General features: G+C 51.0%; 9 protein-coding genes, 2 pseudogenes and 2 gene segments (V, D, J or C); 4 read left to right on the forward strand and 9 right to left on the reverse strand.

Annotated features, from left to right (window-relative positions):
* The window catches only part of LOC311423038 (feather keratin Cos2-3-like), a gene marked incomplete at its 3' end in the record, with an annotated part of 5,219 nt that extends 3,148 nt beyond the window's left edge, over positions 1-2,071 (reverse strand). Inside the window, exon 1 of the mRNA XM_084496636.1 lies at positions 1,855-2,071. Within this exon, the coding sequence (XP_084352762.1) occupies positions 1,855-1,953 (99 nt within the window). The 5' untranslated portion in view covers positions 1,954-2,071. The remainder of the gene's footprint in view (positions 1-1,854) is intronic.
* On the reverse strand, positions 1,157-1,453 carry LOC311423057 (feather keratin Cos1-1/Cos1-3/Cos2-1 pseudogene; annotated as a pseudogene). Its single transcript has one exon. The product of its transcript is annotated as a feather keratin Cos1-1/Cos1-3/Cos2-1 pseudogene (transcript).
* Positions 2,072-7,277: 5,206 nt separating the features above from the next.
* LOC311423056 (feather keratin Cos1-1/Cos1-3/Cos2-1 pseudogene) lies at positions 7,278-7,583 on the reverse strand (annotated as a pseudogene). The gene has a single exon. The product of its transcript is annotated as a feather keratin Cos1-1/Cos1-3/Cos2-1 pseudogene (transcript).
* Positions 7,584-21,226: 13,643 nt separating this feature from the next.
* Positions 21,227-22,025, reverse strand: LOC311423099 (feather keratin Cos1-1/Cos1-3/Cos2-1-like; the record flags this gene model as incomplete). Its single annotated transcript, XM_084496708.1, has 2 exons — positions 21,227-21,544; positions 21,927-22,025. 2 exons carry the CDS (start codon positions 22,023-22,025, stop codon positions 21,227-21,229), a joined length of 417 nt encoding a protein of 138 aa, XP_084352834.1.
* Positions 22,026-24,776: 2,751 nt separating this feature from the next.
* Positions 24,777-26,487, forward strand: LOC311423025 (T cell receptor alpha variable 4-like). The segment is given in 2 exons: positions 24,777-25,029; positions 26,196-26,487.
* Positions 26,488-27,483: 996 nt separating this feature from the next.
* On the reverse strand, positions 27,484-28,269 carry LOC311423043 (feather keratin Cos2-3-like; the record flags this gene model as incomplete). The annotated part of the gene is made up of 2 exons (XM_084496638.1): positions 27,484-27,791; positions 28,191-28,269. The coding sequence occupies 2 exons, from the start codon at positions 28,267-28,269 to the stop codon at positions 27,484-27,486; spliced, it is 387 nt and encodes a 128-aa protein (XP_084352764.1).
* Positions 28,270-42,915: 14,646 nt separating this feature from the next.
* LOC311422790 (feather keratin Cos2-3-like) lies at positions 42,916-43,826 on the forward strand (the record flags this gene model as incomplete). Its single annotated transcript, XM_084496155.1, has 2 exons — positions 42,916-42,994; positions 43,399-43,826. 2 exons carry the CDS (start codon positions 42,916-42,918, stop codon positions 43,704-43,706), a joined length of 387 nt encoding a protein of 128 aa, XP_084352281.1. The 3' UTR covers positions 43,707-43,826.
* Positions 43,827-47,445: 3,619 nt separating this feature from the next.
* Positions 47,446-48,248, reverse strand: LOC311423033 (feather keratin Cos1-2-like; the record flags this gene model as incomplete). Its single annotated transcript, XM_084496631.1, has 2 exons — positions 47,446-47,781; positions 48,150-48,248. The coding sequence occupies 2 exons, from the start codon at positions 48,246-48,248 to the stop codon at positions 47,446-47,448; spliced, it is 435 nt and encodes a 144-aa protein (XP_084352757.1).
* A 4,114-nt stretch (positions 48,249-52,362) lies between these two features.
* LOC311423010 (feather keratin Cos1-2-like) lies at positions 52,363-53,165 on the forward strand (the record flags this gene model as incomplete). Its single annotated transcript, XM_084496592.1, has 2 exons — positions 52,363-52,461; positions 52,830-53,165. The coding sequence occupies 2 exons, from the start codon at positions 52,363-52,365 to the stop codon at positions 53,163-53,165; spliced, it is 435 nt and encodes a 144-aa protein (XP_084352718.1).
* A 3,739-nt stretch (positions 53,166-56,904) lies between these two features.
* On the reverse strand, positions 56,905-57,695 carry LOC311423044 (feather keratin Cos2-3-like; the record flags this gene model as incomplete). Its single annotated transcript, XM_084496639.1, has 2 exons — positions 56,905-57,212; positions 57,617-57,695. The coding sequence occupies 2 exons, from the start codon at positions 57,693-57,695 to the stop codon at positions 56,905-56,907; spliced, it is 387 nt and encodes a 128-aa protein (XP_084352765.1).
* A 14,772-nt stretch (positions 57,696-72,467) lies between these two features.
* On the forward strand, positions 72,468-89,677 carry LOC311423024 (T cell receptor alpha variable 4-like). The segment is given in 2 exons: positions 72,468-72,523; positions 88,427-89,677.
* On the reverse strand, positions 82,265-84,102 carry LOC311423027 (feather keratin Cos1-2-like). The gene is made up of 2 exons (XM_084496622.1): positions 83,351-84,102; positions 82,265-83,030 (listed from the first exon to the last, which is right to left on the reverse strand). Exons 1-2 carry the CDS (start codon positions 83,450-83,452, stop codon positions 82,704-82,706), a joined length of 429 nt encoding a protein of 142 aa, XP_084352748.1. The 5' UTR covers positions 83,453-84,102; the 3' UTR covers positions 82,265-82,703.
* Positions 89,678-92,543: 2,866 nt separating the features above from the next.
* On the reverse strand, positions 92,544-93,831 carry LOC311423032 (feather keratin Cos2-3-like). The gene is made up of 2 exons (XM_084496630.1): positions 93,588-93,831; positions 92,544-93,215 (listed from the first exon to the last, which is right to left on the reverse strand). Exons 1-2 carry the CDS (start codon positions 93,684-93,686, stop codon positions 92,889-92,891), a joined length of 426 nt encoding a protein of 141 aa, XP_084352756.1. The 5' UTR covers positions 93,687-93,831; the 3' UTR covers positions 92,544-92,888.
* Positions 93,832-108,588: the final 14,757 nt, after the last annotated feature.

A 108,588-nucleotide genomic window follows, 5' to 3' on the forward strand; every position in this document is an offset into this window, starting at 1 on the left:
GTCCCTCCCCATCTAAGGGCATAAGACCCCTTTAAGTATTGAAAACCTGCAATGAAGTCTTCCCGAGCCTTCTCTTCTCCAGGATGAATACCCCAGCTCTCTCAGCCTTTCTTTGTAGGAGAAAGGCTCCACCCCTCTGGTAATTTTTGTAGCCCTCCTCTGGACTCACTCTTACAGGTCCTCATCCTTCTTGTGCTCAGGGCCCAAGACCTGGATGCAGTACTCCATGTGGGGCCTCACAAGGACAGAGTAGAGGGAGACAATCACTTCCCTCGAACTGCTGGCCACTCCTCTTCTGATAAAGCCCAGGATGCAGTTGCCATTCTGGGCTGCAAGTGTGAACTGCTGGTTCATGTTGAGTCTGTCATCCACAAGAACCCCCAAGTCCATCTCAGCAGGGCTGCTCTCAATGAGTTCTTCATCCATTCTGTGCCCATGCCTGGGATTGCCCCAAACCTGGTGCAGCACCTTGCAGTTGGACTTGTTGAACCTCATGAGGTTCACATGGGCCAACTTCTCAAGCCTGTGCAGGTCCCTTTGGATGGCATCCTTTCCTTCTGCTGTAGCAACTACACCCCTCAGCTTGGTGTTATAAAAAGTCATGAAACAGAACCAGTCTGTAGGCAGACACCTGAAGGATACCAGAATTCCCACCAAAGCAATGGCTTTCTCTCTTGGCCATCTCTTTGCAGACGGAAAGAACAGACAGGGACACACTCGGGGATGCTGCAAAAGTTTATTGACTCTCAGAAGGGAAAAGAGGTGACTACAAGAAGAGGCCCTGAGAGTGCAGAGCAGCAGGAGCAGACAAAAATCTATTTAGCATTTGCAATAGCAGACTTGCCATAGGACATTCATCTACCTGGCCCACAAATGGAGAGAGGCATGCAGGTCAATCCAGGCTGGTTTATGGGGGCCTCAGAGAAAGCAGAGGGTAACAAGGGAAAAAGAGAAAAAGAGTGAGTAACCGGAAAACAAGAAAGGTAGGCATTGGCTGTGTTTTCAGAGAACCCAGGCTGGCCCCGTCCAGTCTGTCTTTACAGGACAAGGCAAAGATGGTCAGCTTCTCTTAAAACAACAGCAAAAAGTTTGTTCTTCTGTCCAGCAGCATGTTGTGAGTTCCTGGGGTCCTGGTCCGGGAAAGGGTCTGGCATCTTTAGCAGGGGCGGCAACAGTAGCGGCTGGCAATACAAGAGAGGTCACAGCACCCGGAGTTGATGGGGACTCCGTCACAGCTGAGGATGCTGCCAACGGCAGCAGAGGTGGAGGATCCCACAACGGTGTTCTGTGGGAAGGAGCTGAGGATGGGGCCGGGCAGGGTCACCACCACAGGAGAGGGCTCAATGACGATGGTGGAGTTCTGGCACTGCCTGACGCAGGGCTCGTTGCAGCTGCTGGCCAGCGGGGTTGGGCCGCAGGGCTGGCATGGCCGGCACTGGTCGTAGCAGGACATATCTGGGAGCAGAAGGTTTACCTGGGAGAGAGGGCAGGGAGGAAGCAGAACATGGGGATGCATGACGAGCAGCCTGTCACCACACCCTGAGGAAACCAATGCACAGGCCATGCTGGAAGCTGGAGGCTGTGCAGGGATGTGAGAGGGATTCTTGGCCTAATCCTGACAGGGCCTAAAAAGAGCTACCAGGGCCTATCTCGCTACAGCTGAGGTTCTAGCCAAGAAGCCATTGTAGTACACACCCAGACTTCCTCCATGGCAAACCTTCTCCCCACTTCCCTCTCCCACTACCAGCAGCCCCAAGATTTGATATGGAACAGAGCTGATTGCAGCTAAGAGGTCCATAGAACTGAGACTCCCTTGTGGAGAATGAGATGGACAAGAAGGGGCTTCACACTCACCTGGTTCCCAAGGAGGAGAAGGCCAGAGAAGTGGATGAGGGAGCACAGGGCTGGGCTGGCTTTTATAGTGGACCTTAGCTGCTCCATGTCCAGAGGCATCCCTTGAAGCTGTGATTATTTTCTGACAAGCTCCTCTTGAATGCAAAACATCCCAGCTAATGATATGGGCTGTGTGTTTCCTTCCTGTGCTGCTGTTTTTCATTTCCTGCTTTATGCCCTTTCCTCAATTAAGGCAACTTTTGAGTGGCAGGTAGGGAGGCCCAAGCATTTCCGTGCAACACATTTCAGTGTGGGCAGAAGACTCAGCTCATGTGCTGGAAGGGTCCAGGAAAGGCAAGTGATGTCAGCCTGGGTGACTCCTTAGGGGCTCTTTGGGACCCTTTTGTCCAGAGGTGACCCAGCTCCCAGGTTGTGACCCTATCCCACTAAACGCTGCTCTCAGGGTAAACCTTCTGACATGTTTTGCCTCCTTCTGCTCTGACCCAGGGATGTCTGTATGGGGGAAGAGGTTGTGCAGGACCTTTTCTGGCTGCTAAAAGAAAGGTTCAACAGGAAATTTTCTCTTTTATTTAGAAGGAATAGTAATAAGAATGTAGACTGAAAGTAAATCTTTCATGTGCAGGAACCCTGTGCATATCTGAAACACAGTGCAGATCCTGTTCATAGAGAATTCCTTCTTCACTTCCATATATTGGTGCCAACCACAGAAGCGTTACTGGACCTGGTGTTCTCCAATGCAGAAGAGCTCATTAAAGTGATTAAGATCTGAGGCAGTGTGGGCTGCAGTGAACACACCCTGGTTGAGGTTGATCTCTAGGAACATGGGCCTACTGGAGAGCAAATTCAGGACTCTGAACCTCCTATGATCAAACTTACAGATGTTTAATGACCTACTGGATGAGATCCCCTGTAACACTGTCCTTAGGGTAACGGAGGTGTACAGACCTGGCAACTCTTTAAGGACACTTTTCTGAGAGCACAAGAGCTCTCCATCCCCTTTGTAGGAAAGCGAGCAGGGAGGTTAGAAAACCAGCATGGATGAGCAAGGGCTTGCTGGTCAGACTGAGGCACAATAAGAAAATGCACAGGCAGTGGAATCAGGGACATGTGGCCTGGGAAGAGTACAGGGATGCTGTCTGGATGTGCAAGGTTAGGATCAGGAAAGCCAAGGCACAGCTGGAACTGAGCCTGGCAAGGGATGCAAATAATAACAAGATGGGATTCTACAGATGCATTGGCCAGAAAATAAAGGAAAGGAGAGTGCAATCCCAACAATAAATGAGAAGGGAGAACTGGTAAGGACAGACAAGGAGAAGGCTGAGGTACTCAACAACTTATTTGCCTTAGTCTTCTCTGCCACTCAGCTTCCCACATCTCTCAAACCCCAGAACCTTGAGGTGAGGGCTGGGGGAGCAATGTCCCTCCCACTTTAAGGGAAGAGCAGGCTTGAGATCACCGGACAAAACTGATCAGGTACAAATCTATGTTGCCCAATGCCATGCATCCCAGGGTCCTCAGGGAACTGGCTGATGTCAAGTCAAGCCTTGAAAGTCGAGCTTTTGAAGCCTAGAAAGTCAAGCCTTTCTCCATCCAATCTGAAAGGCCAAGGCAGTCAGGTGAATTCCCTGGTGAGTGGAAAAAGTGTCACTTCCATTTTTAGAAAGGGTTGAAAGGGGGTCCTGGAGAAATACAAACTGATGAGCCTCATCTATCTACCTGGGAACATCATAGAACAGATCGTTCTGGAAGCAATGTCAAAGACTGTGCAGGATAAGGAGGTGATCCATAACAGCCAGTATGGCTTCAACAAGCACAAGTCATGCCTGAACAATCTGGTAGCCTTCTATGAGTCACTTCTGTGGATTGAATGCATCAGTTGACAGGCAAAGACTGACAAATGTCTTCTGCCTGGACTTCTTTAATGCCTTTGACACAGTCTCACATGGCATCCTGAGCTCCAAATTGCAGAGAGAAGGATTTGAAGGGTGGAACATGCAGCGGATAAGGAACTGGCTTGAAGGCTACACTGAGAGACTGGTGGTCAATGGCTCTATGCCTAGGTGGAGGCTGGTGACAAGTGGTGCCCCTCAGGGTTCTGTCTTGGGACTGGTACTCTTTCAGATCTTTATCAATGACATCGAGCATGGGATTGAGTGCAGCAAGTTTGCAGATGACACCAAACTGAGTGATGCAGTTGATAAAACAGAAGGAAGGGATGCCATCCAAAGGGACCTGGAGAAGCTTGAGACGTGGGCCCATGTGAATCACATAAGGTTCAAGTCCAACTGAAAGGTGCTGCAGCTGGATCAGGGCAATCCCTGGCATGGGTACAGACAGAGTGAAGAACTTATTAAGAACAGCTCTGTGGAGGAGGACTTGGGGGTTCTGGTGGACAAGAAGCACAACATGAGCCGGCAGTGGGTACTTGTAACCCAGAAGGGCAACTGCATCCTGGGCTGTATCAAGAGGAGTGGCCAGCAGGTTGATGGAGGTGATTGTCCCCCTCTGCTATGACCTTGTGAGGTCCCACTTGGAGTGCCACAGCCAGGTGTGGGGTCCCCAGCACGAGAAGAATGTGGACCTGTTAGAGTAGGTCCTGAGGACAGTCACAAAATGATTGGAGGGCTGGAGCACTTCTCCTACAAAGAAAGTCTGAGAGAGCTGTTCAGTCTGCAGAACAGAAGGCTCTGGGGAAACCTCATTGCAGCTTTTTAATACTTAAAGGGGGCTTATAAAAAAGATGGGGAGCAACTTTTTACTCGGTCAGGTAATGATAGGACTAGGGGGAATGGTTTTAAATTAAAAGAAGAGAGGTTTAAATTAAATGTTAGGAGGCAACACAGAGGTTGTTGAGGCACTAGAACAGCATGCACAGAGAATGTGTGTATGCCCAATCCCTGGAGGTATTCAAGACCAGATTGCCCTGGACAACCTGATCTAGTGGGTGTGTCACATTAAGGGGTGTATTAACTGTTATTGGCCGGGTCGGATTCAGGGTACTGAACCAGCACAATCACAGATTCACCAATAATGCATTAACTGTTAGGGGTCTGGTTGGATTCAAAGCACTGAACTATCATGGCCACGTATTCACCAATAACGTATAACCACTTTTACTCCAGTCACAGTTAATGAGAGCTATCACGACCAGGAACAATGCAATCAAGTGCGATTTATTACAGCAACAGGTACACAGGTTCTTTGGATTGCCAGCGATAGTGACTGTCTGCAAAAGCAAGCTAGCATGCATGAAATACACAAGTGACACAGGCGTTACAGGTGTTACAGGTGTGCAGCCTAGAAATTAACATGTTAAAAGGATCAATGACTCTAGAGAGATTTATAACCAAGTGTTCAAATCTCACCCAAAAGCCAATGCGGGGGGGAAGAGAAGCTTAGCCCGTTGACTGGTCCCAGGAGTCAGGAGGTCCTCAGGATGTTGTATTCCCTCGGGATGGTATCTCCCCTGATGGTGGTATCTTCCCTAACAATCCCCTCTCTCTTAGGCCAATTTATATTATTTTCTATCTTTTAGTTGGAGCTTGAGTGACTCTAGTCAAGCATATCTTAGTTATGATTGGTGAAAAGTTCTCCCGTCTCTGTTTAAAGTAACAGGCTCTGAGAAATTCAGAGCACTTGCTCAGTGAGGGGTGGTTGCACCTTGGAGGCGGGTAACTTTTGGGATGGAGGTGTGTTTTGGTATTATAATGATATTATAATGAGTAAAAGTATACTAGGGTACAGCATTTGTAAAAACATGATGAGTCCTTAGATCAGGGTAGCAAAAAGTGCAGCTTATAGGTCTCGGTGTGCACAAGAACAATCGAGTCCCCCACCTGGTCACAGAGCCTAGCCATGGTGTCTCCACTTCACTCTACACTCCATAATGCTCATTAGAGCTAGCACACCAAGTTCCCCCAGCACGATAGCATCTAAGCCTAGGGAACACTCAGGTAATGCAGCTATGCCCTACCCTGAAAGCCTCTTCAATGCTGTACATTTTGTTTAAAATGTGAATGTTAGTTTTATTTTCCTAGTTACTTCAGGCAATTGCACCACAGGGTGGCATCCCTGCCTATGGCAGGGGGGCTGGAACTTGATGATCTTTAAGGTTCCTTCAAACCCAACCCATTGTATGGTTCTATAATTCTATCATCCTCTTCTCAGTCATCTACCTCTTTATCCAGACTGGGAATACACTTGTAATAGTGATGCCCCACCAGCACTTGAACTCTCATGTAGTTTGTCTTTGGCAACTTCCCCTTTACTGACACGTGCCATGTCTTGGTCAGGATGCCTCTTATGCTTTTAGATGCCTTCTCTGCAGAGAGAATAATTTTATTCTCTAGCTGTGTGGTCTGGCTCCTTTTCCTCTACTAGTGGGCCTAAATGCTGGGATCTACTCTTCACAATCATGGCCTACGACCAATATGTGTCCATTTGCCACTCAATGAAGTACTCCAGTGCCATGAAAAGGAAGGTCTGTGCCTGTCTCGTGGGAGGCCTGTGGGCTCCCCTCCTTGGCAGAAGTGGCACTCTGCCTTTCATTGCCCTGCACTGGCACTACACAGTCACTGACAGCTTCTTCTGGGGCCTGCTACCCGTCACACTACTACCCGTCATACTTGACTGCGATTATGTTGTGCCTGGGGCCATCCCATCCTCCTCTGTACCAATCACATTGCTAATGTCTCCCTCAAAAAAGTGGCATCCATCTTCTCCAGTGGTGTGATGCCTCCCATCCCATCCCATCCCATCCCATCCCATCCCATCCCATCCCATCCCATCCCATCCCATCCCATCCCATCCCATCCCATCCCATCCCATCCCATCCCCTTCCTTCTCTCCTTCTCCTCCCCACCCCCCCCCCAGTCTCCACTCCCGTCCTCTCCCCTTCCTTCCTCTGTCTCTCCCAATCTGCAATAGCCATGGATGTTTTCTTCCCCTCCAAGGGTCAGTGCCCAACACACTGCAGACCCTCTGTAGTGTGTTGTAACCTCACATTCTTCTGGGAGTGGGGAAGGGGCTCCATAAACACCCATCTTATACCCACCGAGGGCAAAGCCATTATCGCAGAACAGCTCAGGAGGGCATACACAGAGGGATGAAACATCTACAGCCAAGACTGGGATGCAGAATTCTTTAATGAGTGTACAGAGCAAAAGCAGGTCACTCTGAGCTGAGACCCCTCTTCTGAGAAGAGCACAAAGAAAAGGGAGAGAAGAAGGTAGGTGAAGGGGTGGAAGGAGAGTCATGAGCCATGTTTTCAGAAAGCGCAGGCTGGCTCCTTCCTGCCAGCATTTGCCAGAGGAGCTGAAAAGGTCAGACATTCTGAAAGCAATGGCCAGAAGATTCCTCCTTTTTGTAGCACCGTATATGAAGTTCCTGGGAGAAGAACCCCAGGGCCATGGCCACTGGCTTCTTTAGCAGGGCAGGCACCTTCTGCCACAGTAGCGGCTGGAAATGCCAGAGAGGTCACAGCAGCCGGAGGTGATGGGGACTCCGTCACAGCTGAGGATGCTGCCAACGGCAGCGGAGGTGGAGGATCCCACAACGGTGTTCTGCGGGAAGGAGCTGAGGATGGGGCCAGGCAGGGTCACCACCACGGGAGAGGGCTCAATGACGATGGTGGAGTTCTGGCACTGCCTGACGCAGGGCTCGTTGCAGCTGCTGGCCAGTGGGGTCGGGCCACAGGGCCGGCATGGCAGGCACTGGTTGTAGCAGGACATGTCTTGGGGCAGGAGATGCACCTGGGAGAGAGGGCAGAGAGGAAGTAGAGCACATGGATAGGTGACTTACCAGCTCAGTTACCCCATCACAAAAGGGCCAAGGCAACTGCTGAGGGTGGATGTGGAGGCTGTGCCAGGAAGCACATGGTGTTCATCGCTTTGTCCTGACAGGGCCCTTCAAAGAGCAGCCTGGCCCAGGAACACCCTCACATAGTACATAAACCAAAAGCTGCCCCAGACCCATGTCCCAGTCACTGTCTACACAGACTTTCTGTATCCACCCCTCTCCCATGGCAAGAAACTCTGAGGCCCAGCATAGCACTGAACCACGACCAGATGAGATGTCTATTGATGCAAGATCCCTTCCACTTTGGAAGAGGAGGAGAGAGGGCTTCAGACTCACCTGGTTCCCAAGGAGGACAAGGCGAGAGAACTGGATGGGAGAGCAGGGAGCTGGACTGCTCTTTATACTGGTCCTTCATTGCCGTAGGCCATGAGACACCCTTAACAAAGCTAATAATTTTTTATCAAGCTCATCTTGAATGCAAACTATCCCAACTAATAATATGTATGGTCTGTGTTGGTTTCCTACACTGCTGCCTTTTCATTTCCAGGTTTAGGCCATGACCATGCCCCAGTGATGGTTTCTTTAGGGTGCTGGTTTGAACGGCTCAAGCATTTCTAGGGCAAGAATGCATCTGTGATGGCAGAAGATTCATTTTAAGTGCTGGATGTGTCCTGAGTAGTCAGGTGATGTCTGTCTGGGTGACATTGTTGTGGATGTTTGAAGTAGTATTCTGAGGAAGAAGATCCCACAAGCTCAAGTTGGATTCTGAAGTACGCCTATGCATGAGGAAGTGCTACATCCTGCCCTTTTCTTTCCTCCTCAACTCACTCTGATGGTCATCTCTTGTCTCCTAAGGTGTGTGATTTGTTCTACTCACTTTTGACTTCATCCATATTAGCACTGCAGTCCATGAAAAAATATTCTTTCCCCTTTTGACTCCAATGTGTCTTGGTGCAGTCTGTGAGTTCACAAAAAATGCCATAGTGTCACAGAACAACGGAATTGTAGAATGGTTGGAAGGGATGCCTGGCAGTGTGGTTAGCATAACCAACAGTAAGGCAAATATCCATCATGTGGATGGGGGCTTTTAATGTGCACCCCTGCCTCCTTGTCTCTCCCTTTCACTGGCCCCAGTGTGTGGAGACAGCCATTGTTGTGGTGAGAAAGGGCACTGGTGTTATCAAGTCCCCAGTGCTGGGTCACCACGAGGGTGTGTGGAGCACCTACTGACAAGGTGATTAAGCCCATCAGGGTTATCAATACCCAGGTACTGGTTTGCCAGGAGATGGTAACACCAAGAAAACCTAAGATTGAAAAGGGAATTCTCATCCAATGACACATACATTTTAACTTCTGCAGTACTCTTGTTCTACTAATTTAAGGACTTTTCATCTTCTCATACCAGGCTCCCACCAAGGAGGCTGGAGGTGCATAAAAAGCTGGGAGGGGGCACAAGCAGGTTAAAATTCCAGATCCATTATCTGGTGTGCAATGAGCCAATACACACAGAAGGTTTTAGAGATTGTTTATTTTGGAATTGTGCAAGTCAGGGTACCCAGTGACTTCCCACAAATCTGGCACCCCTTAGAAATTTCCTCACTACTTTTATACAACCCCTTCTCAATACGTTTATGTGCTTGTATAATCCCATTGCCTCTGATTGCTTCCTTAATTAGCATAGTGTTGCCATGTCAGAATTGTTCTGCACATCCTCAGAGAGGAAGGGTCCCTCGTTAGGGCAGGGTCTCTCAGATTAGGGGTGTGATATTTACTCTTATACTGAGGATAGTATAGAGAGAGTTCACATTGGAATACTCCTGATCTTTTCTTTTCAGCCATCTATTCAGATTACATTGACTGATGATGTATTCAAGGACACACATCAGGATGTTTTCCCTCAAGAATGTCAACATAATGGCCTTCTTGATTAGCAATTCTTCAGTTAATCATCCTCTTGACACCTCCAAGGCCTGGGTTATCTTACCCTGTCCTCAAAGGACATATTTTATCTCTTTTAGGGAAAACAGAGCTAATGATCGAGTGGTATCAAAGACAGCAGAGTCAAAATGGACAAAAGGATATCCCATGACATGTGATGTCCTGCTCATCCATGATGCCTTGGGGAGTTGGATGAGGGTGCTGCCACTGCTCAGGGAATGGCTGGGCATTGCTTGGCTTTTGGTGAGCAATAGCACTATGTGTCGCTAGTTTGGTGGTTGTTTTCTTTTATTATTTTTATTTCTGCCTTTCCTTCTTATTGAACTGTCCTTATCTCAACCCATGAGCTCTTACACTTCTTTTTTTCCCGTTCTCTCCCCTCACCACAGCAGAGGGGCAGTGAGCATACGTCTCACAGTACTTAGCTGCCCATCAGTTAAACCACAACACTTAGTGACTTTAACATGATATGTGGAGGTGTATCTGTGCCATTTCTTAAGCATATTTCAAGATGGACTAGCTGGTGAATGAGAGGAAAGCTGTGTGTAAAGTCTGAGTCAGAGGTGGCTAAGGGAGCCCAGGACCCAGGCATGGAAATTGGGCATGCTGAGAACACATGGTAATCTTTGAGAGATCCCTGTGAGGGTGGGGATACTTGCAAGATCAATGGGTGATGGCATGCATCCCTTGGGAAAGCAAACATCAGATTGGCCTCACCAGAGGAAAGGAGGGGGACCACGTGCTGGGTAGGAGGAGTCAGGCTCCAGGCAGGATCATGAGATGGGCTGAGGGCCCGTGCTGCAACGTTTCCTACATTACTTCTCTCCAGATTTTGTGCATTCCCAGCTGCAAGGTCACTTGTGTGCATTTACAATCCTCCTTGCCAATCTGCCACTCTCATCCCATCCTCCTTGCCATTCATTTCCTTTTAATTCGTTCTCCCAAGAGATGGAATGCATGAACATGGGTGTGATTGCACATCTAGTAGGTGAGGTTGTGTTTTCCAGCAGGGATCTTCAATCCTGACCAGACAGAGGAGAGGAATGGGGCTTGGCTCTCTGTAGGGAACGTTTTGATAAGTACTGGTGGCGTTCTTTTGGGTGTTGTTAAAGGCAGTGACCTGCCTGTGGCTGCAGTCTGTATGAGCAGCTATATTAATGTCCTGTGTGTGTCTCCATGTGTGTGCCTTCCTCGGATACACGCTCAGGTTTGCTACTGGCCCAGCCTGCAAAAGGGAAAGCAGAAGTCCCATCCATCAGCAAAGAACAGAGAGTTCTGAAGGTCTCTGGGTGCACTAAGCAGTCTAGAACCAGAGTCCCAATGCTCTGGTACCTGCCAGAGGCAGCAACTTCGCTAGCATCCCTCAACAGCCACCAAGATGGTCATGGGGTGCACAACATGCTGACAGTCTGGAGAGCAGTTTGGCAGAAAAAGCCCTGGGTGGACACCAAGCTGACCATGAACCAACACTGTGTCCTGTCTGCAAAGAGGGATAATGGTGTCCTCGGATACATTAGCAGTGTTGCCAGCAGGTCGAGGGAGGAGATCATTCCCCTTTACTCAGCACTGGAGAGGCCACTCCAGGAGTAGAGTGTCTAAATGTTGGCTCTCATTTCTATATGGGTCTTGGCTCCCCAGGACAGGAAAGTCAAAGAAATACTGGAGAGAGACAAAGAAGAGTCACAGTGACAATTGAGAGACTGGAGCATCTCTCCTCTGAGGAAAGGCTGAGAGAGCTGGGACTGCTCAGCCTGAAGAAGAGAAGGCTCAGGTGGATCTCATTCATGTATAGGAATAACTGAAGGGACAGCACAAAGAAGATGGAATCAGACTCCTCTCTGTGGGGATGAGTGCCAGGACAAGAAGCAATGGCCACAAAATGAAACACAGAAGGCTGTTTCTGAGCATTAGGAAATACTTTTTCATTGCATGGTTGACCACGCCTTGGAGGAGATGGCCCCACCAGGCTGTAGAGTTTTCATCCTGGTAGATTTACAAAAGCCTTCTGGACATAGCCAAGGACACCCTGCTGGCCCTGCATGATCAGGATGTTGAGTCAGGTGAACTGCAGAGGCTCCTTCCAGATGTGAAATTTGTGTTATTCATCAGTGTGAGCCATGATGAGTGGCAGAGAGAAACAGTGTTCTTCAGCCTTCAAAAGAAGGTTAAGGAAGAGCTTTTTGATGCTTCTGATACTTGACTGCAGGACAAAGAGACAGATGGAGCCAAACTATTCTGGAACACCATGAAAGAACACAAGGCAATGTCTGGAACATGAAAAATTCTAACTAAAAAATTATGAATTATGGTGCTTCTCTTTTTTTTATTATTCGTGAGGATGGATCATGAATGTAGATGAAGGCCAGTAAGAGTGACCCTCCAGTTCCAATTAAAATACCATTAGTTGGAGATAACACCAAAAGGAAAAGGGAATAGCCTAGGTCAAGTTATGCCCTTTCAGATGCCCTTTCAGACGCTGGGAACCCACTGATCCAACATCCTTTTCCCTGCTGACTCACCACACCTCCCCCTATGGAATAGGTTGTCTTTGTTCCCCCTCTACCCCAGGCTTGTGGCATCCCACACCCCACTGGAGCCAGGTTCCTCTTGCAAATGCTAGGTTTTCCTAACAGAAATAGAAACAGCCACAGTCCCTGGGATGTTGCACAGCAGGGTTCCTGACTGAAATTTTTCAGTGGTAGCTCCTGCTGGAATTGGGAGAAACCCCAGGGAGCATTTTGGGCACAGTCAGAACAGATCATTTCTCATTGCTGCATCTCCCCTTGTTCCCCCAGCAGAGTCATTTCCGGCAGCTCTGTTCTCTTGGGGCTGGGAGGTGCTTTTCTGACTCTCTCTCCTGCAGCAAACAGGAGGGTCGGTCTCAGCATGCACTGTGGGTATCTCGTCCTCACTGCCTTCCTGGGGCAACTGCTGGGTAAGTGCATGCTTTTAATCAAGGTATAAATCTTCTTTCCCCAGGAAGCTCTCATCAACCTTGCCACATTTAAGTGGGGAACAACTCCTGATTCAAAGGAAAATGTTGATAAATGTTGGCTCCCATTACTGGCTCTGCACCAAGAGAGACGTGAGGTCATTCTCCTAATTTTCCTGTTATTTCAGTCCAATTCTTTCTGCCTCTCTCTTCTAGTCCACCAGATGAGATTTCAGTTGGAGAGACATTAAAGCTGGTTACAGAGACATTAAAGCTCTCCTCCCATGGACATTACCAGGGTGTCCAGTCTGTCTTCTGCCTGATGCATTCCTGCCTTGGCCTCCAATGTCCTCCTGCTTGTCAACTCAGCCAGGGCTCCCTCCTGACACCACTCACCTCAGCCTGTGTATACTGATTGGCGTCAGAATCCCCAGAGATGACAGGGATTAGGAAGCAGGTTGAACCTTTTCCCTGTAGCTGCATGGGCCCCTCAACCTACTGGAGGTTGCTGGACTCAGCACACAAAGCTAGGCATGAAAGGCTGTGTCCTGGTCCCCTGGGCAGAAGGAGAGCAGACAGGAGGAGCAGGCACACAGTACAGCTATTCTCAGGGTCCACTCTGGCTTAAGGAGCTCTGCCCCCAAACCACCTTGCTGTGACTGGGCCTTGGGACCTTTCTGCCCAGCAAAGGACAGGGAGCCTTATCCCCCACAGCTTTGAATTCACTCCTGTTTGGCTGCTTGGAGACTTCCCTACAGAGCTGCTGACCTCTTTCTTCCAGAAATTATGGGGCAGGTGTCCGTCACCCAGCAAGAAGGACAAGTCACTGTGGAGCAGGGAAATGCATTTGAGACCACCTGCACATATGAGACCTCCTACTTTAGGGGCTTGTTCTGGTACGAGCAGAAGAAGAGCCAAGGCCCTCAGCTGATTTCAAATCAAGCAATAGCAGGCACTAAGCAGAGTGACCGTTTTACCACGGAGCTGAACATCACGGAGAAATACAGCGTTCTGCAGCTGAAGGAAGTCGAGCTCTCTGACAGCGCCTTGTACCTCTGTGCTGTGAGTGACACCCTGGTGCAGGGAGCTACACTGGTTGAGCAATAACCCTGGGAAGGGAGTGCAAGGCAGAGCTCTGGGATGGCGTCCTCAGTTCTCCCCTGGCTGCTCTGCTTCCCCTGTGCACCCTGAGATCTGCCAGCCAGATGCCCTTTCCCAAAGGGGCTGGTGCCTGTGGCTGTGCAAAGAGTGCTGACCCTGACTGGCTGACCAGGACCACAGTGCTCTATTTTTCTTCCCTTCCTGGGCTACCTGAATAGGGCAGATCCTGCTGGGAACCAAGATTCCCCTGGGGGCTTGTTCTCAGCCCCTTGATCCCAGATTTAGTAAATTCCTGAAAACCCATGATAAAGCAACTTGCTTCAAATCATGGCCAGCTGAGCCCAGAGACTCCTAGAACAAGTTCTGACAGAGATTTGCTGTGTTCTTTTCTCTCTTCAATGAGTCAGTAAATAAAATGGATTTTTTTCTGAGCCATTTCATCATCTCCAGACTTGCAGCCAGTTCATGTCCAAAACCTGTGCCTGAGGGACAGAACAAAACAGATAGAATATCCCTGGTTGCCAAATGCCCAAGAGATCTCCATGTTCATCACAATAAGCAAGCAAAGAAAGATATAAATGAAGACTTACAACCAGATGGGGTGGTTGTTGTCTCCTCAGGGGTGCCAGGGGTATGTGATCATCTGCAGCTCCTGCACAGAGAGCAGTTTTGTAGTGACCAGCTCCCACAGCAGTGGGGGATTGTATGTCTGGGAGAACCTAGGTGTCCTGCATGCAGCAAATGCTGAGACAAAGCAGGAGAAATGAGGATATGCTGATAAAGGTTCCTCCATCTCACAAACCATGCTGAATGTGGTGTTTTGATGTCCTCAGACTCAAGGAAGCTCTTCTGTCTGCTTGCAAGAGCAAGAAGCAAAGCAACCCAGAAAGAAGAGCTCAGTGCAGGCAGCTCCAGCAGGGGGCAGCCACGGGCCCCCTTTTCCTCTGTGCTCTCAAGGAAGGCAGCACGAGCCTCAGCCTTGTCTCAGCAGGGGTCTGATTCAACCCCCCTGGGATCATCTCCCTGTTATAAATGAAGTCTCAACTCAATCTGAGTTTTGTAATATTTATAAAACAAATATTTCTAAAAGGTATAAAAGCTATAAAAGGTATAAAAGGCAAGTAAACAGCACTGGGTGTGCGGGTAGTCTACACTCCATTAACACGCACACACGAACATCAAACATTCTAAATATAAAGAACATTGCTTTTACGTACTAAACCCAAGTATGCCTATACATACGTACAATCAGAAAAGGTAACAAACAATCCTTTAAGTTCCATGACTTAATGGTCTCCATTTTCAATTCCTTTTCTTGATTACAAACAAGTCTCCATTTTCTATTCCTTTTGAACAATATGTCTCGCTTCAAGTTGTCAAGCAACTCGGTCTTCGGGCCTTATGTATCCCGTTCTTCCCGAATCGAAGAAAAGCATATCCATCTCTTTTTCAAGGCCAATGAGGCCTGGGTCAAAAGGCACGTCCAGGTCAGCAGGGGGTGTAACAGCAAAAGCCTTCGATGCCTGTAGCAGCAGAGGGGCCCATGGCGTAGCAGTCGGATCAGTAAAGGAGCCCGCAGCTCCCTCACTATCTGGCAAGCCACACGTTTGTGATTGTGGCTCCACATGGCTCTTTAAGGCCTCAGAGGCTGCTCGCCAGGTGCTGAGCAATCCCACTGCAACCTTGTCATTTTTAGTTGCAGAGTCCCACACCTTGACCTCAGTTTGGTTCCATGTTTCAGGATCCTAAACTGTCTAATTGTTAAGAAGAAGAATAAGCTGTAAGGTTACCAGGACAGTCTTTGTTTCTAAGGACATACAATTCCCCATAATGCACAACTGCTTACCAGCGAGAGGCAGTTGTGTACACAGGTCCGCTTCTCTCAGCTTGAGCTTCTTTCCAGCTCCAGTGCGCCTATTTCCAGCGACTTTCCCTACGAGCTTCTCTGAGCGGTTTGCTGAGTTTGGCTGAACCTATCTTCATGAGGCAACCAAAGTGCCTGTTCCCGTCCTGGTCTCCATTCTGCCAGCCTGTTCCTCTTCACTTCTTTTTCCTGCTTCTTTATTGATGACATAACTTCATCACATCGTGTTGCCTTTTTTTTTTTTTTTTTATCTTGAGGGCAGGCTCCCCTCTTATACCCTTCTCTCCACAGCAGTTCTTTTCAAAACAACTTTTCATTGGCCAAACAACTTTGAATGTAACAACAACAGCAAACACCCAGAAACATCCATGCCTTAATGGCTGGAGAACAAGAAACCAGAGACTGCATGGAGTCTCCTGAATCACCCTTCTTTGTTCCCTCTAAACTCTTTTATATTCCTGATGGCATCATCGTTAAGTGTCTAATGTTATCTCAACCACGGGGCTTTCCAACCCCCATGGCCACATTCCCAAATCTCCCCCTTCTTTATTAATATCAACCATTTTCTCGACAAGAATTACCACTCCATATATAACATCCCTAAGGAGTCTCTAGGGACATTGAACACCTCTGCAGGAACAGTGCTTTCCTTCCTGTTCTTGCCTGGGATTATGGACTGGCACTCTTGGTACCATGTTTTGTAACTGCTCAGTCACCCTGGAACCAGCCGTGCCTGGAGCTCTTCTCTCTTCCCCCAGGGGTATTTGTGTCCTTTCTTCCCCGAGTACAGAGGAGGCTTCCCAAGGGAAATGCCTCCATGAACAGCACCATCTGCAGAACACCCCACCACCACCCCTCCCCACCCTAGGCATAGGCACAGTCCCTCACTCTGGCAATCTGTGGGCTCTGCTCCATACTATGGGCAGGAAGCAATGGGAGAGAGACTCAATGGAGTCTGGAAGTCCCATGCAAAAAAAACTTCTTTGTCCTCTGACTTTTCCCCTGGGCTGGTAGTGTGGACCTTCCCTCAGTGGGCATTTAGAGAGGACATAACGGTGCTGGCACACAACTTCAGAAAGAACCGTATTCCTCCAGCCCCCGAGGAACAGGGGATCCCCGAGTGGGGAAGAGCACAGGAAAGGATCTGTGGTTCTCTTGTACATCCCTGTGATCCCTGTGAGTACACAAAATCTTTTGTGTTTTTTTTTTTTGTTTGTTTTTCTTGTACAAAAAACAAAACAAAAAAAAAATACTGTTTTCTTGTACAAAATCACTGTGATTTTGTACACCACTGTAGCTCCAAGGGACAGTGCCTGAAGTGTCCCCACTACAGTGTGTCCCATATTCCACTGGGAGTCTGAACACACCCTCCTGTGCTCACCATATTCCCCTGCACACCAGTGACTTTCTTACCTTGCAATGTGAGGGTGGGATGCAGAAACATGTAATGATGCTGATGAGGGAAATGAGATCACTTTTAGAGGAGGCTATCAGAGGTGGCAAGTAGCACAAGGAAGTGCCAGAAGTCTGTGCGCATCACCAATGGTAGAGATCCCACAGGACATCCATTTGCCTGTCCCACAAAGGGAGAGGGACCAGCAGAACCCCCAGGCTGTGTATGGAGGTCTTAACAGCCTAGAAGAACAGAAGGGAGGGAATAGAGTAGAGAGAAAGAAGAAGACATGGAAGTTAGACTTTGGCCATGTTTTCAGAGAGCCCCAGCTGCAGTCTTTTGGAAGAGGGACACGGGGTGCTCAGCCTCTCAAACATCATTGGCCAGAAGCTCTGTCTTCAGTCCAGCATCACCTTCTGGGTTCTCAGGGGTCCTTGTGTGGTGTGTCACCAGTGGCTTTAGCACTTTCTACCACAGCAGCAGATGGAAATGCACGAAAGGTCACAGCACCCAAAGTTGACAGGGACTCCATTGCAGCTGTGGATCCTGTAACTAGCAGTGAAGGTGGAGGATCCCACAGCAGTGTTCTATGGGTAAGAGCTGAGGATGGGGTCTGGCAGAACCACCATCACAGGATGATGGTAGTTGAATTTTGGCCTTGCCTGATGCAGGGCTTGTTGCAGCTGCTGGCAGTGGCATTGGGCTGCAGGACTTGGCACAGCAGGTACTGGTTGTAGCAGGACATGTGTTGGGGCAGGAGGTGCAACTGGGAGAGAGGGCAGGGAGGAAGCAGAGTGCAGGGACATGTGAGGAGCAAAATATCTTGATCCAGACATGATCTGAAAACGGTGGCCAGGACCCACAAGGATACTGCGTCTCTCTTAGATGACAATCCACCACAGACAGGTCCCACATAGTCTCTGAGTCACAACTTTCCCAATTCCTCTCTCATGACCACCATTACCACAACCCAGTACATGAGGTATCAGCCCAAAAGAGGGAGAAAAGCCAGCAGATCCCCCATGCTGGGGGATCTTATCAGGGCTTCAGATACACTGGGTTTCCAAGAAGAAGAAGAGGAGGGGGTGAGGTGCTGGGCTGGCTTTTCTGGCGGCCTTGCACTGTCCCAGGCTCAGAGGTAGCCTTCAGAGAAGTGATAAATTTCTAGGGGGCTTGTGATGAATGGAAACCCTCCCAGCTAATGACATGGGTTGTAGGGCTGTTTCCCCCTCTACACTGTCTTTATGATTTCCTGGCTTATGCCACACCCATTCCCTTTTGGAGGCTTCTTCTGTGTGCAATTTCTGTGTGATTTCTGGGCAAGGACTGAGTCAGTGGTAGCAGAGGACTTGGCTCAAGCACATGGTTGGTCCAGTGCAGACAAGTGATGCTGGCCTGGGGTACTGGAGTGGTGTTGTTTGTGACTGGTAACAGGAAGGGACCCAGCTGTTCCCAACCCTGCAATCCTTGCCTGGTCATCTGAGGGCTTCCCTATGTGCAGATATGTCATCTCTTCTACTCTCCCTCCTTTCCTCCCTCCCTCCCTCCCTCCCTCCCTCCCTCCCTCCCTCCCTCCCTCCCTCCCTCCCTCCCTCCCAACTTACTCCAACAGCCCCATGGGGTTGGCTTCCAGATAGGTGGGCTGCACTGATGGGTTTCTTTTCGCTTCCTTATAAAGCTGCCTTCTGGAGAAATGGGTTGACCTCCTTGGACTCCTCTCTCTGGGCAGTCCCTGTGCATCCCCACACTGTGCTGTCCTGTCCTCTGGAGCCTTGTCCTGCTCAGAATGCCACAGGTATGCCCTGCCAGAAAGGTCCCCAGCATCTCCTCTGTCAGCTGCCCTTGGCCTCTGCCCCTGCCCCATCAGGAATGTGTGTGAACATGTGTGGGGCAGAGCCCTTGTGAACTCATCAGAGGCACTGAGTGCACACATGTACCTGATGTCTGCATGTGTACACATGCATGGCCTCGTGTTCCTGTGTATGCAGTGTTTGCACCTGCATTTTTCAGAGCATCTATGGAACTGTGCATTTATGCATGCACATGCATGCTTGCATGTGTCCATCAATCTGTGTGTGTATTGCATATGCATTCTTGGTATGTGCTAGTGCACATGTGCACATAATTCACCTGACCCTAGGCATGTGTCCAGCTGGTCCCAGGGCATCTGGGACCCCTACATCTGCATCCTTTTTCCCGTTCTCTCTCTTCTCTTGTCTTTCACTCACCAAAAGGCATTATGTGTTTGTGCCTCCAATCTCACCACAGTTTCCATTCTCTGAGGACCTCTATGTCAATATTTGTACTTTGCTTGACAGTGCGCTGCAAGTGAGACTGGCATGGCTTGGGAACTGGAATAGATTCTCCAGGGAAGTGGTCACAGCATGAAGCCTGCTGGGGTTCAAGAAGCGTTTGAACATTCAGATGTGGTACAATTTGTAGGTAGTCCTCTGTGGAGCTAGAGGAGAGGGACTCAGTGATCTTTGTGGGTCTATTCTAACTCAGGATATCCTACAGTACTGTTATTACATGTTTTTCAGAGAAAATGAGATGCTATGTGGACAACATCTTTTTTAAATGTTGGTCTTGTTCTCCTTGATTAACTTATGCTGCAGGCAGGGAATAGGAAAGATGGCATCAACAATTTGACTTGTTCTCTAGAAGGTTTTTTCTATTTCCTAGAAAAAAGTTAATCTCAAATTGTGAGTATGCTACTACACCTCAGACAACAGTCTTAGACAGGACACATTTCTGGCTCAGGAGCACCTATTGATTATTGCTGTAAGCTGGGCAACAGATGTGTTATGTGCAGAAGTTGCACTGGCAACATGTAGAATCTGTGTGAAAGCAAAGTGCACAGCACTGTGTACACCCTGTGTACACCACAGGGCCCCAGGGTGTGCTACTGTGGGAACGCCCTGGCTTGGGTGTGGGGAGCAGTGGTGCTGCATGGTACACAAGGACCACTTCATCCTTGTGGCTCTGGGAATGACAGAGGAGCTTGATGCCTGGGAGAAGATCCCCCAGTGTGTGCCCTGTGGCTGGGCTGGTGCATGTCTTGTGCCATTCAGGGCCCATATACAGATCCTTCTGAGTGTACAATCAGGTCCCATTCTCACTGCCATCTCTCAGCGGTCATTGGGATTTCTGCATTCACAGAATGTCTTATCTGGAGCATTGTGGGGTTGTGGCACCTATGGAACCTTCGAGTTCCTGGGTCTGTTGAACGTTGTTCCATGCCTGGGGAAGAGAATCCAAGATGCAGTAGCCATGACTGTTTGGGCACCAGTCCCTGTCCTGGGCCTGCCTTCATGTAATAAGGAGTTGGGTTCACAGGGACTGGGTGTTCCAATGCATCCTGCTGTAGCTGGTAGGAGTATGAACTTGTGGGAATAGCTGTGCCATGCCAGATGTTGTACTGAAGGGTGATAAGGCTGCTCAAGGAAGCTATATCTGCTCTTCAAACCCTGGCATGCTGCCTATGATCAGGTGCTCGAGGAGAGGGAAAAGTGGAGGCGAGACAGAGGGCCATCCCCAAGACAATTACCCATTCCCAGTTTCTGCAATCCTTTGGGAACATCATTGTCCAAGCCTCCACCCCCAGCACAGCTCCACGCAAAGCAAGATGCCCCAGAGCTGGGGCCTCCAATGTTAACAGAACTTATTTAGGCAGAGACTTACAAGTCAAGGACTGGTGGCCATTGGCTGTGGAAGAACTAGGGATGTCTTCCTCACCTTCAAGAGACAGTGCCTGAAAGGTGATTTACTGCAATGTGCACTGCCGTCCAAAGCTTAGAGGATTGAGGCAGTGCCCACAGCCACAGCTAATTCCCACCAAAGCAATGACTTTCTCCCTGGCCATCTCTATGCAGATGGAAAGACGAGACCAGAACACATTCAGGGTTGCTGCAAATGTTTATTGAATCTCAGGAGGAAAATTAGGTGACTCCAAAGGAGGCCCCGAGAGTGAAGCTCAGGAGGAGAAGAAAAAGAATCTGTTCAGCTTTTCCTATTGCAGAGTTGCTACATCTACCTGGCCCACAAGTGCAGAGAGGCTAGAGGGCACTCAAATCAAGCTGGTTCGTGGGGGCCTCACAGAGAGCTTGGAGGGGAGCAGAGGGCAACAAGAAATAGAGGGTAAAAAGTATGAGTGAGTGAGTGGAAAACAGAATAGGTAGATATGAGCTGTGTTGTCAGAGACCCCTTGTTGGCCCCTTCTTATCTGTCATTACAGGACAAGACAGAGATGGTCAGCTCAATTTAAAACAATATCATGAAGGTCTGTTCTTCTGTCCAGCAGCATGTTGTGAGTTCCTGGGGTCCTGGTCCGGGAAAGGGTCTGGCATCTTTAGCAGGGGCGGCAACAGTAGCGGCTGGCAATACAAGAGAGGTCACAGCACCCGGAGTTGATGGGGACTCCGTCACAGCTGAGGATGCTGCCAACGGCAGCAGAGGTGGAGGATCCCACAACGGTGTTCTGCGGGAAGGAGCTGAGGATGGGGCCAGGCAGGGTCACCACCACGGGAGAGGGCTCAATGACGATGGTGGAGTTCTGGCACTGCCTGACACAGGGCTCGTTGCAGCTGCTGGCCAGCGGGGTTGGGCCGCAGGGCTGGCATGGCCGGCACTGGTCGTAGCAGGACATGTCTGGGGGCAGGAGGTTCACCTGGGGGAGAGGGCAGGGAGGAAGCAGAACATGGGGATGCATGACGAGCAGCCTGTCACCACACCCTGAGGAAACCAATGCATAGGCCGTGCTGGGAGCTGGAGGCTGTGCAGGGATGTGAGAGGGATTCTTGACCTCATCCTGCCAGGGCCCCAAAGAAGCTATCAGGGCGTATCTGGCTGCAGCAAAGGTTCTATAGCCAAAAAGCCATTGTAGTACACACCCAGACTTCCTCCATGGCAAACCTTCTCCCCACTTCCCTCTCCCACTACCAGCAGCCCCAAGATTTGATATGGAACAGAGCTGATTGCAGCTAAGAGGTCCATAGAACTGAGACTCCCTTGTGGAGAATGAGAGGGACAAGAAGGGGCTTCACACTCACCTGGGTCCTAAGGAGGAGAAGGCCAGAGAAGTGGATGAGGGAGCACGGGGCTGGGCTGGCTTTTATAGTGGACCTTAGCCACCCCATGTCCAGAGACATCCCTTGAAGCAGTGACTATTTTCTGACAAGCTCCTTTTGAATGCAAAACATCCCACCTAATGATATGGGCTGTGTATTTCCTTCCTGTGATGTTTTTTATTTCCTGCTTTTTGCCATGCCTTTTCCCCAGTTAAGTCACCTTTTTATTGGCAGGTAGGGAGGCCCAAGTATTTCCAGGCAACACAGGTCATTGTGGGCAGAAGACTCAGCTCACGTGCTGGAAGAGTCCAGTAATGGCAAATGACTTCAGCCTAGGTGTCTCCTTAGGGGTTCTTTGGGGCCCTTTTGGCCACAGGTTTCCCAGCTCCTACCTGTGACCATACCCCACCTAACACTGCCCTTGGGGAAAACCTTCTGACATGTTTTGCCTCCTTCTGCTCTGACCAAGGGATGTCTGTATGAGGGCAGAGGTTGTACAGAGCCCTTCCTGGATCTCTAAAGAAAGGCCCAACAGAAAACCAAGTGTCTGTTTTAGTGCTACAAAATATATAGCGGAATGTAGACAGAAAGTAAATGTTTCAGGTGCTGGGAAACTGCTGTTGTTGTAGCATCAGACAGAAGCATGTGAATTTTCCCAAGACACACAGTGCAGATCCTGTCCATAGAAAATTCCTTCTTCACTCCCACAGCTTGAAGGTTTTCATTCTTCTTAAAAAAATAAAATATAAAATGATATGAAATGAAATGAAATGAAATGAAATGAAATAAAATAAAATAAAATAAAATAAAATAAAATAAAATAAAATAAAATAAAATAAAATAAAATAAAATAAAATAAAATAAAAGTACACCTTCTCCTTAAATGATGTAAGCTTATGCCTGCCTTGACACCCAGGAGTGCTCAGTAGGGGCACTCCAGCAGATTAACTTACCGCTACTACTCAGGCTAATAAATGAGATTCTCAACTGTTAAATGCAATGCCCAAGAGAGCTGACGTCTTGCCAAGAGCCCTGGCCCAAGTGCCTTGGCAGAGGGACTGGAATTCAGTGATCTTTAAGGTCCCTTCCAACCGAAGCCATTCTATGGTTCTGTCATACCGTTCTCTGTCATCTACCACTTGACCTGGAGTGGGAATACACTCATGGTGGTGAGGGTGGTGCCCAACCAGCACTTGAGCTGTCCCATGTAGTTTGGCAACTTCCCCTTCACTCACATGTACTATGTCTTGCTCAGTACTTAAAGGGGGCTTATAAAAAAGATGGGGAGCAACTTTTTACTGGGTCAGGTAAAGATAGGACTAGGGGGACTGGTTTTAAATTAAAAGAAGGGAGATTTAGATTAAATGTTAGGAGGAAACATAGAGGTTGTTGAGGCACTAGAACGGTATGAAGAGACATGTATATGCCCAATCCCTGGAGGTATTCAAGCCCAGAGTGCCCCTGACAATCTGATCTAATGGTTGGCTTCCCTGTCCATGGCAGAGGGGCAGGAACTCAACAATCTTTAAGGTTCCTTCCAACCCAAGTCATTCTATGGTTCTATAATTCTATCATACTGTTCTAAGACATCTATCTCTTGATCTGGACTGGGAATTAACTAGTGATGATGGTGCCCAAACACCATCTTGCACTCTCCTATGTAGTTTATCTTTTGCAACTTCCCCTTCACTGATATGTACAATGGCTAGCTAAGGATGCCTCTTATGCTTTTAGATGCCTTCTGTGTAGCGAGGATAATTTTGTTCTCTAGCTGTGTGGTCTAGCTCCTCTTCCTCTAATAGTGGTCCTAAAATGGGATCTTCTCTTCACATTCAAGGACCAGGATAGATCTGTTGGCATCTACCATCCACTGCCATGGGAGAGAAGGTATGTGCCTGTTTGGTGGGAAGCCTGTGGACTGAGCTCCTGCACCCTTCCTTGGCACAAGTGGCACTCCTGCTTCGATAATCCTGTGCTGCCCCTACATAGTAACTGACGGCTTCTTCTGGGACTTGCTACCTGTCATGCAGCTGGCGTCTGCTAAGAGCTTCTGCACTGCTGTGCTCCTTGATTACAATAGCACCATCAGTTTTCCTGTCTTCCTTGAGCTCCTGTAGGGTGTTCCTTGTTGCCCTCTGGAAGTAGGCTTGTGAGGAGACACAAGACACCGTCTGCTCACTCTCACTTGGCTGCAGTTGTGTTGTGCCTGGGGCCATGCTCCTTCCTCTCTACCCACCCCATTGCGAACATCGCCCTGAACAGTGGTGTTCATCATCTCCAGGGCTGTGATGCCCCTGCTCCATGCACCAACCTAGAGCCTGAAGACCTATAAGGTGAAGGAAGCCGTGGGAAAACTGAGAAACAAAGGGTGTTTGTTTCTTTGTTTGTTTTCTCTGACAGATGATGAGGGAGGCAGTGAGGAGACCAAATGGGGGGGAGGGGGCACACCACTTGTGGGGGGCTATGCGGGGCTGTGGCCGTGTTTATGCTAGCGCGATTATCAGATTGGGGATGTTTTCAGTTGGGACGCTAAGAAAAGGGAACACAATCAACAAGCATACAGAGACAGCGACCAGACCAAAGAAACATGAAGGCGATCACGACAGAAACCTCGCAATTCACACCGGTTGTTGGCCTATCAAGATGCCACAGGTGCCACTGCCAGGAAGATCAGCCTGAGCCTTGCAACTGCAATGGTTGTGAAACACGGACGCCGGCAGGAATGGGTGTGGGATAGACCTATACAAACCCATGTGGGGACGTGCAGGGTAAGGGGAGCTGGGAGGAGCACACAAGGGCAGACGGAGCGGGGTGTCCTGTCCTCTTCTGGAATCTGTCCTTACCTGTGTGCACGTGTACTGCAAGGAGAAAATGCCAGCTCCTGGTAGAAAAATGAGAGTAGATTTGGTGCCAGCTGCCAGAGTCAGACTGGGGGCGAGGCTGCCCCCGGCCTATGCTGTCAGCTGCTGGAGCCAGGAGGTCCCTGTGCAGCTCCTGGAGCAGGGGGAGGAGGTCTCGGCCTCCAGGCAAATGCATCAGGAGCATTTTGGGCCCCCAAAAGCAGCTACTGCCAGTACCAGACTGGGTATATCTTCCCCAAACGGGGCATACACATCCCTGTCTGTGTGTCTCCTGGATATGTGCTCAGCTTCCATAACCGTGGAGCCTGCAAAGGGGAAAGTGGGCAGCTGCACTCCTCAGCCTGGGCAGAGGCCGTCGACCGGTGCTGCCAAGCTCCACGGGTAGCACCAGCTGGAGGGACCCTGGGGCTCGGGGTTTTGTCGGTGTGCCCCGTCCAAGGGCACCAGCACATTACCTGCGGCAGTGCCGGCCGCAGCCCGGGAACCACTGTTCGCAGCACTGCATACCAGACCCGACCTGGCCTGGCGCTGCCCACTGCCCCCTGCCTGCCCCTCTTCCTGGGGACGCTGAAGACGGGCAGCTGCTGTCTCTGCTCCCTCTCTCTTTCTCTCTCCCTTTGCTACTCCCTCTCCTATCCCCCCTCCTCTTCCGTGCCGAAGGAGCTGCCTCAGCCTTTCTACGCACGCCTCCGCGTCCCGGGCTGGACTGCAGGACGGGCAGAGCCCCGCGGGCAGCAGCCGAAGCCCTGCCCGCCCACAGGCGCCCAGCACTCGCAGCCCGGGCCAGCCCCCGAGCGGCCCCGGGGCGGAGCTGGCGGCGCCGGGCGGCGGCGGCGGGGAGGAGGCGCCGCGGGCGGAGCAGAGCCGGGGCTGGCGGGGGCAGCGCGGCGCGGGCGGCGGAGCGGCGGGATGCGGCAGGGCCGGGCCGCAGGGCTGGCGGCGCTGGCCGCGGTGCTCCTGGGTGCGCGGGGCTGCCGGCGCCGGGGACGGGACGGGACGGGGCTGCCCTCGCTTCTGGCCCGCCGGCTTCTTACGGACCTCGCTCCCCTCTGGCCTCCCTCTGCAGCCATCCCGCCTGCCTCCAGCGAGCTCAGCCGGCCGTTGCCTCCCACCTTGCCTTGCTCCCTGCCTTCCTCCTCTCCTTTCGGCACACCCCCACTCATTCCTGCCTGCTTCCCTTCTCCTTCTGGCTCAGACTCTCCTTCCAAACAGTCCTGCTCCGACTTGGTCCCCTAATAAGCATTCCCAGTGAAATGGCTTTGTGTGCTTTTTTTCTGAGAAAAAGCTCGCATCAGCTGTCAACTGTTTTCTTCTTCCCTTTCCCACTGTGTGACATTTTCGGTGCAGGAAAGACATTTTCTGAGTTTTCTCCTGCTTTCTTCCTCGGCAGTGGCTGCAGGCAGAGCCCAGGTGCAGCAGGAACCATGGGCAGAGACCACCGACGGCACCGGCATCAACATCACCTGCTCACACCCCAACATCCAGTTAAACGAGTTCATCCAGTGGAACCGCCATCTCCCGGGCCAAGGACCCGCATTCCTCATGAGCGTTTTAAGAGGCTCCAAAGCACTGACGGACCTGCCAGGGAGGCTCGAGGTGGCAGCAGACCGCCGGTCCAGCGCCCTGTGGCTCACCGAGCCCCGTCTTCGGGACGCGGCGGTGTATTACTGAGCCCTGAGAGCCACGGGGAGAGGAGCCGGGGCTGCGGCCGTGCAGGAACCATGGCAGGCGGGGCCGGGCGTGTGTGGCGGGGGGAGGCAGGGGCACAGATCCCAGGGGGCACTGCCGCTCTGCCGGCGGGGGCCGTCTTACGGTACAGGCGCGGAGGTTCCCCCGCCAGTCCAGCCCTGTCCCGGACCGGTCCTGCTGAGGCCCATTAGTTCTTCCGGGTAGGTCGCTGGGGGTCTGATGTGGGTCAGACCCAGCTAAGTGTGAGAGGTCAGGACGGCACACCCAGCGATGTTGGGCTTCTTTCCATACCAGAAGCCACTTTTGCAGAAGCTCTTCTTCAGTGAATACAAGCAACACTTTAACTCCACTTCCAACAAACTGCTGTCCTTCCTTCAGACTCAATCTCAACTGCTTCATGGCCACTTTGATCCACCTTTGTCCTTTCTTCACCTTTAGCTTTGGGAAATCCTTTTGTTCTATGGGTGTCCCTCTCCTTCGCTGGCCTTTCCCCCACTTCTACATTCTTCCTGGACAGCTCAGGACGGAGTATGCAGAGGGAAAAATTATTTACAGTCAAGACTGGGATGCACAAATCTTTAATGAGTATACAGAGAAAAAGGAGGTCACTCCAAGCAGAGGCCCCTCAGTGCAGGGATCACCAGGGCCAATCAAAAGGCCAAGTGTCCCTTGCCTATGGTGGAGATCATGCAGGGCATGTGTCTGCTGTTCCTGCAGTGGGAGGGCTGCCTCTGAGAAGCAACACAGCCCAGAAGAAGAACACAAAGAAAAGGGAGAGAAGAAGGTAGGTGAAGGGATGGAAGGAGGGACATGGGCTGTGTTTTCAGAAATTTCAGGGTAGACACTGGGCTGGATCCTGCCAATATTTGCCAGAGTAGCTAAGGAAGGTCAGTCATTCTGAAAGCAATGGCCTGAAGATTCCTCCTTTGTGTAGCACCATATACGAATTTCCTGGGAGAAGAACCCCAGGGCCATGGCCACTGGCTTCTTTAGCAGGGCAGGCACCTTCTGCCACAGTAGCGGCTGGAAATGCCAGAGAGGTCACAGCAGCCGGAGGTGATGGGGACTCCGTCACAGCTGAGGATGCTGCCAACGGCAGCGGAGGTGGAGGATCCCACAACGGTGTTCTGCGGGAAGGAGCTGAGGATGGGGCCAGGCAGGGTCACCACCACGGGAGAGGGCTCAATGACAACGGTGGAGTTCTGGCACTGCCTGACGCAGGGCTCGTTGCAGCTGCTGGCCAGTGGGGTCGGGCCACAGGGCCGGCATGGCAGGCACTGGTTGTAGCAGGACATGTCTTGGGCTGGAGATGCACCTGGGAAAGATGGTAGAGAGGAAGCAGAGCACATGGGTAGGTGAGGATCAGCTCAGTTACCCCATCACAAAAGAGCCAAGGCAACTGCTGAAGGTGGATGTGGAGGCTGTGCCAGGAGGCACATGGTGTTCATCACTTTGTCCTGACAAGGCCCTTCAAAGAGCAGCCTGGCCCAGGAACGCTCTCACATAGTACATAAACCAAAAGCCGCCTCAGACCCATGTCCCAGTCACTGTCTACACAGACTTTCTGTATCCACCCCTCTCCCATGGCAAGAAACTCTGAGGCCCAGCATAGCACTGAACCACGACCAGGTGAGATGTCTATTGATGCAAGATCCCTTCCACTTTGGAAGAGGAGGAGAGAGGGCTTCAGACTCACCTGGTTCCCAAGGAGGACAAGGCGAGAGAACTGGATGGGAGAGCAGGGAGCTGAGCTGCCTTTTATACTGGTCCTTCATTGCTGCTGGCCCAGAGTCTCCCTTGGCAGAGGTAACAATTTTCTGACAAGCTCATCTTGAATGCAAACCATCCCAACAAATGATATGGGCTGTGCGCTGGTTTCCTGCACTGCTGCCTTTTCATTTCCAGATTTTAGGTCATGGCCATGCCCCAGCAATAGCTTCTTTAGAGTGCTGGGATGAAACGTCCAAGTATTTCTAGGGCAGGAATGCATCTGTGAGGGCATATCTATCTAAATCTACTCTTCTTTAGTTTAAAACCATTACCCCTTGACATACTCCAGCCCTCTGATCCTCTTCGTGGCCCTCCTTTGGACCCACTCTAACAGGTCTTTGTCTTTCTTGTGCTGGGAGCCCGAGCGCTGAATGCAGCACTCCAGTTGATGTCTTCCTGGAGCAATGTAGAGGGGGACAATCACCTCCCACCACCTGCTGCTCACGCCTCTTTCAATGCAGCTTAGATTATGGTTGGCCTTTTGGGCTCTAAGTGCACTTTGCTTGCTCATGTTGAGTTTTTCATCAAACACCTCCACCAAGTCCTTCTCTTCAGGGCTCCTCTCAACCTATTCACGGCCCAGCTCATAGTTGTGGTTGGGATTGCCCTGATCCACACGAAGGACCTTGCACTTGGCCTTGTTGAACCTCATAAGACTTGCATGGGCCCACTTCTCAAGCCTGGCTAGGTCTCCATGAATGGAATCCCTTCCCTCTAACATGTCAAATGCACCTCTTGGTATCATCAACAAACTTTCTGAGTGCCACTCAGTGCCACACTCCATGTCCCCAGGAAAGATATTAACTAATACTGGTCTCAGTACAGACCCTTGCGGAATTTGCCGAGGCGATCGGCTCCGGGGCAGACGCGTTCTGCAGCGGAGCGGGGGATCGGGCCAGGCAGGGTAATTTTTCCGTCATCGAGCCTACTTGAGGGAGCCGCCAGGACCCGGCAGCCCTCGTGAGGGAGGCTGACGAGACGAAGGTGGAGCCAGCAGCGCCCCCTCCCCAGCCGTTCAAAAGCTGCCCCTAGGGAGCGCGAGCGACCAGGAGTGCGGCGAACAGCGTGGGCAAACAGGGCGTGGCGCGTCAGAAGGGAGTGGCTTGGCAGTTAGCGCAGCAGTTCGCGCAGGAAGGGCAGAGCACTCTCCCTGCCCACACGAACACCTCCTTAACAACAGCCGTTAGCTAGGTGATAATGGTCTCCACCAGGCACGGTGCGCTCTCCAGGAAGTCGGTACGCACCCAGACCATCTACGCGTTAAAAAATGCCGCAGTTCAGGTCACCGGATGCAGGGAGTGTCTGAGCCTGTTGCTGCCATCGGCAGGAGGCAGAGAAATTGCGTGCGTGAGGTGCGAGCAGGTGGATGACCTGGTCTGCATGGTGGCGGAGCTCAAGGAGGAGGTGAAGAGGTTGAGGGCCATCAGGGAGTGTGAGCGAGAGATAGACTTGTGGAGTAACTCCCTGCAGGGCCTCAAGGAGAGGTACCGAGGTGAGACTCCTCAAATGGGGGTGGACCCCCTGCCCTGTAGCCGTCGGGCAGAGGGAGGAGATCTGGGAGTTCAGGAGGAATGGAAACGGGTCCCTGCTCGACATCGCAGGCGACGCCCTCCCCTTCCAGCCCCGCATTCCCAGGTGCCCTTACACAACAGGTTTGAGGCCCTGGAGCTCGACAGACCAGTAGCTGAGGAAGAGGTAGCAAGTGTTCCCAGGAGGATGCCTAGGGTGAGGAGGTCGACTCCACGCCTCAGGACTGCCTCCACCAAGAAAGACAGGAGGGTTATTGTTGTTGGAGACTCTATTCTTAAGGGAACAGAGGGCCCTATTTGTCGGCCTGACCCTACCCGTAGGGAAGTCTGCTGCCTCCCTGGGGCCAGGGTCAGGGACGTTGCCAGGAAGCTTCCCAACCTGGTACGCCCCTCTGACTATTATCCTCTTTTGATAGTCCAAGCGGGCAGTGACAACATCGAAGAGAGAAGCCTGAAGGCTATCAAAAGAGACTTTAGGGGGCTGGGTTGGTTAGTGGATGGAGTGGGAGTGCAGGTGGTGTTTTCATCCATCCCTATGGTGGCAGGGAGGGGTACAGAGAGGACACGGAAAGCCCACCTGTTAAACACATGGCTCCGGGGCTGGTGCCAACGCAGAAATCTTGGGTTTTTTGATCATGGGGCACTTTACGCAGCACCTGGCCTGATGGCCACAGACGGGTCCCTATCTTTTAGGGGAAAAAGGATCCTGGGCCAGGAGCTGGCAGGGCTCATTGAGAGGGCTTTAAACTAGGAAGGAAGGGGGATGGGGCTGAAGCAAGGATTGTTGGGGCTGTGCCAGGGGGAACAATGGCAAGGCCAGAGGATAAGGCAATGGCCCAGCTGAAGTGCATCTACACCAATGCACGCAGCATGGGTAACAAACAGGAGGAGCTGGAAGCCATCGTGCAGCAGGCAGGCTACGACTTGGTTGCCATCACGGAGACGTGGTGGGACCAGTCTCATGACTGGAGTACTGCAGTGCCTGGCTATAAGCTCTTTAGAAGGAACAGGCAGCACAGAAGGGGTGGTGGTGTGGCTCTCTATATTAGAGAGTCTTTCGAGGTTGTAGAACTCAAGGCTGGGAATGACAAGGTCGAGTCCCTTTGGGTTAGGATCGGCAGGGACAACAAGGCTAGTGTCCTGGTCGGGGTCTGCTATAGACCGCCGAACCAGGATGAGGAGACGGATGAGGAATTCTACAGGCAGCTGACAGAAGTTGCGAAATCGTCAGCTCTTGTACTCGTGGGGGACTTCAACTTCCCTGACATATCATGGAAGCACAACACAGCCCAGAGAAAGCAGTCTAGGAGGTTTCTGGAGAGCGTGGAAGATAGCTTCCTGACGCAGCTGGTTAGTGAACCTACCAGGGGTGGTACCCCGCTAGACCTTCTCTTCACAAACAGAGAAGGACTGGTGGAGGATGTGATTGTCGGGAGCTGTTTTGGGCAGAGTGACCACGCAATGGTGGAGTTCACTATTCTTGGCGAGGCCAGGAAGGGGACCAGTAAAACCGCTGTATTGGACTTTCGGAGGGCTGACTTTGGGCTGCTCAGGACACTAGTTGGTGGAGTCCCTTGGGAGGCAGTTCTGAAGGGCAGAGGGGTCCAGGAAGGCTGGGCGCTCTTCAAGAGGGAAATCTTAATGGCGCAGGAGCGGTCTGTCCTCATTTGCCCAAAGACGAGCTGGTGGGGAAGAAGACCAGCCTGGCTCAACAGAGATTTGTGTCTTGATCTTAGGAGAAAAAAGAGGGTTTATAAGCTTTGGAAAAGTGGGCAGGCCACTAGGGAGGACTTTAAGGATGTAGCGAGGCTGTGCAGGGACAAAATTAGGAAGGCCAAAGCTCATCTGGAGCTCAATCTGGCTACTGCCATTAAAGATAACAACAATTGTTTTGAGAAATACATCAACACAAAAAGGAGGACTAAGGAGAATCTCCATCCTTTACTGGATGCGGGGGGAAACTTAGTTACAAGAGATGAGGAAAAGGCGGAGGTGCTCAATGCCTTCTTTGCCTCAGTCTTTAGCGGCAATACCGGTTGTTCTCTGGATGCTCAGTACCCTGAGCTGGTGGAAGGGGATGGGGAGCAGGATGTGGCCCTCACTATCCATGAAGAACTGGTTGGTGACCTGCTACGGCACTTGGATGTGCACAAATCGATGGGGCCGGATGGGATCCACCCAAGGGTACTGAGAGAACCAGCAGAGGAGCTGGCCAAGCCACTGTCCATCATTTATCAGCAGTCCTGGCGATCGGGGGAGGTCCCAGTTGACTGGTGGCTAGCAAATGTGACGCCCATCTACAAGAAGGGCCGGAGGGCAGACCCGGGAAACTACAGGCCTGTCAGTTTGACCTCAGTGCCAGGGAAGCTCATGGAGCAGATTCTCTTGAGAGTCATCATGCGGCACTTGCAGGGCAAGCAGGCAATCAGGCCCAGTCAGCATGGGTTTATGAAAGGAATGCAGTCTCCCACAGCATTCTCCTCAAGAAACTGACTGCTCTTGGCTTGGACTGGCGCATGCTTCGTTGGGTTAGAAACTGGCTGGATAGCCGGGCCCAAAGAGTCGTGGTGAATGGAGTCAAGTCCAGTTGGAGGCCAGTCACTAGTGGCGTCCCCCAGGGCTCGGTGCTGGGGCCAGTCCTCTTTAATATCTTCATCGATGATCTGGACGAGGGCATCGAGTGCACCCTCAGTAAGTTTGCAGATGACACCAAGTTAGGTGTGTGTGTCGATCTGCTTGAGGGTAGGAAAGCTCTGCAGGAGGATCTGGATAGGCTGCACCAATGGGCTGAGGTCAACTGTATGAAGTTCAACAAGGCCAAGTGCCGGGTCCTGCACCTGAGGCGCAATAACCCCAAGCAGAGCTACAGGCTGGGAGAGGAATGGTTGGAGAGTTGCCAGGCAGAGAAGGACCTGGGAGTGATGGTGGACAGTCGGCTGAATATGAGCCAGCAGTGTGCTCAGGTGGCCAAGAAGGCCAACGGCATCCTGGCTTGTATCAGGAACAGTGTGACCAGCAGGGCTAGGGAGGTGATTGTCCCCCTGTACTCAGCTCTGGTGAGGCCGCACCTTGAGTACTGTGTTCAGTTTTGGGCCCCTCGCTACAAGAAGGACATGGAGGTGATTGAGTGGGTGCAGAGAAGGGCGACGAAGCTGGTGAGGGGCCTGGAGAACAAGTCCTACGAGGAGCGGCTGAGGGAGCTGGGCTTGTTCAGCCTGGAGAAGAGGAGGCTCAGGGGCGACCTTATCGCTCTCTATAGGTACCTCAAGGGAGGCTGTAGTGAGGTGGGGGTTGGCCTGTTCTCCCACGTGCCTGGTGACAGGATGAGGAGGAATGGGCTAAAGTTGAGCCAGGGGAGTTTTAGGTTAGATGTTAGGAAGAACTTCTTTACCTAAAGGGTTGTTAGGCATTGGAACAGGCTGCCCAGGGAAGTGGTGGAGTCACCATCCCTGGAAGTCTTTAAAAGACGTTTAGATGTAGAGCTTAGGGATATGGTTTAGTGGGGACTGTTAGTGTTAGGTCAGAGGTTGGACTCGATGATCTTGAGGTCTCTTCCAACCTAGAAATTCTGTGATTCTGTGATACCAAGGGTCCATTAGCTGCATGGTCTGAGCGCGACCATGCAGCTAATTCTTTATCCACCGAGCATTCCATCTGTCAAATCCATGCCTCCCCAGCTCAGAGAGAAGGATGTTGTGCCGGATGGTGTCAAATACTTGGCACAAGTCCAGGCAGATGATGTCAATTGCTCTTTCCCTATCCACCTGTCGTGGTTCCGCTCGAGTGGGCAGCCGAGCTCCACCACAGCCGCTCTCTCACTGCCCCTCCTCAAAGAGGAATGGGGAGAAAATATGTGAAAAAGGCTCAAAGGTTGAGATAAGGATGAGAAAATCACGCAATAATTATTGTAACAGGCAAAACAGACTTGGCATAAGAAGATAGTAAGATTTATTGCTCATTACTAACAAGCTAGAGAAGTGAGAAACAAAGGAAAGAAACCAAAAGCACCTTCTCCCCCCATCCTCCCTCTTCCACCTCCTCCCCCCGAGCGGTGCAGGGGAACGGGGGAATGGGGGTTATGATCAGTCTACAGCGCTTCTTCTCTGTCGCTCCTTCTCGATCACTCTCATCCCCTGTGCTGTGGGTTCCCTCCCACAGGATGCAGTCCTTAATGAACTGATCTGGTGTGGGCTTCCCACGGGCAGCAGCTCTTCCAGAACTGCTCCAGATATGGCTCCGTACCACGGGGTCCATCCCTCAGGAGAAAACTGCTCCAACCTGGCTCCCCCATGGGCAGCAGCTCCTGCCAGGTCACCTGCTCCTGCTTTGTCTCCTCTCCACGGGCTACAGGTCCGTCCCGGAATCTGCTCCGGCAGGGGTCTTCCACAGGTGGCAGCCTCCGTCGGTGCAGGGCCACCTGCTCTACCGTGGTCTCCTCCACGGGCTGCAGCATGGAACCCTGCTCCACCGTGGTACTCCATGGGCTGCAGGAGGACATCCTGCTTCACCATGGTCCTCACCACAGGCCGCAGGGGACTTCTGCTCCGGCGCCTGGAGCACCTCTCCTCCTCCTTCTACACTGACCTTGGTGCCTGCAAGGCCATTCCTTACTCCCTTCACTTTCCCAGCTGCTGTGTTGCGCAGCGTTTTTTTCCCTGTCTTAAATATGCTCTCACAGAGGCACAAAACAACATCACTTATTGGCTCAGCTCTGGAAAACAATGGGGCCCTTCCCAAACATGGGGCAGCTTCTAGATCTTTCTCACAGAAACCACCCCTATGGCCCCCTGCTACCAAAACCTTGCCACGTAAACCCACTACACCACCATTGTAAAAGAACCACCAGATTTGTCAGGCACAATCTGCCCCTAGTGAAGCCATGTTTGTTTTCACCAGTCATCTCCTTATTTTCTGTGTGTGCAAGCATAGTTTCCAGGAGGATCTGTTCCATGATCTTGCGGGTCACAGAGGTGAGGCTGGCAGTAGTTCCCTTTGTCTTCTCAATTAGGATGCACAGTAGTTTGGCAACATCACCCACCACTTCCCATAAGACCCACAGATGCATCTCATCTAATCCCATGAACTTGTGCACCTTCACGTTCCTTTGTTGGTCTTGAACCTGATCTTCCTGTACGATGAGTGGTTCTTCATTCTCCTAGTCCCTGCTTTTGCCTTCTGAGACTTGGGCTAGGTGGCTAGAGCTCTTGCTGGTGAGGGCTGAAGCAAAAAAGTCATTGGCTAACTCAGACTTCACCATATCCTGAGTAACCAGGTTTTCCATTTCCTTCCGGAGAGGTCCACAATTTCCCTAGTCTTCCTTTTATCACAGATTTACTTAGAGAAGCCTTTCTTGTTGCCCTTGATGTCCCTGGCCAAATTAAATTCTAATGGGGCTTTTAGCTTTCCTAACCTAATCCCTGGATGTTCTGATGATTTTTCTGTGCTCCTCCCGGACTATCTGTCCTAGATTCCACCCTCTATAGGTCTCCTTTTTCTCATAGAGTTTACCAGTTGCTCCTTGTTCATCCATGCAGGCTTGCTGGCATTTTGCCTGACTCCTTTTTGTCAGGATGCATCTCTCCTGAGCTTTCTTAGGCCTGAGCTTTCTTAGGCCTCTCTTCCCTCCAGCGTTTTGTATCATGGTACACTACCAAGGAGATCCCTGAGGAGGACAAAGTCTGCTCTCCCAAAGTCCAGGGCAGCAAGCTTGCTGTCCTCCCTCCTTGCTGTGCTCAGGATGCTAAATTTCACCATTTCACAGTCAGGGCAGCCAAGGCTGCCCTTGAGATTCACATGCTATCTGCCCCAGTTGCTGTGAGAACGAGGTCCAGTATAGCATCTGTCCTCGTAAGCTCACCTTGTGCACTCACTTGAGTGTCTGGTTGCTTGTGTTCACACATCTGTTCTTGTCTTTTGACAATGGGGGGATGTCAAAGGGGGAATGGTTTTAAAGTAAAAGAAGGGAGATTTAGATTAGATGTTAGGAGGCAATACAAAGGTTGTTGAGGCACTAGAATAGCACAGAGAAGGCGTGTATGCCCAGTCACTGGAGATGTTCAAGACCAGATTGCCCTGGACAACCTGATCTAGTGGGTGGCATCACTTGCCCTTGTTTTATTTCATTAAATTTCTCCCTGCCCAACTCTCCAGCCTGTCTATGTCCCACTGGATGGCAGCACAACCTTTTAGAACGTCAGCCACTCCTCCCAGTTTAGTGTCATCAGCAAACTTGCTGACACTGCACTCTATTCCCTCATCACCGGTCCCAGTAACGACCCTTGAGGGGCTCCACTAGATACAGGCTTCCAACTAGACTCTGTCCTATTGACCACAATTCTCTGGCTTCTTCCCTTCAGCCAGTTCACAGTGTATCTCACTACCAGATCATCCAGGCCACACCTCCTCAGTTTAGCAGCAAGGATGCTGTGGGAGATGATGTCAAAGGCATTACTGAAATCAAGATAGAACATGTACACTAATTTACCATCACCTATCCATCTGGTTATGTCTTCATAAAAGCCTATCGGGTTGGTCAAGCACGACTTCCCCGAGGTGAAGCTATGTTGACTGCCCCTAATGACCCTTTTCTCCTTGATAAGCCTAGAGACAACACCAAGGATAACTTGTTCCATCACCTTTTTAGGGATAGAGGTGAGGCTGTCCAGTCTATAGTTACCCTGGTCCTCCTTATTGCCCCTTTCAAGGGCACTGGAGTGACATTTGCTTTCCTCCAGTCCTCAAGCACTTCTCCCGTTACCCACAACTTACCAAAGATGATGGAGAGTGGCCTAGGAATGACTTCCACCAACCTCCTCAGCACACACAGGTGCATCCCATCAGGACCCGTGGTCCAGCTTACTTAATCAGTCCTTAATCCAGTCCTCATCAACGAAGGCAAACTCCTCCTTTATCCAGACTTCATCTGGGGCCTCAGGAATATGGGACTCCTCAGGACAGCTTCTGGCATTATAGACAGAGACAAAGAAGGCATTCAGTAACTCTGACTTCTCTTTATCTTTTGTCACCAGGGCACCCATATCATTAATCAGTGGATATACATTGCCTCTGGTGTTTGTTTGATTTGCAATGTATTTGTAGAAGCCCTTTCTGTTCACCTTGACCCTTCTTGCAAAGTTTAATTCTAAAGAGATCCTTAGATTCCATGAGATCCTGAACTCCACCATCTCATGGTCACTGCAACCAAGGCTGCCCTCAACCTTCACTTCAAGCCTTCAACCAGCCCCTCCTTTTTAGTGAGGACAAGATCCAGTAGCCCTCCTCTCCTAGTTGGAACATCCACCATTTGCATCAGTGCACTAGGGGAACCTCCTGGACTGTGGATGGCTGGTTACCCTTACAGAAAATGTCAGGGTAAATGAAATCCCCCATGATAACCGGGGCCTGCAATTGCGAGGCTGCTCTCAGCTGCCTGTAGAAGGTCTTGTCAACTTCCTCATCCTGATCTGGTGGCCTGTAATAGACACCCACAGCAGTATCCGCCATGCCAGCCTGTCCCTTAATTCTCACCCACAGACTCTCAACTCGCATCTCATCTGCCCCTGAACAGTACTCAATACATTGTAGTCACTTCACTCTCTCATGTAAAAAGCAATTCTGCCACCTTGGGTAGCTGGCCTGTCTCTCCTGACAGAAAAAAAAAAAAAAAAAAAGGTTTAGTTTTGTGCACAGTGCTTCTTGTCCTGGCACTTGTCCCCACAGAGGGGAGCCTGGCTCTGTCTTCTCTGTACCATCCCTTCAGTTATTGCTATACATGAATGAGATTCCCCCAGGTGTTCTCCTTTCCAGGCTGGGCAGTCACAGGTCTCTTGGCCTTTCCTCAGAGGAGTGATGCTCCAGTCGTCACTGTGGCCCGTCATTGCTTCTCTCCAGGATGTCTTTGACTTTGCTGTCCTGGAGAGCTAAGACACAGACATGCTACTCCCAGAGTGGCCTCTCCAGTGCTGAGTAAAGGGGAATGATCACCTCCCTCGACCTGCTGGCAACACTGCTAATGCAGCTGAGGACTGCCTAGAGCTTTTGCTGGTGAAGTCTGAGGCAAAAAAAAGATTGAATACTTCAGCCTTCACCAAATACTGGGTAACCAGGTTCCCTGTTTCCTTCTGGAGAGGACCTGAAATTTCCCTGGTCTTCCTTTTATCACAGATATACCTAGAGAAGCCTTTCTTGTTGTCCTTGATGTCCTTGGCCAAATTAAATTCTAATAGGGCTTTAGTTTTCCTAACCTGATCCCTGGCTTCTGATGATTCCTCTGTGTTCCTCCCAGGGTACCTGTCCTCACTTCCATTTTCTGTAGGCCTCTTCTTTCTCATACAGTTTACCAGTTGCTCCTTGTCCATCCATGCATGCCTGTTGGCATGGAGGCCTTCAGTTGTGACCTGACTTTCAGGAGAGCAAGCTAAGGGCAAGATGGCATCCCATCACTTCTGGAGGGGGGAAATTGGACTCCTGCCTCCCTGGAAGAACGGAAGTGCTTTCTGTAGGGAGAGCAGGGGCTGCAGATGGGTACAGGAATCAGTCTGGGAGATGTCAGGAGCAATGAGTGTACAGGGATGAATAAGCATCTGCATGTTTCCTTTGCAGATGCCTAGCAATCTTACATGCGTTGTTCATATGTATGTATGGTGAAAGAGAGGTTGCTGCTAGGGAACAGATCAGGATGGCAAATAGGAGCTTGTGCCCTCCTAGATGTTCTGGTCAAAATTCTGTCAGCGTATGTGGAGATGGACGTAATCCTTGGTAAACATGGAAAGAAGTCCATGCAAGAATAGAGATGCTACATGAGGACACAGCAAGGAAAAATAATCTTGTGTGAAGTATGGAGTAAATGTTGCAGTAAAAAATAATGACATGAGGTACGGAAGGAATGGCTCATCTCTTGTGCTGCAGGAAGAGAAACAAACTGTTAATAGAGCTGAGGGAGAAAGAGAGCAGATAGACTCAAAGCCTGGTGAGATACTGCTAAAAAGCAGGTAAGCTGACAGACTTGGGTATGGGAATAGCATCTGCAGAAAGAAGAGTGCATGTGTACTTAGCTCAGCATTTCACATCCCATGAAAAGGGAGATGGAGAGTGGAGACAGTGAGAAAGTTGGTGAAATGATACACAAAGGAGAGAGGGGGAGAACAGATACATCTTCAAGCAGTGCTGAGATGCTGTTCTGGCTTTGCAGGTCATGCACAGAAGGACTCTGTGGTGCAGTTTGCACAAGAAACTGCCATCCAGATGGGACACAATGCTACTCTGCACTGCAATTTCTCCACCAGCACCTCTGCTCCCTACATCTTCTGGTACCAGCAGCGCCTGACACAATCCACTCAATTCTTGCTGCAGGTGAGCAGGTTCAAGCCTCATGTGCATTCCGGGAGGATCTCCTCTGTGCTCTCCATGGAGAACTCCCAGGTGCTTCTCCACATGCAAGATGCCAAGCTCCAGGACAGTGCTGTCTACCTCGTGCACTGAGCCCACTTTGGCACCTGCAGCATGCAGCTTTATACAGGAAAGTGCAGGTGCTGTGAGGAACAACTCCTTCTCACCAGTGCTTGCATGGAACTCTGAGCTGAGCCTGCCCAGCAAGGACACCTGGGGCTTGCAGTTAGCCAGGTGAGTGGCAGCCCCTGCTCCTGATGCCTGGCAGTGTGGTTAGCATAACCAACAGTAAGGCAAATATCCATCATGTGGATGGGGGCTTTTAATGTGCACCCCTGCCTCCTTGTCTCTCCCTTTCACTGGCCCCAGTGTGTGGAGACAGCCATTGTTGTGGTGAGAAAGGGCACTGGTGTTATCAAGTCCCCAGTGCTGGGTCACCACGAGGGTGTGTGGAGCACCTACTGACAAGGTGATTAAGCCCATCAGGGTTATCAATACCCAGGTACTGGTTTGCCAGGAGATGGTAACACCAAGAAAACCTAAGATTGAAAAGGGAATTCTCATCCAATGACACATACATTTTAACTTCTGCAGTACTCTTGTTCTACTAATTTAAGGACTTTTCATCTTCTCATACCAGGCTCCCACCAAGGAGGCTGGAGGTGCATAAAAAGCTGGGAGGGGGCACAAGCAGGTTAAAATTCCAGATCCATTATCTGGTGTGCAATGAGCCAATACACACAGAAGGTTTTAGAGATTGTTTATTTTGGAATTGTGCAAGTCAGGGTACCCAGTGACTTCCCACAAATCTGGCACCCCTTAGAAATCTCCTCACTACTTTTATACAACCCCTTCTCAATACGTTTATGTACTTGTATAATCCCATTGCCTCTGATTGCTTCCTTAATTAGCATAGTGTTGCCATGTCAGAATTGTTCTGCACATCCTCAGAGAGGAAGGGTCCCTCGTTAGGGCAGGGTCTCTCAGATTAGGGGTGTGATATTTACTCTTATAATGTGATTGTGCCTGACAAATCTGGCTCCGTGGTACGGAGCCATATCTGGAGCAGTTCTGGAAGAGCTGCTGCCTGTGAGAAGCCCACACCGGATCAGTTCATTAAGGACTGCATCCTGTGGGAGGGAACCCACAGCACAGGGGATGAGAGTGATCGAGAAGGAGCGACAGAGAAGAAGCGCTGTAGACTGATCATAACCCCCATTCCCCCGTTCCCCTGCACCGCTCGGGGGAAGGAGGTGGAAGAGGGAGGATGGGGGGAGAAGGTGCTTTTGGTTTCTTTCCTTTGTTTCTCACTTCTCTAGCTTGTTAGTAATGAGCAATAAATCTTACTATCTTCTTATGCTGAGTCTGTTTTGCCTGTTACAATAATTATTGCGTGATTTTCTCATCCTTATCTCAACCTTTGAGCCCTTTTCACATATTTTCTCCCCATTCCTCTTTGAGGAGGGGCAGTGAGAGAGCGGCTGTGGTGGAGCTCAGCTGCCCACTCGAGCGGAACCACGACAGGTGGATAGGGAAAGAGCAATTGACATCATCTGCCTGGACTTGTGCCAAGTATTTGACACCATCTGGCACAACATCCTTCACTCTGAGCTGGGGAGGCATGGATTTGACAGATGGAATGCTCGGTGGATAAAGAATTAGCTGCATGGTCGCGCTCAGACCATGCAGCTAATGGACCCTTGGTATCCCTCAAGGGTCTGTACTGAGACCAGTATTAGTTAATATCTTTCCTGGGGACATGGAGTGTGGCACTGAGTGGCACTCAGAAAGTTTGTTGATGATACCAAGAGGTGCATTTGACACGTTAGAGGGAAGGGATTCCATTCATGGAGACCTAGCCAGGCTTGAGAAGTGGGCCCATGCAAGTCTTATGAGGTTCAACAAGGCCAAGTGCAAGGTCCTTCGTGTGGATCAGGGCAATCCCAACCACAACTATGAGCTGGGCTGTGAATAGGTTGAGAGGAGCCCTGAAGAGAAGGACTTGGTGGAGGTGTTTGATGAAAAACTCAACATGAGCAAGCAAAGTGCACTTAGAGCCCAAAAGGCCAACCATAATCTAAGCTGCATTGAAAGAGGCGTGAGCAGCAGGTGGTGGGAGGTGATTGTCCCCCTCTACGTTGCTCCAGGAAGACATCAACTGGAGTGCTGCATTCAGCTCTGGGGCTCCCAGCACAAGAAAGACAAAGACCTGTTAGAGTGGGTCCAAAGGAGGGCCACGAAGAGGATCAGAGGGCTGGAGTATGTCAAGGGGTAACGGTTTTAAACTAAAGAAGAGTAGATTTAGATAAGTTATTAGGAAGAAATTGTTTACTATGGGGGTGATGACAGAGAGGAAGAGGTTCCCCAGAGAACCTGTGGAAGCCCCATCCCTAGAAATATTCAAGGCCTGTTCAGGTGGATTTACATGGCAAGGTTTTCTTCAGAGGAGCTGGAAGAGGGTGGATGTGGGGAAGAAGTTGCAATGAACACCCAGACTCCAATGCAAGTTGCAAGCAAAGGAAAAGAATTTTTTATTGGCTCTTCTGTATCTGTCCTGAGATAGCGCAATACCATAGAAACCTCCTAGTGACAGAATACAGCCTATGAGCACTTTGGTATTTTCTCACTGTCCAAGGTTAAGCAACTTCATGTTAGCGCTTATACTACAAAAACAACCTTTTGGTGTTCCCTATATCCTCCTAATCATCACGTTCCCAGGGCTTTCTGCTGACCAAAGCGATATGACTTTGGTGGCTATCCAAGTTCATATACACCTCTGGCCCAAGAGGAAGTGGTTTTAGTTTGTTTTCTTTGTTTCTCACTTCTCTAGCTAGTTAGTAATAGGCAATATGTTTTCTTAATCTCAGAATACTGAGACTGTTTTGTCCATAACAACAATTTTTGAGTGATTTCTCTGTCCTTATCTCAAACCTTGAGCTCATTTCACCATATTTTCTCCCCTTTCCCTTTGAGGAGGGTGAGTGAGAGAGCAGCTGTGGTGGTATTCAGATGCAGAGCTGGGTAACACCACCTCAGCCACATTGGATGGCATTCTGAGTAGTCTATTCCAGTGGAAAGTATTCATGCACATGGCAAGGGAGGTTGATCTAGATGATCTTTAAGGTCCATTCCAATGAAAGACATTCTATGATTCTGCCATTCTGTGATTCTACGGCATCGCTTATGAATTTACAGACTGCACAGAGAAGGGCAGAGTCAAAAGCGGAAAGAATGTTAATCCTGGAGAGCAGTGTAAATGGGGATACGATCAAAAGCCAGTACAACAAATCACACACTAGGGGATGTAACAAGGGACCATCAGAGTGAGTTGAGGAGGAAAGGAATGGGAAGGATGTTCAATATCTTCATGCATAGGAGACCTTGGGCATTTTTCTGAGACTTGGTGGAACTTCTTCCTCAGAATGGCACTTTAAACATCCCCAACAGTGTCACCCAGAAACACATCACCTGACTACTCAAGACATATGCCGCACTTGAGATGAGTATTCCGCCCTCACAGATGCATTCCTGCCCTAGAAATACTTGGACGTTTCATCCCAGCACTCTAAAGAAGCTATTGCTGGGGCATGGCCATGACCTAAAATCTGGAAATGAAAAGGCAGCAGTGCAGGAAACCAACGCACAGCCCATATCATTTGTTGGGATGGCTTGCATTCAAGATGAGCTTGTCAGAAAATTGTTACCTCTGCCAAGGGAGACTCTGGGCCAGCAGCAATGAAGGACCAGTATAAAAGGCAGCTCAGCTCCCTGCTCTCTCATCCAATTCTCTCGCCTTGTCCTCCTTGGGAACCAGGTGAGTCTGAAGCCCTCTCTCCTCCTCTTCCAAAGTGGAAGGGATCTTGCATCAATAGACATCAAATCCGATGGTGGCTCAGAGCTATGGAGTTCAGTGCCTTGGAGTTCCTTGCCATGGGAGAGGGCTGGATAGAGAAGTTCTGTATAGGGAGAGGTTGGGAAAGGGGTCTGAGGAAGCTTTTGGTTTATGTACTATGCGAGGGTGTTCCTGGGCCAGGCTGCTCTTTGAAGGGCCTTGTCAGGACAAAGTGATGAAGACCATGTGCCTCCTGGCACAGCCTCCACATCCACCTTCAGCAGTTGCCTTGGCTCTTTTGTGATGGGGTAACTGAGCTGATCCTCACCTACCCATGCGCTCTGCTTCCTCTCTACCATCTTTCCCAGGTGCATCTCCAGCCCAAGACATGTCCTGCTACAACCAGTGCCTGCCATGCCGGCCCTGTGGCCCGACTCCACTGGCCAGCAGCTGCAACGAGCCCTGCGTCAGGCAGTGCCAGAACTCCACCGTTGTCATTGAGCCCTCTCCTGTGGTGGTGACCCTGCCCGGCCCCATCCTCAGCTCCTTCCCGCAGAACACCGTTGTGGGATCCTCCACCTCCGCTGCCGTTGGCAGCATCCTCAGCTGTGACGGAGTCCCCATCACCTCCGGCTGCTGTGACCTCTCTGGCATTTCCAGCCGCTACTGTGGCAGAAGGTGCCTGCCCTGCTAAAGAAGCCAGCGGCCATGGCCCTGGGGTTCTTCTCCCAGGAACTTCGTATATGGTGCTACACAAAGGAGGAATCTTCAGGCCATTGCTTTCTCAGCTCCTGTGGCAAATGCTGGCAGGAAGGGGCCAGCCTGTGCTTTCTGAAAACATGGTTCATGCCTCTCCTTCCATCTCTCCACCTACCTCCTTCTCTTCCTTTTCCATGTGCTCTTCTTCTCCCTTGGTCTGTGGGGCTCCTTAGTGCCAGCCCTCCCACTGTGGTAACAGCAGACACATGCCCTGCATGAACTCCACCATGAGCAAGGGACACTACCTCTATGTTGGCCTTGGTGATTCCCACACTGAGGGGCTTCTGCTTGGAGTGACCTCCTTTTCCTCTCTACACTCATTAAAGATTTCTGCATCCCAGCCTTGTGTGTAGATTTTTCTTCCCTCCGTGTATGCCCATCTGAGCTGCCCGGGGAGGATGGCTTTGCCCTTGGTGGGTATAAGATGGGTGTTTATGGAACCCCTTCCCCACTCACAGAAGAATGGCAATTTGTGACACACTGCAGAGGATTGTCTCTTGGGCACTGCCCCTTGGAGATGGAGAAGACATCCCTGGCTTTTGCAGAGAGATAGAGGGAGGGTAAGGGAAGGAAGAGAGGAGGGGAAGCGAAGGGAGAGGAGGGGACAGGAGAGGAAGGCAGGGGAGGGGAGGGAAGGGAAGAGGAGGGGAATCATCACAGCACTGGATAATATGGATGCTATTTTGTTCAGGGAGATGTTGGCAAGGGATGTGTATAGAGGAGGGAGCATGTCCCGGGGCAAAACACAACCATAGCCAAGTAAGAGCGAGCAGACAGTGTCTTGTGTCTCCTCTTATGGCCTCTGCCCAGGCTGAGGAGTGCAGCTGCCCACGTTCCCCTTTGCAGGCTCCACGGTTATGGAAGCTGAGCACATATCCAGGAGACACACAGACAGGGATGTGTATGCCCCGTTTGGGGAAGATATACCCAGTCTGGTACTGGCAGTAGCTGCTTTTGGGGGCCCAAAATGCTCCTGATGCATTTGCCTGGAGGCCGAGACCTCCTCCCCCTGCTCCAGGAGCTGCACAGGGACCTCCTGGCTCCAGCAGCTGACAGCATAGGCCGGGGGCAGCCTCGCCCCCAGCTGGCAGCTGGCACCAAATCTGCTCTCATTTTTCTACCAGGAGCTGGCATTTTCTCCTTGCAGTACACGTGCACACAGGTAAGGACAGATTCCAGAAGAGGACAGGACACCCCGCTCCGTCTGCCCTTGTGTGCTCCTCCCAGCTCCCCTTACCCTGCACGTCCCCACATGGGTTTGTATAGGTCTATCCCACACCCATTCCTGCCGGCGTCCGTGTTTCACAACCATTGCAGTTGCAAGGCTCAGGCTGATCTTCCTGGCAGTGGCACCTGTGGCATCTTGATAGGCCAACAACCGGTGTGAATTGCGAGGTTTCTGTCGTGATCGCCTTCATGTTTCTTTGGTCTGGTCGCTGTCTCTGTATGCTTGTTGATTGTGTTCCCTTTTCTTAGCGTCCCAACTGAAAACATCCCCAATCTGATAATCGCGCTAGCATAAACACGGCCACAGCCCCGCATAGCCCCCCACAAGTGGTGTGCCCCCTCCCCCCCATTTGGTCTCCTCACTGCCTCCCTCATCATCTGTCAGAGAAAACAAACAAAGAAACAAACACCCTTTGTTTCTCAGTTTTCCCACGGCTTCCTTCACCTTATAGGTCTTCAGGCTCTAGGTTGGTGCATGGAGCAGGGGCATCACAGCCCTGGAGATGATGAACACCACTGTTCAGGGCGATGTTCGCAATGGGGTGGGTAGAGAGGAAGGAGCATGGCCCCAGGCACAACACAACTGCAGCCAAGTGAGAGTGAGCAGACGGTGTCTTGTGTCTCCTCACAAGCCTACTTCCAGAGGGCAACAAGGAACACCCTACAGGAGCTCAAGGAAGACAGGAAAACTGATGGTGCTATTGTAATCAAGGAGCACAGCAGTGCAGAAGCTCTTAGCAGACGCCAGCTGCATGACAGGTAGCAAGTCCCAGAAGAAGCCGTCAGTTACTATGTAGGGGCAGCACAGGATTATCGAAGCAGGAGTGCCACTTGTGCCAAGGAAGGGTGCAGGAGCTCAGTCCACAGGCTTCCCACCAAACAGGCACATACCTCCTCTCCCATGGCAGTGGATGGTAGATGCCAACAGATCTATCCTGGTCCTTGAGTGTGAAGAGAAGATCCCATTTTAGGCCCACTGTTAGAGGAAGAGGAGCTAGACCACACAGCTAGAGAACAAAATTATCCTCGCTACACAGAAGGCATCTAAAAGCATAAGAGGCATCCTGACCAAGACATGGCAGGGATGACACCCACTAGATCAGGTTGTCCAGGGCAATCTGGTCGTGAACACCTCCAGGGACTGGGCATACACACCTTCTCTGTGCATGCTGTTCTAGTGCCTCAACAACCTCTATGTTTCCTCCTAACATCTAATCTAAATCTCCCTTCCTTTACTTTAAAGCCATTCCCCCTAAATCCTATCATTACCTGATGTACTAGATGTTGCTCTCCATCTTTTTATAAGGCCCTTTTAAGTATTAAAGAGCTGCAATCAGGTCTCTCTGGAGCCTTCTCTTCTGCAGACTGAACATCCCCAGCTCTCTCAGACTTTCTTTGTAGGAGAAGTGCTCCAGCTCTCCAATCATTTTGTGGCTGTCCTCAGGACCTACTCTAACAGGTCCACATTCTTCTCGTGCTGGGGACCCCAGACCTGGCTGCAGCACTCCAAGTGGGACCTCACAAGGTCATAGCAGAGGGGGACAATCACCTCCATTGACCTGCTGGCCACTCCTCTTGATACAGCCCAGGATGCAGTTGCCATTCTGGGTTACAAGTGCGTGCTGATGGCTCATGTTGCACTTCTTGTCCACCAGAACCCGCAAAAGTCCATCTCTGCAGGGCTGCTCTCAATGACTTCACCCATTCTGTGCCCATGCCTGGGATTGCCCCAAACCAGGTGCGGCACCTTGCAGTTGGACTTCTTGAACCTCATGAGGTTCACATGGGCCCACTTCTCAAGCTTCTCCAGGTCCCTTGGGATGGTATCCCTTCGTTCTGCTGTACCAACTGCATTGATCAGCTTCATGTCATAAAAAGACATGAAACAGAACCAGTCTGTAGGCAGACACCGGAAGGACACCAAAATTCCCACCAAAGCAATGGCTTTCTCCCTTGGCCATCTCTTTGCAGATGGAAAGACCAGACAGGGACACACTCGGGGATGCTGCAAAAGTTTATTGAATCTCAGGAGGGAAAAGAGGTGACTACAAGAAGAGGCCCTGAGAGTGGAGATCAGCAAGAGCCACCAAAATCTGTTCAGATTTTGAATGGCAGACTTGCCACAGGGTATCCATCTAACTGGACCCACAAGTGGAGAGAGGCTTGCATGTCACACCAGGTTGGTTTCTGGGGACTTCACAGAGAGCTTGGAGGGCAGCAGAAGGCAACAAGGAAAAGAGAGAAAAAGAGTGAGTGAGTGGAAAACAGAAAAGGTAAACATTGGCCATGTTGACAGAGAGACCAGGTTGGCCCCTTCCTGTCTGTCTTTACAGGACAAGACAGAGATGGTCAGCCCCTCTTAAAACAGGAGCGTGAAGGTCTGTTCTTCTGTCCAGCAGCATGTTGTGAGTTCCTGGGGTCCTGGTCTGGGACACTTTCTGGCATCTTTAGCAGGGGCGGCACCTGCTGCCACAGTAGCGACTGGCAATACAGGAGAGGTCACAGCACCCGGAGTTGATGGGGACTCCGTCACAGCTGAGGATGCTGCCAACGGCAGCAGAGGTGGAGGATCCCACAACGGTGTTCTGTGGGAAGGAGCTGAGGATGGGGCCGGGCAGGGTCACCACCACAGGAGAGGGCTGGATGACGATGGTGGAGTTCTGGCACTGCCTGACACAGGGCTCATTGCAGCTGCTGGCCAGTGGAGTCGGGCCGCAGGGTTGGCACGGAAGGCAGGGCTGGCACTGGTCGTAGCAGGACATGTCTGGGGGCAGGAGGTTCACCTGGGAGAGAGGGCAGGGAGGAAGCAGAACATGGGGATGCATGACGAGCAGCCTGTCACCACACCCTAACAAAACCAAGGCACAGGCCATAGTGAGAGCTGGAGGCTGTGCAGGGATGTGTGAGGGCTTCTTGGCCTCATCCTGCCAGGGCCCAAAAGGAGACACCGGAGACTATCTGGCTACAGACTAGGCCCTAGTCCAGAAGCAATCTTAATGCACACCCAGCATCCCTCTGTGAGAAACCTGCTTCCCTCCTCCACAACCAGAAACCCCGAAATTTGGCATAGAACAGAGCTGATTGTAGCTGAGAAGTCCATGGAGATGAGACCTCGGATAATGAGGAGGACAAGAAGGGGCTTCACACTCACCTGGTTCCCAAGGAGGAGAAGGCCAGAGAAGTGGATGAGGGAGCATGGAGCCGGGCTGGCTTTTATAGTGGACCTTAGCTGCCCCATGTCCAGAGACATCCCTTGAAGCAGTGATTATTTCCTGACAAGCTCCTCTTGGATGCAAAACATCCCAGCTAATGATATGGGCTGTGTATTTCCTTCCTGTGATGATGTTTTTCATTTCCTGCTTATGCTGTTTCCCAGTTATGTTGCCTTTTGAGTGGCAGGTAGGAAGGCCCAAGCATTCCCAGGCAACACATGTCATTGTGGGCAGAAGACTCAGCTCACATGCTGGAAGAGTCCGGTAAAGGCAGATGGTGTCAGCCTGGGTGACTCCTTAGGGGCTCTTTAGAGCCCTTTTTGCGACAGGTGTCCCAACTCCTACTGTGACCCTAATCCACCTAACACTGTCCTCAGGGAAAACCTGCTGGCCTGCTTTGCCTCCTCCTGCTCTGACCCAGGGATGTCTGTATGGGGGGAGAGGTTGTTCAGGGCCCTTTCTGGATCACAAAAGAAAGGCCCAACAGGACATTGTCTGTTTTATTTATAAGGAATAAGAAGAGGAATGTAGACATAGAGTAAATCTTTCATGTGCAGGTGACCCGGCGTTTGTGCAGCATCAGACAGAACTACGTGGATTTTTTCCAAGACACGCAGTGCAGATCCTGTCCCTAAAGAATTCCTTCTTCACACCCATGCCTTGATGCCTTTCATTTTTGTTTTTAAAAAAAAAAAATTAAAAAAACATACACCTTCTCCTTATATGATGGAAGCTTATTTCTGACATGACACTAACCAGCGCTCAGTAGGGGCACTCCATCGGATTCCCTTACCGCTGCTACTCAGGCTAACCAAACTGAGTGGTGCAGTGGATAAAACAGAAGGAAGGGATGTCAACCAAAGGGATCTAGAGAAGCTTTAGAAGTGAGCCCATGTGAACCAAGTGAGGTTCAATAAGTCCAAGTGCAACTCCACCATCGTCATCCAGCCCTCTCCTGTGGTGGTGACCCTGCCCAGCCCCATCCTCAGTTTCTTCCCACAGAACACCTCCTCCTGAACAACCACTATGCGTTTTGAGATCCTGCTTCCCAGGACGTGGCCGAATATTGCTCGTTGATGGGAAGTAGAGAATATTTTTTTTTCCTTCTCTCTATGCTTCCGCACAGACTTACTGTTTCTTTTGTTTCTTTTTCTCCCCATTCTTTTTCCCTTTAATTAAAACTTTCTCATCTAAAACCTCGACTTGTCTGTGTTGTATTTTCTCCCACTTTCTCTTTGAGGAGAGGGGGAGTGAGAGAGTGGTTGTGATGGAGCTCGGCTGCCCACCTGAGTAAAACAGACATTTTCACGAGAGCCCACCCGTCCCCTCTTCTTCCTTTTTCCACCTTTTATTGCTGAGTTTGACATCAGGTGTTATGGAATATCCCTTTGACTGGTTTAGGTCAGCTGCCCTGGCAATGTCCCCTCCCCTTCACTTGCCCACCCCCAGCCTGCTGGCTCTTGGGGGCTTGGAAGGAGTCCTGATGCTGTGCCAGCACTATGCAGAAATAGACACAACACTGGAGTGGTATCAATGCTGTTCAAGCTACGAGTGCAGAGTACAGCACTGTGTGGGCTGCTGCAGGGCAAGGTGACTCCATCCCAGACAGACCCAACACAGTATTTGCCAGTGCATTTATGTGCACATAATTCACCTGACCCTGGGCATATGTCCATCTGGTCCCAGGACCTGTGTCATGTCTGTGTAGTGCTGCCAGGTGCTGGTGCAGTGTTACCTCCTGGTAGTCTGTTGACATGCGTTCAGGGCTGGAGTGTCTGGGTCTCACTGTGGAGAGCCCCAAGCCTAGACCAAATCCTTCCCCAGTGCATCCCAACAGCTCTCTGGGGAACATCCGTTTGTGTGAGTCTGTCCTGGCTCCTGACCCAGGTGAAAAGACAATTCCTTGAGACTCACTTTGACACCGTCTCCCACAGCATTCTCCTCAAGAAACTGACTGCTCTTGGCTTGGACTGGTGCACGCTTCGTTGGGTTAGAAACTGGCTGGATAGCCGGGCCCAAAGAGTCGTGGTGAATGGAGTCAAGTCCAGTTGGAGGCCAGTCACTAGTGGCATCCCCCAGGGCTCGGTGCTGGGGCCGGTCCTCTTTAATATCTTCATCGATGATCTGGTCGAGGGCATCGAGTGCACCCTCAGTAAGTTCGCAGATGACACCAAGTTAGGTGTGTGTGTCGATCTGCTTGAGGGTAGGAAAGCTCTGCAGGAGGATCTGGATAGGCTGCACCAATGGGCTGAGGTCAACTGTATGAAGTTCAACAAGGCCAAGTGCCGGGTCCTGCACCTGGGGCACAATAACCCCAAGCAGAGCTACAGGCTGGGAGAGGAATGGTTGGAGAGTTGCCAGGCAGAGAAGGACCTGGGAGTGATGGTGGATAGTCGGCTGAATATGAGCCAGCAGTGTGCTCAGGTGGCCAAGAAGGCCAACGGCATCCTGGCTTGCATAAGAAACAGTGTGACCAGCAGGGCTAGGGAGGTGATCGTCCCCCTGTACTCAGCTCTGGTGAGGCCGCACCTCGAGTACTGTGTTCAGTTTTGGGCCCCTCGCTACAAGAAGGACATGGAGGTGCTTGAGCGGGTGCAGAGAAGGGCGACAAAGCTGGTGAGGGGCCTGGAGAACAAGTCCTACGAGGAGCGGCTGAGGGAGCTGGGCTTGTTCAGCCTGGAGAAGAGGAGGCTCAGGGGCGACCTTATCGCTCTTTATAGGTACCTCAAGGGAGGCTGTAGTGAGGTGGGGGTTGGCCTGTTCTCCCATGTGCCTGGTGACAGGACGAGGGGGAATGGGCTTAAGTTGAGCCAGGGGAGTTTTAGGTTAGATGTTAGGAAGAACTTCTTCACTGAAAGGGTTGTGAGGCACTGGAACAGGCTGCCCAGGGAAGTGGTGGAGTCACCATCCCTGGAAGTCTTTAAAAGACGTTTAGATGTAGAGCTTAGGGATATGGTTTAGTGGGGACTGTTAGCGTTAGGTTAGAGGTTGGACTCGATGACCTTGAGGTCTCTTCCAACCTAGAAAATTCTGTGATTCTGTGATTCAACAGGCTCTCAGCAGAAGAAATAACCCTTATTTTCAGAGGGCTCTTTGTCAGGGTCTGTAGCTACTCGGGTAGGAGGGCATGCCTGGAGAGATGAGGATAAGGGAGGTGGTGACACTGGGTCTGGGGCAGATGGCTTCAACAAAACACCACTGACACTGTAAGAGTCCTGGAACATCTAGGGTGTGCAACACCATCCCAATCTGGCTGTAGCACTATATCCCAAAATAAACCTCAGTGAGAGACATCCCAGGAGCAGCCCTTCCTCACTATTCAGGTTTGGCTGAAATGCAGGAGACCTAGTTCCACAGCCCCACAGTATGTCAGAAAACGGGAATTCCATCATTGCTTTCCATCATATCTCTTTGAAACCTTGGCAATTAATTTCCTATCATATTTTCCAAATTTGTCGGACTGAGGATGCTGCCAACGGCAGAATTTTATTTAATTTTTTTTTTTTAAAAACAAAAATGAAAGGCATCAAGGCATGGGTGTGAAGAAGGAATTCTTTAGGGACAGGATCTGCACTGCGTGTCTTGGAAAAAATCCACGTAGTTCTGTCTGATGCTGCACAAACGCCGGGTCACCTGCACATGAAAGATTTACTCTATGTCTACATTCCTCTTCTTATTCCTTATAAATAAAACAGACAATGTCCTGTTGGGCCTTTCTTTTGTGATCCAGAAAGGGCCCTGAACAACCTCTCCCCCCATACAGACATCCCTGGGTCAGAGCAGGAGGAGGCAAAGCAGGCCAGCAGGTTTTCCCTGAGGACAGTGTTAGGTGGATTAGGGTCACAGTAGGAGTTGGGACACCTGTCGCAAAAAGGGCTCTAAAGAGCCCCTAAGGAGTCACCCAGGCTGACACCATCTGCCTTTACCGGACTCTTCCAGCATGTGAGCTGAGTCTTCTGCCCACAATGACATGTGTTGCCTGGGAATGCTTGGGCCTTCCTACCTGCCACTCAAAAGGCAACATAACTGGGAAACAGCATAAGCAGGAAATGAAAAACATCATCACAGGAAGGAAATACACAGCCCATATCATTAGCTGGGATGTTTTGCATCCAAGAGGAGCTTGTCAGGAAATAATCACTGCTTCAAGGGATGTCTCTGGACATGGGGCAGCTAAGGTCCACTATAAAAGCCAGCCCGGCTCCATGCTCCCTCATCCACTTCTCTGGCCTTCTCCTCCTTGGGAACCAGGTGAGTGTGAAGCCCCTTCTTGTCCTCCTCATTATCCGAGGTCTCATCTCCATGGACTTCTCAGCTACAATCAGCTCTGTTCTATGCCAAATTTCGGGGTTTCTGGTTGTGGAGGAGGGAAGCAGGTTTCTCACAGAGGGATGCTGGGTGTGCATTAAGATTGCTTCTGGACTAGGGCCTAGTCTGTAGCCAGATAGTCTCCGGTGTCTCCTTTTGGGCCCTGGCAGGATGAGGCCAAGAAGCCCTCACACATCCCTGCACAGCCTCCAGCTCTCACTATGGCCTGTGCCTTGGTTTTGTTAGGGTGTGGTGACAGGCTGCTCGTCATGCATCCCCATGTTCTGCTTCCTCCCTGCCCTCTCTCCCAGGTGAACCTCCTGCCCCCAGACATGTCCTGCTACGACCAGTGCCAGCCCTGCCTTCCGTGCCAACCCTGCGGCCCGACTCCACTGGCCAGCAGCTGCAATGAGCCCTGTGTCAGGCAGTGCCAGAACTCCACCATCGTCATCCAGCCCTCTCCTGTGGTGGTGACCCTGCCCGGCCCCATCCTCAGCTCCTTCCCACAGAACACCGTTGTGGGATCCTCCACCTCTGCTGCCGTTGGCAGCATCCTCAGCTGTGACGGAGTCCCCATCAACTCCGGGTGCTGTGACCTCTCCTGTATTGCCAGTCGCTACTGTGGCAGCAGGTGCCGCCCCTGCTAAAGATGCCAGAAAGTGTCCCAGACCAGGACCCCAGGAACTCACAACATGCTGCTGGACAGAAGAACAGACCTTCACGCTCCTGTTTTAAGAGGGGCTGACCATCTCTGTCTTGTCCTGTAAAGACAGACAGGAAGGGGCCAACCTGGTCTCTCTGTCAACATGGCCAATGTTTACCTTTTCTGTTTTCCACTCACTCACTCTTTTTCTCTCTTTTCCTTGTTGCCTTCTGCTGCCCTCCAAGCTCTCTGTGAAGTCCCCAGAAACCAACCTGGTGTGACATGCAAGCCTCTCTCCACTTGTGGGTCCAGTTAGATGGATACCCTGTGGCAAGTCTGCCATTCAAAATCTGAACAGATTTTGGTGGCTCTTGCTGATCTCCACTCTCAGGGCCTCTTCTTGTAGTCACCTCTTTTCCCTCCTGAGATTCAATAAACTTTTGCAGCATCCCCGAGTGTGTCCCTGTCTGGTCTTTCCATCTGCAAAGAGATGGCCAAGGGAGAAAGCCATTGCTTTGGTGGGAATTTTGGTGTCCTTCCGGTGTCTGCCTACAGACTGGTTCTGTTTCATGTCTTTTTATGACATGAAGCTGATCAATGCAGTTGGTACAGCAGAACGAAGGGATACCATCCCAAGGGACCTGGAGAAGCTTGAGAAGTGGGCCCATGTGAACCTCATGAGGTTCAAGAAGTCCAACTGCAAGGTGCCGCACCTGGTTTGGGGCAATCCCAGGCATGGGCACAGAATGGGTGAAGTCATTGAGAGCAGCCCTGCAGAGATGGACTTTTGCGGGTTCTGGTGGACAAGAAGTGCAACATGAGCCATCAGCACGCACTTGTAACCCAGAATGGCAACTGCATCCTGGGCTGTATCAAGAGGAGTGGCCAGCAGGTCAATGGAGGTGATTGTCCCCCTCTGCTATGACCTTGTGAGGTCCCACTTGGAGTGCTGCAGCCAGGTCTGGGGTCCCCAGCACGAGAAGAATGTGGACCTGTTAGAGTAGGTCCTGAGGACAGCCACAAAATGATTGGAGAGCTGGAGCACTTCTCCTACAAAGAAAGTCTGAGAGAGCTGGGGATGTTCAGTCTGCAGAAGAGAAGGCTCCAGAGAGACCTGATTGCAGCTCTTTAATACTTAAAAGGGCCTTATAAAAAGATGGAGAGCAACATCTAGTACATCAGGTAATGATAGGATTTAGGGGGAATGGCTTTAAAGTAAAGGAAGGGAGATTTAGATTAGATGTTAGGAGGAAACATAGAGGTTGTTGAGGCACTAGAACAGCATGCACAGAGAAGGTGTGTATGCCCAGTCCCTGGAGGTGTTCACGACCAGATTGCCCTGGACAACCTGATCTAGTGGGTGTCATCCCTGCCATGTCTTGGTCAGGATGCCTCTTATGCTTTTAGATGCCTTCTGTGTAGCGAGGATAATTTTGTTCTCTAGCTGTGTGGTCTAGCTCCTCTTCCTCTAACAGTGGGCCTAAAATGGGATCTTCTCTTCACACTCAAGGACCAGGATAGATCTGTTGGCATCTACCATCCACTGCCATGGGAGAGGAGGTATGTGCCTGTTTGGTGGGAAGCCTGTGGACTGAGCTCCTGCACCCTTCCTTGGCACAAGTGGCACTCCTGCTTCGATAATCCTGTGCTGCCCCTACATAGTAACTGACGGCTTCTTCTGGGACTTGCTACCTGTCATGCAGCTGGCGTCTGCTAAGAGCTTCTGCACTGCTGTGCTCCTTGATTACAATAGCACCATCAGTTTTCCTGTCTTCCTTGAGCTCCTGTAGGGTGTTCCTTGTTGCCCTCTGGAAGTAGGCTTGTGAGGAGACACAAGACACCGTCTGCTCACTCTCACTTGGCTGCAGTTGTGTTGTGCCTGGGGCCATGCTCCTTCCTCTCTACCCACCCCATTGCGAACATCGCCCTGAACAGTGGTGTTCATCATCTCCAGGGCTGTGATGCCCCTGCTCCATGCACCAACCTAGAGCCTGAAGACCTATAAGGTGAAGGAAGCCGTGGGAAAACTGAGAAACAAAGGGTGTTTGTTTCTTTGTTTGTTTTCTCTGACAGATGATGAGGGAGGCAGTGAGGAGACCAAATGGGGGGGAGGGGGCACACCACTTGTGGGGGGCTATGCGGGGCTGTGGCCGTGTTTATGCTAGCGCGATTATCAGATTGGGGATGTTTTCAGTTGGGACGCTAAGAAAAGGGAACACAATCAACAAGCATACAGAGACAGCGACCAGACCAAAGAAACATGAAGGCGATCACGACAGAAACCTCGCAATTCACACCGGTTGTTGGCCTATCAAGATGCCACAGGTGCCACTGCCAGGAAGATCAGCCTGAGCCTTGCAACTGCAATGGTTGTGAAACACGGACGCCGGCAGGAATGGGTGTGGGATAGACCTATACAAACCCATGTGGGGACGTGCAGGGTAAGGGGAGCTGGGAGGAGCACACAAGGGCAGACGGAGCGGGGTGTCCTGTCCTCTTCTGGAATCTGTCCTTACCTGTGTGCACGTGTACTGCAAGGAGAAAATGCCAGCTCCTGGTAGAAAAATGAGAGCAGATTTGGTGCCAGCTGCCAGCTGGGGGCGAGGCTGCCCCCGGCCTATGCTGTCAGCTGCTGGAGCCAGGAGGTCCCTGTGCAGCTCCTGGAGCAGGGGGAGGAGGTCTCGGCCTCCAGGCAAATGCATCAGGAGCATTTTGGGCCCCCAAAAGCAGCTACTGCCAGTACCAGACTGGGTATATCTTCCCCAAACGGGGCATACACATCCCTGTCTGTGTGTCTCCTGGATATGTGCTCAGCTTCCATAACCGTGGAGCCTGCAAAGGGGAACGTGGGCAGCTGCACTCCTCAGCCTGGGCAGAGGCCATAAGAGGAGACACAAGACACTGTCTGCTCGCTCTTACTTGGCTATGGTTGTGTTTTGCCCCGGGACATGCTCCCTCCTCTATACACATCCCTTGCCAACATCTCCCTGAACAAAATAGCATCCATATTATCCAGTGCTGTGATGATTCCCCTCCTCTTCCCTTCCCTCCCCTCCCCTGCCTTCCTCTCCTGTCCCCTCCTCTCCCTTCGCTTCCCCTCCTCTCTTCCTTCCCTTACCCTCCCTCTATCTCTCTGCAAAAGCCAGGGATGTCTTCTCCATCTCCAAGGGGCAGTGCCCAAGAGACAATCCTCTGCAGTGTGTCACAAATTGCCATTCTTCTGTGAGTGGGGAAGGGGTTCCATAAACACCCATCTTATACCCACCAAGGGCAAAGCCATCCTCCCCGGGCAGCTCAGATGGGCATACACGGAGGGAAGAAAAATCTACACACAAGGCTGGGATGCAGAAATCTTTAATGAGTGTAGAGAGGAAAAGGAGGTCACTCCAAGCAGAAGCCCCTCAGTGTGGGAATCACCAAGGCCAACATAGAGGTAGTGTCCCTTGCTCATGGTGGAGTTCATGCAGGGCATGTGTCTGCTGTTACCACAGTGGGAGGGCTGGCACTAAGGAGCCCCACAGACCAAGGGAGAAGAAGAGCACATGGAAAAGGAAGAGAAGGAGGTAGGTGGAGAGATGGAAGGAGAGGCATGAACCATGTTTTCAGAAAGCACAGGCTGGCCCCTTCCTGCCAGCATTTGCCACAGGAGCTGAGAAAGCAATGGCCTGAAGATTCCTCCTTTGTGTAGCACCATATACGAAGTTCCTGGGAGAAGAACCCCAGGGCCATGGCCGCTGGCTTCTTTAGCAGGGCAGGCACCTTCTGCCACAGTAGCGGCTGGAAATGCCAGAGAGGTCACAGCAGCCGGAGGTGATGGGGACTCCGTCACAGCTGAGGATGCTGCCAACGGCAGCGGAGGTGGAGGATCCCACAACGGTGTTCTGCGGGAAGGAGCTGAGGATGGGGCCGGGCAGGGTCACCACCACAGGAGAGGGCTCAATGACAACGGTGGAGTTCTGGCACTGCCTGACGCAGGGCTCGTTGCAGCTGCTGGCCAGTGGAGTCGGGCCACAGGGCCGGCATGGCAGGCACTGGTTGTAGCAGGACATGTCTTGGGCTGGAGATGCACCTGGGAAAGATGGTAGAGAGGAAGCAGAGCGCATGGGTAGGTGAGGATCAGCTCAGTTACCCCATCACAAAAGAGCCAAGGCAACTGCTGAAGGTGGATGTGGAGGCTGTGCCAGGAGGCACATGGTCTTCATCACTTTGTCCTGACAAGGCCCTTCAAAGAGCAGCCTGGCCCAGGAACACCCTCGCATAGTACATAAACCAAAAGCTTCCTCAGACCCCTTTCCCAACCTCTCCCTATACAGAACTTCTCTATCCAGCCCTCTCCCATGGCAAGGAACTCCAAGGCACTGAACTCCATAGCTCTGAGCCACCATCGGATTTGATGTCTATTGATGCAAGATCCCTTCCACTTTGGAAGAGGAGGAGAGAGGGCTTCAGACTCACCTGGTTCCCAAGGAGGACAAGGCGAGAGAATTGGATGAGAGAGCAGGGAGCTGAGCTGCCTTTTATACTGGTCCTTCATTGCTGCTGGCCCAGAGTCTCCCTTGGCAGAGGTAACAATTTTCTGACAAGCTCATCTTGAATGCAAGCCATCCCAACAAATGATATGGGCTGTGCGTTGGTTTCCTGCACTGCTGCCTTTTCATTTCCAGATTTTAGGTCATGGCCATGCCCCAGCAATAGCTTCTTTAGAGTGCTGGGATGAAACGTCCAAGTATTTCTAGGGCAGGAATGCATCTGTGAGGGCGGAATACTCATCTCAAGTGCGGCATATGTCTTGAGTAGTCAGGTGATGTGTTTCTGGGTGACACTGTTGGGGATGTTTAAAGTGCCATTCTGAGGAAGAAGTTCCACCAAGTCTCAGAAAAATGCCCAAGGTCTCCTATGCATGAAGATATTGAACATCCTTCCCATTCCTTTCCTCCTCAACTCACTCTGATGGTCCCTTGTTACATCCCCTAGTGTGTGATTTGTTGTACTGGCTTTTGATCGTATCCCCATTTACACTGCTCTCCAGGATTAACATTCTTTCCGCTTTTGACTCTGCCCTTCTCTGTGCAGTCTGTAAATTCATAAGCGATGCCGTAGAATCACAGAATGGCAGAATCATAGAATGTCTTTCATTGGAATGGACCTTAAAGATCATCTAGATCAACCTCCCTTGCCATGTGCATGAATACTTTCCACTGGAATAGACTACTCAGAATGCCATCCAATGTGGCTGAGGTGGTGTTACCCAGCTCTGCATCTGAATACCACCACAGCTGCTCTCTCACTCACCCTCCTCAAAGGGAAAGGGGAGAAAATATGGTGAAATGAGCTCAAGGTTTGAGATAAGGACAGAGAAATCACTCAAAAATTGTTGTTATGGACAAAACAGTCTCAGTATTCTGAGATTAAGAAAACATATTGCCTATTACTAACTAGCTAGAGAAGTGAGAAACAAAGAAAACAAACTAAAACCACTTCCTCTTGGGCCAGAGGTGTATATGAACTTGGATAGCCACCAAAGTCATATCGCTTTGGTCAGCAGAAAGCCCTGGGAACGTGATGATTAGGAGGATATAGGGAACACCAAAAGGTTGTTTTTGTAGTATAAGCGCTAACATGAAGTTGCTTAACCTTGGACAGTGAGAAAATACCAAAGTGCTCATAGGCTGTATTCTGTCACTAGGAGGTTTCTATGGTATTGCGCTATCTCAGGACAGATACAGAAGAGCCAATAAAAAATTCTTTTCCTTTGCTTGCAACTTGCATTGGAGTCTGGGTGTTCATTGCAACTTCTTCCCCACATCCACCCTCTTCCAGCTCCTCTGAAGAAAACCTTGCCATGTAAATCCACCTGAACAGGCCTTGAATATTTCTAGGGATGGGGCTTCCACAGGTTCTCTGGGGAACCTCTTCCTCTCTGTCATCACCCCCATAGTAAACAATTTCTTCCTAATAACTTATCTAAATCTACTCTTCTTTAGTTTAAAACCGTTACCCCTTGACATACTCCAGCCCTCTGATCCTCTTCGTGGCCCTCCTTTGGACCCACTCTAACAGGTCTTTGTCTTTCTTGTGCTGGGAGCCCCAGAGCTGAATGCAGCACTCCAGTTGATGTCTTCCTGGAGCAACGTAGAGGGGGACAATCACCTCCCACCACCTGCTGCTCACGCCTCTTTCAATGCAGCTTAGATTATGGTTGGCCTTTTGGGCTCTAAGTGCACTTTGCTTGCTCATGTTGAGTTTTTCATCAAACACCTCCACCAAGTCCTTCTCTTCAGGGCTCCTCTCAACCTATTCACACAGCTCATACCTATTAACACAGCTTACAACCTATTAACCCAGCTCATAGTTGTGATTGGGATTGCCCTGATCCACACGAAGGACCTTGCACTTGGCCTTGTTGAACCTCATAAGACTTGCATGGGCCCACTTCTCAAGCCTGGCTAGGTCTCCATGAATGGAATCCCTTCCCTCTAACGTGTCAAATGCACCTCTTGGTATCATCAACAAACTTTCTGAGTGCCACTCAGTGGCACACACTCCATGTCCCCAGGAAAGACATTAACTAATACCGGTCTCAGTACAGACCCTTGAGGGATACCAAGGGTCCATTAGCTGCATGGTCTGAGCGCGACCATGCAGCTAATTCTTTATCCACCGAGCATTCCATCTGTCAAATCCATGCCTCCCCAGCTCAGAGAGAAGGATGTTGTGCCGGATGGTGTCAAATACTTGGCACAAGTCCAGGCAGATGATGTCAATTGCTCTTTCCCTATCCACCTGTCGTGGTTCCGCTCGAGTGGGCAGCTGAGCTCCACCACAGCCACTCTCTCACTGCCCCTCCTCAAAGAGGAATGGGGAGAAAATATGTGAAAAGGGCTCAAAGGTTGAGATAAGGATGAGAAAATCACGCAATAATTATTGTAACAGGCAAAACAGACTCGGCATAAGAAGATAGTAAGATTTATTGCTCATTACTAACAAGCTAGAGAAGTGAGAAACAAAGGAAAGAAACCAAAAGCACCTTCTCCCCCCATCCTCCCTCTTCCACCTCCTCCCCCCGAGCGGTGCAGGGGAACGGGGGAATGGGGGTTATGATCAGTCTACAGCGCTTCTTCTCTGTCGCTCCTTCTCGATCACTCTCATCCCCTGTGCTGTGGGTTCCCTCCCACAGGATGCAGTCCTTAATGAACTGATCCGGTGTGGGCTTCTCACAGGCAGCAGCTCTTCCAGAACTGCTCCAGATATGGCTCCGTACCACGGGGTCCATCCCTCAGGAGAAAACTGCTCCAACCTGGTTCCCCCATGGGCAGCAGCTCCTGCCAGGTCACCTGCTCCTGCTTTGTCTCCTCTCCACGGGCTACAGGTCCGTCCCGGAATCTGCTCCGGCAGGGGTCTTCCACAGGTGGCAGCCTCCGTCGGTGCAGGGCCACCTGCTCTACCGTGGTCTCCTCCACGGGCTGCAGCATGGAACCCTGCTCCACCGTGGTACTCCATGGGCTGCAGGAGGACATCCTGCTTCACCATGGTCCTCACCACAGGCCGCAGGGGACTTCTGCTCCGGCGCCTGGAGCACCTCTCCTCCTCCTTCTACACTGACCTTGGTGCCTGCAAGGCCATTCCTTACTCCCTTCACTTTCCCAGCTGCTGTGTTGCGCAGCGTTTTTTTCCCTGTCTTAAATATGCTCTCACAGAGGCACAAAACAACATCACTTATTGGCTCAGCTCTGGAAAACAATGGGGCCCTTCCCAAACATGGGGCAGCTTCTAGATCTTTCTCACAGAAACCACCCCTATGGCCCCCTGCTACCAAAACCTTGCCACGTAAACCCACTACACCACCATTGTAAAAGAACCACCAGATTTGTCAGGCACAATCTGCCCCTAGTGAAGCCATGTTTGTTTTCACCAGTCATCTCCTTATTTTCTGTGTGTGCAAGCATAGTTTCCAGGAGGATCTGTTCCATGATCTTGCGGGTCACAGAGGTGAGGCTGGCAGTAGTTCCCTTTGTCTTCTCAATTAGGATGCACAGTAGTTTGGCAACATCACCCACCACTTCCCATAAGACCCACAGATGCATCTCATCTAATCCCATGAACTTGTGCACCTTCACGTTCCTTTGTTGGTCTTGAACCTGATCTTCCTGTACGATGAGTGGTTCTTCATTCTCCTAGTCCCTGCTTTTGCCTTCTGAGACTTGGGCTATGTGGCTAAAGCTCTTGCTGGTGAGGGCTGAAGCAAAAAAGTCATTGGCTAACTCAGACTTCACCATATCCTGAGTAACCAGGTTTTCCATTTCCTTCCGGAGAGGTCCACAATTTCCCTAGTCTTCCTTTTATCACAGATTTACTTAGAGAAGCCTTTCTTGTTGCCCTTGATGTCTCTGGCCAAATTAAATTCTAATGGGGCTTTTAGCTTTTCTAACCTGATCCGTGGATGTTCTGATGATTTTTCTGTGCTCCTCCCGGACTATCTGTCCTAGATTCCACCCTCTATAGGCCTCCTTTTTCTCATAGAGTTTACCAGTTGCTCCTTGTTCATCCATTGTGGTGGTTTTACCGTGCTGGGCAGCTAAACCCCACAACCGCTCTCTCACTCCCCCTCCTTTAGATAAGGAGGGGGAGAAGTAAAGCAAAGAACAACTCACGGGTTGAGATAAGGATAATTTAATTAAAGGGAAATAATTATAATAATTAAATAAAGACTACCATGAACTAAACAATTTAACTAAGGGGAAATAAAAGGGAAAGGGGAAAAAGGGAGGAAAACAAACAAACAAAATAAATGAAAGCTATATGGAAGTGCAGAGGAAAGAAATTACTCTCTACTTCCCACAAATGAGCGATGATTGAGCACGTCCTTGAAGCAAGGCCTCAACGCACGCAGCCGGTGTTCGAGAGGAGGACCGACGTCTTCTCAACGAGAGCCCACCCCTCCCCTCTTCTTCCTGTTTCCACCTTTTATTGCTGAGTGTGACACCACATGGTATGGAATATCCCTTTGATTGGTTGAGGTCAGCTGCCCTAGTGATGTTTCTCTCCTCACTTTTTTGCCCACCCCCTAGGAGGGTTAGAGAAAGGCCCAATGCTGTTCCACTGCTGCTCAGCAGTAGACACAACACTGGTGTGATAACACTGCTGTTCCAGCTACAAGTACAGAGTACGGCACTATATGGGCTGCTGCCGGGAAAGTTAACATTCCAGCCAGACCCAGTACATCCATGCAGGCTTGCTGGCATTTTGCCTGACTCCTTTTTGTCAGGATGCATCTCTCCTGAGCTTTCTTAGGCCTGAGCTTTCTTAGGCCTCTCTTCCCTCCAGTGTTTTGTATCATGGTACACTACCAAGGAGATCCCTGAGGAGGACAAAGTCTGCTCTCCCAAAGTCCAGGGCAGCAAGCTTGCTGTCCTCCCTCCTTGCTGTGCTCAGGATGCTAAATTTCACCATTTCACAGTCAGGGCAGCCAAGGCTGCCCTTGAGATTCACATGCTATCTGCCCCAGTTGCTGTGAGAACGAGGTCCAGTATAGCATCTGTCCTCGTAAGCTCACCTTGTGCACTCACCTGAGTGTCTGGTTGCTTGTGTTCACACATCTGTTCTTGTCTTTTAACAACCTGTTTGCAGCGGGTTTTGTGTGAACGCATGTGGGTGCACAGATTTGTGCATGAGTCCTTGCAGGTATAGATGAGCACATGTGTGTGTCCTTGTTTCCCCTTTATCATGAGGGAATGTGCACAGTGGCAGCACTGTCCCCTTCTCTGTGCATGAGCCCTGCAGTGGAGCTGGTTCCCAGGCTCAGAAGGAGCCTGAGTGCAGCTGGATGGAGAAGGCACCAGCCTGGCAGAGATCTGTCCAGGTGTTGTGATTTAACCCGGCCAGCAGCTAAGCACCACACAGCAGTTGTCTCACCCTCCCACCCCCCTCTGTGGGATGGGGGATGGAATTGAAAAAAAAAGTGAAAGCTTGTTGGTTGAGATAAAGACAGTTGATTAGGACAGAAAAGAAAGGAAAATAATAATAATAATGATAATAGTATTACTACTACTAATGTGTACAAAACAAGTGATGCACAGTGCAATTGCTCACCACCTGATGACTGATATCCAGCATATCCCTGAACAGCGGTCTCTGCTCCCTGGCCAGCCACCACATATTAATTGCTCAGTGTGATGTCCTATGGTACAGAATATCCATTTGGCCAGTTAAGGTCAGCTGTCCTGGTGCTGTCCCCTCCCAGCTCGTGCTGTACCCCCAGCCTGCCCACTGACAGGACAGTGTAAGAAGCTGGAAAGTCCTTGGCTTAGTGTAAGCACTGCTCTGAAACAATTAAAACATCAGCATGGTATCCACATTATTCTTACCTTAAATCCCAAACACAGCGCACTACCAGCTACTAGGAGGAAAATCAACTCTATCCTAGCTGAAACCAGGACACAAGGGAAGAGGCACTGAAACTCAGCTCCTCTCTCCTGAGCACTACTTTTCCTCACATTGCAACGATCGCCCTCTGTTATTGTCAATGTCAGGCCCCAAAAAGGACTATATCAGGACAGTTTGGATCTTTGGTTTAATTCAGGGTAACAATATTTGGAGTGCCTCAGTGTGGCTTTCCATTGAGCACCATGTTCCTGTGAGCCCTTCCCATGGGCCCTGGGCCAGCAGCTTTGGTATGGAGGGCACCTTTTGCCTGAGTAGCAGCTGGCAATGCCATAAAGCAGCTGGCAATGCCAGAGACATCCAGTCCTGTTCAATGCTTTCATTAAGGCCACAACCATTCGGAAGAGGGCACCCATGGCCAGTTAGTGCATGGCCCCCAACCAGGGCACACAGGTAGTAACAGCATAGGTCACAACTGGGCTTATAGAATCATAAAATATCCTGAGTCGGAAGGGAACCATAAGGATCATCAAGTCCAACTCCAGGCTTCACACAGGTCTACCCAAAACTTCAGACCATATGACTGAGAGAATAGTCCAAATGCTTCTTAAACTCTGACAGGCTTGGTGCTGTGACTACATCTCTGGGGAGCCTGTTCCAGTGCGCGAGTTCTAGTTCTCTCAGTGAAGAACCTCTTCCTGATATCCAACCTGAACCTCCCCTGTCACAGCTTGACTCCATTCCCTCAGGTCCTATTGCTGGTCACCAGAGAGAATAGATCGGCGCCTGCCTCTCCACTCCCCCTCATGAGGAAGCTGTAGGCTGCGATGAGGTCTCCCCTCAGCCTCCTCTTTTCCAGGCTGAATAGGCCAAGTGACCTCAGCCGCTCCTTCTAAGTCTTCCCCTCTAGGTTCTTCACCATCCAAGTATCCCTTTTCTGGACACTCTCCAATAGTTTCATATACTTTTTGTACTGTGGTGCCCAGAACTGCACATAGTACTCGAGGTGAGGCCGCACCAGCGCAGAGTAGAGCTGGACAATCACGTCCCTCAACCAACTAGCAGTGCTGTGCTTGATGCAACCCAGGATACAGTTGGCCCTTCCGGCTGCCAGGGCACACTGATGGTTCATATTCAGCTTGCTATCAACAACAAAAACAACAACAACAAACAGATCCTTCTGTGCAGGGCTGGTCTCTGTGGAGCTGGTTCTTTGGCTTCAGAGAACATAGGCAGGCTAGAGAAAGGGGCTGACCAGAACTGCATGATGGTGCAAAGGAGCAAAGAAAAGGGTTTTCCTCTTGGGCAGGAAGCACCCCAGGAATAATGCAGGGTGGGGGCCGGCTGCCAAGGAAACAGACCTGCAGGAAAGGCTGTGGGGTGTTGGAGGCACTCAGCCGGACACGAGCCAGCAGCGCGCCCTTGCAGCAAAGGCAGCCAACGGCCTGCGGAGCTGGAGGCATCAGGGGGTGCCCCGCAGTGCGTGGGGCCGGGCAGGTGGGGTGGGGGTGAGGCGGGGGCACAGCCACAGTCGGGCCGCGTGGGGTCGCTGCCGGTGCTTAGAAGTCCCCTTGCAGGGCCTGGAGTTAAACAGCACGGGCCCGAGCGAGCATCACAGCAGTCAGGTTTGGTTTCCTCCATCCTCTGTAGTTGTGTTTTAAGAGCTTGTTGTACAGGCTTTGTCCCAAGCCCAAATTCAGTACCTTTAGCGCTGAGATGACGTCCTGGCAATACAACAAGTATCTGCACTGGACACTGGACACTCTAATGACAGCTTTTAGAGTCCTGGATTTTGAAAAAAGGACTGAGTCGTTGAGGAGTTTGCTGCACTAGTCAGCGCTGTTGAAGGTCTGCCCTTGGTGCAGGATTCACTCCTGTCTGTGTGTGCTGACTGCTGAGCAGAGGGCCATGGTGGGGCATCCTTCTCTGCCAGCGTAAAAAAGTGTGTCTCTCCCTGGGGGAGGGGGCTTTGCAGCAGGCACTGTCAATGGAGATGTTTCCTTGCAGAGCCTTCCCCCTTGCCCAGGGAAGAGGTGAAGGATAACCAGACTGGCAGAGAAAGTAGGGCACCTGGGTCTAGGCACCTTTGCTTGTGCCTGGTCCTACCTCCATCCAGACAGCCCCTAGGGAAGAAGAGGACAAGGGCAGCAGAAGGAATCTCTTCTCCATTGACAGCAGAGGTGGATGCAGGCCTCTGTATCTGTCTGGGTTCTGGATGGCAGTGGGAGGCCACTGGGGACACTTGCCCCTTGCTGGGGCTGCCCCATTCAAAGAAGGGCAAAGAGAGGGAAGCACATAGTGGCCATGTTGGTGTCCTTTTGCCTTACCACTGACCGAGTGAAAAAAAATGGTCTTCAGAAGCCTTCAGCTGACTGTGCAAGTGTGAAACTCGCAGTGCTGAACAACCTGTGCCCAGCCATAGAGAACCTGGGGCACAGCAAAGATTGGCTGGATTCCTTTCTGACTGCTTTAACCACTAGTCCATCCCTCTCTTGAAAGCCTTGCTGGGGCAGAGGTGTGCCCCAAGGAGCAGCAGAGGGAGAGCTTTACTCCACCCTCTTTGCTGAGGTTCAGAGGCTGCTTTGAGCTGGCAGAAGAAGAACTGAATTCACAAGCTTGAGCTCCCTCTTTCCAGACACTACGTGGGCACGCTGTGAAGGCGACAGCGTGACATGGTCCTGCTTTTTCTGGCAGCCTTGATGGCACTGTCAGACTTTGGTGAGATGTGACATTCAGGAGGGCAAGCTGGGGGGAAGATGGCATCCCGTCATTTCTGGAGGCGGGAAATTGGAGTCCTGCCTCCCTGGAAGAACTGGAAGTGCTTTCTGTAGGGAGAGCAGAGGCTGAAGACCAGTACAGGAGACAGTCTGGGACATGTCAGAGGCAATGAGTATACAAGGATGAATGAGCTTCCGCATGTTTGCTTTGCACATGCCTAGCAATCTTATATGCATTGTTCATAGGTATGGATGGTGAAAGAGAGGTTGTTGCTAGGGAACAGAACAGAATGGTAGATAGGAGCTTGTGCCCTCCTAAATGTGCCTAGATGTGCCTGGATGTGCCATCAGCATGAATGTAATCCTTGGTAGACCTGGAAAGAAAGCTAAGTTCAGTCAAGAACTGAGATGCTACATGAGGACAAAGCAAGGACACATCACTTTGTGTGAAGTATGGAGTAAATGCTGTGGTAAGGAATGATGACATGAGGTACGGAAGGAATGGCTCATCTCTTGTGCTGCATGCAGGAAGAGAGACAAACTGTTAATAGAGCTGAGGGAGAAAGAGAGCAGATAGACTCAAAGCCTGGTGAGATACTGCTAAAAAGCAGGTAAGCTGACAGACTTGGGTATGGGAATAGCATCTGCAGAAAGAAGAGTGCATGTGTACTTAGCTCAGCATTTCACATCCCATGAAAAGGGAGATGGAGAGTGGAGACAGTGAGAAAGTTGGTGAAATGATAGACACAGGAGAGAGGGAGAGAAGACATACATCTTCAAGCAGTGCTGAGATGCTGTTCTGGCTTTGCAGGTCATGCACAGAAGGACTCTGTGGTGCAGTTTGCCCAAGAAACTGCCATCGAGGTAGGACACAATGCTACTCTGCACTGCAATTTCTCCACCAGCAGCTCTCTTCCCAACATCTTCTGGTACCAGCAACGCCTGACCCAGTCCCCTCAGTTCTTGCTGCAGGTGAGCAAGTTCAAGCCTCATGTGCATTCCGGGAGGATCTCCTCTGTGCTCTCCATGGAGAACTCCCAGGTGCTTCTCCACATGCAAGATGCCAAGCTCCAGGACAGTGCTGTCTACCTGTGTGCACTGAGCCCACACTGGTGCCCTCAGCTTGCAGCTTTATACGGGAAGGTGCAGGTGCTGTGAGGTGCAGTTCCCTCTCATCACAGTGTTATAAATGGCTCAGGATTCAAATTAGGATTAAATAAAAAAATAGGATTTATTGAAAGAATATAAAGGAATAGAGGTAAGCAAACAGCGCTGGGTGCACTGGGAGTCTCTGCTCCACCAGGACGCACACCAGTTACATCAAGCAGCTGATTTTTATGCTCCTAGACTAATACATATTCATTACTACTTCTAAAAAAAATAGATTATTAAAATTAGCTTCCGGGGTGCAGTCCCTCCTACTGGAGCATGCGCAGTCTCCTCTGGGGTCTCTTCTGGGGGTCTCTAGGGGTCTTTCATGCTGAAGGCTGGCAGTCTTCCTCTCCCCCTTTGTACTTACTGGGCACCATCCCAAGTTTACAGAACATCTTCTTCAAGTCTTGTCTCCCAGCCGCCCTTCAGCTTCTTTCTCCTTCCTCTTTATCTCTCGGCCCCCCCTAACCAGATACCAAAGATCCACATAGTATCCCATAACAGTCACTAGTTGTTATCAGTTGTTCTGAAACTCCCAGACACACGAGTAATTAAAACATTCTTCCCCAGCCATTCACAGACACATCTATAGCAGTGTTAGAAATAGAAGTCCGGAATAACAAAAGAGAACAGGTTCATAAATTTAAGAAGTGATAAATTGACTAGAATGAGGGGGAGACTGGGACACACTGCATCTGTGGTTCAAGAATTAAATTGCCAGTGCAGGGCGTGCACGGCCCAGAGGCAGACAGGATTCAAACAGAATTGTTCTTTATGGACACGAATTGTTAAAACATTCCTCACAATAGTTTGCATGGAGCTCTGAGCTGAGCCTGCCCAGCAAGGACACCTGGGGCTTGTGGTGAGCCAGGTGTGAGTGGCAGCCCCTGCTCCTGATGCCTGGCAGTGTGGTTAGCATAACCAACAGTAAGGCAAATATCCATCATGTGGAAGGAGGCTGTTAATGTGCACCCCTGCCTCCTTGTCTCTCCTCTTCACTGGCCCCAGTGTGTGGAGACAGACATTGTTGAGGTGAGAAAGGGCATTGGTGTTATCAAGCCCTCCGTGCTGAGTCACCACAAGGGTGTGGGGAGCAGCTATTGACTGGGGGATTAAACCCATCAGTGTTATCAATACCCAGGTTCTGGGTTGGCAGGAGATGGTGACACCTGTTTGGGAGTAAGGAAGAATAACAACACAGCAAGCCCTGTCTATAAAATCAGGCAGCAGCAATTCCTAAGTGGGACTTAGTGCAGGACTGTTGTTGGAAGGCAAAGCCTGTGATCCCTGCTGGTCACGGATGTATCCACCATTGTCTTTTTCCTCTGAGGACTGAGTGAGCGACTAGTGTTCATTTATGTAAAGCCTGTTTCCAAGCTGTGAGTTTATCACATGGTGATAGGTGATTTGCAGAGGGTCTGTCCTGGTGACTAAATCTTATGTAACTGAGCCTCCTAAAAATGTAGTGCAACTCTACTCTGTGATAAACGCTAGAAACTGTAGAAAGAACCTGCCTGTGTTCTGTAGTGTTGGGTGACAGAATTGTGAGTAGTCAGCAGGATCATTGTATTAGAATAATGAATGCTTCCCTTGACAAATGGGCCACACTGTGGAAGCATTTTCTTGGAAATGGATGGCATTATCCAAAGCAGGAAAGGCTAAGGTCAATAAGCCACCATACAAATGCTGCAGGGAATTAACTAACTACATAGCAAGATTTGTAAGGTAAGGAAAGGGAAAAGGAAGGAAGGTGTTGGTTGTCAGCTGCAGTGTGGAAAATTAAGAAGGAATGGGCTGGAAGTTTAGAGGAAGAAAACAGAAGGTTGAAAAGGGAATTAGTTGCCAAAGATACAGATGTTTTAGCTTCTGCAGAGCAGTGCTTACATTCAGTCAAGGGCTTTTCAATTTCTCATGCCACCATCCCAACAAGAAGACTGGAGGTGCAGAAGAAGTTGGGAGGGGACGCAACCAGGTAAAATGTCCAGATTTGTTACCCGGACTGCAATGAGCCAAACTACACAAAAGGTCAAGAGACTGTTTATTTCAGAGTTGCACAAGTCAGGGTACCCAGTGGTTTCCCACAAAGGCACACACTGCACGTCCTGCTCATGCTGAGATTCATTGTCATTGTCATCTTCGAAGCTCTTCTGGGATTTTTCTTAGAAATGAACAACTCTATTCATAAATGCTGCTGTTGAGGCAAAGTCCATTTATATGACAACATCCTGCTTCGCTCCTACAGACTAGCCACAAGCTCCTTGCCACATTCCAAAGGATATGTATAGCACAGCTCTGTACAGCACAGCAGAGCTCTGTGCCTACTCAGGTGAGCTGCCATGCAGATCCCAAACTTCTCCATGAACAATCTTCTGTTTCGAGCCACAACAGGCAGGAAAGTTGATTCACTGCTCTGTGCAGTACATATTTTGGAGACAGAGAGAATGTTGACACTGCTTGGAGGGTTTGAAAGGAACAGTCAGGGTCTTCAGGGCTCAGCATGCAATTCCTTTGTATATTTGAGTCCTCCACTTTCACGATGTGCTGAGGGAGGTGTGGGGGAAGACAGCAAGATGGAGTTGGGTGCAGCCAAGCCAGACAAGGTTTTAGGGACGGTGATAGATGGGGCCAAAGCATCAGGGAAGCAAAGACTGTCAGGGCTGTGGCCTTGGGTAGTGTAGGGGGGTTTGTGTGGCAAGGTTTTGGTAGCAGAGTGCTGCACGGATGGCTTCTGTTAGAAGAGTCCAGAAGCTGCCCCATGTTAGAGAAGGGCCAGGTTCAGCCTGCTCCAAAGTGACCAGCCACTGCCCAAAGCAAAGCCAAGCCAAGCCAATAAGTGATGGCTTGGCAGATGTAAAAAATAGAAGAAGAAAACAAACAAACAAACAAACAAACAAACAAACAAAAAAACTTTAACACAACAGCAGCTGGGAGAGTGAGGAGTGTAAAATGGCCCTGCAGACACCAAAGTCAGTGAAGAAGGAGGGCAGTAGGTGCTCCATGTGCCAGAGCTGAATATCCCCTGCAGCCTGTGGGGAGGACCATGGTGGAGCATGTTGTTTGCCTGCAGCCCATGGTGCACCATGGTGGAGCAGGTTTCCACACTGTAGCCCAGGGAGGAGACCACAGTGGAGCAGGTGGATCTGACCTAAGGAGGCTGTGGCCTGTGGAGAACCCCCGCTGGAGTAGACTCCAGGCCGGACCTGTTGCCTGTGGAGAGGAGCTCAAACAGGAGAAGGTGATCTGGCAGGAGCTGCTGCTGATGTTGGTGCAGTGCGCTCCTGATGGATGGAACCTTGTGGTACAGACCCATATTGGAGAGGTTTCTGAAGAGCTGCTGCCTGTGGGAAGCCCATGCAGGATCAGTTCAGGAAGGACTGCATCATATTGGTGGGACCCCATTTTGGAGCAGAAGAATAGAGTGACCATGAAGGAGTGGCAGAGGTGAAAGTGTTATTGACTGACCACAGCCCCTATTTCCCCTTTCCCCTGCCTTGCTCAGGGGGAGGAGGTGGATGAGGGTGGATGGGGGGAAGGCATTTTTATTTGTTTTATTTGTTTCTCACGTCTCTAGCTTGTTAGCAATAGTCAATAAATTTCTATAATCCCCATATGCTGAGACTGTTTTGGCTGTCATGACAATTATTGAGTGATATCCCTGTCCTTATCTCAACCCTTGAGCCCTTTTCATCGTATTTTTCCCCCTTTCCCTTTGAAGAGCAGGAGTGAGAGAGTGGTTGTACTGGAGCTCATTTGCCCACCTGAGTAAAACCACCACAAGTGGGTGCCTCCTGTGGCACATCAGAATGTGTGGAGGTGACCCACTGATCACACATCCTTTTCCCTGCTGACTCCCCACCCCTTGCCCTATGGAAGAGGTTGTCCTTGTCCCTTCTGGGATTGTGGCATCCCACACCCTGCTGGAGCTGGGTTTCTCTTGCAAACGCTAGGTTATACCACCAGAACAGGACAAAGCCAGAGCCCCTGTACAGAGCTCCACTCTACAGAACAGCAGAGCTCTGTGACTACTCAGGCGAGCTACCATGCAGATCCCAAACTTATCCATGAACAATCTCCTTCTGTTTTGAGCCACAACAGGCAGGAAAGTGGATTCATTGCTCTATGCAGTACATCATTTTTTGGAGAAAGAATATTCACGCTGCCTGGAGGGTTTGAAAGGAACAGTTGGGGTCTGCAGGGTTTGGAGTGTCATTCCTGTAGGTGTCTGAGTCCTCCACCTTCATGATATGCTGAGGTATGGGGGAAGACAGCGCAATGATCCCAATAGTTGCCAAGCCTGACAAGGTGTTAGTGGTGGTGATAGAGGGGCCCCAAGCATCAGGGAAACCAAGACTGCCACGGATGTAGCCCTGGGTGGGTGCCCCCTGTGGCCTATCAGTGTGAGTGCAGGAGACCCACTGATCCCATATCCTTTTCCCTGCTGACTGCCCACCCCTACAGAATTGGTTGTCCTTGTCCCCTCTGGGCTTTTAGTACCTCACACCCCATTAGAGCCAGGTTCCTCTTGCAAAAGCTAGGTTATCCTGCCAGAACAGGACACAGACAGAGACACTGGGCTGCTGCACAGCATGGTTCCTCCCTTCTTTATGGGGATGTGGGAGAGAACCTGGGGTGTCCTCTTGTCTCAGGGGAAATAGGAACATCCCCATGGCGCTGAGGATGCCAGAGGTAGATGCCACAAGCTCAGTGGGGAAAACTCCCCTGACATCTGCCATTGCCAAACAGGGCGTGTGCAGAAGAGAAGGCATTTGTAGCTGGGGAGGTGAGGACCCCATTAGGAAAGGAGATGAGAACAGCCTCTTTCCTTGATGTGCCCCCCCCCCGCTCCCAGGGCTACTCATTGTGAAAATCCTCAATGGTTGCTCCTGCTGGAATGGGGAGAAACCCCAAGGAGCATTTTGGGCACAGTCAGAACAAATCACTTCTCATTGCTGCATCTTCCCTTGTTCCCCCAGCAGAGTCATTTCCGGCAGCTCTGTTCTCACGCGGCTGGGAGTTGGTTTTCTGACTCTCTCTCCTGCAGCAAACAGGAAGGTCGGTCTCAGCATGCAGCGTGGGTATCTCATCCTCACTGCTTTCCTGGGGCAACTGCTGGGTAAGTGCTGGCTTTTAATCAAGGCATAAATCTTCTTTCCCCAGGAAGCTCTCATCAGCATTACCTCATTTATGTGGGGAACATATCTTGATTCACAGGGAAATGCTGTTTTCCTCCCATTTTTGACTCTGCACCACTTCTCTCAAGATGCTGTTATTCTTGGAAATGAAAAGAAAAGACAGAGAGGAGAGTCCTGAATCCCATCTCCTGTTTTTCTCATCCTTTCAGTCCATTTCTCTCTGCCTTTCTCCTCTATTCCACCTACTGTAACCAGAGGAGATTGCAGCAGTCTCTGCAGTCCCACATTTCTTCCTTTCCTATGGAAAGAAGCAAGATCCTGTCCAAGTGGATACAGGGACAATTAAGCTCTTCTCTCTTGAACATTACCAGTGTGTCCAGTCTGTCTTCTGCCTGATGTGTTCCTGCCATGTCCTCCAATGTCCTCCCACTTGTCAGCACAGCCAAGGCTCCCTCCTGACACCACTCACCTCAGCTTTGTGTGTACTAATGGGCCTTGGAGCCCCCAAGGATGACTGGGATGAGGAAGCAGGTTGAACCTTTTCCAAGAAGCTGCATAGGCCCCTCAACCTGCTGGAGGGTGTTGTGTATGTGGGTGACAGACAGTGCCCTGGTCCTCTGGGCAGAAGGAGAGCAGGCAGGAGGAGCAGCTAAATAGCACAGCTCTCCTCAGGGTCCACTCTGTCCAGGGAGCTCTGCCCCCAAACCACCTTGCTGTGCCCAGGCCTTGGGATCTTTCTGCCCAGCAAAGGACAGGAGCCTTATCCCCCACAGGTCTGAATCAACTCCTGTTTGGTGGCCTGGAGGCTTCCCTGCAGAGCTATTGACCTTCTGTTTCTTCCAGAAACCATGGGACAGGTGTCTGTCACCCAGGAAGAAGGACAAGTCTCCGTGGAGCAGAGAAACACCTTCCAGACCAATTGCACGTACCAGAGCTCCAACTTTTATAGTTTGCTCTGGTACCAGCAGAAGAAGGGACAAGCCCCTCAGCTGATTTCAAATCAAGCAATAGCAGGCACCAAGCAGAACGGCCGTTTTACCATGGAGCTGAACACTTCAGAGAAATCCAGTGTTCTGCGGCTGAAGGAAGTCGAGCTCTCTGACAGCGCCTTGTATCTCTGTGCTGTGAGTGACACCCTGGTGCAGGGAGCTGCCTTGGCTGAGCAACAACACCGTTGAGGGAGGGGATATGTCTGTGCAAGGCAGAGCTTTGGGATGGGGCCCTCAGTTCTCCCCTGTCAGCACTACTTCCCCTGTTCACCCCAAGATCAGCCAGCCAGATCCCTTTCCCAAAGTGGCTGGTGTCTGTGGCTGTGGAGAGAGGGCTGACCCTGACTGGATGACCTGGACCTCAGTTTTTCTCCCTTCCTGGGCTCCCAGAGTAAAGCAGTCTTCTGGCAACCAGGACTTACCCAGTGGTTGCTCTCAGCCTCTCAGCCCCAGGGTGAGTAAATTCCTGCCAGCCCATGACTAAGTAGCTTGCTTCAAGCCCTAGCTATCCCAGCCCAGAGACCCCTAGAAGAAGTTCTATTAGAGATTTGCATGGTTCTTCTCTCTCTTTAATGAATCAGTAAATGACCTGGTTTTGCGTCCCAGCCACCAAGTTATCTCCAGACCTTCAGCCAGCCCATGTGCAAGGCCTATGCCTGAGGGATTGAACAAAACACATAGAACATCCCTGATTGCCAAATGCTCAAGAGCTCTCCGTGTTCATCACAGTAAGCAATCATATTGAGATATAAATAAAGACCTACAACATGCTGGGGTCATTGCTGTCTCTTCAAGAGAGCTGGCAAAATCTATCATCCACATCTGCTGCACAGGGAGCAGTATCGTAGTGACCAGCTCCCATGGTAGTAGGGGATTGCATGTCTGAGACAAGCCAGGTGTCCTGCAGGCTGCAAATGCTGAGACCAGGCAGGAGAAACATGGCTGTGCTGATGAAGCCTCCTCTGTCTTACAAACCATACTTAATGTGGTGTTTTGATGTCCTCAGACTCAAGGAAGGTCTTCTGTCTGCTTGCAAGAGCAAGAAGCAAAGCAACCCAGAAAGAAAAGTTCAGCCCAGTGATCCCCCTTGTGCCAGACAGATGCTCAGCTTAGTGGGTGTTTCATTGAAGCTCAGCTCCCTGGTGCAAACACAGCAGCAGCACCCACCCACAGTTTTCTCTGCTTGCAAAGAATACTTTCCAAGATCTTCAGCTAATGGTTAAATTACCTCTAACAGTGTGGTTTGACTTTCAAAGCAAGCAACAAAGAGTAGGGCAATTAAGAAACCTATGTCCCCAGGAATTACCAGTCCTGTATTGAGTTGCAACACAGGACAGCCATTCCAGGGCAATAGGCCATCCCAACAAAACAGAAATGTTTGTCAGAGATCTGCCTGGAACTCTTTCCAATGGTCTACCTCACATCTCAGCCGTAGCAGGGCAAGACCTTCACCTGGGTTAAACTGGTTACTTTTTCTTGCAGCTGCAGCTGACTTCATTCCTCTTACACCAGGAAAGACAAATAGTTTACCCCAGCACACTTTGGATCCTCCCTCTTGCCTGTATGGTTGATTCCTTCTGGACATGACGAAGCTGTACCAAGCAGAGCCATACGTGGAATCCTAAGAAAACAGTGCTGTAATCAAGCAAGAACAAGGCACCCTGCTGATGGGAGCTGTTACAGATGTAACCTGTCTGTAATGAGAAAGTGCTGACATCAGATGGCAGTTAAGTACTGACAGGAAAAATGTCTGCCAGCTATGGAACTGGTCCTGAGCATCCTTGAAGTACAGCTGAGCACTGGAGAACTTGCAGACATACTTGCCTCAACAAAGGCAAAAGAAGAAACACAGGCACAACGTCTTTCCTGAGAAGGAGCAAAACTGTGCAGAGAGGGCTGACCCTGACTAGCTGACCTGATCCACAGCAGGCATTTTTTTTCCTCTTCCAGGGCTGCCAGATCCTGCTTGGAATCGGGACTCCCTGCAGGGGCTTGCTCTCAGCAAATTCCTGCCAGCCCATGACTAAGCAGCTTGCTTCAAGCCTTCGTCAACAGTCTGGCCTAGAGACAGCTAGAAGTTCTAACAGGGATTTACAGGGTTCTTCTCTCTCTTTAATGAGTCAGTGAATGAACTGGATTTGCATCCCAGCCACCAGGTTATCTCCAGACCTTCAGCCAGCCCGTGTGCAAAGCCTATGCCTGAGGGAAAGAACAAAACACATAGAGCAACCCTGATTGCCAAAGGCCCAAAAGCACTCCATATTCATCACAATAAGCAAGCAGAGAAAGACATAAAGACTTACAACCCGGTGGGGTCATTGCTGTCTCTTCAGGGGAGCTGAGGAAATCATCCACATTTGCTGCACAGGGAGAAGTGTCATAGCGACCAGCTCCCACGGCAGTAGGGTATTGCATGTTTGGGTCAAGCCGGGCATCCTGCAGGCTGCAAAAGCTTAGACTGGGCAGGAGAAAAATGGCTGTGCTGATGAAGCTTCCTCCATCTCACAAACCATGCTGAATGTAGTGTTTTGGTGTCCTCAGACATCAAAAGAGCAAGAAGCAAAGCAACCCAGAGAAAGAAAAGCTCAGCCCAGGCAGCTACCAGCAGGGGGTAGCAATGGGCCCTCTTTCCTCTGTGCTCTAAGTGAAGTCAGGATGACCGTCAGGCTTGTCTCAGCAGGGGTCTAATCAACCCCCTGGAATCAAAGCCCCAGTGAGTCTCTGGGGACATTAGACACCTCTGTATTAACAGTGCCTTCCCTCCTGTTCTTGCCTGGGATTATAGACTGGCAGTCTTGGTACCATATGTCCTGTACCTGCTCAGTCCCCCTGGAACCGACGGTGCCTGTAGTGCTGCTCTCTTCTCCAAGGGCTTGTGTGTCCTTTCTTCCCTTAGCACAGAAGAGGCTCTTCAAGGGAAATGCCTCCATGAACAACTGCTGCAGAAACTCCCCTCACAGGGACAGGCATAGTGCCTCACTATAAAGTCAGTGGCTTAAGACAAAGGAGAAGGTGCAGAAAGAGCCTCTGCTCTGGAAATCTTCTCCCCATGCATCTCTGCACAAGGCAGCTTTTGCCATTTTCTGTTCAAAAAGCTCATGGTCCATTCAGATCTATGGGCTCTTCTCCATACCAAGGGCTGGAAGAAACAGGACAGAGACTCACCTGAGCCTGGAAGTTCCATGCAAAAAGCTTCTTTGTCCTCTGACTTCTCCCCAGAGCTCTGGTAGAAAGGACCTTCCCTCAGTGGGTATGTCAAGAGAACATAATGGTGCTGGCACACAACTTCAGCAAGATTCAGATTCCCCCTGCCCACAAGGAGCAGGGAATCCCTGAGTGGGGAGAAGCATAGGAGATAATCCGTTGTTTTCTTGTACTTTAAACAGTTCTCTGTGACTTTGTCCACAACTGTATCTCTAAGGGGCAGTGCCTGAAAGAGCCTCATTTTCATCTGCCTTACTGTCATATTACTCTGGGAAGGACGAAAGGCCCTAATCCATGCTCACCATATCCCCTGCCAATGGGGATATGAAGAAAGAAATGAAGAATATGAATAAGATAATAATAAGAATATGAAGAAAGGCAATGCCTTTCTTCCTTGGTAACATGAGACCACCATGAAAAGGCTCATGTGGAGGCAAAGGGTTGGATGCAGAAAATGTTAATGACTCTGACAAGGGAGATGGGGTCACTTCTAGAGTAGGCTGTCAGTGCAAACAGAACCAGGAGATGCCAGAAATCTGTGCCCATCACCCATTGCAGAGATCCCACAGGACATCCATCTGCCTCCCTACAGAGGGAGAGGGACCAGCAGGTCCCCCAGAATGGGTATGGGTGGCATTATGGCCCAGAAGAACAGAAGAGTGGGAAGATAGTGGAAAGAGTAAAAGACATGGAAGATAGGCTTTGGCCATATTTTCAGAGACTTCCATCTCCCTTCCTTTTGAGAGGGGACACTGGATGCTCAGTCTCTCAGACATCATTGGCCAGAAGTTCTGTCCTCAGTCTGTCATCACCTTCTGGGTTCCCAGGGGTCCTCGTGTGGTGTGTCACCAGTACCTTTAGCGGGGGGGCACCTTCTGCCATAGTAGTGGTTGGAAATGCCAGAAAGGTCACAGCACCCAAAGGTGATGGGGACTCTGTCACAGCTGAGGATGCTTCAATCAGCAGTGGAGATGGAGGATCCCACAATGGTGTTCTGTGGGTAAGAACTGAGGATGGACCCAGGCAGAGCCACGATCAAAGGAGAGGGCTGGATGATGACAATGGAGTTCTGTCACTGCCTGACACAGGACTCATTGCAACTGCTGGCCAGTGGGATTGGGCTAGCATGGCAGGCACTGGTCGTAGCAGAACATGTCAGGGGGCAGGAGGTGCAGCTGGGAGAGAGGGCAGAGAGGAAGCAGAGCACAGCGACATGTGGGGAGCAAAATGTCTTCATCAAGACATGATCCGAAAAGAGTGGCCAGGACCAACAAGGCTCCTGCATCTCTCTTAGATGACAATCCATCTCATCCAGGTCCCACATGGTCTGAGTCACACCTTTCCCAGTCGCTCTCTCATGACCACCATCGCCAGGACCCATCATAACAGGCATTGGCATTAGTTGAAAAGTACATGTGAAAGGGCTTCAGACACACTAGGTTCCCAAGAAGAAGGAGATGATGGGGTCAAGGAGCAGGATTGGCTTTTCTGGTGGCCTTGCACTGCCCCAGGACCAGAGGTAGCCTCCACAGAAGTGATACTTTTCTGGGTGTTTGTGATGAATGGAAAACCTCCCACATACATGTAATGATGTGGGCTGTGGAGCTGTTTCCTGGATTATGCCATACCCATTCCCTTTTAGAAGCTTCTGCTGAGTACTGGGATGGACAGGCTTTTTGAGCCAGGATTTTTGAGCCAGGACTGAGTCAGTGGTGGCAGAGGACTCAGCTCAAGTGCCAGATGGGTCCAGCACAGGCAAGTGGTGCTTGCCTGGGGCACTTTGGTGGAGTTGTATGTGGCTGCAGTAACAGGAAGGGGCCCAGCTGCTCCCAGACCTGCGATCCTTGCCTGGTCACCTGAGGGCTTCTCTGCATGTGGACGTGCCATGTCTTCCTGTCTTCCTCTTTCCCTCCCATCCAACTTCCTCCAACAGCCCTACGGGGCTGGTTTCCAGGCAGGTGGACTGCACTGTGGGGTTTCCCTTCTCTTCCTCCTAAAGCTGCCCTCTGGAGAAATGGGTTGACCTCCTTGGACTCCTCTCTCTGGGCAGTCCCTGCACATCCCCCCACTGTGCTGTCCTCTCCTCTGGAGCCTTGTCCTGCTCAGAGTGCCACAGCCCTGCTCTGCCAGAAAGGTCCCCAGCATCTCTTCTGTCAGCTGCCTTTGGCCTCTGCCCCTACCCCATCGGGAATGTGTGCACACGCATGTGGAGCAGAGCCCTTGTGAACCCATCAGAGGCACTGAGTGTGCACATGTACCTGATGTCTGCATGTGTACACATGCATGGCCTCGTGTTCCTGTGTATGCGGTGTCTGCACCTGCATTTTTCAGAGCATCTATGGAACTGTGTGTGCATGCATGCACATGCATGTTTGCATGTGTCCATGGATCTGTGTGTGAAATGTGTATATATTCTTGGTATATGCTAGTGCAATGTGTATGTAATTCTCCTGATCCTAGGCATGTGTCCAGACTGTCCCAGTACCTATAGTGTCATGTCTGTGTGGTGGTGCCAGGTGCTGGTTCAGCCTCAGCCCCCGGTAATCTGAGGATATGTGTTCAGGACTGGAGTGCTTGGGTCTGCCTGTGGAGGGTCCCAAGCTTTGGCCAAGTGCCTCCCAGCACTCATCTGTCTCTGAGGCCATCCTGAAACAGGTAAAAACACAGTTCCATGAGTCTCAGCTGGCTCCCTGGGGATGAAATAGCCTTTATTTTCAGAGAGGCCTTTGTCTGATTCTGCAGCTACTGGGAGAGTAGGGCATGCCTGGAGAGATGAGGATAAGGGAGGTGGTGACACTTGGTCTGGGGAAAATGGCTTCAACAAAGCATCACTGACACTGTAAGAGTCCTGTGACATCTAGGACACCATCCCAATATGGCCTTGGCATCATATCCTGAAGGAAACCTCACATGAGATACTTCTCAGCAGCAGCCCGTCCTCGTTATTCAGGCTTAGCTGAAGTGCAGTAGACCTTTCTCCACAGCCCCATAGTATACAGGAAATCAGGGGAATTCTATCATCACTTTCCATCAACTTAAAAATCTCTTTGAAACCTTGGCAATTAATTTCTATAAAATATTCCAAATTTTTCAGACCTACTTTGTAATTGGAAACTGCTTTGAGATAAGAAGGCAGAAACAGGGAAAAAAAATGAATCTGGACTTGACAGACTGTAATTTGTAGATGACTTCTGGAAGGGTCATGAAAAAAAGTGTGTAGATGTATACCTGGAGAAGGATGGATAGATGTTTGTATGGTTGTCTATATAGAAGGAGATTGTAAAGTAGAGAGGAAAGGTGGAGGGAGAATGAGAGTGGCAGTGATCAGGAGAGGCCGTGAGAAAAGCCACTTATGCTAGGAAAAGGCTTTTTTGTGGATGTTTACTACTGCTCTTATTGCAGCATAAAACTTCACTCTGACATCATCTCCTGAAATCTTAGAGCCATGGCAAAGGAGATCAGGACTTTTGGGACTGAATTCATTCTCCTGGGCTCAACAGAAAATTGCAGCTGGAACATCACCCTTTTGGTCATTATATTCTCCACCTTTCTCCTAATCCTGATGGGAATGATCTCCTCTTTGTTGCTGGGGGGAGTGCCCAGCACTTGAGGATCCCAACGTACTTCTTCCTCAGCCTGCTCACCTTCTTGGAGAGCTGGTATACCATTACCATTTCTCCCAAAACACTGGAGACTTTCCATGTCTTCAGGAGAAAGAAACTTTTGTGTTTCCAGCTGCCTATTACAGTTATTTTTCCACTTCTTCTGGATATCACTAAATTTCTGATCTTCTCAATATTGAGCTCTGGTTGCCACACACAAGGCATTGCATTACACCTCCGTCATGAGAAAGAAACTCTGCTTCCTCCTCTCCTTAGGAGCATGGATGCAGAGTGGATACCAGGAACACTATTGTCTGTTTCTGCTGTGGTGGTGGGCCTCTTCTGAGCCTGGCCTGGGGAGTACAATGCTGGGCGAGAACCTTGAATGTATCCTTTCTGCCCTCATCATCTGAAGCATGCTGCTTTTCATGGCAGACTCCTACATCTGCATCATCTTTGCCATTCTCCCTGTTCCATAGTCTTTCACTCACCACAAGGCATTCTCTTCTTCTGCCTCCCATCCCACCACAGTTCTGATTCTTTGAAGATCTTTCTGTCAATATTTATACTTTACTAAGCAGTCCATGGCAACTGACACTAGCATGGTTCAGGCACTGAAAAAGGCTCCACAGGGAAGTGGTTAAAAGCATCAAGCCTTTTGGGCTTCAAGAAGTGCTTGGAGCTTCTCATCAGCCAGCAACCCCAGGTCCTTCTACTCAGAGCTGCTCTCCACACAGCCTATAGATGTGCTTGGCATTGACTGACCAAGATGCAGGACCTTACACTTGGCCTTTGTTGAACCTCATGAGGTTCGCACAGGCCCACCTCTCAAGCCTGTCAAGGTCCCTCTGGATGACATCCCTGCCCTTCAGTGTGTTGTCCGCACCACACAGCTCGGTGTCATTGGGAAACTTGTTAAGATACACTCAATTTCACTGTCCATGTCACTGACAAATATATTTAAGAGTACCAGTCCCAATACTGACCCCTGAAAAACAACACTCATATCTGATCTCCCCCTGGACATTGAGCCATTTACTGCAATGTTTTGAGTGTGAACAATCAGCCAATTCCTTACCTACCACGTGGTCCATCTGTCAAATCCATGTCTCTCCATTTTAGAGACAAGAATATCATGGAAGACCAATCAAATTTTCTGACCAAGTAAAAAGTTGTTCTACATCTTTTTTATAACCCCCCTTTAAGTATTTAAAAGTTGCAGTGAGGTCTCTCAAGAGCCTTCCCATCTGTAGACTGAACAGCCCCAGCACTATCAGCCTTTCTTCATAGGGGAGGTGCTCTGATCATCTTTCCAGCCCTCCTCCAGACTCGCTCTAGCAGGTCCACATCCTTCTTGTTCTGAGGGCCCCAGACCTGGATGTAGCACTCCAAGTGGGGCCTCATGAGGATAGAGTAGAGGGGGCAATCACCTCCCTCAGCCTTATGGCCACTACTTCTTTGATACATCGAAGGAAGCAGTTGCCCTCCTGGACTGCAAGCACACACTGCTGGTTCTTGTTGAGCTTTTTGTCCACCAAAACCCCCAAGTCATTCTTTGCGGGGCTGGTCTCAATGAGTATTTCTCCTAGTCTGCAATCATGTCCAGTATTGCCTCAGACCAGGTGCAGCACCCTGCATTTAGACTTGTTGAACCTCATCAGGTTCATTTGGGCCCACTTCTAAAGCTTCCCCAGGTCCCTTTGGATGGCATCCCTTCTTTCAGTTGTATAGAATAGTCCATTCAGTTTGATGTCATCTTCAGACTTGCTGAGGGAGAACTTGATCCCAAAGTCTATGCTGTTAATAAGGACATGAAACAGTAACGTTCCAACAGCAGACCTGTGAGGGACATCAAAATTCCCACCAAAGCAACAACTTTCACCTTTGGCCATCTCTATGAAGATGGAAAGACCAGACAGAGACACCATCAGGATTCCTGCAAATGTTTATTGAGTCTCAGGAGGGAAATTAGGTGACTCCAAGAGGAGGCCCCGAGGGCGGAGAGCAGCAGGAGCAGACAAAAATCATTCTAAGGCAGAGTTGACACAGGGCATCCATCTAACTGGACGCACAAGTGGAGAGAGGATAGAAGGTCACTCCAGGCAAGTTTCTGGTGGCCTCACAGAGAGTTTGAAGGGGAGAAGAGGGCAACAAAGAAAAGAGAGAAAAAGAATAAGTGAGTGGAAAACAGGAAAAGTAGTCATTGGTCATGTTGTCAGAGAAGCCAGGCTGGCCCCTTCCTATCTGTCTTTACAGGACAAGTCAGCTCCTCTTAAAACAACATAAAGTTTGTTCTTCTGTCCATTCTTGTCCAGCAGCATGTTCTGAGTTCCTGGGGTCCTGGTCTGGGGCACTGTCTGGCACCTTTAGCAGGGGCGGCACCTGCTGCCACAGTAGCGGCTGGTAATGCAGGAGAGGTCACAGCACCCAGAGTTGATGGGGACGCCGTCACAGCTGAGGATGCTGCCAACGGCTGCGGAGGTGGAGGATCCCACAGCCGTGTTCTGTGGGAAGGAGCTGAGGATGGGACCGGGCAGGGTCACCACCACAGGAGAGGGCTGGATGACGATGGTGGAGTTCTGGCACTGCCTGACACATGGCTCGTTGCAACTGCTGGCCAGCGGGGTTGGGCCGCAGGGCTGGCATGGCTGGCACTGGTCATTGCAGGACATGTCTGAGGGCAGGAGGTGCACCTGGGAGAGAGGGCAAAGAGGAAGCTCAACATGGGCATGCGTGATGAGCAGCCTGTCACCACACTGAGAGGGAACCAAGGCACAGGCCATGCTGTGAGCTGGAGGGATTTGTGAAGGCTTCTTGGCCTCATCCTGCCAGGGCCCAAAAACAGCCACCAGGACCTATCTGGGTACAACCTAGACCACAGCCCAGAAGCCACCACAGTACAGATGGCCAAGCCTGCCTCCATGGCAAACCTTCTCCTCCCTTCCCTCTCCCACAAACAGCAGCCCCAGTCCTTTTGGAGAATGACCACGACAAGAAGGGGCTTCACACTCACCTGTTGAGTCTTCACAAGAAGAAGGCCAGAGAAGTGGATAAGGGAGCACGGAGATGGGCTGGTTTTTATAGTGGGCCTTAGCTGCCCCATGTCCAGAGGCATCCCTTGAAGCAGGGACTATTTTCTGACAAGCTGCTCTTGAATGCAAAACATCCCAGCTAATGATACAGGATGTGTGTTGCCTTCCTGTGATGCTGCTGTTTTTCATTTCCTGGTTTATGCTGTGCTTTTGCCTCAGAGAAGGCAACTTTTGAGTGGCAGCAACACATATCAATGTGGGCAGAAGACTCAACTCACATGCTGGAAGAGTCCAATAAAGGGAAATGATGTCCACCTGGGTGACTCCTTAGGGGCACTTTGGGACCCAGCTCCTGGCTGTGACCTACCCCACTCTGGGTACCACATGAAATCATGGACTTCACCCAAAGTACAAATGCTGCCCAGAAACTCTGCTGGGGTTGCTCCCAGGTTGGCCTCAGTTGAATGCAGACTCTGTCACGTTCATGCACATGTTCCTCTCTTGTGGGCACTTGCCTGTACTGGGGCTGCCTAGGACAGACTCAGCATTCCCCACAGCAGCCCCTAGAGTGCTGTGCTCTGCACTTGGAGCTAGAACAGCATTGCCATCACAACCATGTTGGGGCTATGGTGGAGCAGTGCTGGCACAGCATCGACTCTCTCCAAGCCCCCCAAAGCCAGGAGGTGGGGGGTGGACAAGACTTGGGAAGGGGACATCACCAGGGCAGCTGACCTAAACTGACCAAAGGGCTATTACAAACTGGATGATGTCATACTCAGCAGTAAAAATGTGAAAGAGGAAGGAAAATGGGGAGCTTTTATGTTCCACTCAAAAAACAGCTAGGCTTATTGAGGCTCTGCTTCCAAAGACATAGATGATCATTATTTGTTTATGGGAAGTAGAGAATAGTTGTTTTCTCTCAATTCGCTTTCAAATGGCTTTTGCTTGTTGGTTCTTCTTTTTTTTTTTCTCTCTTTCTTTTATTTTCCTTTAATTAAACTACCCTATCTCAACTCATAAGCCCTGTAGTTTAAATATTTTCTCCTCACATCTTCCTTTGAGGTGGGGGAATGAGAAAGCCATGTGGTGCAGTTTAGTTGGCCACCCATTTGAAAACACCACAGCCTGTGTGCTGGATTTATGCAAGTGTCTGTGGGCAGTGATTTTTGCACGATTCCACACAAGCATGCATGAGCAGGTTCATGTTTGTGTGATCTGTATGTCCCCCCTCACAAGTGAATGTGCTGGTCACCTCAGGGCATTCTCCAGTGCTCAGTCCATGTGCTTCAGAGAGCAGCCAGAGCAAGAAGGAACCCGAGAACAGCTCAACAACTACAGAACAAACCCAGCCCAGAAGTGCCCACAGCACATTTCAGCACATGCTGAAATGCAGCCTTCTGTGACTGTTTCTACAGCCTTTCTTCTCCTTACCCTAGGAAGTTCACCCTCTACTACTTCCAATTTCAGTCCCCAACAAGGTCCACAGCAGTTTGGATCCATACTTTAATTCCAGAGTGCAGGGTTCAGAGTGTAAAAGCATGGTGGCAGTCACCCCTCCCTGACTCTCCAGGCCAGGATATGGCTGCACTCCCCATGGCTAGAGAGTTCAAAAGGATGGCATTAGCTTTATGTACAGGGAGAAAGGCTGAGGAATCCTGCCCATTTCAAGAAGGCCCAGCCCTGTGTGGGTCTGCTGCTGGTGAGGTGTCAGTGGTGTGTGGGGTGGGACAGAGGTCCCCCATGGGGAAACCAATGCCACACATACGTTTGTGAATCATGGGCCTGGTGCTGAGTCATGCAGGGCCTGAAACCTTGGGCAGAAGTGGCACTGAACCAGAGAAACATGGGTCCTGGTGTTGCTGTGCTGTGGGAAGAAGGACAGATGCTGTGAGTGTCACGGAGAAAGCCAAACAGACATTTGCATTGTCTACTCCCACTTCACTGGAAGATGCAAAGGAGATGAAGCTGGACTCTAGAGATGAAGTGCACTTAGACTGGGGCCAATGGGTGAAAGTTCAAAAATGCTTTGTTCTAGTTAGCTATATGGAAGAAATATATACCCTGAAGGTGGTCGAGTCCTGGAGCAGGTTACCAAGGATCTTCATCCTTGGAAGACTTCAGACTTTGCCTTGACTTGATCCTGACCAACCTGATCTGATGAGACCTGCTCTGAACACATGGTTGGAATATGTGCATGCTGGAGGTGCAACCTATGAGCATCTGGAGGGTTTCTCAGATAACCTTTCTGGGACTGCTCTGGAATCATGGGGCAACATGCACAGTCACCACATCTCAGCCTTGGAGGGATGCCGCTGTCAGATCAATATTTCTGTTAAATCCCAGTGTGACCCTTGAACTCATACCAATATCACTCATGACATCAAAATCGGGTGGAGGGAACAGCACAAATGCACACTGCTGCTCATGTAAAAAGATGCAGTACTCATGGGTGCACTCATGGGCACTCTTAGATCACACACACACAGACAGGTGTACACACAAAGTGAAGAGACCAAAGGCTGCTCTCCTTAAGTCCAGGGTTCTGATCTTACTTTCTACTGTCTCTGAAGGAACATCCTGGCTTGCTGAGGCCCTGCTGTGTTGTTGCTCCAGAAGATATTGAATGGTGGATGACAATGAATCCTGAGCAGCAACTCCATCTCCTTCCTCCTGCCACCGCTGTCATCCCATATGGGTGGGGGAAGGTCTACAGAGTGTTTTCTTTTGTTGCTGCTGGGTTTGTCTGAGAGCTGAGAGCTTTTGCTCTTCATCCTGGTCTCAGGTATCTACCTCTTCATCCAGACTGGGAATACACTCGTGATGGTGATGGTGGTATCTAACCAGCACTTGCACTCGCCAATGTAGTTTGTCTTCGGGAGATGTGTTTGCAACCTCCCATTCACTGACATGTGACATGTCTTGGTCAGGATGCCACTTATGCTTCTAGATGCCTTCTCTGCAGAGAGGGCAATTTACTTCTCTAACTGTGTGCTCTGGCTAGTCATCATCTAGTAGTGGGCCTAAACTGGGATGTCCTCTTCACACTCATAACCTATGACCAATCTGTGGCCATCTGCTATCCACTGCAGTACTCCAGTGCCATGGAGGGGAAGGTCTGGGCCTGTCTCGTGGAAGGCCTTTGGGCTGAGCTCCTGCTCCCCTCCTTGGCACTAGTGGCACACTCCTTCATTTACCCTGCTCTGGCCCTACACAGTCACTGACAGCTTCTTCTGGGACAGGGTACCTGTCACGTAGCTGTCCTCATCTGAGAGCTTCTGGGCTTTTGTGCTCCTTGAATACAACAGCACCACCAGTTTGTCTGTCCTCCTTGATCTTCTGCAGGGTGCTTCTGGTGTCTCTCTGAATGTTGACATGTGAGGAAACAAAAGACACTGTCTGCTCACTCTCACTTGGCTGTGATTATGCATGCCACTGGCCACGTTCCCTCCTCTACACCCACCCTGTTTTCAATGTCTCCCTGAACATAACTGACGCCCAACTTCTCCCATGTTGTGATGCCCCTGCTCCATTACAGATGATGAGTGAGGCAGTGAGGAGACCAAACCGGGGGGGGGTGCACCATTTGGTGGAGGGTACATGGGGCTGTAGCCATGTATATGCCAGTGAGGTTCTAAGACCTTGTCAATTGGAATGCTAAGAAAAGGGAAGGCGATCAACAAGCATACAGAGACTGCGACCAGAGAAAGCAAATACAGAAGTGATAACAAGGGAAAAACCATAGCAATTGTTGGCCTGCCAAGGAAGCCACAGGTGCCACTGCCAGGAAGATCAGCCTGGGCCTTGCAACTACTACAGTTGTGAGCCAGGACATGGGCAGGGTGGGTGTGGGACAGACCTATACAAACATGTGAAGGGAGGTGCAGGGCAAGGGGAGCCGGGAGGAGTGAACAAGGGAATACAGAGTGGGGTGTAAAAGGGGACACTTTGTGTTTGTCTCATTGGACCACGCAGCTGAGCACTGCTGTCTGTCCTGTCCTCTCCTAGAATCTGTCCTTACCTCTGTGTAGTCTTGCTTCGTCCTGTGTGCACATCTGCTGAAAGGAGAAAGTGCCTGCTCCTTGTGGAGTGGCAGGAGTGGATTTGGTGCCAGCTGCTGGACTCACACGGGGTTAGGCCACCCCTGGCCCGTGCTGCCAGCTGCTGGAGCCAGTGGGTTCCTGGTGCAGCTCTTGGAGCAGGGGAAGAGGGTCTCAGACTCTGCTTGCCCGTCTTGCTGGGCATACTTTGGGTGAGCAGCTGCTTTGCCTCTCCTCCTTTTCCCTAACCTCCCCTTTGCTTTCCCCTTCTTCTTCCCCTCTCTTCCCCTCTCCTCTCCCGTGCCGAAGGAGCTGCCTCAGCCTTTCCCCGCACGTCTCCACGCCTCCGTGTCCCGGGCTGGGCTGCAGGACGGGCAGAGCCCCGCGGGCAGCAGCCGAAGCCCTGCCCGCACACAGGCGCTCGCAGCCCTGGCCAGCCCCCGAGCGGCCCCGGGGCGGAGCTGGCGGCGCCGGGCGGCGGCGGCGGGGAGGAGGCGCCGCGGGCGGAGCAGAGCCGGGGCTGGCGGCGGCAGCGGAGCGGCGGGATGCGGCAGGGCCGGGCCGCAGGGCTGGCGGCGCTGGCCGCGGTGCTCCTGGGTGCGCGGGGCTGCCGGCGCCGGGGACGGGACGGGACGGGACAGGGCTGCCCTCGCTTCTGGCCCGCCGGCTTCTTACGGACCTCGCTCCCCTCTGGCCTCCCTCTGCAGCCATTCCGCCTTCCTCCAGCGAGCTCAGCCGGCCGTTGCCTCCCGCCTTGCCTTGCTCCCTGCCTCCCTCCTCTCCTTTCGGCACGTCCCCACTCATTCCTGCCTGCTTCCCTTCTCCTCCTGGCTTGGACCCTCCTTCCAAACAGCCGTGCTCTGATTTGGTCCCCTAATAACCATTCCCAGTGAAATGGATTTGTATAGAGGAAATGCTCCCATCAGCTGTCAGCCGTTTTCTTCTCCCCTCTCGCCCAGCGTGACATTTTCGGTGCAGCAAAGCCATTTGCTGAGTTGTTTTTTTTTTTGTTCTTGGCAGTGGCTGCAGGCAGAGCCCAGGTGCAGCAGGAACCATGGGCAGAGACCACCGACGGCACCGGCATCAACATCACCTGCTCACACCCCAACATCCAGTTAAACGAGTTCATCCAGTGGTACCGTCATCTCCCGGGCCAAGGACCCGCATTCCTCTTGAGTGTTTTAAGTGGGTCCAGAGCACTGACGGACCTGCCGGGGAGGCTCGAGGTGGCAGCAGACCGCCGGTCCAGCGCCCTGTGGCTCACCGAGCCCCGTCTTCGGGACGCGGCGGTGTATTACTGCGCCCTGAGAGCCACGGGGAGAGGAGCCGGGGCTGCGGCCGTGCAGGAACCATGGCAGGCGGGGCCGGGCGTGTGTGGCGGGGGCGAGGCAGGGGCACAGATCCCAGGGGGCGCTGCCGCTCCACCCGCCGGGGCCGTCTTGCTCTACACCTGGGAGTGTTCCCCCGGCAGCCAAGGTGGGCCCTGCTGAAGCCTTTCAGTTTTTCCAGGTCAGACGCTGGGGGCCCGATATGGGTCGGACCCAGCTTGGTGTGAGGTGACAGGACGGCACACCCAGCGATGTTGATGTCGGGCAAGGGAAAGGGGCGCACCTGACTGTATGAGCTGTGTGTAGCACTAGAGAAACCTCCACACAGTCCTGCTTCCACTGCTTTTTTCAAGTCTCCACCACGTTGCAGAGAGAGAGGCCTGTAAATCAACAGACTTTGAAATACAGCACAGGGATCAGAGTTCATCTTCAGGGCACTCCCAGACATGCAGTGCTTCCTTCCCTCTTCTGCCTTTTCCTTCTCCTCTCTGTGCTCCCTTTGCTGGAGAAAGTCCTCATCCTGACAGCCAGCTGTATGCTTGCAAGTCTCTTTCCTTGATACAGTTTCATGTCCTCTACCACTTAACCAGTTCCTTGCCTGCACCTGCCTGCTCCACTGTGTCTGGCCCAAGAGCCCTCTTGGGACACCTGAAAGCTCTGTCTCGCAGGGACGCCTGAAGGAACAATCCCGCAGGCCTTGCAGACTGCAACTGTCCCTGCCAAGCCTTCCAGCCTGTGTTAGGTTCCTGCCAGTAGATGACCAAATAGGCTTCAAGTATCCACTGACTGGAATGTTTTGCTTCTTTGCCTCATGATCCCTGAGGCTCATCTTCCATACCAGATGCCACTTTTGCAGAAGCTCCTCTTCTGTGAATACAAAACACATTAACACTACCACCACCAAACTGTTTGATGTCATTTACAGTGCAGAGTGGTAACTTTAGTAGGCAGGTATACCACTTGGTGTAACTTCAGTATCTCTTCTGCATGTTTAATTGATTTTCCTTGGGGTGGTAAGAGTTCTCTTTCCTTCCAAATTGCCCCATGTGCATGCACAACACCAAAGGCCTATATTGAATTTGTCCAAATGTTAATTCTTTTTCCTTTTGCCATCTCAAGAGTGATGATTTTTGCGTCTTGGGCTGATGTTCCAGGGGAAAGAGGCTTCACCTCTTCACCTTACTAAGAGTTGTTCCGCATATCCTGTGAGGCAAACTCTCTGGCGAATGAAGCTGCTGCCATCTATATGCCAATCTTTTGCATGTTCTAAGGATATATCCTTTAAGTCTGGTCATCTGGAGTATACCATTTCCATAGTCTCAATGCAATAGTGAATGGGTGATTTGGAAACTTAGTTACTGATGAAAGAGGCTGGGTTCCCAGTATTAGTGCCCAGAAAATTTGGTGAACCAATAGTCCATTTTACACATTCCTTTTCTTCTTCAGTAGCTATCAACAGGTCATCTACGTATTGCAACAGTGTCCCCTTTCCTGAAGGGGTTTTCCAAGCCTCAAGATCATGGGCTAGTTGTTTCCTGAATATGGTGGGGCTATTCTTGAACACCTGTAGTAACACAGTCCAAGTAAGTTGAGTTTTTTTGTCCTCTCCTGGGATTTTCCCATTCAAAGGCAAAGACTTTCTGGCTTTCAGTCACCACAGAAAAAAAAGCATCTTTTAAATCTAGTACTGTGAACCAAACGCAACTGTTTTCTAATTTTGTCAAAAGTTTATAGGGGTTGGCTACTACAGGGTATAAATCTTCTCTGATCCTGTTGAAGGGGTTGGCTACTACAGGGTATAAATCTTCTCTGATCCTGTTGAAGGCCCTTAAGTCCTGGACTATACGATAGGTTCCGTCTGCCTTTCTAACTGGGAGGATAGGAGTATTATATTCTGACCAGTTCTATTCTACTAATAGTCCATATTTAAGAAAGCTATTGATTATTAAACATCCTTTATCTTGTTCCCTGTCTCACTCCTGGGAGTAAATGCCAGATCCAGGCGTATCTCCTCACACCTGTCTATAAAGGCGTGCCAGCATTGTCTAAGAAATGCATCAGAGAGGGGACTGATTCCCATCCCACCCATGTCAGGCTGGTTCTGTCTGCCAAGTGCTGTGCTGCGGGCAGGTGAGCCACATGGAGTACATGTTCCTGATGTACATGCCCATGTGTGCTGGCCATGGCCCTGGGGTGGGGCAAAAGAGGGGAGAAAGGTGCAGTAGAAGTGGTGGGGCGTCCTTGCACTTATTCCACCCATCCCGACATCTGCCACCCAACTTCTGTCCCCACATGCTTCCCCTGCACAGCAGTGCTCTGAGCAAGCCCTTTCCAAACCTCCACAGCCTCCCACAGACTCGTAGCTTTTCCCATGAGAACAGCAGAGGTTGTGCTCCCTATTTGCAGGAGGTAGCTGTGGGCAGAGATGCTGCAAGGTAAGGGTAGATTGCCCCTTGCTCTGCAAAAGCCAAGGATGTCTTCTCCATCTCTAAGGGGCGGTGCCCAAGAGAGGACCCGCAGCAGTGTATCACAACCTGCCATTCTTCTGGGAGTGGAGAAGGGGCTCCTTAAACACTCATCTTATACCTACCAAGGGGAAAGACATTTTCCCTTGGCAGGTCAGAAAAGCATACAAGGAGAGAAAATGACATCTTCAGCCAAGTCTGGGATACAGAAATCTTTAATAAGTGTACAGAGGAAAAGGAGGTCACATAGTGACCTCCATACAGGAATCACCTGAGCCAACCATGGCAGAGATCATGCAGGGCATGTGTCTGCTGTTCCCTCAGTGGAAGGGCTGGCTCTGAGGAGCCACAGACCCGAAGGGAGAAGAAGAACACAAAGGAAAAGAAGAGAAGGAGGTAGGTGGTAGGATGGAAGGAGAGACATGGGACATATTTTGAGAAATCTCAAGGTAGCCCCTGGACTGGCTCTTGCCAATGTTTGCCAGAGGAGGTGAGGAAGGTCAGTCATTCTGAAAGCAATGGCCTGAAGCTTCGTCGTTCTGATCATTCTGATGAATTCTGATGAATCATTCTGATCATTTTGAGGTCATTCTGATATCATCTCCTGAAATCTTAGAGCCATGGTAAAGGAGAACAGCTCCCGTTCTCACTGCTGTGTCTCAGTGGGGCCTAGGATTTCTGCAACCTCAGAGGGTCTTTTCTGGAGCAAGTGGATTTGTGGCACCTATGGGGTCTCTGAGTTCCCAGAGCTGAAGAAAACTGATCCATGCTTGGGGAAAATAAACCAAGACCAAGCAGCCCAGACGTGGTGCCTGTGAACAGGTGGTAGAGGAGAGGGAAAAATGGAGTAGAGGCAGAGGGACATTTTCAAGACAATTAACCATTCCCAGTTTCTGCAATCCCTGGGGATCCTTTGGGATCATCTTTGTCTGAGCCTCTGTCCCCAGAACAGCTCCAACAAAAGCAAGAGCAACAGTATTCCCCAAGATCTGGGACCTCTAAGATCAAGGGACTGTGTCTAGGTGGAGATATCACAAGTCAAGGGCTGGTGTCCATTGGCTGTGGAGGAACTAGAGATGTCTTCCTCAGCTTCAAGAGACAGTGCCTGAAAGATGAATTGCTGCAGTACGTCCCACCCTCCAATGCCCAAAAGAGAGAGGTAGTGCCCCCAGATAAATCCCACCAGAAAAATAGCTTTCTCCCCTGTCCATTTCTGCAGATGGAAAGATCAGACTAAAACATACTCAGGGTTGCTGCAAATGTTTATTGAGTCTCAGGAGGAAATGAGGTGACTCCAAGATGAAGTCCCCACAACACAGCGCAGGATGAACAGACAAAAATCTGTTCAACTTTTCCTTTGGCACAGTTGCCCCACCTACCTGGCCCATGTATGGGGACAGGCTAGCAGGTCTCTCCAGGCTAGTTTCTGGGGGCCTCACAGAGAGCTTGAAGGGGAGCAGAGGGCAACAAAGAAAAGAGAGAAACAGTGAGTAGGAAACAAAAAAGGTAAACATTAGCCATGTTGTCAGAGAAGCCAGGCTGGCCCCTTCCTGTCTGACATTACAAGACAAGCCAGAGATGGTCAGGTCCTCTTAAAACAACAGCACAAAGTTTGCTCTTCCATCCATTTTTGTCCAGCAGTATGTTCTGAGTTCCTGGGGTCCTGGTCTGGGGCACTCTCTGGCATCTTTAGCAGGGGCGGCACCTGCTGCCACAGTAGCGGCTGGTTATGCAGGAGAGGTCACAGCACCCAGAGTTGATGGGGACTCCGTCACAGCTGAGGATGCTGCCAACGGCAGCAGAGGTGGAGGATCCCACAGCCGTGTTCTGCGGGAAGGAGCTGAGGATGGGGCCGGGCAGGGTCACCACCACAGGAGAGGGCTGGATGACGATGGTGGAGTTCTGGCACTGCCTGACGCAGGGCTCGTTGCAGCTGCTGGCCAGCGGGGTCGGGCCGCACGGCTGGCATGGCCGACACTGGTCGTAGCAGGACATGTCTGGGGGCAGGAGGTTCACCTGGGAGAGAGGGCAAGGAGAAAGCTCAACATGGGCATGCGTGATGAGCAGCCTGTCACCACACCAAGAGGGAACTGCACAGGCAGGGCTTTGAGTTGGAGTCTGTGCAGGGATATGCCAATGCTTCTTGGCCTCATCCTGCCAGGGCCCAAAAAGAGCCACCAAAACTTATCTGTTACAGCCTAGACCCTAGCACTGGAGCCATCATAGTAAAGGTCCAGTCTTCATGACAAACCTTCTAACTGCTTCCCTCTACCACTACCAGCAGCCCCAAGATTTGGCATGCAACACAGATGATAGCAGCTGAGAGGTCCATAAATTTGAGACCTGCCTTTGGACTATGAGGGGGACAAGAAGGGGCTTCACACTCACCTGGTTCCCAACAAGAAGAAGGCCAGAGAAGTGGATGAGAGAGCACAGAGCTGGGCTGGCTTTTATAGTGGGCCTTAGCTGCTCCATGTCCAGAGGCATCCCTTGAAGCAGGGACTATTTTCTGACAAGCTGCTCTTGAATGCAAAACATCCCACCTAATGATATGTGCTGTGTATTTCCTTTCTGTGATGCTATTCTTAATTTCCTGCTTTATGCGCTTCCCCAGAGAAGGCAACTTTTGTGTGATGGGTAGGGAGGCCCAAGTATTTCCAGGCAACGCATTTCAGTGTGGGCAGAAGACTCAGCTCACGTGCTGGAAAAGTCCAGTAAAGGCAAATGATGTCAGTCTGAGTGACTCCCTAGGGACTGTCAGAGGCCCTTTTGGCTACAGGTGACCCAGCTCCTGCCTGTGACCCTACCCCTGCTGACACTGCCCTCAGGGAAAACCTGCTGGCCTGTTTTGCCTCCTCCTGCTCTGACCCAGGGATGTCTGTATGAGGGGGGCTTGCTTGTTCAGGGCCTTTCTGGATCTCAGAAGAAAGGCCCAACAGGAAATCGTGTGTTTTATTTAGAAAGAACAAGAATAGAAATGTAGAAAGCAACTAAATCTTTCCTGTGCAGGTGACCTTACTTTTTTGCAGCATCAGAGAGAGCAAGGTGGATTTTAACAAGACACAGAGTGCAGGTCCTGTCGGTAGAGACTTCTTTCTTCTCTCCCATACTTTCCATTTTTTTATTTAAAAAAAAAAAAAAAAAAAAAACAGATAAGTAAATCATAGAACTTCTACTTGTAAGATGAAAGCTTATGTCTCTCTTGACATCAACCAGTGCTCACCATGGTGTACTCTAGCACATTCCTTACTGCTGCTACTCAGACTAACAAATGGGTTTCTTAGCGCTTATTAGCAAAGCCCAAGAAAGCTGCCATTGTCTTGCCAAGAACTCTGTCTCCAGTGCCTTCTCCAAGGCTCCCAGTCCATCTCCCTTCTCTGTGCAGTCTCTCTGGGTACCTTTTCAAACCATGTACTTCGTCTAAATGCTGTTCAGAAACTGCCGGGCTTGTTTTCTGATGGGGTCTCAGCTGAGTGCACACTGTGTCATGTTCACACACACGTTCCTCTCTTGTGTGCAGTTGCCTGAACTGGGGCTGCCTGGGATGAAGTTAACGTTCCCCAGAGCAGCCCGTAGAGTGCTGTGCTCTACACTTGGAGCTAGAACAGCACTGCCATTGCATCAATATTTGAGCTACTGTGGAGCAGTGCTGGCACAGCATCAAGACTCTCTCCAAGCTCCAGATAGCACAGGTAGGCATCCAGATGGGCCTTGAATATCTCCAGAGAAGGAGACTCCACAACCTCCCTGGGCAGCCAGTGCTCTGTCACCCTCACTGTGAAGAAGTTCTTTCTCATGTTGGTGTGACACTCTCTCTGTTTTATCTTGTGGCCATTACCCCTTGTCCTGTCCCCACAAACCACTGAAAAGAGGTTGGCCAAGTCCCTCTGTCTCCCACACCTCAGGCATTTATACACATTGATGAGATCCCCTCTCAGTCTTCTTTTCTCTAGGCTGAACAAACCCAGGTATCTCAGCCTTTCCACATAGGGAAGATGCTCCAGACCCTGTATCATCTTTGTGGCCCTCCTCTGGACCCTTTCCAGGAGATCCTTGTCTTTTTTGTACTGGGGAGCCCAGAACTGGACATAGTACTCCAGGTGAGGCCTGACCAGGGCAGAGTAGAGGGGAGGATCACCTCCCTTGACCTGCTTCCCATGCTCCTTTTTATGCATGCCAAGACCCCATTGGCCTTCTTGGCCACAGGGGCACACTGCTGGCTCATAGTCAACCTGCTGTCCACTAGAACCCCCAGGTCCTTCTCCTCACAGCTCCTCTCCAGCAGATCATCCCCCAGACTGTACTGATACATACATTTTTTCCTTCCCAGTTGCAGGTCTCTACACTTGCTCTTTTTAAACTTCATTTGGTTTCTTCCTGCCCAGTTCTCCAGCCTGCCCATGTCTCACTGAATGGCAGCACAGCCTTCCAGTGTGTTGGCCACTCCTCCCAGCTTTGTATCATTGGCATACTTGCTGAGGGTGGACACTATTCTCTCATCAAGGTCGTTGATGTCATGCAGCTGGCCCCTGCTGAGAGCTTCTGGACTGCTGTGCTCCTTGGCTACAATACCACCAGCAGTTTTCTAGAGGACTTCCTGTCTTCCTTGAGCTCCTGCAGGGTGCTCTGTGGTCTCCCTCTGAATGTAGACCTATGAGGAGACACAAGATACTGTCCACTCACTCTCACTTAGCTGTGGTTGTGTTGTGCCTGGGACCATACTCCCTCCTCTATACCCACCCCATTGCCAAGGTCTCCCTCAACAAAGTGGTGTCCATTTTCTCCAGGGCTGTGATACACCTGCTCCATACACCAACCTACAGCCTAAGGTCCCAGAGGCTGAAGGAAGCCATGGGAAAACTGAGAAACAGAGGTTTGTTTGTTTTGTATGCTGTGATTTATCTCTGCTTTCAGTACCACGGTGTTCCTCCATGCTCATCCACAATGGAGGACTGGGGGCAGCTGTCTCACTGCTTCTACAGCCCTGATTTCATTTCATACCTTCCAGCTTGCTTTTCTTCCTTCCTTCCTTCCTTCCTTCCTTCCTTCCTTCCTTCCTTCCTTCCTTCCTTCCTTCCTTCCTTCCTTCCTTCCTTCCTTCCTTCCTTTCTTTCTTTCTCTTTCTTTCTTTCTTTCTTTCTTTCTTTCTTTCTTTCTTTCTTTCTTTCTTTCTTTCTTTCTTTCTTTCTTTCTTTCTTTCTTTCTTTCTTTCTTTCTCTCTTTCTTTCTTTCTTTCTTTCTTTCTTTCTTTCTTTCTTTCTTTCTTTCTTTCTTTCTTTCTTTCTTTCTTTCTTTCTTTCTTTCTTTCTTTCTTTCTTTTTTATCCTCCTTCTTTCCTTCCCTAGAAGCAGCCCATCAGCATTTGGGAGGGGGATAGAGAGAAAGAACAGCAGGAAGCACAAAAGAACATACAGGGTCACAATCCTGACTGAGAGACGATGAGGGAGGCAGTGAGGAGACCAAATGTGGGCAGTTGCACCACTTGTGGTGGGTACATGAGGCTGTGACTGAGTTTATGCCAGTGAGGTTATCAGATTGGGGACCTTGTCAATTGGGATGCTAAGAAAAGACAAACCTCACCATTTACACCAGTTACTGGCCTATCACAAAGCCACAGGCACCACTGCCAGGAAGATCAACTTGGGCCTTGCAACTGTTACAGCTGTGGGCCAGTACACAGGCTGGAATGGGTGCAGGACAGACCTATACAAACCTATGAGGGGATGTGCAGGGCAAGGGGAACTGCGAGGAGCACACGAGGGCAGACAGAGCAGGGTGCAAAAGGGGCCACTCCATGTACTTGTGCAGCTGGACCTGTACCTGAACACCACCATCTGTCCTGTCCTCTTCTGGAATCTTTCCTTACCTCTGTGTAATCTCACTTTGTCCTATGCACACGTGCTACAAGAAGAAAGTGCCAGATCCTGGTGGAGCAGCAGGAGTAGGTTCGGTGCCAGCTGCTGGAGTAAGGCTCTGCATGAGGACACCACTTGCCTGTGCTATCAGTGGCTGGAGCCAGGGGGTCCCCATGAAGCTCCTGGAGCAGGGAAACGGGGTCTCAGCCTCCAGGCAAATGTGTCAAGAGTGGTTTGGGCCCCCAAAAGCAGCTACTGTGAATATTGGTCTGGGTGTATATTCCTCAAATGGGGTGTGCATGTCCCTGTCTGTGTGTCTCACGGATATGTGCTCAGCTTCCATAACAGTGGAGCCTGTAATGGGGAAAGTGGCAGCCACAGCCCTCGGCCTGGACAGAGACTCTCTACCCGCGACGCAAGCTGGTGGGGCCCCAGGGTTCAGGTTGCTGGTTTCAGCACCGTGCACCAGCACACGAGCTGACCCGTTCCGACTTCTGGCTTTGCGCTGCTGCTGGAACTGCAGCCACAGATCGGTGACAGTCGCTTAGCAGTGCCACGTTGCCCTGATCAGGCCGGCCCCCTACCCTCTGCGTGCCCCTCCTGCTGGGGACGCTGCAGACGGGCAGCTGCTTTTTCACCACCCTCTCTTCGTCTCCTCTGCCCTCTCCATCTTCTCCTCACCCTATACTCCGCTACATCTCTGGACTTCTCCCACTCCTTCTCCTCTCCCCTCTCCTCTCCCGTGCCGAAGGAGCTGCCTCAGCCTTTCCCCGCACGCCTCCACGCCTCCGTGTCCCGGGCTGGGCTGCAGGACGGGCAGAGCCCCGCGGGCAGCAGCCGAAGCCCTGCCCGCCCACAGGCGCCCAGCACTCGCAGCCCGGGACAGCCCCCGAGCGGCCCCGGGGCGGAGCTGGCGGCGCCGGGCGGCGGCGGCGGGGAGGAGGCGCCGCGGGCGGAGCAGAGCCGGGGCTGGCGGCGGCAGCGCGGCGCGGGCGGCGGAGCGGCGGGATGCGGCAGGGCCGGGCCGCAGGGCTGGCGGCGCTGGCCGCGGTGCTCCTGGGTGCGCGGGGCTGCCGGCGCCGGGGACGGGACGGGACGGGACGGGACGGGACGGGGCTGCCCTCGCTTCTGGCCCGCCGGCTTCTTACGGACCTCGCTCCCCTCTGGCCTCCCTCTGCAGCCATCCCGCCTGCCTCCAGCGAGCTCAGTTGGCAGTTCCCTCCCACCTTGCTTTGCTCCCTGCCTCCCTCCTCTCCTTTCGGCACACCCCCACTCATTCCTGCCTGCTTCCCTTCTCCTCCTGGCTTGGACTCTCCTTTCAAACAGCCGTGCTCTGATTTGGTCCCCTAATAACCATTCCCAGTGAAATGGCTTTGTGTGCTTTCTATAGAGGAAATGCTCCCATCAGCTGTCAGCCGTTTTCTTCTCCCCTCTCGCCCAGCGTGACATTTTCGGTGCAGCAAAGCCATTTGCTGAGTTGTTTTTTTTTTTGTTCTTGGCAGTGGCTGCAGGCAGAGCCCAGGTGCAGCAGGAGCCGTGGGCAGAGACCAGGGAGAACACCGGCATCAACATCACCTGCTCACACCCCAACATCCAGACTGGTGAAGTCATCCACTGGTACCGTCATCTCCCGGGCCGAGGACCCGCATTCCTCGTGCTTAGTATGAAAAGCTCCAAAGCACTGACGGACCTGCCGGGGAGGCTCGAGGTGGCAGCAGACCGCCGGTCCAGCGCCCTGTGGCTCACCGAGCCCCGTCTTCGGGACGCGGCGGTGTATTACTGCGCCCTGAGAGCCACGGGGAGAGGAGCCGGGGCTGCGGCCGTGCAGGAACCATGGCAGGCGGGGCCGGGCGTGTGTGGCGGGGGCGAGGCAGGGGCACAGCCCCCAGGGGGCGCTGCCGCTCTGCCGGCGGGGGCCGTCTTGTGCTACACCCGCGGAGGTTCCCCCGCCAGTCCAGCCCTGTCCCGGACCGATCCTGCTGAGGCCCATTAGTTCTTCCGGGTAGGTCGCTGGGGGTCTGATTGGGTCGGACCCAGCTAGGTGTGAGGGGGCAGTATGGCACACCCAGCGTTGTTGGGTGACTGGAGGGGCATACCTGACTGCATGAGCTGTGTGTAGCACCAGAGAGACCTCCACACAGTTCTGCTCCCACTGCTTCTTTCAAGTCACTAACATATTGCAGAGAGAGAGGCCTGTAAATCAACAGGTGTGGAAATTTGGCACAGGGCTCACAGTTCCTCTTCAGGGTGCTCCCAGACATGCAGAGATTCCTTCCCTCTTCTTCTGCTTTCCCCTTCTCCCCTCTGTACTTCCCTTGCTGGAGAAAGTCCTCAAACCCAACAGCCAGCCTTGCTGACCCATATACTCCAGATACATGCTTGCAATGCTCTTTCCTTGATATACTTGAGTCTCCCACCTCCCCTGTTCCTTACTTGCTTTGCCTACACCTGCCTGCTCCAGCGTGTCTGGCCCCAAAGCCCTCTCGGGAAACCCAAACGCTTTGGCTCTCAGGGACTCCTGAAGGAAGAACCCCACAAGCCCTGCAGACTGATGCTGTCCATGCCAAGCCTTCCAGCCTGTGTCAGGTTCCTGCCAACAGATAACCAAATAGACCTCAAGGAGCCACTGACTGGAATCTTTTGCTTCTTTGCCTCACGATCCCTGAGGGCTTGTCTTCCATACCAGAAGCCACTTTTGCACAAGCTCTTCTTCAGTGAATACAAGCAACACGTTAACTCCACTTCCAACAAACTGCTCTTCTTCCTTCAGACCCAATCTCAGCTCCTCCATGTCCACTTTGATCAGCCACCTTTAGCTATGTAAAATCTTTTTTCTCCATGGATGCCCCACTACTTCCCTGGCCTTTCCCCCACTGCTACATTATCCCTGGACAGCTCAGGAGGGCATATGTGGAGGGGAGAAACATGTACAAACAAGGCTGGGATGCAGAAATCTTTAATGAGTGTAGAGAGGAAAGGAGGTCACTCTGAGCAGAGGCCCCTCAGTGCAGGGATCACCAGGGCCAACACAGAGGCAGTGTCCCTTGCCTATGGTGGAGTTCATACAGGGCATGTGTCTGCTGTTCCTGCAGTGGGAGGGCTATCTCTGAGAATCCCCACAGCCCAAGGGAGCAGGAGAACACAAAGAAAAGGGAGAGAAGGAGGTAGGTGGAGGGATGGAAGGAGAGACATGGGCCATGTTTTCAGAAAACTCAGGATAGCCCCTGATCTGGCTTCTGCCAATGTTTGCCAGAGGAGGTAAGGAAGGTCAGTCATTCAGAAAGCAAGGGCCTGAAGATTCCTCCTTTGTCCAGCACCAGCTTCATAGTTCCTTGGAGAAAAACCCCAGGGCCATGGGCAGTGGCTTTAGCAGGGCAGGCACCTTCTGCCACAGTAGCGGCTGGAAATGCCAGAGAGGTCACAGCAGCCGGAGGTGATGGGGACTCCATCACAGCTGAGGATGCTGCCAACGGCAGCGGAGGTGGAGGATCCCACAGCTGTGTTCTGCGGGAAGGAGCTGAGGATGGGGCCAGGCAGGGTCACCACCACAGGAGAGGGCTCAATGACAACGGTGGAGTTCTGGCACTGCCTTACGCAGGGCTCGTTGCAGCTGCTGGCCAGTGGGGTCGGGCCACAGGGCCGGCATGGCAGGCACTGGTCATAGCAGGACATGTTTTCGGGCTGGAGATGCACCTGGGAAAGATGGTAGAGAGGAAGCAGAGCACATGGGTAGGTGAGGAGCAGCCTGGTTATCCCACCATAAAGGAGCGTGGGCAACTGGTGAGGGTGGATGTGGAGGCTGTGCCAGGAGTCTCATGGTCTTGAGGCTCATGGTCTCATCGCTTTGTCCTGATAGGGCCTTTCAAAGAGCAGCCTGATACAATGCAACAGTCATGTAGCACATAATCCAAAAAGTGCCTCAGCACCATGTACCAGCCTCTCTCTACACAGAACATCTCTCTCCACTCCTCTCCCATGGGAAGGAACTCCAAGGCCCAGCATTGCACTGAAACACCACCAGATGAGATGTCTATTGATGCAAGATCCCTTCCATTTTACAAGAGGAGAGAGGGTTTCAGACTCACCTGGTTCCCAAGGAGAATGAGGCGAGAGAATTGGATAAGAAAGCGGGGCGCTGGGCTGCCTTTTATACGGTTACTTCACTGCTGCAGGCCCAGAGGCACCCTTGGCAGAGGTAACAATTTTCTGACAAGCTCATCTTGAATGCAAACCATCCCAATAAATGATATGGGCTGTGAGCTGGTGTCCTGCACTGCTGCCTTTTCATTTTCAGATTTAGGCCATGGACGTTCCCCAGTGACGGTTTCTTTAGAGTGCAGGGATGAAATGTCCAAAGATTTCTAGGGCAGGAATGCATCAGTGAGGGCAGAAGACTCACCGGAAGTGCTGGACGGGTCCCAGGCAGTCAGATGATGTCTGTCTTGGTCACTCTATTGGGGTTGTTTGAAGTTCCATTCTGAGGAAGATGCTCCCATGAGCTTCAGTTGGATGCCAAACTGTGTCTGTGAATGAGGACGTGCCATATCCTTCCCTTCCTTTCCTCCTCAACTCACTCTGATGGTCCCTTGTTGCCTCCCCAGGTGTGTGATTTGTTCTACTGGCTTTTGACCTCATCCACATTAGTAAAGATTTTCTTCCTAATATCTCATCTAAATTGTCTTGCTTTTAGTTTCAAACCATTATCCCCTGACATATTCCAGTCCTCTGATTATCTTCATGGCTCTCTTCTGGACCCATCCTAACAGGTCTATATCTTTCCTATGCTGAGGGCCCCAAGGCTGAGCACAATTCTCCAGGTCAGGTCTCACTGAAGCGGAGCAGAGGCCGTGAATCACTTCCCTCCACCTTTTGGACATGCTTCTGTCTAGGCAGCCAAGCATGGAAACAAAGCTTCTTTCCTTGGCTAAATATTCTCTTCAATTCAGCTCTCCTAACTTGCTCTTCAGACAATTTCTCTGTATTCTTTCCAGGTTGCATGAGGAGGCTCATAGTCTTCACCGCTTTGTCCTGACAAGGCCATTCAAAGAGCAGCCTGATGCAATGAGACAATCAGGTAGCGCATAATCCAAAAGGCTGCCTCAGCAGCATGTGCCAGCCTCTCTCTACACAGAACTTCTCTCTTCACCTCTCTCCCGTGGCAAGGAGCTACAAGTCCCAGCACAGCACTAAACCACCATCAGATGAGATGTCTATTATTGCAAGATCCCTTTTTCTTCAGAAGAGGAGGATATGGGGCTTCATTTCTGTCTTCCAATTCAATTCTGTCTTCCATTAAGCTCTCTTAACTTGATTCCTAACTTGCCCCATCAGACTATGTCTCTGTATTCTTTCCAGGTTACCTGTCTATGCTCCCACCCTCTATGGCCTTTTCTGTCATGTTTGAGTTCAGCCAATTGCTCCATGTTCATCCACGCAGGTATCTTGGCATTTTGCTTGACTCCCTCTATGTTGGGATGCATCACTCCAGAGCATGGAGGAGGTGATCCTTGAATATTAACCAGCCTCCTTGGGACCATCTCCCCTTCAGGGCTTTGTATCATGGTACTCTACCAAGCAGATAGGTGCCTGAGCAGCCCAAAGTCTGCTCTCCAGAAGTCCAGGGCAGCAAGTCTGTTGTGCTTCCTCCTTGCTGTGCTCAGGATCCTCAATTCCACCATTTCACAGTCACTGCAGCCCTGGCTACCCTTGAGTTTCACATTCCCACCAGCCCCAGTTGCTGTGAGAACAAAATCTAGAATAGCACCTCTCTTTGTAGGCTCACCTTGTGCACTCACCTGAGTGCCTGGTTGCTTGTGTTCACACATCTGCTCTTGTCTTGTGACAGCCACTGTGCAGCTGACATTGTGTGAATGCACATGCATGCACATATTTGTGCAGGACTCCATGCAGGTATAGATGAGAACATGGTTGTGTCCTTGTTTCCCCTTTATCACGAGGGAATGTGCACTTGGCAGCACTCTCCCCTGCTCTGTGCATGAGTTCTGCAGGGAAGCAGGTTCCCGGGCTCAGAAGGAGCTTGAGAGCAGCTGAATGGAGATGGCACCAGCCTGGCAGAGATGTGTGCAGGGAAGAGGCACTGAAACACAGCTCCTTTCTCCTGAGCCCTCCTTTTCCTCACGCTGCAACAATCACCCTCTGTTCCTGCAGAATTCAGGCCCCGACAAGGACCGTATCAGTTTGGATCCTTGGTACAGGAGAAGCAGACTGCTGTGAGGCTCCTGATGGTGCCTATCAGTCAGGGATTTCCACCCCCTGGCCACTGCTAGGTCCTCCTGGGAGTCAGTGCTGGCGCCAGGGCCATCTCCTCACACCTGTCTATAAAGGCCTGCCAGCATTGTTCTAGAATTGCATAGCAGAGGGGACAGATTCCCATCCAGCCCATGTCAGGCTGGTTCTCCTGAAGGCAAAGGGGCAGCTGTCGCTCCTATGCGTGTGGAATATCACAGCAAAGGGATCACACAGTGCCAAGAGTAAACTGATCCCCTCCTTGCACCAGATGAATGCTCAGCATTTGGAGTGGTTCACTATGGCTGCCCATCAAGCACAGTGTTCATAGTTCCTGGGAGCCCTTCCCACACGCCCTGCCCAGCACCTTTGGCATGGAGGGCACCTTCTGCCCAAGTAGCTGCTGGCAATGCCAGAGACATCCAGTCCTGCAGAATGCTTTCATTAAGGCCACAAGCAGTCGGAAGGAAGGCACCCTTGGTCAGTTTGTGCATGGTCCCCAACCGGGGCACACAGGTGGTGACAGCGTAGGTCACAATTGGCTTCTGAGAACGTGGGAAGGCTGGAGGAAGGGGCTGACCAGAGTCTCATGATGGTGCAAAGGAGCAAAGAAAAGGATTTTCCTCTTGGGCTGGAACCACCCCCAGAGTAACACAGGGTGGGGGCTGTCTGCCAAGGAAGTAGACCTGCAGGAAAGGGTTTTGGGTGCAGGAGACACCCAGCCAGACAAGAGCCAGCAGCGCGCCCTTGCAGCAAAGGCAGCCAACGGCCTGCGGAGCTGGGGGCATCAGGGGGTGCCCTGCAGTGCGTGGGGCCAGGCAGGTGGGACGAGGGCGAGGCAGGTGCACAGCCACAGCCAGAGCCACGTGGGGTTGTTGCCGGTGCTTGGAAGTCCCCTTGCAGGGCCTGGAGTTAAACAGCACGGGCCCGAGGGAGCCTCAGAACAGCCACATTGGGTTTCCTCCGTTTTCTGCAGTGGTCTTGTTTCCAAGAGCTTGTTGTACAGGTTTCTTCCTAAGCCCAAGTCCAGGACCTCTGGCGCTGAGATGACGTCCCGGCAATACAACAAATATCTGTGCTGGACACTCACTCTAATGACACGTGTTGGAACCTTGGATCTTGCCAAAGGACTGAGTCATTGAGGAGTTTGCTGCACTAGCCAGCGCTGTTGAAGTTCTGTCCTTGGTGCAGGAATCACTACTGTCTGTGTGAGCAGAGGTGCTGACTGCTGAGCAGAGGGCACAGCATCAGGACTTCCTCAAAGCCCCCCAAAGCCAGGAAGCAGGAGGTGGGCAAGAGGTAGGGATGCGACATCACCAGGGTGGCTGACCCATACCAACCAAAGGGATATTCCATACCATGTGATGTCACACTCAGTAATAAAAGGTGGGAAAGGAGTAGGAAATGGGGGAGCTCTCATTATGAAGACATCTGTCCTCCCAAACAACTGCTATGAGTATTAAGGTCCTGCTTGCCAGGAGATGGCCAAGCATCACTTTTTGAGTGGAAGTAGAGAATAATTTTATTTTCTCTCTGTGCTTCTGTGTGGCCCTTGCTTATTTTTCTCTCTTACTTTTCCCTTATATCGAATTTCACAGAATCACAGAATCACAGAATTTCTAGGTTGGAAGAGACCTCAGGATCATCGAGTCCAACCTCTACTTAATGCTAACAATCCCCACTAAACCATATCCCTAAGCTCTACGTCTAAACATCTTTTAAAGACTTAAAGGGATGGTGACTCCACTATTTCCCTGGGCAGCCTGTTCCAGTGTCTAACAACCCTTTCAGTAAAGAAGTTCTTCCTAACATCTAACCTAAAACTCCCCTGGTGCAACTTAAGCCCATTCCCCCTCGTCCTGTCACCAGGCACGTGGGAGAACAGGCCAACCCCCACCTCACTACAGCCTCCTTTAAGGTATCTGTAGAGAGCAATAAGGTCGCCCCTGAGCCTCCTTTTCTCCAGGCTGAACAAGCCCAGCTCCCTCAGCCACTCCTCGTAGGACTTGTTCTCCAGGCCCCTCACCAGCTTCGTCGCCCTTCGTTGAAGAATTTCTTTCTTCTCACCCTCTTCTGATGAGGGGGAGTGAGAGTGGTTGTGGTGGAGTTCACCAAAGGAACATAAGACAGACCACTTGTCAGGGCAAGGCACATGCTGCAGATCCTGCTCGTGCTGAGATTCACTGGCAAGTTATCTGGAGATTTTCTGGGATTTGTTGTGCTTTTTCTTAGAAATGGACAACTCTATTCATCAAACAACACGTTGATTCACTCCTACAGACTCATCACATGCTCACTGCCACATGCCAAAAGATATGGACAGCACAGCTCTGTACAGCACAGAAGAGCTCTGTGGCTACTCAGGTGAACTGCCATGCAGATCCCAAACTTCTCCACAAAAAATCTCCTTCTGTTTCGGGACACCACAGGCAGTGAAGTGGATTAACTGCTTCATACGGTAAATTTATTGGAGAGAGGGAGTGACTTGCGGAAAACGGACTCCAGAATCAGTAAGATTGTAAAGTAGGTATGTTTATTCAGGGCAGTATTGGGGATAGTCCCACCAAAGTCATGTGCACCTGACGCGGCAACTTGTCTTGGTTATATGCAGTAAAGAGTTACATATACATGAAGTTTCACAATACGCCTATACATATTCATAACCTGTCCCCACTTCATATTAAAATTAGATCCAAAGAATCATTTCCATAAAATCCTCCCATCTGCACTTGCACAGTGTGTCCTGGTGGTGGTCATTGGAGGTCATGGGGATGAAGGTTGATTACTCTTTCTCGTCACCACTAGTTGACCTCTTGTCTTTGCGCAGACTCAGTTGCTCCTTGTCTCTTGTCCATCCCCAAGACCAGTTTTGCCAGTTTCTTAAGATGCGCTTACATTCTTATTAAGAGACTGACCTTGGTAAGGGGCACAAGGCTTCTTGCTTTAGTTAATTTGCACAATGCAGCATAGTTAGTAAAGACACTACGTAGCATCCTAGTTTAATGCTGTCAGTGCTCTATCTCTACTTGAAAAGATTCTTCTAACTCCCTCTCTCAGGAGAAAGTTAACACTGCCTGGTGGGTATGAAAGGAACAGTTGGGGTCTGCAGGGCTTGGAGTGTCATTCCTTCGGGTGTCTGAGAATTCCACATTTGAGGTGTGCTGAGGGAGATATGGGGGAAGACAATGCAACTAGCCAGGTGCAGAAAAGCCAGACAAGGTGTTAGAGGTGGTGATAGAGGGGGCCCGAGCATCAGGGAAGCAGAAACTGCCAGGGATGTGGCCCTGGGTGGGTGCCCCCTGTGGCCCATCATTGTGAGTGCGCGTGACCCACTGAACCCACATCCATTTCTCTGCTGACTCCCCACCCTTTACCCTATGGAACAGCTGGTCCTTGTCCCTTCTGGGCTTGTGGCGTCCCACACCCCACTGGAGACATGTTCCTCTTGCAAATGCTACGTTATCCCACCAGACAGCACACGGCCAGAGCTCCTTAGCTGCTGCATAGCATGGTTCCTCCTTTCTTTCTGGGGATGTGGGAGAGAAATCAAAGTGTCTTCTGCTCCCAGAGGAAATAGGAACATCCCAATGGAGCTGAGGACCCCAGGTGAAGGTGCACAAGTTTGGTGGGGAAGAAAAGTCAGTTGTAGCTGGGGAGGTGAGGATCCCACTGGGAGAGGAGACAAGAGCAGCCCCTTCCCATGATGTGGCCTCCACAGCTTCCAGGACCCCTGACTGTGACAATCCTCAATGGTTGCTCCTGCTGAAGGAGGGAGAAGCCCCAGGGAGCACTCTGGGCACAGTCAGACCTCAACATTTCTTGTCACTGAATCTCCCCTTGTTCCCCCAGCAGAGTCATTTCCGGCAGCTCTGTTCTCTTGGGGCTGGGAGGTGCTTTTCTGACTCTCTCTCCCACAGCAAACAGGAGGGTCGGTCTCAGCATGCACCGTGGGTATCTGATCTTCACTGCTTTCCTGGGGCAACTGCTGGGTAAGTGCATGGTTTTAATCAAGGTATAAATCTTCTTTCCCCAGGAAGCCCTCGTCAGCCTTACCACATTTATGTGGGGAACAAATCTTGAATCACAGGGAAATGTCTCTGCAGCCCCTCATTTCTCCTTTTCCTATAGAAGAAGCCAGATTGTGTCCGAGTGGACTCAGGGACATTAAAGCTCTCCTCCCATGGACATTACCAGGGTGTCCACTCTGTCTTCTGCCTGATGTGTTCCTGCCATGGCCTTCAAAATCATTCCCTCCCTGCTCATCAGCACAGCCAGGGCTCCCTCCTGCCACCACTCACCTCAGCTTTGTGTGTGCTGATGGGCCTTGGAGCCCCCAGGGATGACTGGGATGAGGAAGCAGGTTGAACCTTTTCTCCATAGCTGCGTGGGCCCCTCAACCTGCTGGAGGGTACTGGTCCCAGCACACAAAGCCAGGCATGACAGACTGAGCTCTGGTCCTCTGGGTAGAAGGAGAGCAGGCAGGAGGAGCAGGCACACAGCACAGCTCTCCTCAGGGTCTGCTCTGGCCAGGGAGTTCTGAGCTCTGTCCACAAACCACCTTGCTGTGCCCCAGCCTTGGGACCTTTCAACCCAGTAAAGGATAGGGAGACTTATCTCCCACAGGTCTGAATTCACTCGTGTTTGGCTGCCTCAAAGCTTCCTTTTAGAGCTGTTGACCTTCTCCTTCTTCCAGAAACCATGGGGCAGGTGTCTGTCACCCAGGAAGAAGGACAAGTCTCCGTGGAGCAGGGAAACACCTTCCAGACCAATTGCACATATGAAACCTCCAGATTTTATGGCTTGCTCTGGTACGAGCAGAAGAAGGGACAAGCCCCTCAGCTGATTACACATGAAGCAGGAAGAGGCACCAAGCAGAGTGACCGTTTCACCACGGAGCTGAACACTGAGGAGAAATCCAGTGTTCTGCGTCTGAAGGAAGTCAAGCTCTCTGACAGCGCCTTGTACTTCTGTGCTGTGAGTGACACCCTGCTGCACAGAGCTGCCCTGGCTGTGCAACAACACCGGTGAGGGAAAAGATGTGTCTGTTCAAGGCACAGGTCTTCAATGGGGCCCTCAGCTCTCCCCTTGCAGCACTGCTTCACGTGTTCACTCCACGATCTGCCAGCCAGATCCTCTTTCCCAGACAGGCTGGTGTATGTGGTTGTGCAGAGATGGCTGACCCTGGCTGGAAGACACGGACTACATGGACCTTTCCTCCCGTCACGGGCTGCCGGAATAGGACAGAGCCTGCTGGGAAACAGGACTCCCCTGGGGGATTGCTCTCAGCC

The sequence above is a fragment of the Aythya ferina genome (genome assembly GCF_964211825.1).
Source record: "Aythya ferina genome assembly, chromosome: 23".
Classification (NCBI taxonomy): domain Eukaryota; kingdom Metazoa; phylum Chordata; class Aves; order Anseriformes; family Anatidae; genus Aythya; species Aythya ferina.

What these genes read in the sequence shown, in the direction of transcription:
- LOC311423027 (XM_084496622.1), bottom strand. Translation starts at nt 83,452, where the DNA reads ATGCCTCTGGACATGGGGCAGCTAAGGCCCACTATAAAAACCAGCCCA. An exon ending in TTCTTGTGAAGACTCAACAG is followed by an intron (nt 83,031 to 83,350) that starts GTGAGTGTGAAG and finishes CCTCTCTCCCAG; the next exon opens with GTGCACCTCCTGCCCTCAGA.
- LOC311423032 (XM_084496630.1), bottom strand. Translation starts at nt 93,686, where the DNA reads ATGCCTCTGGACATGGAGCAGCTAAGGCCCACTATAAAAGCCAGCCCA. An exon ending in TTCTTCTTGTTGGGAACCAG is followed by an intron (nt 93,216 to 93,587) that starts GTGAGTGTGAAG and finishes CCTCTCTCCCAG; the next exon opens with GTGAACCTCCTGCCCCCAGA.